General features: G+C 41.9%; 6 protein-coding genes across 12 annotated transcripts in view; 2 read left to right on the forward strand and 4 right to left on the reverse strand.

Annotated features, from left to right (window-relative positions):
• acss3 (acyl-CoA synthetase short chain family member 3) overlaps window positions 1-12,779 on the reverse strand; it is a 70,670-nt gene extending 57,891 nt beyond the window's left edge. Inside the window, exon 1 of the mRNA XM_051077550.1 lies at window positions 12,085-12,779. Coding sequence (XP_050933507.1) covers window positions 12,085-12,185 — 101 coding nt within the window. The 5' untranslated portion in view covers window positions 12,186-12,779. The remainder of the gene's footprint in view (window positions 1-12,084) is intronic.
• lin7a (lin-7 homolog A (C. elegans)) overlaps window positions 1-15,000 on the forward strand; it is a 33,433-nt gene extending 18,433 nt beyond the window's left edge. The window contains exons 3-6 of the mRNA XM_018661893.2: window positions 3,493-3,564; window positions 8,314-8,523; window positions 8,939-9,154; window positions 12,816-15,000. Of these exons, the coding sequence (XP_018517409.1) occupies window positions 3,493-3,564; window positions 8,314-8,523; window positions 8,939-9,154 (498 nt within the window). The 3' untranslated portion in view covers window positions 12,816-15,000. The remainder of the gene's footprint in view (window positions 1-3,492; window positions 3,565-8,313; window positions 8,524-8,938; window positions 9,155-12,815) is intronic.
• A 4,767-nt stretch (window positions 15,001-19,767) lies between these two features.
• Window positions 19,768-22,070, reverse strand: myf5 (myogenic factor 5). The gene is made up of 3 exons (XM_018661930.2): window positions 21,537-22,070; window positions 20,513-20,585; window positions 19,768-20,318 (listed from the first exon to the last, which is right to left on the reverse strand). The coding sequence occupies exons 1-3, from the start codon at window positions 21,987-21,989 to the stop codon at window positions 20,122-20,124; spliced, it is 723 nt and encodes a 240-aa protein (XP_018517446.1). The 5' UTR covers window positions 21,990-22,070; the 3' UTR covers window positions 19,768-20,121.
• Window positions 22,071-26,461: 4,391 nt separating this feature from the next.
• myf6 (myogenic factor 6) lies at window positions 26,462-30,679 on the reverse strand. Of its 2 annotated transcripts, XM_018661919.2 has the most exons (4): window positions 30,551-30,679; window positions 27,449-27,929; window positions 26,938-27,031; window positions 26,462-26,842 (listed from the first exon to the last, which is right to left on the reverse strand). In XM_018661919.2, the coding sequence occupies exons 1-4, from the start codon at window positions 30,571-30,573 to the stop codon at window positions 26,733-26,735; spliced, it is 708 nt and encodes a 235-aa protein (XP_018517435.1). In that variant the 5' UTR covers window positions 30,574-30,679; the 3' UTR covers window positions 26,462-26,732. The 2 variants fall into 2 exon arrangements, with proteins under 2 accessions (XP_018517435.1, XP_018517426.1); XM_018661910.2 differs by lacking the exon at window positions 30,551-30,679 and having other exon boundaries at window positions 27,449-28,062.
• A 25,202-nt stretch (window positions 30,680-55,881) lies between these two features.
• Window positions 55,882-58,442, reverse strand: rps16 (ribosomal protein S16). Its single transcript, XM_018661942.2, has 6 exons — window positions 58,337-58,442; window positions 58,197-58,248; window positions 57,550-57,651; window positions 56,945-57,041; window positions 56,783-56,830; window positions 55,882-56,068 (listed from the first exon to the last, which is right to left on the reverse strand). The coding sequence occupies exons 1-6, from the start codon at window positions 58,390-58,392 to the stop codon at window positions 55,923-55,925; spliced, it is 501 nt and encodes a 166-aa protein (XP_018517458.1). The 5' UTR covers window positions 58,393-58,442; the 3' UTR covers window positions 55,882-55,922.
• Window positions 58,443-75,112: 16,670 nt separating this feature from the next.
• ppp1r12a (protein phosphatase 1, regulatory subunit 12A) lies at window positions 75,113-120,760 on the forward strand. Of its 6 annotated transcripts, XM_051077564.1 has the most exons (28): window positions 75,113-75,462; window positions 94,056-94,186; window positions 96,680-96,798; window positions 100,354-100,513; window positions 101,240-101,384; window positions 101,474-101,548; window positions 101,777-101,868; window positions 102,073-102,230; window positions 102,538-102,659; window positions 104,062-104,169; window positions 104,817-105,041; window positions 105,273-105,364; window positions 105,671-105,784; window positions 106,642-106,794; window positions 107,801-107,965; window positions 108,069-108,236; window positions 109,586-109,676; window positions 109,907-110,086; window positions 110,204-110,378; window positions 111,255-111,376; window positions 111,562-111,627; window positions 113,148-113,164; window positions 113,251-113,365; window positions 113,450-113,554; window positions 113,644-113,691; window positions 114,814-114,864; window positions 116,761-117,033; window positions 118,834-120,760. In XM_051077564.1, the coding sequence occupies exons 1-27, from the start codon at window positions 75,226-75,228 to the stop codon at window positions 116,896-116,898; spliced, it is 3,372 nt and encodes a 1,123-aa protein (XP_050933521.1). In that variant the 5' UTR covers window positions 75,113-75,225; the 3' UTR covers window positions 116,899-117,033; window positions 118,834-120,760. The 6 variants fall into 6 exon arrangements, with proteins under 6 accessions (XP_050933521.1, XP_050933518.1, XP_050933519.1 ...); XM_051077561.1 differs by lacking the exon at window positions 104,062-104,169 and having other exon boundaries at window positions 75,114-75,462; XM_051077562.1 differs by lacking the exons at window positions 104,062-104,169; window positions 106,642-106,794 and having other exon boundaries at window positions 75,114-75,462.
• The last annotated feature ends 2,440 nt before the right edge of the window (window positions 120,761-123,200 follow it).

Below are 123,200 nucleotides of genomic sequence, written 5' to 3' on the forward strand. Positions count from 1 at the left end.
AAGCTTAAAAAAAAAAAAAAATAAGCAGGCTGGAGTGATCGCATCTTTCATCAGCTCTAACATTGGAGTTGATTTTCCACTTCAGCAGAGATTTTCAATCAACATAATAGATTATGTATTTTATAAAAGCGAAAGCAAGCGAGGATTTGTGTTGATTCCATCCCAATGCCTCTGCCTCCCACATCGCATTAAGTCAAATGATGAAAGGTACATTAAATCAGTCGGTGCAGGTTCAGTATTTTGCCTCTGTGTTGTGGTTTGCGGGGAAGTGCATTGTTAAGTTCTAGCGCTGGTTTTCATCTTTTTTCCTAAAACATCAACCAGGCTAAGACCTCTCTTTTACCCATCCCCCTTTCTCCCTCTCTCCATCTCTCTGACTCAGTAGAGGAAGCAGGAAGCCATGGTTACAAGCAGCATTGTCACGTCAGTTTGCCCCACAAGCATCTCTCTCTTTCTCTCTCTCTATTCTCAGGCTCTGTGACGTCCTCCTTGTAGGTGTTAGTTCCAGTATCCTACCGGGAAAAGTGTGTGTTTATGTTCGCCAGGACTCTCTTTGATGAAACAGGCAGGAGGGAATCGTGTGTGGAGGGAAGGTATCTGTGTTCTAGAGAAAGACAGTGAAGACGTCTTGCAAAAAAAAAAAAAAAAAACAAGGGCAGGAGAGGAATTTAAAAGACGCCTGCAGGACAATCGGCCTTTTTAGAGCAAAGTGCAGCCAGGATAAGTGAAGACTGACATTCAAAAGCACACAGCAGTTGTGACTCTGTTATTCAGGGCAAAGCTCTCGGGTTAAACAAGAAAAGAGATGTTAAATGTGTGTCTTGTTTTGCCTTCTTTTGAGCACCATAAGAAATTTTTCAGTCAATAATAATAATAAAAATGTTTCTGTTTGATAAACTTGGAAATACTGCAAATAAAACAATTTTAACCATGGTATATGTAGGTTTTGCTATCACTACATAGCCAGTGTTAGCATTAACAGCTAGCTGGTGCTGGTAGAAACCAAAAGAGAGCTGAAAGGAGAGTGAATATTTGACTTGTACATGCCAGTTGGCTAATGCTTATATTGCTTCATGCTTGCTGGACCTGTATGTTGATAAAGGGATAATATGAATAATATGTTAGTGTTGTATAATGGCTTCCTTCGCTGCCTCTCAGTGGCCAAAAAATAATAACTAACACTGAAATGTAGCCAATCATCTCGCCTTAATTTTTCAATTTTCATTAATACCAACTTACAGTACGGATATCCACCATAAATTAAAGCATAACATATAGTATGTGAGCAAACTGGGCTTGAAGAAGAATCAAAAAAAGTTTTACTTTGTTATTGCAACGTGCCGCTCTCAGACTAAATGGGTCTAAAATAGGATGGAGAGTTTTATATTTTATCTAATAAATTATGAAATTGATACAAAAATATTATTAAGGGATAATACGACGACAGCCTCCCTTGTGCTCACGATGGTCATTAATTAAAGTTTTAAGCCTGAAAAATAAGTTTTATAATCCATCAGTGATGCACTCTGCGAGAGACTGAAGCTTCTCCTCCTTGGAATCATTATCTTTCACTTCAGCACTCATGCTCTCATGATGTATTGAATGAGAACTGCAGCTCTGTCTGTGACATTCCTGTCAGGTTTCAAAAGAACCTTTTCTAAACATTTACATAACACAGACCAGCGTTTGATGGCCCGTAAGCCATTACTTTAACAGACCAGTGAAGCCGGCATTGTCACAGACTCCATGTCTGAGAAGTGCTAAGTGGTAGAGACAGTTGCAGTCAGAATAAATAGGTGTAATTAGCAGTTGCAGCAGTGTTTTATGAAAAAAAGGATAACTGAGGGAAAAGGAAGCCACTCTGCAGATAGACTGAGGCAAGGAAAACCTTTCATGGCATTTCTAAAGTTGTGCTCAGCCTTAAAAAGTGCAAAGGTGGGAAAAGTCCTCGGGAAAAGGTATCATTTGGGAGTTGAATGTGTGTGTGTGTGTGTGGACTGCAGGTTCCTTTTCTCCACTTACATCAGCGCTATAAATCTACAAAAATGTGTTGCAGTCTGAAATGTGGAGCTGCACTCTCAAAAGCAACTCTTTTTTTTCTTTTTTCTTTTTTTCTTTGAGATTCATGAGCAAACAACATAACATAAGCTCAGGGATATTTTTTTCCCCATTCTGAGATCTCTACATACAAATATCTCAGGGTTTATATCCTATCAGTATACATTCATTTGATGATTCAGAGAAGCGAGGCCTTTGTGATGTTGTACTGTGGTACGTGAGAGCTACCAGGCGTGTTCGCTTCCAGGCAAGCTGCCATGCTTTGATGAGAGGCAACATCTAGTGAGTGGAAAGAGATGATTAAAATTCATTTGTGAACCACAGTATCTAATATGTCATAGTTCTGAGTTTGTTTTTACATTGAAGAATGTACAGTATCATTAGCCTGATTAAAATTTGATTGCTCATTTGCTAAATTAACTGCAACTTCCATAAATGGAAGATTAGAACAAGTAGATTATGCTTCTGCTTGGAAAACTTGTCCACTGAAATCATGTGATCTCTGCTGTAATTTATGTGTTTCATCAAGTCAGTTGCATCAGCTCAGCAAAAAATATTTCCCCTGAGACTTTTTGTAATCAGCCCATACATCTCAATCATTTTAAAGTTCCATCTCCATCGTCCTATTGTACTGTTGATTATTTCATTGCAGCACTGGAGGGATGTGGCATATCTGACTGATTTAAAAGTCTAAAAGCGTCAGAGTTCCAGAAAAGTTTTTTTGTCTGTATTGCAGTATATTAACCAAAAATCCTCATGCACCACAGTCCGTCGTTTATCTTTTGAACAAGTTCAGTCGTAAGGTGTCTTTACAAGACATGTCTTAATTGGAAAGGTCAGCTGCCTGCATTGATTCTGTCTGCCTCAGTGAATAGGCAGAAAACCTTGTTTTTCACCTAACTGGATGTACAGCCACCCATGTCTTGGCATCAGTTCAGGCCCAGCAGTAATGTATTACTGCCTGTTCTGGAAACGTCTGTGCTTTTTATAAAGTCAGGACCACACTCTGCCTCCATTTCTCAAGTTAAGATTTTATTATTATTTATTAAGAAATATAAGCATACCAAGGTGCTGAACAAATATTCATCTTGATTATGTTAAGACTAACAGTATCATTTTCATTACTGGCACCTTTGCACACTACCTTACCTACAAGTACATGGCTTGGCAAAATAATAGGATTATTTGCATTTGTAAGATAAATATAAGCAGACCCTTTTGAGTAGCTCTTTTGGGTAAAACTTGCCTACAATAACTCAGGACTGGAATGCTGTCGGCCTGTTAATGCAGTATCTCGCTGCACAGCCAGCTGTGAAGGAGTGCCATTATTTGACTATGGAAATGAACAGGTTGAGCTCAGATTCAGGGTGGGGATTCAGATTTCAACCATGCGAAACATAATTACAACATCCCGTCTCTCCTCATTTCTTTCAGGTGTACCAGTACATGCACGAAACAATTACAGTGAATGGTTGTCCAGAGTACCAGGCGAGGGCCACAGCTAAGGTAAGAACTGCTTTGGAGGTCTGGCTGTACATCAGTTATTAAGAAACATTAAATATGACCAATAAAAACTGTAACTAATGAGTGGCAAACTATCTGTTAATCACATTATCCCATGATATCAGTCTCATCTAGTCTGTTGGCCAAAGCAGAATGAAATTAGCAAAGTATGTTCTACTTTGCTAATGGCCCTCATTAAGAGTGTGTCTGTGTAATTAAGCAATAACAAGTGAGAGCACCAATTTTGTAGGAACAAGACAAAAGAATGAATGACAATATCAGCTAAGGTTTACCTCAAGTGTATTTTTGGCTGTAATATCCATGACACAAAAAGCATATTTAAAAAGTGACAAAATAACATTTAAGTTGTTACAGTGAAAAAAAAGTTGTAATTTGAATCAGTTAAAAAATTAGCCCACTGGATTAGCTAATGTTGCTAACTGCATGAGAAGATGGAGGTCCACTGCAAAAACCATTGTACTTAGTTTCCTTGGATTTCCTTAGTAGTCAAATACGTCTTAAGTATTCACTCCAGCTAAATCCATATTGTCAGACATGTAAACAAACTGGAGGATGCAGATGAACAGGTAGCTGGTTTGGTTAGCCGGTAGTAATCCCCTATGCAGTTAGCATGACATTTTAGTCTGTTATCAAATGTTTAGTTTGACTACAGTTTCTCCCAGAAGAAAGACAGATAATATATTAAAGCACTATATGAGCTCAAGGTTTAATATGTTAACCACTTTTTCCCTCAAAATGAAACCATTATCATTCCCAGCTGTTCACCCTTCAGTTAAACAGTCTTCAGTTAATAAATGTCTCTGATTTGAGCTGTAAATCTATCTCCAATTCCACATAATATCCAGACTGAATCATCAGATTAGCAGTCACTAGATTTCCATCTAATCTGTATTCTGTTTTGCTCAGAGCCATAAAACACAAATTTAGTCTATTATCAACACTGTTGTCAAACCGGAAGAAAAATGACCCTTTGAAATAATATAATGATAAATGTGCATATTTGTTAAGATGTTATCAAATCTGACAGGCTCACTGTAATGGACTGATTTCTTTATTTTGCTCTTAATCAAAGTCTAAAGTGTAGAGTTGAATCAAACTGAGATGAATTGGTCATGTTGGTTCTTGGATGTAACTTAGATCAGATGCCTATTCAGGTAGATTTTTTTTGTTGCCCGTTGTTCAGGAAATATCACATCCTTGTCACGGGTAGACAAGCTCAGATCATGCATTTCCAGGTGTGGCATGAATGCTAATTTCAATATACAAAAGAGATGTGCTTGACCACTTGAGCGGGACTTTTAATCAGTGCTTCACCTGCAAGAGACATGGGCCTTTATGAGAGAAAACAAAGGGGGGAGAGCTTGTCTGTTTTCATGTGAAGAGGAGGATCATGTGGATGATGAGATGCTGGGGAAGAGAGGAGATGAGAGCGCCTCTCGGTCCTTCAGTGGTTCATGTCCAGCTGGGTCCACTCCTCTTCAGCACATCACAGGGAGTGGGTGGACGATGTGAATTTTAAAAAAGAGGACAAAAAACAGAGAGAAGCACATCTTTGTGTGTGTGTTTGCAGGAGGATTGTACGAGGCTTCATATCGTAAGCGCTGCTGACCAGCTCTTTCCTCTTTTGTTGGCTCCATTAACACTGTGCTGAGCGCAGTATTGCAGAGTCTGGTGAATAGTAATTGAACACCTGGTTAAAGGAATAATCCAACATTTTTGATAAGCATACTTATTTGCATTCTTGGAGAGAACTGCTGAGAAGATCAATACCTCTCATACTATCTGTGCTTTAATGGCGCTAGAGTCAGGAGGTGATTAGCTTAAATTAGCATAAAGACTGGTAGCAGGGGATATCCTGGCTCTCTCTAAGGTTTAAAAATACATCTCCTAGCACCTCTAAAGCTCACTAATTAACAGATTATTATTTCAGAATTTTACTACTATTATTACTATTCTATCTTTCATCTAATATTTTTTTCTTTTTTGCACTTGTTGCCCAAATTAGGTCCTGCATATAACTCCCCTTACACAAGTACTTTTTGTGTGCAATTTAAACAAATTAAACATATTAATTAGTGAGAGTTAAAGGAGCTGGAAGGTGTATTTTAAAACTTTGGAGAGAGCCAGGCCAGGTATTTCACCCCATTTCTTTTAGCTATTTAAGCTAGGCTAATCACCTCTTTACGCTCCATACTTGATGCACAGACGTGTTGTAATGTTTTCAGCTATAAACAGAGAAAAGAATCCCACATGTAGGGTTTTTTTTTATCTTTCAGTTTGTATACAGATTAAACAAACAAGATGTACTGTGTTAATTATTGAGCTTCACAGGTGAACCTTGAACACAGCTAGGCTAGCTGTTTGCCCTATTTTCCATTCTTCATTCCAATGTTCCCAGGGTCCTATGTTTCCCAGATTTATATGGTGCATAATGGGAACATGACAAAAGGTCCTGTGTTCCCCAGTTCTACACATATGCTCTCCTGGTGTCCTATGAGGGTGGGTTAATGTGTGTTTACAGAATATTGAACTGGGGAACTGGTGCCCCGGGAACAGTAAACCTAGGGAATTTAGGACCCTGGAAAATATATTCAACTCCATCTGCCTGCTGGCTGTTGCTCTATACTTCATGCACAGACACAAGAGTGGTATCAGTTTCTTCATCCAACTCTTTAAAAGTGAATGTACAATATTTCCCAAGATGTCAAACTATTCCTTTGAATAGGATGCACAAAATATGACAGTTTTTTTGTTTTGTTTTTTTAGAGGGAAATACTGGCTGTCAACAAAGCCAGCATTATTGATCTTCCAGTTACAGACTTGCTAATTACTGGAATATCTCCTGTTTTTTGTGAAGTGGGTACTGTTGTCTGATCTGGGGGGGGAATCATCTTTATTAATAGCTAGAGTAGAGTAATTTCACTCTACAAAGAAACTGTGACAGTTCAGCTGGAAAAAAAGAAGCATCTGTCTCCTTCTTCTAAGCCTGAAGCAACCGTGAAGACATGATTTAAGCAGCTTTAAAACTCCTTCCTACTTTTCTTTCTTCACCCCAAACTTTGAGAAGTTACTGCTCCTAAATCTGTATTAAAATTGCATATCTACTGGGCAATTAAGCACACAACTAATGGCCCGAGCTGGCTTAGCTGTGGGGGCACTCTCCACTGGGAGGACTGGATGTTTTTGAAAAAGTTTTCACTCGCTCTAGAGACATTCACTAAGCCAAGCCACGGTGCCAATTGCATTCAATCAACATCACACATATACTCTGAAAGGAAAAGAGATGGATGTGGTATTGAAAATGAAGTCTATAAGCTACAGCCGCAATAATGACGAAATATGTGAAATATATGACGATGCTTGTGTTCATCTACCTCTTGAGTGCTTTCGATATAGTGAGACGGCAGTTCTCCCGACAGTCGAGATTTGTGTTTCACCTGAACAACTTGATTCTCTTTGATTATCTCATTAATTAAATCAATTCAACCTCTAATTCCTGGCCCGAGGCCCTTATTACTGATCTTAATAGAGACAGGGACTATCAACACTGTGTGAGGGGAAAAAAAAAAAAAACCGTAGCCAGTGATCAAGTGACTTTGGATATGTTAACTCATACTTATACAGTGTAGCATGTCTACTGAGGAAGTATCCCCCTGGCAAGCTTTTCATTTAAATTGCCTCCCGTGTTTGAGAGGCGCCGGCCATCTGCCAGATTGTTTTTTTTGCATTTGCAGAAACCCAGATAAAGTTGTGAAGGTCGATGCGCTGTGAGGCCTGGGAGGCAACGGTATGCATGCTGAGGAGCTGCCTCTTAGCTTCACAGTGGGACAGCAAGGGAGGGAGAGAGGGAGTGGCAGAGGAAGAAATGGAGAAGGACAGAGAGGTGAGGAAAAAGGAGGAAGAGGGGAAGTCGAGAGAATACAATGACCAGATTAAAACAGGCAGGCAGCAGGAGAGGAGAAAGAAATGAGTAAAAACAGTTTGAGGAGAAATGAGCGTGGATATGAAGATGCATATGAATGTGGAGGAGAGAGCAGGGATGGGGATGCTGCTGGGGGGGGGGGTGTCAAAGACCTCAAAGTGCCAAGCTACTCATCTGCTGCTGGGGAATTTGGATACACATCTGCAAACACTTCTGACAGAACCTCCCCTCCTCTGCTTTTTCATCCTCCCTTTTCTCGATCTACCTCACATATCATAAACGATGCCGACATGACAGCGAAGCACCTGTGGCAGTGCATCTGCGGATCAGTGGGCACGAGGTGGAGGCGGGGGGGGGGGCTCTTTCTCTGTTCCTCTGCCATTAGCTTTCCCAGGCTGGGGCTAACAAGCTCCCGGTTTCTTTGTTCTGAATGTACAAGGGGCGAGGAGCTTGGCTTGAGGTTCAAAGGAGCCCCACAGCCAAGCGAGCGACTTCAACCAGCTGGTAAAGGTACAGAGGGTGAAAGTTGTCTGGCTGCTCCTCCAGCATGAACTTGGATGTGTTAATCCACGTGCTCAGAAAGCCAGAGAACTTCTCGTGTGTAGTCGAAATCCCTGGCCCTGGCTAAATCCTAATGCTTTGTTCTGGCCATCTTAACTGAAATGAGAAGGTGCAGCAGAGGTTCACACTATATCCATCCTTAAAAGCAATGTGTAATAGTCAGTCTGCTTATAGCTAGTGCTGACTTTTGAATTTTTTGAATTACTTAGCTCGACATTTTCTGCCATAGTTTCTGCTTTTCCCCTCAGGCCACAGTCGCAGCCTTCGCTGCCAGCGAGGGTCACTCCCACCCGCGGGTGGTGGAGCTTCCCAAGACAGAGGAAGGGCTGGGCTTCAACGTGATGGGCGGCAAGGAGCAGAACTCGCCCATTTACATCTCCCGTATCATTCCCGGAGGCGTAGCCGAGAGGCACGGCGGCCTAAAGCGAGGGGACCAGCTCCTGTCCGTCAACGGTGTGGTAGGGTCCAACTACGACTTGGATTTCGATGCAGCGTACGGGGAGAGAGAGTCAGAAAGCAGATAAACATCTCTGCACCTTCTTTATTATTTAAACCTGCCTCCAAAAAAATATGTTCTCAACTGAAATATTTTTAGCAGCTTCTCAGCAAGCAGAGCGGTGTTTGATTCCTAGTTTGACGGGTGAGACAACAATCAGGAGAGCTATTGAGATCAAAGTGCTGCATGTCTTGAGTAGGGAGCAGAAATACCTCACACTCAATACTCATCCACTGGAGAGACATGAATTACACAGGCTGTATTTCACATGATATCACTCTGCATTGAAACTGGAGCAAATATTTAATTTTTTTTACTGTTTTTAAGAAATACATTCAAATCAGCTTCTCTCTGTCTGTCTCTGAACCCCTCTGCAGAGCGTGGAGGGAGAGCACCACGAGAAGGCGGTGGAGCTGCTGAAGGCGGCCAAGGATAGTGTGAAGCTGGTGGTTCGCTACACCCCCAAAGTGCTGGAGGAGATGGAGGCTCGCTTCGAGAAGCTGCGCACGGCCCGGCGGCGCCAGCAGCAGCAGCTCCTCATGCAGCAGCAGCAACAGCAGAACCTGGCCTCTCAGCAGAACCACATGTCGTAGGTGAGGCGCTTCATTGCTTTAAGGGTGAGGGAGGGAGGGGGTTGGTGTCAGGAAGGCAAGGTAAGACATTTTCATATCTGCTTCTTTAAAGGACTACATTTTGGGAAAGAAGAGAGGAAAACAGTCAGCTCTGTCCACAGACGAACAAACAGACCAGTTTGTGGGTTTTTCTTTTCTTGTTTGTTTTGCTGTTGACAGTATTTACAGTGCGTGACTTGTGTGAAAACAAGAGCCAGAGCCAGGATAGCTGTTTCTCCCTGTTTCCATTGTTTATGCTAGGCTAAACTAACCATCTTCTGACTGTTAGAGAAGTCTGTGAAGCAAGATTCCAGCTTCTCTTCCAACTTCAGTATTCAACCCTGTCTCCTTGATAAAACAACTAATTTGCAACAGCAAATACAAATTGAAGGAAACTCAAATGCGACCATGTTATGTTTTCTTTCTTGAGGATTTGTTGTTAATTTAACAAGTCACAAATATGTTGACACTGAATATACCAGTCAAATATTCACAGACAATGTATTTGTTTTCCGCCAAAACATCTGAGCTTGAAGTTCAATATCCACTACACAGCATTATTAAATATTTTATGGTGAGGTTTAGGTGCTCAATTAAGTTTAGGGAAACATATCCACTGAACCCGGGTCACTGGGGGGACAGATGTGTGTTATATACGCCCAATTCCACCGCAACATAATCAAGTAAACAGTTCAGTAGTATATATATATATATATATATATACATATATGTATACAACCCAAATTATGATGAGTTATTGATTTAATTTAACATTTATGTTTATGGTTTTGCTGTTTTCAAAAAGCATGAATTCATAATAGCATACCTAACACTGGACTGTTAGCTGTACAGCCCTGCTCTCATGGCTTATTGCTTTATTTTAGTCCACAGTCCCAGTCTGAACGGCTGACTGAGGTCAAACTAAGATGAGCACAGATTATCTTTGAGCTTCAACATGGATGTTTTTTTTGTTTTTTTTTAATGTGACAGAGTTTTGGGTTAGAAGTGAACGCTATTTTAGGACTGGGATGTAATAAAACAAAATTCAGTGGGGATAGTGGGTGCGGATATCCACTTTATGTGCACAGCCTCAGGCTCAGACCTCCCAGCTGTTCCTGTTTCAAGGTGACCGAGCTTTTTCAGTCAGAAAGTTGTACTGGCTGAATTATTAGCAACTTCTCAGTCTCTTTGTTCCTTTTCTAATTCATTCTTTCAATCTTATTCTATTTTAGGTCATTTAACACCCATATACACACTGTTTACTTGGAAAAATTGATGGTGGAAGCAGGTTCAACTGTCTTATGAGTTTTATTTGCTATGCCCTGCTTTGCTGTGCAAGCACTTGCACCAGTTCGTGTGTTGGTAGCAGACATTTACATCCCAGTACGAAGCCTGAAACCTCAGTGGTATATTTTGCAAACTGAGCGTCTGGTATCCTCTCTGCAAACATTACCGCCTCTGCTGTGTTCTGCCGGTGATTCTGTTGTAAGGGCTGTAAATTATTGAAGCTTAAACCGATTATATCTGTGCTGCTCATGCGCTGCAGGTACGTGGATAAGTAGATACAGCCTGTAGTGTTGTTACTCAGGAAGCTATAGCTGAAATAGAGTGTCTACATACCTCTGCTTGAGACAATATTTTCACATTTCCAGAGTTCAAATTTAGAACAAAGCTCTGCAGTGCCAGTCAAACTAAAGCAAACTCACACTTTCACTGAGTGAAAAGAGCAAAAACTCAAAAGCAAGAAGAAACTTTTCAGACACTAATCAGACCATGAAGTTAAATCATATTATGCTACGCCTAATTCAGCCCAGACTTTTCAAATTATTTAAGCGGTTCCCTGACGTATCGGAGGCGGGCACGTGTCCAAGATCTCTGTGGCACTGCCCGTTTGATGCTAAATCCCCCCAAGAGTATCTCTTGTCTTGCACTTGGCACGGCCCAGCTTTGGAAGGTATTTGGGAGCTTGTAACAGTGTGTTGTCGTGGAGCCACAGACAGGGAACTGAGCAGGGATCATGTTTTATCAGCGCCGGCACGCCGATCGCAGGGATTTGGTTTGGCGGCCAAGAGGCTGCCGACCAAGTGACATGCACAAGCGGACATGGGTGAAACATAAGCCACTGATTTGCCTGATATTCATCTCTCTCTCTCTCTCTCTCACTGTCTCTCCCAGTGTCTTTTCTCTCTCTCCTCTTCCACGCTGACACACACATTGCTACGTTTTTAACAGCCGCCAGTATAGGTCAACCAACATGAATTACAACAGCTTTGATCGCTGCTACATCTGCTTCTTTTTCCTGAGATTTAATGTGTAATTGTTGGGAGGTATGTCAGGCAAGGTAACCTGCCTTCACTATAAAAGCTCCAAGAAACCCTGCATATGAATGTGTGCAGCATTTAGAGACTCTAACCACATCAGATAGACCCTACATACAGTTTCATAACAAGTTTCACAAGTGTCGACCCTAAGGTTTCAGTTTTCCATCAGTTCCTCCTATTTCACAACCAAACATTTCAAAAGTCTACTGCTGTAGGGTCTGTCTTTCTGCTACTTTTTGCAAACAATGGCATCAGCAAGACCTCCATATGATTGTAATTCACAGGGTCTCTCCTGCATAGATGATCTCTGTGCCTGTGTATAATAACAGCATGGACAGATTCACTAAATGCTCCCCATCACCCACCATGGTGTCAACACTACACTAGCATTGCAAGCTAATCAGCAGCTGTCCCACACACATGCCTCTACAAAGTATTCTTCTGATCAGCAGATTAATGGATGAAAATACACAACCTCCACAATGGAACAATGTCCTACATATCCATTCCTCTTTTATGCCAGTTTAAACCAACTGTAGATCACAAACACAGCAAAAACACCAAAGTAAACAGAGTGAGGAACATGCCTACCTTCCCACAGCAAAGTCCAGGGCAAAAGGAGGAAGTAAAGCTGACAAAGTGCAAGTCATGCAGTTTGTAAAATAAAATACCCCCTGCTGAAACACATTCATTTACATAGGAAAGTGTAGGAATTGCACCAGAAAATATATCTACTCTCATGAAAAATATATTAGCAACAAATGTAAGAAAATATAATACTAGAAGTGCTCATGTATAGCCTTCAGAATAAAAGTCTTAATAAATGCTGAATCCACATAAGATTTGAAAGGAATATACTGTATAATGTCTTATTTCTGACTTAGTGCAACAACATAAACACTACTACACGCCTGCAGGTAGGCAGAGAGGTTCTCTTAAAATGGGATTTCTGTAATTTTAATGAACCGATCTCTGTGCTGGAATGAGGGCAGCATTAAACAGTTCCTGAAAAGTGGAGGTCTCATTCCAAAAGCATGACAGTTGCCGACCCTGATATGAAGAACAAAGGTCACAGATTAATCTGTTGCAGTCCAGGAACGTTAAAGGCCAGAAATGATTGATTCACAAGGATGTGAAGCTGGTAGAGGAATCAAAAAGCAGCTAAAAGCTACACAATCATCAGGAAATGCATAATTACTGCAGCTTGCCTCCACTTGAAAAACATCAGCGCTGATGTGTTTTCTAAGACTGAGCTGTCAGCGAGCTTTAAGGCATTGCTCTCAGCTTGTTTCTCTATTTTTTTTTTCTTTTATGATCCACAGGTTGTTCCAGAAGAAGAAGAAGTGAAGGAGAGTGAAAAATGGTGGAACTCAAAGGCCATCTTGTTTGTATTGAAGATCCCAAAGGCAACGCTAAGTCGCCGAGGAAACCAACAAGTAGAAGACTCTTTTACTTACTCTCACTCCCTTCCAGTGTACCACCGATTACTGAGCAAAAACAAAGAGAGCTGTTTTGTCCTGAAACTGGTGCTTTGAGGGAGGCTAGCACTGAAAGTCGTCCATTTTAACTTTGTATTCCCTTTTATAAGTTGCCCCCCCGCCCCCCCAATCGTGACTCTTACTGAAGCTCCTTTTCTTGTGTTTGTTGTTTTGTTTACAGTCGTCCATTTTTGATTGCTTACTGACATCCATTGCGCCGTGGCACCTTTGCCATGTTGCCGTAGATATCATTTGTACAGTGCTGTTTCTATTGATTCTTCAACTGGTGCTTGTGTCTCTGTATGAATGACCATTGATTTCTTCTTATTTGTGTGTGTGTGTATGTGTGTGTGTGTGTGTGCGTGTGTGTGTGTGTGTGTCAAGTCAAACTTGTCCCGTTTTGGATAAACGTGAACTCTTTTTTACCTTCTATATTGTAGCAAGAAAAGATTTTTTATCTTGTAGATTTAGCAATAACAGACATCCTTCAGTTTTACATTTCAAAACTAAATTCACACTCCGATACATACCGTAGATACAGAGTTTATGGGATGGGTGTAAAATGTAAGCCACTGTAAAGCAAACTGGGTCTTATGCACTGTAAGGCAGCTTCTGAGTCCAAATCTATCCTCTGTGCCATTTAAAGAGATTACTGATTTACAGGTGGCATGTACAATTTAATGTGCAATAACCGTGATTATCAACCGACTTTGTAAACCACTCCCAGCTGAGATTTATCCAGAAAATATATGTTACAAAGAGGTGAGGTTCAGATCAAGCCTCGGAAATATTATGTGTCCTACAAACAAACAGAATGTCACCAGTTTTCATTTGAATGAAATGGAAATTAAATCAAAAATATGCTAAAATTATGTTTATTTTTCAGACTTGTCTATTTTAGAGTTTATGAGATGAGAGATTTAAGACAAAGTTTTATTGTTCCTTTAAAATGTTACATTTTCTTCTAAGACATGTAGATTATTATTTAAAGTCTATTAGTTGTATAACAGCTGCAAACTAACACATAGTTCATGTACAGTAAATCTGTTCCCTGCATTTCTGTTATGACAATCATTGTGAGCTACGATGAGACTGAGTAGAATGTTCTACACTCTATTTTTTCCCCTCTGTAATTTCTCTGTAAATCTATTCTCTCTACCAAACAAGAACCTGAGCTCCAGAGTTAAAGTGGTAATCTGCCAGCTCTGTTTTTACTTTTCCATTGTCTCCATCTTTGGTGCTAAGTGCTCCTTGTTGTGTGTGCTTTTTTTTCTTCTTTTGTTCTGCACTTCCCAGAAATCACTTCTTTGTTGATCTTTTGTGTTTGTTATACTGTCTTGTGTCTTCTCTCATTTTCTGTGGGTGTTAGTCTTTTCTTTGCTCGTTCCACCATGCAGGCTTTAACCCTTAGGCTTGTCTCTTCTTCTTTTTATCCCAAGCAAACCCAAAACATAACACACATAATTTCTTGTATGCCAGACAATTTTTTTTCCCAAGGAGAGACCAACCAGATGTAAGTTAAGAACAGCGAATAAAAGGTTAAGTTGCATTTTATTGCAGATTATTTCACTATGGCATTGTGGATTTGTTAATATAAAGTAAAGATTCATTTTCACTTTTAATCTTTTCTGATCTACATTACATCTAACTGCACAAGTCCAACAGAACAAAAATCTTCTACATGCATTATACTGCGTGTGCCCCGCTGCCAGATATCACCATTTCCTAAATAACCTATCAGCACTAAGGTCGGTTAATGCCAAAGCTTTTGTATTAGGTGACATTAATGCTACGGTTTTATAGGAAAGGTTTTTATCTCTTGCTCACTCTTCAAGCAGAACATCTAAACACAACAGATCCCTTTTTGTATCTTTAAATCACAGGTACTCTTTCTTAATTGACTTGCATTTTTGAAGCTGATGGTCCTGTACTTACCGTAAAGATTAAAAAAAGACAACGAACTGTTGATATGCAATTGTTATACATACTATATTTGTATAAATAAATCTATGTGCTTGTGTACAGTGAATGCTTTGTTGACCCTTCCTTCATATCCCATACTGCATCTTTATTCCATGATTTAATATGCAGTTGAGTGTGACCAGGATATCCAGCAATGACATTAGCGGTTGGACACCCAGAGGGGCATTGATTTGTTACCTACGGAGCAATTATTTGCAAATTATATTGTAGCCAGAATTTTGGAAATACTGTGTCCAAGCCCTTCTTCAAAGGGAAGAAAAATTAATTATTGAGAAAGGGTTTGGAGGGAACACAGTGTCCAGTGCTGCAGTGTGCACTGCAGGAGTGAGTTTTAGTCTGCCCAGTCATACAGACAAATGTGTTCAATCAACTACAATGCTGCCTCAGCTGCTTAGACCCTCATATACCTGCTTACAAGTCTTGTTTTGTGCTATTATGACCTAAAAGAAGCTATTTAAGAGCTATTTGTAAGTCTTGCTACATAGTCAACGTTAGCTTTACTTGCTAAGAGCTGTCCTGTGGAAAGCAACACCTATGTTTTGCCTCTAGTTCTATTTCTTTTTTTCTTCTACTGAAGTTAGCATGCTAACCAGCTAGCCCTGGCTGAGCCAACCGTATATACAGTCACTTTCTAGTTTTTTTGGTTTATTTCTCAAAATAATGACATACAGCTTGTGAGTAATTACCTTTCAGTTATCTAAATGCAGCTGCTGAAAGTGGAGTGATTCAACCATGTGTGCTGAAGAGTCCCTCTGAAGGCTTATCCAGGTTTTTAGCCCCTGAACAGAAAGTCAATGGCCTTTTGTTAGCTCAACACAAAGCAGACACTGAAACTAATAAAGAGACACCTGTAAATGGAAGGTACTAAACTTAAACAGTGACAGTAGAAGCACAAAGCAATGTTGTTCCTTTGCCAGCAATGTGTTGCACATGGTGTTTTCTGCAATAAAATCCTTGTTAGAGCCATTCTCCAGCAAATAACCACTTCTACAGCAGATGACCAAAGCCTGAAGTGACAAAACTCAAGAGTGCAGGTGACATTAATGCAGGTGACAAATCCCTCACCAGTGTGTATGGCTCTCAATCAACAGCAAAGGGAGCCTGAATGTAACACCTTCTCAAGATCACAGTGACCACAATGAAAATAAAGTGTTCATCTTTTAGGAGAACAAAAGGCTTGTCTCTGATTGCTTGGAGTTGAGGCAAAGATGATGAAATAACGCTCATTATTATCAGTTTTTCTAATAAACATGATTTAATCTATCAGAGGTGTGAAAACAGTTTCATCACTTTCTTTATTTTTTGTAATCTTCTAACTACACCTCTGGCTCTCAAATTGTACTGTGCAACCATATGTGCCAAAACCTCTAACAGTGATATCACTTTTGCTTCAATGTGTAACACTGTTTTCATGTGTTCAATATGTAGCTGTGTGACCCCAAACAAAGACCCTGTTAGCTGGTCAGATTTAACCGAAAAATGTCTGGGTCAAAGGTGGAAGTGATACATGGAAAATGGATGGTTATTTTCTAATTGATCTGATTGCATTTTAGCATATTACTGTGATACATTTCCTCCAAAAACCAACATTAATGCCTCTCAGTATAAGAAAGTAAATAATACAAAAGACATGAAGGGGAGAGGAAAATGTATATACATATTATCAATATAGAAAAAGGTGATATTTCATGGTTCATCAAAATATGGGATTTAATAAACTAATTAAAAAATATATATTTTCACAGGCACAGAATGGAGGGATTAAACTGTAAAACCCAATCTTGAGAATTCTTATCTCTTTCATTCCAACAGAAAATATTATTTGGACATAATGTAGACAGTTTTATCTCAAAACTGTAAATATCCTGATGGGAAATGCTTTATCTCCAGTCAAGCTGTTTTTCTTGACACTGGACCTTGATCCACCCCAGTAGTACCTCCCTGTACTCTGATCCCTGTGGCGTCATGAATGCGGCACTACAAGGAGCCAAAGAAATTCCTGGCCATACTCCAGGTGTTATGAGAAGGAATTGATGCCAAGTTGTAGTATCATCAAAACACCAGCTGTTTTATTGACTGAACACATCAAAAATGCTTGAAACGTAATGTTTGTTTTAGCATTTCTAACAGTTCAGATCCACCAAGTGCACCTCCATTTCATATCACGTCCTTCTCTGTCTTTGCAGTTTCTTACCTCGACAGCTGTGCTACATCACAGAATTTGCCAGAGGGCAGATTTCATCCTCCAAAGATCTGAGATCAGTATTCTCCTCAAATATGTGAAAAATATGTGAATTACTGTATCTTCAAGAGACACAAATATCAGGATGATCATCTAGAGATACATACATCCCTGGGGTGTGAACCTGCCCATTAATATTGATCATTAAAATGCAAACAAAGAGGCTACAGTGACGTGGAGGAAATACAAGAAACACCTCTACCTTGTGGTCTTACCAAGTACTACAGTAATGGCCGTGGTGGCCTTTGAGTCACACTTTCAAAGAGTTAATTCATAAATTATCTCGGTTGCCTGTCAAGATTCAAACAGAACAAACTGATTTAAGTACATTAATTTCTTTAAAACTTCACTGATTTCAGGCTCGACCTCGTCAACCTTTATTTGAACCGTGAGTGTGTTTTGTGTTGACACTGTAGGCTCAGTGAGAAAGCAATTCATGAATCACAACCACAGAGAAGCCAGGGAAAATGACATCAGTGACATTTGGAGCGTCACACGCAGCCACGGAGGTTATAGTGAAATACAAGCCGCTGCTGGAATGTCCACAATGTTTCATCGCACTGCAGCAGAAAGATACTGTAGCGCTCTGTTTAACTGTTAGTATTTGCCCATGGACAGTGTTATACTCCAGGTTTCTCTATGTTGGATGTGTATAGAGAGAAATTACATCTGTTCTGTATGTTGTTTTTGAATGGAAGTGATTCATCACCAGACTCATTTTCAGGCTAACGTCGCACCAGCTAACTCATCTCCAAGTGAAAGTTAATTTTTACCTGACTAACAGTGGTGGAAAATAACGAAATATATTTATTTAAGTATGTTATTTAACTATAATTTTGACGTACTTTATGCAAGTATTTCCATATATGTGCCACTTTACACATCCACTAGCACTGAGGCAGATAATGTACTCCACTACATGTGTTTGACAGCTTTACTTTACAGATTACAAGCTTTATTAATATGATCACATGTGCATCATAAGTACTTTTTCTGTTGATACTTTAAGTACATTTACTAATGTTTTCAATGCAGGACCTTTGCTTGTAATGGAGTATTTGGAGAAAGTGACCGGTTACTATAGCTGTCACATTAATTGGAGTAAATGTAGTGGAGTGGAAGCATTAAGTATTATAAAATAAAAATGCTCAACTAAAGACAAGTACTTAATAACTGTACTTAAGGGTATTTCTTAAATAAATGTACCTAGTTGCTTTCCACCACTGAATACTATAGCAACAGCAGGAAAATCTTTAGTTCTCTAATCATCGAGCCAGAGGAAAATGATGACATTTTGAAATGTTTTCCTGAGATGGATTGTATAAAAGAAATGCAAATAAACTGAAATTAAAAAAAAAAAAAAAAACATCTGAGGAAGAGGGGACATTTTGTTTTTGTGGTTTTACCCAGACGGAGCACATTGGAGCAAGTAGAACAAAACATAATGGAGAGGGAAATGTGATTCAGTGAGTGTAAAATATATTTAAAAAAACAATAACCGTGAAGGAAATAGAGATTTTAAGTGAATGTACTGAGATAAAAACAAAAAATGTACTGCCTCTCAATAAATGATATAAACTCAGAAAAACACAGCTCACTGACATCAGGATCAAAGAAATGATGCAGTATGACACATTACCCCCCCCCCCCGACCCAGTCACATAATAAGTACAATTAGAGGCCATTTGTTCTCAACTCTGGTGCTGATGGAGTAATCAGGGGTGTTAATGATGACTCACATTTGGTAGGAAAGAACAAACAGGTACACACAGCACTGCCGCCCCCCCCCCCCCCCCCCCCCCCACACACACACACACACACACAAAAAGCACACATCAAAGGTGCTGAGAAAATAAAACCTGATCAAAGATGAACAAAATGTGTATTTCTCTTTTTTAAACTCACTGCAGCGTTTTCATTTTTTACTTCGTTTGCACTCATGGTATGAGAATTGTCAGCTTTTTGTTATATTTTAATCCTGATGCAGAGAACGGGTAAAACTCCCTTCTCACGTCGCTGTGAAGACTCATACCCCAGCAGGCTCCTTGAGTGATTACAGCAGTGTCAAATGATTAATGGTATCAGCTGACCTCTATCAGTTTCTAATGTGATCTCCACACCTTGTTAGCTGGAGACAGTCTAGACTGTCCAGCACGAGACAGTCGTGTCACATAATAAATAGTTTGCCCTTTTATTTTGATGGGGACACCGTATTTGGACGTGCGTTGATTAATATGCAAATGAACATGAGTCTGAATCTTAAACGATTAATTTAGCTGTTTATCTTTAAAAAGTTGCAAACTCACTGAACTATGACTAATTATTGAATAATGACAGTAACCATTAGATGATATGTTCATTGTGATGTTTCTAATGGTGTTTTAGGTGATGTTCATGTTCATGATGTCTTCACATTTATTAGAGTGAACACCACCACCCTCAGTGACCTTTTTCCCATTATTTTAACTCCTAATTTATTGGGATAATTAATGAGATATCTGAACACATGCTTGAGTTGAATCAGAAGAAAAGGAATGATAACAGAAATACAAAAAGCACATTTTTATACATAACAATGAAAGATTTAATGTTCACAACAACATGAAAAGTGAGAAATAACACAGCATAAATACCACTTAATGTTGGAATAATGCAACATTACATTAACTGTCATTATTAAATATGTTTCATTGGGTATAACAGCATGTATAGAATAAATGGGTATTTACATTACATATTTACAGTCTCATGTACAATATTAAAAGCCTCTCGCTACAGGTCCTCAGATTCTGCCGCGTCTCCTTCAGATTTACACAAAACTAGTTCTTATCTCTTCTTGTGCCAAAGACCAACTGGTGTTTGGTGAAGGGACAGCAGCTGCCTGCGGCAATAATATCCACCTCAAAGAGAGGGTGGGGGGTTCTTTCACAGGACGTGGTACACGGGCCTGGATCCAGGGCTCTCCGGCGTGCAGGGCTGCGAGTCGGAACTGCCGGGGGAGTAGGTGGCCATGTCTCTCAGAGCGGCTGGCCCGCAGCTGGAGTCCGCCGTGGAGAGACGGTCCACGATGCTGGAGAGGCACTCGAGGCTGGAGGCTCCGGCTGGTTTGTCGCCCAAACTCTCTGATAAGGGGAAAGGGAGAGTTGGGATCAGTCAAGATGGTTTTAGCTGATACAGTGTCACAGGATAAATCCTCACAGAGGCAAAAACATCTAAAGTCATCAATCAGTTGGATTAGTAGATTTTTAAAGCACTATTCTGGCCAGAGTGCATGTCATATTCATATCAGGCTGCTGTTACTGTCAAAAGGTCTTACCGTTCTTTGCATATGAATAGCTGTTGCTGTAGTTTGCATTCAACTGTTGCCACACCGGACTGTTGCTGCCAGCCTGGAAGAAAATGAGAAATCAAGTTTACCCTTGAATACTTGCAAAAACTTGAAAAACAACCGCAGCAGACAGACACAGGATGATGCGCTGTTTGTATAAATATATATGGGATAGGAAGGGGCGGACAAAAACAACCAGTGCCCTTCATGATATTCTTGACAGGCTAATAAATCCTGAATTCCAAAGTTATGGGCTTCTTTATTTCACGTACACCTTAAAGCCAAAGTGGCAGTGTGCGCTCCCTTTCCCCTGCCCGGAGCTCTGAGCGTGGCGAATCGATTGTATCAGTGGAAGCAACACCAGTTTGTGCAAGATGACACTTTCTCCTGGTAAATCTGCAGAAAATCCTGGCAGCGGCGCAGAACATGCAGTCAGGATGGAATGCAGAAAAGCACCCAGTTTTTCCTGCCAGACTTCAGTACGGTGGATTTAGCTCGGTTTATTAGGGCTATAAAGTGTCCGGTGGTGGGAAAGCCATTACTCCGTCCAACATTATAAGTTCTTTTTTGCATTAACTGATACACTGTCACCTTCAAAACATAACTCAATCTGACCTGTAATAAGCATCAGAGAAGGGAAATACATGTAAGACTACAGAATAGATGTTTGTATTAAAGAATTATGGGAGAGTATAACATGCATGAGGAACCGTGGTAATTGAGGTCTCGGGGCAAAACAGGCTTATTTGATTAATACATTTCTAAATTGGAAATTCAGGTTCTCCTTTGAAACGAAATACTCTACATGGTAATGAGAAATGGCAACAGTGCAAAGACTCTAGAGACACATTTTGTCAACAATGAAGGTTTTTCTGTGAGGTTCCTACAAGGTGCCTCACATGCCGTAGTCCTCTTTTGTCTGATGGACATGTTTTTGGGGTTTACAGCCATAACAGGAGGACTGCAAGACTCTGAACAAACCAGATGTTTGCGTGAGGATCAGAGGTCTTACCATGCCGTCAGAGCAGCTGGAAAGCGGGCTCCCCGGCTCAGAGCTGCTCTCTCCGGGCAGGCCGTAGTAGCTCTCCACCTGCTCTCGTAGCAGCTCCTGCAGGCTTTCGATGTACTGGATGGCATTGCGCAGGATCTCCACCTTGGGCAGGCGTTGGCTGGGGTTGGCCGAGGTGCAGCGTCGCAGGGCCTCGAAAGCGTGGTTGACCTTCTTCAGCCGTCGGCGTTCGCGCATGGTGGCGGCCCGCCTGCGGTCCACGAAGCTGGACTTGCGCTTGCAGGCCTTGCAAGCCCACTGGAGGCAGTGTCCCGGCTGGTGAGGGGCCCCGGGGACCCGGACGTGTTCGTCCTCGTCCGAGCCAGCCAGCTCCACGCCGGGGCCAAACTCCAGGCTGTCTGGGGACGAAGCGCAGGCTCTGTCGTAGTAGACCTGGGATGGTGAGAAGACGTCCATGGCTTACTGAAGAAAGGAGTCTGAGTAGATGGACTGATGGGTGCAACGGAAGGAAGGAAGGTAGAGGAGTGGGGTGAGAGAGAGGAGACCTCTGAGTGATATGAGGGGTCTGTTGCCCCAGGCCCCCCTTATATGCCCCCAGGCCAGAGCCCAGGGCCCACATTGGCCAGATCTAATTACCATGGCCCATTGGCCCAGCCAGAAGGCAGGCTGGGGTTAGCTCAACTCCCTCCCTGCCCCATCCCAAACCACTGCCTCTCACCCCCCAGTACCCTGCAGAGTTTCCCACATCTGCACTTACTGGTGTTTTCCCACTCTTCACCAATCTCTCCTTCCAACAGCCCTCACCCTGCAAGGCCATGATGAACACAATGCTTGGGAATGTTTCAGGACAGTGGATGAACACTTCCAGCTTTAACCACAACATGACCTTTCCTGAACAGTCACAAGTGCTTGATTTTGCTTGATTTATCTGCAACTGGCCTTCAGGCATTGCGTCATAGCCGTCAATGAAAAGTGACACTTTGCTATGAAGACATAAACATTAAAGAGAGCGTGTTTTGTTTGGTCAAAACTGTGCAGAAAAAGAGGGCGACCGCTCGTAGGGAATATGCGAGCCAATTTTTACGGTGGAGACAACAGCGTTGCAGATGCAGCCCAGCTGCAAAGGGAGGTGTAACATTTCAAGCCCTGTGAATTCGCATGGCAGCGGCAAGAGCCCTCTAAACGCCCCGAGCTCGTCGCTGGAGGTGCTGCGAATGAGGCGATCCCTGTTTGGACAAAGCTCATTAAAAACAGCAATTACAACAACTGACACCACAGCCCAATTCCCTGCACCATTTTGCCTCCTAGAGCCAAATTTGAACCATTAAAAGTTATTGACACAAGACACAAGTACTTCAATTCAGCACACAACAGATGGTCAGTGTGGTGCAGTAGTGTTTTATTCAGGTGGAGGTCTCAACGTGTGTCTTATTTGTTTTTGTTTTTGTTTTTTTTTCCACAGAGGAAGAGGAATTAATTGGATATTTCAGTTTTTTCTGACCAGTGTAGACATTTCAACTTGTCTCCTTTATTGTGCTTTGCTACATGTTGGCATGTGATACAGATGGTGACTTCCAAACTGCACCGCAGTGAGTTTGAATCATGTCTCTATTTGCAGAATTGCTCTCTTACAGCAGACACAGATAGTCAGACAGAACGGGGCCTATTGTGACTGGTTTAGGTAATTATGCTGTTGACAGCTTACAAGGATACAATGCGGATATTTCTCACAATGTGTCAAAACGTTTGGCGAGCGCCCCCCACCCCACATCTCTGGGAACCGCGCGCACCTAAGAAAACACCAGTACCTGCTGCCTCTGAATTGCCGTCGGAGTTTGGATTAGGCACAGCTGAAGAAGACATCGGGGCTCGCCTGCAGCTCGTAGCTGCTGAGAAGATCAAAGTGGGGAGGGGTGAGGAGGTGGGGGTGTTTAGACTGAGAACAACGTCGACGATGAGAAAAACCTGGATTGTTAATTGAGGTTAGATTGGCGCAGCACATGGTGTTATTAGGGATACGCGGAGCTTGTATTGGCGCCGGGCGCGTGTGATCCGCGCGCGCGCACACACGGTCTCCTGGGAACTCACCGGGTTTGCTTTTTTGTTGTTCTCAAGGGTCAGAGACAGAGTTAAGTGAAGGGCAGGAGGTGAAGCTTTATGTCCACCTCCCTCACGTCTGAAACTCTTATTTCTTCTAAACTGCCCGGTGCTTTGACTTAATATGCTGCTTGTTCAGTGCAACACCAGCCCCCTGACAGAGAGACAATTTGTCACTCAACTCGCCACAAGATAGATTCTTCTCTCTTTTTTATTATTTTTTGGCCTTTTCTACTTTTATGTTTTTGCCTATTTTAAATGTGAAAACTCGTGAGTTTTATGTTTTTTTTCTGGATGAAGCATAAAAAACTGACATGTGGACACATAAAGTAAATTTTAAAAAAGGGTTACATTCTGATTCAAGGTTTTTTTTGGGTGGTGGTGGTGGTGGGGGGGGGTTCCTTCACATAGAGTCCATTTTACACTCCCCACAAGAATTAGTGAAACCCAAAAAAATAAATAAATAAATAAATTTTGAGTGGCAACACCATTTGTTTGGCAGTGAGCAGAAAGAAGGTCCTTGGTGAATCCTTTTCTTAGCAGGATATTCAGGGAAAGTCTGGATAAAACAGAGCATTCAGCATCCAACCTTTATCTCCCCCCCACCAACCCCTCCTCTATAACAGCTCGCCTTTCATCAGTCTTTGACTTTTAAAACACAGCCTTCACAGACAAATGAGAATTATATGGTGTCATCAGTAACACCCAAAAATCCCTGTAAAGTTAGACAAGAGAGAAGCCGGGGCTCTGGGAGTGGTGGGTGCTGTTTCTGCTCAGAGGCCGACACAGCAAACGTGAAAATAAAAAACACAACTTTTGTATCAAATACAACTAGTTTATACACATTATACCAACAAAACCTTTGCACTTTAGACAAGTACCAACATTGAACCACACAGGTCTTTTCCTAGGACAAATTGAGAGTGTTGATGTTGGGTCAACAATTGTGGCAGTAATCACCAAAAAACAGACATGAAATTGGCAGTTAAACAGTGAGGCTGCAAATGAAGTATCGCTGCTATCAGGGAGAGCGAGAGAGCAGGAGCCCATTAAAACCACATTACTGTTCAGAGCTATCATGTTTCTGTGTGCTTTCTACAGAAAACAGAATATTTAGAGCCATAAACAGCAAGAACCCCGGATTAATGTATGATTTAATTCCTGCATTCTTTTCCTTTTTTACTTACAACTACAGAGGTATTTTCAGCAAAATGTAAAGTAGTAGTTATTATGCAGTATTGTACTGTGTAATGTATAGTTTTTGTGATTTGATTAGTGTTGCATTATGTTGCTTAAATAGCATTTTAATGTTGTAATTGGACAAAAAAGAGCTGACTTAAACTTGTTTATCCACCGGAGGTAGTTTAATCATATGTTTAGGAAGAACCTGTGATTGTTAAATACATGTGGTTAAATGGAGATATTGCAGCATTTCCTTCTTAAAATGTAGTGGAGTAGAGGTATAATAAATATTTAATTCCTTTATTAGCCTCCAAAAGGGAAACTGGTTCGTTCGTGACAGCAGAGATTATATGAGAGACACACTGCAACAAGCGTATTAACACTAACACAAACACAGAAACTAACACATATTTCAAAGGGGCATTAGCACAGGTTCAGAGCCTGTGTAGCTGCTAAATTGAAAACACAAACAAAACAATAAATGGAAAGACCAAACAATAAGTGATGCACCTGAAAATGGGACCATGAAATGGGCAATAAATATAAAATAAAACCTTAAAAATTAACAATTGGAACATCCAGGAAACAAGCGAGTCTCAACCCTGTGGGTACAAATCCTTTTGTGGAGCGTCTTAGTATCTTTAACCAGTCACTCAACACACTTTTTAGACACTAAAAACATCAAGGAGAGAATAACCTTCAAATTTAAGTACGGTTTTAACTCTCCCCCTGGTCGTTCCTAACTTTGTTTGCTTGATGTTACTTTGAGGTCTTTTGCTTCTGACACACCGGATACACACGTGTGGCACTTTTTATCACGTATGTGTGTGTGTGTGTGTGTGTGTGTGTGTGTGTGATGAGGCCGAGTCCCAGAGGTCAACCAGGGGAGTCGGTGTCATCCACAGAGATCTGAGGGAGTCTAGCGCACCCCAACATCATCAACAAACGCCCCTCCTTCCTCTCTCATGTCAAAACAAGACAAACAAGACTCAATGGATTTCCACGCCCTTAGCGTCATGTCACACATTTAAATAGCTTGCATGTAAATGCTTTGCCACGTGATGATGAATTAAGGCCCTAATGGCTCAGATCTCTTCATTATCCCGCTGGGCTTTGCACTCATGCCTGCTGCCCAAGTTTCCATGTCCCCATCATATGATAGGAGAGGCGAGCGGGGGCGCGCCATGTTTGTATGTGTGTGTGTGTGTGTGTGTGTGTGTGTGTGTGTGTGTGTGTGTAGGGGTGGGGGTGACTCGTAGTTACTGTCGTGGGATCAGGGCTGCTGGATGCCAGTTGGAACAAAGAGGGGCAGCCCAGCAGCAAAAATATTCCAGGGCAGTTTAGACAGATTTTATGGACTTCTAATAACTGTGAATGCTGAAGGAGGGGGAGCAGTTGGGGTGGGGGTTGGGGGGGGGGCTGTTGTTGATGGTGGTGGTTTTGTTAATGTTTTTGTTTATGTAACCCACTGTTAAAGCAGTGAGGAGTACAGTGATATGTTTCAAGATTTTAAAAAAAGAAGCAGAAATCATAGACTGGATATGGTCTGACGCTCGCATTGCTTCTGTTTGTCAAATACAATTCAACCACAGTGAAGTGGATGGAAATTACCTGTGTAGCATTGGAGAATGAGGAATATGCAGTCGTGGTTTAATATACTGCAAAAGTAGCTATTTATTTTCTTGGTCAGTTATGTACAAATATTTAAATACAATATCAGTGTTTTTAAAGAGTTTGTCTGCCTTTGAATACAAAATAAATAAATCTAGACATCACATTCTTATAAAATATGTACACATTTGTTGCTCCTGCTGTACAAATGAAGACTACATAGCAAACAGAAGCCAGAATGGCTGACTACAGTGGAAATAATTTAGCAATGGAAATTAGAAATTTTTAAAATATGTCTTCATTAAAGTTTCAGTTTTCTGAGGCGTCCTCCCTGATGCTGATTTTCTCATCGTTGGTGATGCTGTCCACGATAGAGGACAGACGCAGGAGGCTGGAGGATGCTGAGGACTCACTGGCTCCTGGAAAGAAAAGAAATTGACCTTTAATCCCACTTGACCTTTGTTTTATTTTGTTGTATTTTCTGTTCATGGAGAGTGAAGTTTGACAGGTTTACCTTCTCTCTGGTTTGTCAGGGCTGCAGTGGAATGGTCGGCAGAGGTCGGCCAGGGCTCTGAGCACTTTTTCCAGTGGTACTCATGACTAGCCATCTGTTGAAATACAAAAGTTATCTAACATAGTGAACATACATGTCAGTGTTTATATCAAATCTCACAGACACATATGATTTGAAATGGAAGACTGTTGCTGGGAAACTGACACGTGATGAGTAAAATTTTAAAAAATACGATTTTGGGAAAATATTAATAGAAAAAGAAGTGACATTAGTGATCTCATTACTGAATATCCTTCAGCTGCAATAAAAATATCACAGTGATACTGAGGATAAACATGCAGTAAACACATCATAATGTAATAATAATAACAGACTCCACACACATTACAACAGGGAATACAAATACATCATTGAGTCATCATGATCTCCCTATAAAGTCATCTGAATATCACAGGCACACTGACAGACTCTTAATGGGAAGACATGGCGGCTGTATCCAGTATCATCTTACACTGTGTTCTGTGGAGTTATGGGATGATCCGTTTTGGGGTTTCTCCTGCTCGTCCAGCGTTTGCAGCAGGTCCTGTAACCGCTCGATGTAGCTGATGGCGCTGCGTAAAATCTCCACCTTGGGTAACCTCTGGTTGGGGTTGGCCACGGTCTTCCTCTTGAGCGCGTCGAAGGCCTCGTTGATCTTCTTGAGCCTCCTCCTCTCCCGGAGCGTGGCGGCCTTGCGCCTGTCCGTGGGCGCCGACTTTCTCTTGCATATCTTGCAGGCCCACATGAGGCACTGGCCCTCGCAGTGCGCCCGGAGTCCCGGGGGCGCGAGGACGTGTTCCTCCCCGCTGCTCTCCCCGCCGGTCTCGGACGGTACGTTATTATCCTGGCCCGGAGACAGCGGGCTGTCGTCGCCGTTGTACAGAGGAGACACCCCGGACATGTCCAAGTGCTGTAGTGGTCCATGATCTCCTTCTTCTAAATAGCGCAAATCACTGAAAAGATAAGTGTTGGTCTCAAAAAGGTCCATCATATTGTTGCTCCCGTCTCTCTCTGTTTTGACAGCGGGACTGTGGCATTTAAATAGAGCAGCAGGGACAGAAAGTCACCAGGCTTATATATAGCATGTGAAACTCTATCCAACAGTTTGGCTGTCACACTGCATCAAGCATCTTTTTTTTCAATGGGTCTTTACAACCGACTGACTTTGTGTAGGAAATAAATATACATTAAAGGCCCTCACGAGCTATTGAAATGTCACCTCAGGTTTCATGACAGGTGCTTTAAATATCTGCATCCGGACAAAATGCCTGCACAGTGACATTTCTCTGTCACATGAGAAAGTGAAAGACATAATAGTGTTGTTGCACAGTTAACAGGGCAAAACAGTACCTGTCACATTCTTACAACACATGAGGTTTTTTAACAGTTAAATATTAATGTGTCACTGCTTTTAATATCATCATTTGGAAGAGCAACCTTTGGGTTGCCAGGTTGCGAAAAATATGTATCCCCCGTGGCATTACATGACACACAATAACACCACACAAGACAGCTGACATTTAAGTCGCATGGAAGACAAATGAGTTTTTTCAAATCAAATACAGAGTCTCTACACTTAAAGTTTTACACATACACAAGCTTTAAAGTTACACATACAGCACAATTCTTCTGTGACCTTGCGACACTCTGGCCTCTAACAATGCATGTGTCCCTTTAAAAATGTTATCAAGTCGTTAATAAATGTTTGAAGCCTCCTCACTTTCTAATAGACTTCTGCAGTTATTAATGTCAATAAGTTGTTCAGAAATATATTTTGGTTTTCATCTCTGATAAAGAGTTTATTAGATGCAGCAGGCAGATGGATTTCTGACCTGGCAACCCCAAAATCTGACCATATAAATGAGTTGGTGCTTGACTATAAAGCATTAATAACTGATTAATACGTCATTAGTTAAACATTAGTCACAATGTATATACACTTTATAAAGTATGCCATAAAAAAGTGGTAACAAAGCATTATCTTAAAGGCTCAGTTCAGCTAAATTACAAACTTCGCTCTCTCTCTCTCTCTCACACACACACACACACACACATGCACACACAACCAACAAACAAGCAAAATCTCCCGGTGCTATCTACACAGTACTTCTGGTTTACAGATATCCGTCTCTTAATTTTCTGCCACCATCCTAATACTACCAAGGTGAAACTCCCATTTAGCACAAACAATTTAAGCACTATGTGAAAAATTAGCAACACACACAATTAACACACTGTAATGTAGTTGTAAACATACAGTAGACATACAGTATTTTATGACAACTGTGTTTTACTGTGTTGTTGTTGAACGTCCATTTCTACACCAGCCTCCACTAATGGATGCCCACAGGAATTTTTATTGTTGAAAAAGACGCTTACATCTGCGTACAACAACATTATGGTGTGTTAAGAAATCTTTAACTGAAGGGTTGGAAAGGACGGATTAAAGTAGTTTAAAGTGTTTTCATTAGTGTGAATTAGTGTCTCCATTGGTCTGGATAGTCCTCAAACCAGACTACGGTAGAACAATGTTTTTAACCTCCATACATGAGATTATGATATCTTTCACACACAGAAAACCATCTAATCCCAAACACACTTCAGACGGGTTGTGCCTGATTTAGCCGGTGGGGATGGTATAGCCGATTGTAACTTGTAGAAAATTCCAACATAAATAGACTGGAATGTGCAGAGTCAAAACAGCTTTGAGAAACACATGTATAGGACGGTATAAATAGGAACATGGCTCATTCATCTTAGATTCATAAAGGAGATAAACGCCTGTGTGGAGGTGATATATAGCCTGTGGCATTTCTGCTGCAACCTGAAAGGTCTACAATTGGAAACTTCACAGGCAGGAATGTGAGGGATTCCTATTTATGTACGGCTGCACGACCTTGTGTTATGAAATGAAACAGGACAGGACTGGTCGGGCAGCAGCTTTAGACGCAGAGGGGCAAACATGCTGTCAGATTGTAACTATTCAAAACCTGATGACTGAAATATGAAGAGCAACTTTTGAACTTAGAGGGACTGTTTAGGGGGGAGAAACACTCACAGCTTAGCTTGTGTGCACTACAACACGCTGTTGCACAATCAGTGGAGTTTTACTTTTACCCTATGGACGTCCCATCCCTCTCCACCAGCCGGCTACTGTTACATTGTCATGGAAGGCTAAGAGTAACGGGTGCTTTTCATCATTTGTCAAGGTGTCTAAACTACAAGTCAACACAGCATCCCATTTATAAATTGTCAGTTATGCCGCATTCACATCATATTGCACAGAGTGTCTCTGAGAGCAGCCATGTGGGAAAAACATTTCATATCAGCCTCTTATTGTAATCCTGATATGGAGCTCTCAGGAGTTCATAACATCTTAAAATTGAAATTACCACAATAACAATCCAGTGAAAAAATGGCCACAAAGCCACCACTACTGACACTTCTAAACATCCCATATTAACACCAACAAAATCAATATTATATTGTTTGTTTATTTCTAGTTTTACTGGTCATGGAGCTTCTACAAGTACATAAGATGACAAAATAATTAATGTAGGTTTAATACTCTTACTTTTTGGAGTGCATAGACCTCATGTCTTCCCCTCTCACTCACTGACTTTTGTGTCAAACACAGGCGAGACTAATATCATTAACGATGGCCGCCTTCCACTTGGCTGAACCCACTCAAGAGCACACTGACCCACACTACAATGGAACAGGGTCCTGATTAATGTTATTAGTTCCACCTGTGCAGGTCACAGTGTGACACTGTGTCTGAGAAGCTGTCAATCAAACAGTGTCCTCAACACAGGTCTTTTTTTTTTTACTCAAACCATTTTGAGTTTTAACAGGCAGGTAAAGCACAGGTGTAACAGGTGTGTGTCCCTTTACATTAATGCCAGCGTGCACAGCAATGTTTAAATTCAGATTTGTAATGTTTTTATGTTTAAAACGAAACAGTTTTTGGGGAAGAAAGGGAAAAGTTTGATGTCTTGGTTTATATATATATATTGGATGTGATCATTTTTACCAGTATCTGGCCAAGCCACTACATTTCCCCACAAGCAGCCTGAACCTCACTGCATGTGCAGTGCAGTACACAAGTCTCCGGTGTCCTGCACTTTGTATTCCTCCTGGCTCTGCAGGTGTGTGATTGTTATTAATCACACCTGTGCTTTATCTGCTGCAACAAATCATGGTCCCATTGTATTCCTGTTCCTGCTCGGACGCTCTGTCAATGAAAATGAAGTGTCCTTACAGCAAAAGTTGAAACTTTTATTATCCGCTTGTGTAAGTTAAAATACTGTGTTATGTGAACTGATTTAATGACACATATTCAGATAAAAATGTCAGATAATGCTCTATAATTATCATTAGACCTTAATTACTGTGATGCTGACAGTATAGTAATGTCCAAAAAGTATTCTGTCACTGCTGAATAAGGATGTATAGTTTTCATTTATTTAATATTATCCATGCATGATTAATCATAGCCATAGAAAGCTTATAAAAATGATGAATATACTCTAGTAAAATATTTGAAATCTGCTGTCAAATAAAATATTCCAAACGCATGAGATTTCTTTTGTTGTTTTTATTCAGAAGCATTCTCGTGGGCAGTCACTTGTAGAAAGCAATATAGTTTTTATTGCTGGTTCACTGTTTGTGAGCTTGTCATGCTGCAGGAATGATATGTACGATACAGAAGAGGGAATGAGAGTGTGTGCATTCCCTGTCACTGCTACTTCATCATTTTCATGCTAACAAACAGTGACAGTGCAAAGGAAAAGTGACACATGATGATGAATGAAAAATGATGATGAATATATTAGATCAACTGTTGCTTCAAAAGGCTTATAACAGAATATGAAATTAAGTCTGACTTCAAGCTATAGTTGCCCTCGTTCTCTGAGCTTCAATGAAACATACACATTTTCGAGATGAATGGAGTCGTGTCCCTGCTGTGCCCCGAGCTTGTATTCACTCCCCAGGGCTACTGTGCATCCTGAGCGGACCATAAATTCCCGTCAGTGTCAAGGGGTTGACGCTTCAGCTGTCAGGGAGAATCATGGGATAGCCTGGGCAGGAACTCAAACGATAGGACCTGGCCTCTCAGGGAACGAGAGGGTGGAGTTGGGATGGACTGCGGGAAGCATAAATCTGTCTGGAATCCAAAGAGGCTCAGAGTCAAACAGCTCTGCAGTCTGAACTCTGAACTGAAAATCTGAGTGTGTATGTATATATATATATGTGTTTGTGTGTGTGTGTGTGTATAAACTGACACATACTGAACTTATGAACTTATTATTATATTGTCTTTTTGGATTGTGTTGAAAAGGTAAATAAATATCATTTACAGAAAATGGCCCTTACAAAAAGCTAAAAATCAGTTTTATTTCATTTTGGGAAATACACGTGTTTCCTCTTTATCTCAGGGTGAGAGGATTAATACCACTCTCATAGCTGTCCATTACATATGAAGCTAAAGCCAGGAGACATTAGCTTAACTTAGCAGAAAGAGTGGAGCAGGTAGCCAGCTAGCTTGGTTCTGTCTAACAGTAACAAAATTTGACAACTAGCGCCTCTAAAGCTGACTAATTCACACAGAAGATCTTGTTTGTTTAATTTGACTTAAGTGTAAAAATGAGAAGTCACACTTCGAGGGCATCATAAGCTGTACTATGTCTTAGCTAGGCACTGTAACTTCCTTCATCCATGTCTGAACCATAGAGGTCTGAATGCTAAATGCGAGGCTCAAGCTATCAGGTGGTTAGCTTATAGCTTATCTTAGCATGAAATTAGAAACAGTGGGAAACAGCTAGCCTTCCTCTGTGATGCTAGATATAATGTGTTAATTTGTAAAATTTAGAGTGACTGTCACTGTTTTTTTGTTTTGTTTTTTTTACTTTGAACAGAGCCAGGCTAGTTGTTTCCCAGTGCCTCCTGTCTATATGCTAAGATAATCTCATATTCTTCTTGTCTAATTCTTGATAAGGAAGGGGATAATCTTATTTCCTCAAATATCAAAATATTCCTTCAGCAAAAAAAAAAAAAAAAAAAAAACACCCACACAAATAATAGGATACAACCCTACATCATTTTCAGTTCTTATTTCAGTGCTGTATTATGAGTTTAAAGAGCAGTGTGGCAGCATCTAAGGTGCTAAACTCGATATAGAAAATAAGGAGTTGGGTAAAATAAGTTCAGGTGGGTTTATCCACCCCCATCTCCCTGTGTCCCTGATTCCAGCCACATGAAATTCATGAGGTTGAAAAAGTCTAAAAAAAAAAAAGAAGCAGTTCTGCACTTTAGAAGGGCTTCAATATTCCAAAATATAAAGTAGGACGTGATCCCGGCAGGGGCAGTCAGTATCTCCTCCAGTGGCACTCAGAGATTCAGACATTAAATTCTTAGGTGAATAAATGATCTGGTGCAGGGGGAGGAGCGAAAAAGAGACAATGAGATACACAGAAGTGCTGCAGATATATTCAAACTATAATGATTGGATCATTTTTAAAGAAGCAACTAATTCATTCAGTATTTTAGTAAGTTTATTTTAATGATTTGTAAGAACTAGTGGAACTATTGCAATATTTTATTTTGTCTCCATGTCTTAAAAAATGTAATCGAGGAGAAGTGCAGCACATATTTTCCTCCAACCTGATGAAGTATGTGTAATAATTAATCACATTACATTAATAATATCAGTGGTCAGTGACCCATTTACTGAATGCAGGAAATATTTAACTTAACCTCTTTAACTCATATCAGCTTTTTAGACAGTCTGAAAAACCTCAAACCACTATGCCTGTCATGTTTTCATATACAGTAGGAGCTTGTTCACACAGGTCATGTCCATGTGATTTTTCTCTTTCTAGCAGGTGTTAGAAGGTTGATCCAGTTAGGACTAGTGCTGACATGGGGGTCACAAACAGAGCTGATAATGAACATGAACCGCAGGACCTCATCTCTCTCAGCTCTCCTCCCCCTCATCAAACGCCTCCCCCTGTCTTAACTGGACCCCCTGCCTCAGACAGGCTGCGCACTCATTGGGCTGTTTTAGAGGAAACCCTGAGCACCGTGACGGACACACCGTATATAACCCAGCTCCACACCTGGGATATGAATTAGCCAATCAGAGGTTAAGTACCGTGGTCATGGGCCCGATGACAATGCCTCACCTGGGATCACGACCTCCTGACCTCTAGGATCACTAGTCTACTGACTCTGCTGCAAAAAGAGGGTCTGGTGAATGAGTGGGAAAAGGAGCTCATATCTCAATAAAGCTATGGATTTTTTGAAAAGATGTTGGGACACTGGTGGCAAATATTTCATCAGATTTTCATCAGAGATGGATCCAGAGGAGGAAATAAAAGATGGATGGATCATTTCTGCAGTTTTTAGAGTGACTTCACTGAGATCTTTCTGAGGAAGTAATAATCTTATCCCAAACGGAACAGTGTGTTACACAATTTGCACGTATATTATATATAATTTGATAGTTTTAAACTCTCACTGGAGGTCTTGTTCCCAAGATTGCGAGTGAATTTGGTAATTGTTTGTTTGTTTCATTCCTAAATAACTGTTTGTGTAGCAGTAATGTTAATTATTGCTTCAAATTCAGTGTGAATTTTAAATTCACTATGTACAAGCCAACTACAAGAAACTGCTGCATTATTCTCCATTTGGTGATGCCAGGCTGTAACATGAGGAAGAATTTTGTTTTCTACACCATGAAAGGAAACACTTTGGGTTTAGGGCGAGGCTGGTTGATGACTTAGGAATATGGAAGTGTTGCAAAGTCCCATTAGCTTGTCACTCAAGTGATTCGTAATTATCTGGGATGAGTCACTCATCAGTTGTAATTGTGCCCTGCCTAATGAGATGAGTTTTGATATTGAAGGATATAACAGATCTGCCTGAAAAGCTGTCAGTCATAGTAGGAAGAGGAGCCATTACAGAGAAGTGAAAAAATTTCATGTGCCGTCTAAGGTCAGACACGAAGACTGCAACAGGTGGTTACAATGAGCAGAAATTCTCTCTCTCTCTCTATGGCTCTGCTTATTAGCCAGTTTCATTACCAGCCAGAAATAATTTCACATGTCATACCAGTGCATGCTATTAATAGCATTCTGAAAAAGTAATCTTCTTAGCAAAAGACAGCATTCCTCCCTCTAAACCCCATCTACTTTCCAGAGGACACTTTGACCTCAGTACGGTCAGTAATAAGGCATGTCTCACCTAAAACTTCTATTTGTATTCACACTCATGTATTACCACTCAAGCTAGCTACTTACATCTTGTCAGTCCTCGTTTTCAAACTGCTGCCCCAAATTATGAGCAGAAAATTGATGATTTCACAATTACACAAACTGGACGTGCCATTACCATTACCGTGCTACATACATTAGGAGGGTTCTCACTTAAGTTTAGAGAAGTAGCATTTTGGCTGAAAATGAAAAATTCTTTCACAGCTGAAAACCATTTTGCAGGAGCTGGGAATTAGACAGGTTGTCAGAGTGCCATACAGAGAGCATTTGAATTTTTCAAGCGTGAAAATCTCATAAAATTCCAGGAGACCACACTCCAAGAAGGCTGAAATTGCTACACACTATGTTCACAACAAGAGTAAAAATGGTACTATATGCACAAATGCATAGTTGCATCGCTGCACAAGGCTGGAAGAGTGCCAGTCCAGGCTAAAGTCTTGCACAAACAATGGCTCCCCTCCTTGGGCCAACCAAGCTGTGAGACAGCCAGGAGCAGCCAGTATCACAAGCCCTATACGCCTGTAATGATAGCATCTCCCACTGAAAACACCAGCTAATCTTTTTGGCCCGGCTCCCTCCAACTCACAGGCTAGACTCAACGGTGGTCAAACAAAAGTGGGGAGTAACTGTCTCTCGAGCTAAGCTAACAGACGGCTCCTCTCACTCGTGCCCTGAGCTGAGGGTTAGAGCGGGGGGCTTGGGTTTCAAAGGCGAAAGGGGAGGGAACACTGATGGCATCTGCCCTCTCTCTGGCGGACGACGCAGGGATTCAGTTCAAAGACAGAGCGGCTGAAGTGCATCAATTAGCGAGGGAAAGAGCTCGCTAACTTGCCCGTTTTGCGGGCCAACTCTCTATGACCTCAGAGCATTACATTATGAGGCATGGTGAGAGTGTTGCGCACTGGTCAGGCAATGTCAATAGCCCCTTTGCAAATGGACTGGTATTGATGGACAGGCTTAAAGTGTTGTTCCTGCAAATGGACGCGAAGAATAATAACTGAGTATTGACAAAAGAGGAGGAAACACCAACAAGCCTTAAGGGCGAGCAGATTTTACCAGCTGTTCACATACCTATTTTGCCATAGTTTCATCAGGTCTCCATTGGAATACCCTCACTGAGAATGGCAATCTGTAGCTTATCACCTGACAGCTGATGGTGATTTAGTTGGGAGTGATCTGAAGGTCCCTCCTGATTGATTCTGTCCTCATTCAGGAGCGTGATGGATTAGCCCTACGCTGTTCAGTGTGTACGTGTTCAGTGCGTATCCCTATCTGCCTTCCAGACAGAGTCACTGATGGGGACTTAGATCGGGGGGGGGGCACTGGCCTTGACCCGGCTGCAGACGACAGGAGACCCTCGTCTGGCCGGCGAGGTGAGACGCTGACCCCGTTGGCCTCTGTCTGGCCCTCCGTGTTCCACTCCAGCTCTTACTCATGTACTCTCTGACGAGTGTCTGGAGACGCAGGATCAGCATTATGAGACGCATTTCTCAAAAGTGACTTTCATTGCACAAAGAGAGAGGAAATTGGGTCCAAATCAATGGAGAGGTTTTTTTCTTCCTTTTTTTTTATCATGGCGGATTGAGGGTTCTTGTTTTTTTTTTGTTTTTTTTCTCTCACAGCATTGCTTTGATGTTGCAGCCTGTAAACGATATGGTGGGACATCGCTATCATTAATATCACACTGCCTCTGGGAGTCGGGGGACGTGGCCAGCGATAACACAGAATGAATCCAATCATCAGCAAGTGTGACTGTCGCCATGGCAACCTCGGTGACAATGATCCACCAATATTAGTTTTTCTTGAAGCGTCTGAGCCCTAGAACAAAGCGTGTTTTGTTACAATGAATATTAGACTCTTGAAGAACAACAACAGCAGCAGACTTTTTTTGGGGGGGGGGCTAGGGGATAAAGTGGTCGGCTCCAAGAGAAACTAATAGGATATTGATAAATGTCGGTGCTGACGAGTGAGAGAAGGGGCACTGCTGCGCTGTATAATTGGTTATATGGGGTCTATCATGAAAACAGCAGATAGTAAGAGTGCAGAAGCTTCTGGCTGGATGCAGGCAATAACTTGATAGCCATAAAGCTGCAGTGGGTAAAGAACACAGCCATGTCTGGCTCAGCCATTACGGAGAGACCTTTGTTACCCAAAACCAGTGTTTTATCCTGTTGATTCAAAAATGTGGTTAATGTGAACCTTCTTCCAAAGGCATGTCATCCAAAGTCAACAGCATTTGACATGGGCTTTGTGGAACATCTTCAGTTTATCCAATTTTTTTATACGTGTGCAAGTCCTCTTTAATGTTTTGGAAAGTGCTCAGTAGAATTGTAGATAGTTATGACTGAACAATCACTTCAGTCAGTACAATTTTTGTTCTAGTTTCTAAAATGAATATCTTTGGTTTTTGGACTAAAAAAAATGTAATGCCAGAAAACTGATATTTTATAGAGGAAACAGTCAATTATATGAAAGAAAAATCTAAATGAAGAGATGAATTAATAGTGTAATGATATAATAAAATAAAAATAATAATAATGAAAATAATTTTGGTTGCAGCTCCTGATTTTAAGATTCTGTTATGAAAATGTACATCACAAATATTCTGGACAGCACGCCCTCATATCTCATCTCCTTGATGCGATGAGTATGACTGATGGATGAAGTGGACATTGCTCACAAACAATGCAGTGAACCAAAAATGTACTGCTAAGAGACCAAGATTCTTATTTTGTTATTTTGAGCTAAATCTCTTCAATCCACTCCTCAAGTCTCTTAAAGCCTCTCTGATGACTCTCTGCTTGTTTCCTCTTATCAGTGAACAACTGATACTGAGTTGCATCTCTCAAGCCTGGTGATGCTTAATAATCCTTTAGTCTGGGAAATCAGAGGCAGAATCAGAGATGAAATAATGGTGTAGGTCATTCAGAAACGAATGCTGAATCATGAATGAAATGGACGCCCAGAACCTCACTTCACAATGCAGGAAATGTAACAAATATGAGGACAAGATTGTGAGTACCTTCCCTTTTTAAGTGTCAAGAGACATCTTGATGGATGATGGCTTTAATCAGTATCTATCTATTCAATCAACTTAATATAGATCTCAGATATTCTGTACATTATGTGTACGTTCCCAAACAACTAGCTATCCCTTTACATCCAGACTGCAAAATTTATGATTGTCTGACTGAGGCTGAAAGCAATAAATGAAATGTGATTTACAATTGATCCCTATAATGTTGACAAATGGGCTGAAGGTTGGGTCCATCCATAACGTGTGTGGCCCACAAAATGTAAAAGAATCCAGAGATTCCCTCTTTTTGACACTCGCATGAATTATTCTCAACAGGTTGCTCTCCGCACCCCAAAAACCAGTGGACTAGCATTACAGTCTAAACACAGAGAGAGGGGTAATTGAGCATTGATGATTGTGCGTCCAAGTTAAGCATGTGTATGTGTGTGTGTGTGTGCCCAACAAGCATGATTTTTATTCTGGAGGTGTGGTGGTGGTGTTGTTGTTGTTGGTGCTCAGGTCCATCACGTGCCTCAGGAAAGAGCCAACTCATATTAAACAAGAGTGTGAGGCTGAGGATCAACTGTCCCAACTGAGGTGCCACTCACATGCACATGCAGACACACACACACACACACATACAGCCTTGCAGCATGCCTGGTGTTGTTCATTTCACTGGCCCTGAAGGTCATCACCACCTGTTTGATACAATAAAAAATCTAGTGTTACTGTTGTGGAAGTTATTGGAGATTGAGTTTCATTATGTGTGTGTGTGTGTGCGTGCAGTGCAGGTGCATGCAGGGAAATGATGGGTGTAGTATTATTGATAGGGGAGCATCCGTCTGCACTTTCCAGCTATTTAATTTCATTGTCTTATAACCAGGAAGGAATTTATTCAGACAATGACGAGGTTTTTGCAGAGAGAAAAAAAAATAAAAAGGTTAATGAATAATATAATAAGTCGTAATCCGCTGCAGAAGTTAATTGTCAATGTAAAATAGACACAGGCCTGCCAGCTCTGCTCACAGATACAAAGTCAATTGCTGTGAGAAGAGAATATCTTTTTACAGAGAAAGTCCCTGGCTGAGGTTTTAGGAGACGGTTACCCTTAATGACTTAATCCAAGTTCAGTCTCAGTGGTCTCAGCTTTTTGTATGTGTATGTGTCTTCTGTGTAATCCTCGCTGTGAGATGGGAGCCCAGAGCTGACCTCACTGTTTGGTTTCACAGGGTCTCCGAGGGCCCCGGGGAGGTTCTGGGGGGCTGGGTCCTTAACAGTGGAGCAGTCTGAAACGCTGACATGCAGGCCCGAGGTCTGCGGGGACCGCCAGGCCCCGGCTCCTGTTACCGCCGGGTTAGTCACGCTTGGTGAGATTTATGTGTGGAACGGTAGAGAGGGCTTGGGTTGCACGATACCACCAAAGTGTCGCGATATTAATCCTCTGCAGAAACGAACACGCAATTCCAAAGATCTTGGATATTTTTGTACATTTAAGTATTAAAACTTATGAGTTTTGTGATGAATGCCAACTTCTGCCAACTATCATTCCAATTTTCAGTTTAGGAACATGTCAATTGATTCATTTGTTCAGTCCCTGCTCAATTTCTGTCTCCAAAGATTCTAAATTATGCAGGGAAAGTACAGTTTAATTATATCTCTGCACTTTAATTAACACCATGTTAGCCCTCTGCCCCGAATGGCCTTTTGCTGATTAAAAAAAAAGATAAATGCAAAGAAGCTGAATTATTATTCTTCTGTGGTTTGCAGCAGTGGACTGAGTATTCACATCCTTCACATGAGTAAATGTGGCAAAACTGCAATTAAAATTCATGGCATTTTAGTGTCACTCCAATGTCAGATGAACAATTTATGCTTTGACATATATGTCTAATTGAACATTGACATTAAAGCGATATTTCACACTCATATCAAGTCATTTCCTCAAAATAAGCTAAACAAACTGCCGGTGCAGTCAGAAAATTGCAACCCATTCTAGCTTAAATTGACTTGTTTGAGGAATTTGCTGGAAATGAATGTCTTGTATATCCAAATAAGACAGAATAATGCAGGTCTGGGGGCAATACTCAGCAAAACTGAGAAACTCCAAATTAATAAATGAAAGTGGTTTTCTTTGGAAACAGGTTGAAATAACCATTTTTTAAGGGAAAATAAGAATTTAAGGTGTCAATTACCAACAAAAATAATTGGGTAGGGGTAGATAGAAAAGAGCTGATACTACACTTTACTGCTTTTTGCTCTAATGTGTTTGCTAAGCATTGGTACAAATGGCATTGGCAGGAAAAAACCTCCAAATAACTCAGACGTCAATGTCAACACGTTCTCCAACACCATAAAATCCTTCGTTAAATTTTGCGAGTGTTGCATCGCCAACGCAAATTTCTGCGATCTTTAATCAGAACTGATTCTTCTGGAACTTTTTCTTAATTATTCACCGAGCAGTGATTCAGATGCAGCTCAACAGAAGATTTCCTACAGGTAAAACAATAATACAACAACAACAACAAAAAAAAGAAATTTGACAACACACCTTCATGTGGAGACCACACAGCTAGATGACTGGGTGTGTGGTGGTCGCTTTTAAAGCAAGCACTTGTCCCGGCTGACATTTGGACAGGCTGCCAGTTATTGTGTTGTTTCACACTGTTTAGCGTTGATAGGGTGGGCTCGTGGTGTGGATGGAGCCAGGCGGGACCACCTCTCTGGCGGCTGACCCTGGGTGCTCGGGGCATGGGGACAGGTGGACTGGGACCCCCCATACTTAACCATGGACCTCCAGTAGAGAATACTTAGTCCTGTCTCCCCTGTCTCCCCAGGTGGATTCCTCCACTGGTATTTCTTATGAGGAAATCATACTTTTTTTTATGCACATTTTCACATATCATGAATTCAAATTGTGACATTCAAATGTTTTGTAAAGTTAAGGCTTATTTCCTGCAAAAATAAATCTGTTTCCATGAGCCTAAAACATAATTTTAAACATTAAACACCTATTGATAGCTGCATTTCTCAACTGCAAGCACTTCATAAACAAAAGCTGTGTTAATACATTTTACTCTTTGTGTAGGTGGTTTTAGAATCCCTGTGCTACATAGTAGAGACATAAGGGCTGCGCACACCCGCCCCTGCATGGATGCAGACCACAAACAGGCAGCATAAACAATGCCGAGCCCGCCTCGTGTTTTATCTCCTTGCCACCCACAGTTTACGCCAGCGGGGAGCTGAAACCTTGCGCTGGCCAGGGTTCATCTGTAAGCTCCCGAGCTAATCACCAAACCCGAGCCCATCACAGAGCATGGCTCCAGCCCGTTAGAACTAAAACCACACTCTGGCTCCCAGTCAAATTATTAAAACACAAACTGTAACCTTAAACTGCTATTAGACATTAATTCAGTTTCCCACCAGCCCAGTTCCGCCGGCGGCTGAAAATCAAGCCAGACTCGTCTGTGTGTTCGCCCCTTTGGAGAATTTCAGACATTGTTTTAAGAGAGCAGCGCTGATGTTTGAGACCCTCACGCTCATTTGGACATTCTTTGTGAGTGAGGAGTTCCTCTGGGGCCGATGTTTGAGTTTTGAGTCATTTCTTCACGCTTCTCGAATGGAAAGAAGACAGTCAGGATGATGAACAATAGGAGGGAATGGAGTCATCTTGGACCAGTGATCCCCCCTTTTTTCCCCTCTGCTTTTCTTTGGCACTTAGACACACCAGTGTCCAGGACTGACCCGCCTGACCCATTCTTAACAGTGCTTGACAAAGGAATGCACATCTTTACTCTCAGTAGAAGGCTATTAACACCCCGGATTCATCATTGAAGTAGATAATTAAGCAGCAACCCTCTGATTCCAGGGCTGCCCTGAACACTCCTCCCAGTTTCTCTGTACTGGATTGAGGCAGATGAAAGGCTACATCAGTGGTTGTTGGTTGTGTCTGTCGGACATGTTTTCCTTGATTTCCCCTCCCCGTGTGGTCTCTTTCAAAAACAGCCCACTGAGCTCTGGGGAGAGGTGGCAACAAGGAAGAAGGAGCTCAACAGAGCAGCCGAGTCTGTCCATGTCAGAGCACTGATCTGAGTGGGAGCAGCAAAACATGAAAAAGAATTTTGAGTCAGTATCTCACCATGACCATGTACATAAACCCACTGTCTACTGAAGCATGCAGTGCACAGTGTCAGATTGCTTATAGTGTCATAAAAATACTGTATGTTGTGTTCTGAGAGTCACAGAGGATGAAGGATCATCTTGACCAGTGGAGGTCAAATAAAGGACTTTAATAATGATATTATAATTAAAGACAGACATTCAGACGTTAAGGTTAAACCAGACTAAATGATCATAACCTTTGTTTAACAGTACTTATATGAGTTTATTTCCACATGTAGTGAGCACCTGCTTCACACTGACATTTAAGTGTTGGAATAACAGTTATATAAACCTTGATGCTTAAAAACAAGCTTCCACTTTTGCAGATAAAAAAAGAAATTATCGTCTTTTCATGAACTCAAGTGTCTTTAATGGCTCACTCGTCGAACTTGAACTCAGTGTCACAGATTTTACCTTCACAATGTGTGTTTTTAGGTAAAACTTTCCCTCCATAACACATGTACCATTGATTTAGCTGTCAATGATCCCACCCATCAATGCCCACAGGCCCTCTAGTTGTCATTAGCTAATGTTAGCATTCATAGCTGTTTTCTTATTAGACTAGAAGAAATGTTACAAGTTCACCATCAAACCTCATGTTAACAGAATAATAATTTTCTTTGGCGTCTGAGAAAACTTATAAATAGCCCCTTAAAGCTATTCTAGCAGCTGAAAATGAAAGAAATATGTTGAGGCCAAGTTGTTTTTAACCTAATGATATTTTAGACACCAAGATCATTTATATGCCCTCAGTGAGTCTCTGCCCATGTGCATGTGCTCCATGCTAACAAGGCTCACTTTATGTTGAGTGATGGTAATGCCCTGGAATTGTCAAGGTCAGCATTCTGACCATGTCTGTGATTAAAGAAAGATGTTTACATTTGAGTCATACATCTGAAAAATGAAATGCCATCAACTCAATAATACAGCTGCTGCTGCAAAGTGATGTTGCAGCTGTGAACATACCAACCACAATTTTTTCTCTTTCTCTGTCAATGCATTATTATAAATGTTGTTTAATATAAAATTCTCCATGTATATGTTTAACCAAGATCTAATACAAACTGCCATGCTTGGCAACTTTAGCTACACAATCTGCGTTTTCATATTTAAAAATGCTCCCACCTGCTCAACATGCAGCGTTCACAGGGAGCACTCGAGCTAACAAGCTACCTGGTGGGTAGTCGGTGTTAACATCACTTAACAGAATCAGCTTGTAAAGACCTGAGCGTATTCTTTCAACATTTGTTATTTAGTTTAGGAAATATTTTGCTTGTCAACAAAGGTCCTCACCTGGGAAATGGTCAGTAGGAGTTGGGCGAAGAGATCTGGCTCGGTGGGTATAAAAGGAGGAGCTACAGGACAACCTGGGTAAACACAGCAGGGTCATTCAGGGTTCAAACCCAGGAAAACTAACATACTGTGTCCCTCTTCTTCTGCCTTCTTTTCCTTGATATATCAAAACCTTAGAAAAGCTGCAAAAACAGTTCCTCCATGACCTCCTCTGGCCTCACACACACTGTGAAGCTTTTCCATTACGGTGATACAGTACCCTGCAGAGCTGTATCCAATAAATGATGAGCGAATCTTAATATTATAAATGCATACGTGCATGTTTTACTGAAACCATTGTGCCAGTTGAGATCTCCCCACAGAGACACTCCTGGACAGAATGTAAGGAATTTCAAAACCCATCTCCCCCTGCAATGAGCACAAAGATGATTTGCACCCATGCAGCCTCGGCTTTATATCACTGCGAAGAAGCCTTCACTTCACTTCACTGTGCCCCCGGAGTTAAAGTTACATGATGAATGACAGGGCAATCAGATCAACTTTCCAATGCAGCAAGACACGGCCGCCCTTGAGACAGCACAGGAGGAAGAATTGTTTCTCAGCCAGGCCAAAAGGACATCCAGATAAAGAAATAGTGGATATGGAGTGTGAAATTTAACAACAGATAACAACTGATACATTTCTTTGAAAAAAAAAAAACAACAACACAACATGCCTTGTCTGTTCAGAATAGATTGATCTTCAAAACCTAATTATCCTGAGAATAATATGAAGAAGTGCGAGGACGGGTTTGGGGTGGGGTAGTATGGGGTGATGGGGTTAGAGGGGATCGGGGTGTCACTGCTCCACCGAGCCTTCATTGAGCGCTTGATGGATGCTCTGTAACCAATGGAGATAGAGTGCCCCCATAGCCAGGGCGAGCACACAATCTTCTCAGCAGATTAACTCGCATTGATTTATAGAGATTTACCTCAGGAAAGAAAACAGCTGGCAGAAGGACAAATTCCAGAACTGGCAAGGCATAAATTCAACAGGAGAAAAGCCAGCTCATTTGTTAAAAAGATGATTCTTATCACCGTAAAACAGATAGAGGATGGAATTACGGTGGAGGCGGTTTATGGCACAAAAACAACAGGACTGTGTGACAAAGAAAACAATATTTTCCATGAAAACCACTTAAAGCCACAAAAAAAGTTTAAAGCTACATTATTAAAATTTAATTTACTTATTTTTGGGTAACTTTAGGATTGCAGAACAAGCTGTAAACTCAATATTGATACGTAGCTATCATAAGATAGCAAACAGCGATTGTCCAATAATAGCTTAGCAACACTAACAAGGCAGAAGTGTGCATTAGCTGTAATACCAACACTCTGTATTTAAATAGTTGTGAAGTCTCTAGCCTTTCAAAACCAAAGACATAAGAAAAAGTGTAAGAAATGAAAATAAAAAAGTGTTTTCATCTGCTCAAACATAAGCTGTACATGTTAGCATGCCTGGCTAACTAGCTAACCTCCAAGTGTTACCTCCAAGCTCCAAAACAACAGGTCTTACATTTTTCCTTATCATAGTTAGTCATGTTTTGGCCATAGAACAATGTTGTGTCTTTATTTCCATGTCTTCTACAGGGATTATCAGCCAGCAAATACACTGACTTTTTGCCTGGAACATGAAGGTTTAGCTGCTAAACTTAGTGAAGGTCAGTTGCCTTCCTATACGTCCAGCAGGCACAGAACAACATTAGCACTCATTTGAGTTGTGTCTCTGTTCATCTGATGAATGTAAATACAATAATATGCCCTCTCACTTTTGCTTTGTTTTGGTCTGCATCAACTCCAGATGGAATATTTGGCTCTTTAGCTGCTAAATGCTCCACTTAAGTTGTCTGGTTGCTGGGCAGGTGGCATAAAGTGGGTTTACCAGAGCCTTTTTTGTTGCTGAAAGCAGTTCTCCTCTGTTATTGGAAATGACAAAAGAGCCAGTATTTAAAGTAAAAAGTGTCACAAACCCACAGAAAATTCTCACCAAACACAGCTGCCCCTCAGGTCTACGGAGCTTTTTAGCCTTGCTCAACTCACATCCATTGTTAATACAAAAACTATCGATTAGTGTCATTTTAACTTTGCTTGGGGACATGGCTGGTGTATAAAGCCAACATGTTCTAATAGGCTTTATTCTTATCACGTGTGAAATGGCCTTGCTGCTAAGTACTGATTTCACAATTTTATCTGAGGCGTTAATAAACCTGCCAGAGGTTAGAGATGTCTGGGAAGGCTGAATAATTCAGACTCAGAGAGGAAGTTATTAAGTAAAGATTATCTGAGAAGTTGAAATCAGAAGAGAGGAGATAATGTTGGAGTCAGTTGGAGCTATTGAGGAAGAAACCTATATGGGATTTAGTTGAAAAAAAAGTAAAGCCTGGCTTTGCTCAGCCAAATGATCTCTCTCCGTCTCTCTCCTACTGCTTCCCCTGTGCTTACCACCACTTAACACCCCTCCATTAAAGTGAAATATCAGATGTGGTCTAACATGAACATTAACACAGCTCCCATGACATCATCTCCATGTTTTGGCCAAAAAGCCTGAATCTTTGGCACAAAAGCATCCACTCAGCAAGTGTCTTATTTTTGTGGGCTTATATAGTGAAAGTATACTAACTGTGTAGTCCTGCTTCTCTTGCCGGGCACTTGTAATTCCTTGAACATTTGACTGAAGTGGTGCACTCCAGCACTTGAAACTCCATCCACTATAAATGATGTAAACTCTCCATAAACATCAGAAACTGGCAGAGTGTGATGCCTTTGCAGTAAACACTTTTTCAGCAATGAAAGGAAGAATCATTTGCTCTTTGTGCGCTTCATTTTGTCTTTTCCCCAATTAATTTTTTTATCCTCCTCCTCCAAAAGAAATGACATGTCAAAGCATTTTTAAAGCAAATAAATAAGGTAGGCTGTAACAAATCAGACCTAAAAGCATCATCCATCCACAGCATGTGTTTTGTTTTCCCAGTCCCCAGACAAGTTGGGGCAAGTCCAGTCATGTCACATGCCCCTTGAAGGGACCTGCATTGAGTCATCTTGCCAGTAACACACTAGTAACATCATGCACAGTGTTGCGTTAAGTCAAGTTACATTAGAACAAGTCATGTGAAATGCATGAATCATTCAATCAATCAATCAATGCATTATGATACAATTAGTGTAAGAAGTGTAAAGTCCTTTAAATGAATCATCTTATCAAATCACATCAGAGCATTTCACATTGGCTGTGTCCATTATGAATCTAATATATTGTGAACAAAATATAACTATTAATGCAAATCTTGGCTATGTAGAGAGAGCAAAAACTTAAGTACAGCACTTACTGTCTGTTATATGGGGAGTAGTGAATAAGTAAACTGGGGAGTAAAAGCCACATAATTTCATGTATATATATGTAATTCTTGGGATATATTAAATCCAATACAATTTATAGGGTCAATATAAAACATAAGTGAACACCTTACTTAAAATGCAAGTGGAACAATCAGTTACTCTAAAGAGAAACACTGTAAAAGGTGATATGTATTCAGACTTCAGCATTGGATTCTTCTAAAGTTTTGGGAAAGGCTCTTTTACAGCGCTGCATTTCCACCCTTTAGTTACAGACTATGTTCTGGCCCTGAGCCTCTGATGGGACGTCTAAAGGGACCAATGAGCATTCAATATTTGTTCAATAGCAGCTCATACAGTAGTTCTCTCCTGTGCAGCGATGTAGTAGATGCAGCTGTACTTGCATTTAGGTGTGACTCTCTGGACCTTGTGTGTAATAATGTTACACGGCTACTGCTCAACAGATGTGCACCTCTCTCCCTCTGACTCACACACACACACACACACACCACACACACATACAGATGTGCGTCTAGAGAGGGAAAAAGAGAGAAGTCTTGCACCCCTCCTCCCATCCGAATATCCTTCCACACCTTGTTGATGGGACCGGAACTTCCTGTGTTTCGCGGGTGGGCCCTGCTTGACTCATGGGGCTGAATGAGAGGGGTCGTGACCCGTGCTATGAACTGCTTCCTGTTTCTGTTGAAGGGGCCTTCCGAGGCCTGCGGTGATCACAGGAGAGGCATCCGGTTTGAGGTGATGCTGCCACAGTAAAAAACATACATCAACGGAGCAGTAGCTGGAACACGAAAGAAGGGAGATAGTGAAATGCTATTATTTACTGCTATGAGGTCTACAGGGAGAAATATGTTCACTCTTACAGACTAGAAGGACGAAGAAAAGCAGGGATAGTGTTAGACTTGGGCGCTTGAAAGGGGAAGTTTCACCAATACATACAGAACAGTGGTTTCCAACCTTTTTTGTCCCATTAAAGAGAATTGTATTTCATTATAATTTGGATCTTTATTACATACTTTTGGGCATTATTTCTAGAAGTTATGATAGCACTGTACTCAGCTAAGTAATTGCTGAGATTTGGGAATGGGATTTTTGGCGATGGGGCAAGACAATCAACTCCAACAGTTTGGAGGTAAGAGAGTTGGAAAGAGGGTGCACCTGAAACGTCAGTAATAAAACCTCAATGAGCAGGAAAACTGGGGGCACAGATGGATGATTACAACAGACAGCTTGGGTGAAGATTTTTGCCATTTGCCAAATAATCCTGGCTTGTGTAAAACATGTATGATTGTCTGACCCTAACCTGTTGGACTTCTTTCAAGCAACTGTTTATCTCTGCATTTCCATCCATCCATCCATTAGCTATACCACTTATCTTAGGGTTACAGGGTCTGCATTTCCAGACCTAACCAATTAACTTGGAAGGTAAAATCCTATTATTAACAATAGGAACGATGGCTAAAACTAAAACTACATAAATGCCTTGAGACCTCTTGACACCATGTGCAATGTGCCATGTGTCTGTTCATTCCTAAAGTAAGGAGAATAACAAAGATGTTTTCCTTGTTCCTGGAAAGTTGACTCTTAGGTAACCCATCGTAAATCAAAATCTATTGGTCACTTATTGCAAGGAGTTAGTTTCAAATCTGAGAAAATCAATGCTAGTTTAGGAAAAGTGTCATTTCTCTACCAAATCATTATGTTTAAGCTAATAATGGGGGACTTTGCAGCACTTTACAGATTGGATCTTTAAATAGAGAGTGTATATGGAGTTTATCTCTTATCTGACAAACCCAGTCACCTCATGCGATTTGTTTTTTCTCCTCTATCGATGGCTCCTCTGACCTCCTTATGCCCCACTGACAACTGTCATGCGCTGATTTAGGATTATTTTTAAATCAGGGGCTGTCGGGGTTTGACAGGACGAGGATGGGGTATCTGTATCCCTGGAGGCCTTGTAAATCTGGACAGTTTACTACGGAGAGGGGGAAGCAATGGCCCCGTGCGCTCCTCGTCCAAGCCCGGCGTAATCCCACCACTTCCTCTCCTCCGCTCTGCAGCCCGGGCTCACGCAGTAATGCATTTTCTGTAACTAACAGCCGTTGTTTCCCGATTGTCACGCTCCCATCCCTTTCTCTTGGAATGTGTGTATACTGTATACTTGTGTGTGCGTGGATAGAGTGTTAGGGGTTAGAGCACTCTGCTGGCTGGGGAGCAGTGGAAATGGAAGAGAAAAAAAAGAGAGAGGAGACTGGTAGTAGAAGAAGTCTGGAATAGCAGTTAATATTAACACCACCCTCCTCCATTACCGTTTACCACCTCCTCCGCCTCCCCACAAAATTTCTTGCCCTATGACTGAGCTCTGGCAGCCAGGCGGGGTGCTGCAACGTGGGCCTCCTGCTTCCGTCACGCTTGCCCCCTCTCCCTGTAGAAACAAGAACACATGGGTGTCAAGTCCTCTCGCGCTGGCAGTGTCCAGCCCCTTTCAACAGCTTTTACTCCGTTTAATTAGCCATGTCCCCCCATCTCCACATATAGGGGGCATGACAGGCCGAAACACACACGTACTCAACACAGGATGGCACACACTGAGTGCGCTTTGGCAGCAGTCGGAGGGCAATCAATTTACGCTCATCTTCTCTCAGTAACATTCTTCACAACACTTCCTGACAGGTCTGAGTCAAGTAGCTCATGTGCTCCACAGCACTTAGTGAAGCTGACTAGTAGGTCAGACCCCTCGAAGGAGTGCAACAGGTTTTTGGGAGATTTGCCAACTTAGCCCCTTAAGTGATGAGAGCATCGACAATAAAATTCACCTGCCGCCTGTTACAGGTTTTAACTTTTTAGCAGATAATTTACTGAACGTTTAGTGATAAAATATTACCCGTCATTACATTAAACTAGCATGATTACAATCAGATAAAATGTTCTTTTTGTTTAAACAGAGATGATGGTGTTTTAGTTTATATCTGGAACTGTTTCATTGGAGTGATTATAGATTGTTCTCAACTAGAAACATATTTATTGGTTTAATTGAAGCTCTACATTCAATGAAGGGTTGTATAGACTGGTTGGGCTGGATGGCAGGCATACTGCATAAGTGTATGACTGTCATACCAGAGACCAGGGTTAACATCCAAAGTCTCACCTGTTTAGGCTAACCTTAACACTTTGGTTGTGGTTTTGGTTAAAAATTGTAATTCTATCTCACTAGGTTTAGGGTTAGGTCAATGTACAAAATCAGTGCATTAATTTTTGTGACTAATTTACAAACTTTCTTGGCATTAGGTTGCAAATTGATCTACATTAGTTTGAAATTTGTGAAAGAAAATTCAGATGTCTTTAAAAGTTATGCTTGTGATCTGAAAAAACAGGCTGATATTTTTAAATAATAGCTATTAACAAACAATTATTAGTAATTGCAATTCATAAATAAATACAGTATTTTCATCTATGACTTTGCCTTTAAAACAGAGATAATGATGATGTTTTAAGTGCATAGCAGAGTTAGGACTATTAAACTAAAAGGGGCATGTGGATGATGGTGCACACATTCTTATCTCTTCACAGGTAAGTTGACCAGTCCTGATGTATTCCTTTAATCATGATGTTAAAAGAAACAACAACAAACGTGGCAGGAATGAAAGATAACCTCTATACTTCAAAGCTGCCTGGAGTCCCGCCTCAGAGAGTCATGAACTCTTATAATCTGTTCACCCCTGCTACTCAGGAGGTGAGGCCATCTTGTATGAACCGTGTGTTTTCACTAAAATAGATCCTGGCCAGCCAGGCTGACCTCGTGAGGAGGGGGATCACCGCAGGTCCTCTGCAGGTTGTCGTAGGGAATCAGAGCGCCGCTGCCAGAGCTGAAGGGTAAAGGTTGAAGGGTGTGTGAGGTAGCCTATGACCCCCCGATTTGGCTCGGACGTAACACCAGAGCTCTCAGGGGGAAACCCCTGCGTGACCCGGCTCACCCCTTGTGCAGGCCACGTCCAGTGCCACAGTGCCACCGACACACTGCCTACACAAAGATGGAGGAAGAAAATGAGAACGAGAACACAAGGAGCCGAGGGTAGAGGCAGATTTTTAATGGGAGACAAAGGTTCTGCGGTGTGAGCGCACTGGGACTAATTCCGCTTTAGTTCAAGTCTAGGTTAAATGCGTTGGGAATGAGTCAATGCTGGCCGCCGAGAGTGTGACTAACAGAGCGGGTCAGTAACAGGGAGCCCTTTTCTGGCTGCTTTCAGACCAAAAACAGGCTGAGAGGAGAGCCAGTGAAGACTCTTTGTGCAGAGTGAAACAGATGAGATGAATCCATCATCAGCTCTATATTCGCTCTCAACTCTCAACGGTAACGAAGGGTACTTCAGGGGAACAGGCGGGGGTGGAATGTGGGATTGTGGAATAAACAAAAAAGACCTGACTTTATAGTTGTCATCAGCATTCATGCCAGACCTCTGAAATGTTAAACATTTGGGTGGCTGCTCATTTGTGATTGTCCTTTTTTACTGTCATTTTGTACCAATAATAAAAACTCTTTTCAAAAATTCCCTCAAAGCGGTTGTGTGCAGAAAAGTAGGAACAATAAAGTACTTCATTAAAATACCACTGACAGCCAAAGATTTATTTGCTTTGCATTTATTTGCCAATATTGATTCTGCAAAGAGAGACAAAAGTAGTCACGACATAATTCAAGGTACTCTCTGAAACCTCAAATCCTCACACGAATCCAACATCTGCTTTGTCTGTTTCACCAAAGACCAGAGGGAACAGCGTTCAAAGCTGCTGCCCGTAACAAGCTGCCTTATGCATACAAACACACACATACACACTTATACTGTACCTGCTAACTGTTCACTGTCTGCCAGGCTTGGCCCGAGATCACTCTGCTCTCTGCATTGAACTGCTCGTACACAGACTTCAGAAATCTAGCCCTCACTTCACCATAAAGGTTAGAAAGTGTAGTTTGAACTCTTTGCACAATTTATCAGGGCACTTGAATTGTAGTGTAGGTCTGTTGTCTCTCAGTCTTTCAAGGTGTTATGGATGTGTGAAAAAATGCTGAAAAATCCTGAGTAGAAAACAGATGTTGTAGACAAACAGACCCTGATATGAATGATGGCTCATTCATCCTCATTTACAGTAGCTGCTGGGACAATTTTTGCTCTAAAAAATAAAGGAAGCATCAATTATCAAATTGTTTTATATTGATTCTCAATGGATTATCTATTGATTAGCCTTAGTTAAGGCATTACACACTGATTGATTAGGAAGTTTGATATTGTTACATAAAAAGGATGTGGAACTAGTAGAAAACCCACACACACACTTATTTCCTAAAACTGAAGTGTTGTAAAAAGCATCATTTTGGTATTGGTACCAAAACTCAATCTTCAAGCCAGCCACAGTCTCAATGGAAACATTCCTCCACCCTCAGATTCACGAACATGTCCTTACAGAGATCACCTCCCCTCAAGGACAATGTAACAGATAAGCAGGTAGCCCCTCATTATCACTCTGGGCCCAAACAGCAGCGTGTCACTTGGCTAAGCTGCATTTCCTCTCCAGCGAGGCCAACATTTGTTGCTGCCTGCTACTGTCCCCTGATCCTCAGCTGCTGGCACCCTCAACCAATTGTTGTTTACTCATTCAGGGCGATGAGGCTTGACGAGCAGGGAGGAGGAAGAGGGGAGCAGTGGTCAGTACATGTTAATGAAAATCCCCCCCCCCTTTCGTTTTGTCTCTGAAGAAAGGAGGCTGAAATAGAAAATCAATGAACTGCAGCTCACGCTTGGAGGCCTTTTTTTTGTGTTTCGGGTATATTCTTCATTTCATGTGTTAATTGCAGAGTATGTGTTCATGAAGGCGTCATGAGGAGAGGTGGGGATGAAGTGCAAGTGATGACAAAATGCATCCTGGCCTAACACCTCAGTGTTTGTGTGATTCGGAGACCCAGAGAGGCAGAGGTGTTAACAGAGGAAAGGCAGGTGCTAGGTTCACTGTGTGTGTGTGTGTGTGGTGTGTGTGTGTGTGTGTGTGTGTGTGTGTGCACTCAGCCATAAAGAAATAAATCCTGCACACTTCATGACATGATTTAAACACCAGTAGAATTGAGTTGTGCAGAAATAATTCAGGCACCTATTTGTTCTGAGTCCAATTAACTTAATTCACCATCACAGCCTATCAGTTTTTAAATTATTAAAAAAGTAGATAAAGAGCAGTGTCCCTGAGTCAAAGCAGCAATTGCTGAGAGAGAAGAAAACAAACCAATACAAGTGCCACCATGTTGCGCATATCCTTTAATGAGGTGGGTGTGCAGCTATAAATTGCATCAAACCAAGCAGTGCTCTGAAATTTCATATCTTTTTCTTCATTTCCTGCAGCCATGCAGGGATTACGCTCACAAAAACAATATTAACTTAACTAGACTTGTGAATAATCTCTCTTGCCGTTAATTCTTGGCCATGACTTACTTCCTTACAAATAAGCAATTAAGTCTGCAGTTATAAATGTTGATAAACCCTTAATAAAGGCTATAAAACCATCAAGTCTACAGTTACACATGTTAATCAGTCATGAAGAAAATGCAATGCAAGTTTCTTACTTTCTGATAAGCCACCAGCAACAGGTAGTAAATCATCTGCTATTATAAATGAAAAGCAACAGTCTAATTTACTGAACAAAAAGGCAGTTTTCCTATTATGACAGTTTGATGATATACACACACACACATCGTTTTGAGAAAACAAAGATGGAAACCAATTTTGCCCTCACAGAGATCACAGACACAATTTTGTCACAGCTTTTTACTCCTTCTGCCTCTGTTCCCTGCAGCTTGCTACATTATCCACATTAACTTCATTTCTCTTGTCAGCCCTTATTCCTTACTGCAGAAAATCCTGGCCATTACCACAGGCACTGAATGTCACCAGCGTAGCATTATGGCCTTTAGAGGTGAGGCAGTAGGCATGGGCAGAAAATAAACAGCAGTAAACAACAGTGGCAGTGGGGAGCAGGCTTCCCCGCTGTGTTGATTATTGGAGGGCTGTAAACAGGCCTGATCCCCCCAGGGAGCTCACCGAGCGGGAACGGCTGCTGCTGGCTGCCCACTGAGAGGCCAACAACATCTGGGCCTCAGCTCACCTCATCACACTCCTGTTGTTGTGGTGGAGTGGCGTGCTTGCGCGTCAGCACTGGCAGGAAGAATAGATAGCAGTAACGAGCAATCAGCAGAAAATGAGGAAAGGGTGCTGCAATTTGATGTAAGACTATGAACCTGGACATAATGGAGACGCAGGAGGAAATGGGCTATTTTTGTGTTGAGAGTTGATAAGTGTGAATTGTCTTTTTTTCATCAGGGTTGAAAAGACTGAAAAAATACAATGAAACCACCAACCAGAGTAATGAAATCTGAAATTTTGGCACAGTGAGACCAGTTTCATTATATACTTCCACATACCTGAAAATGATTGGGGGGGGGGGAGCATCCATCACATCAGCGGTGGAGCGCGCTGCCTGGTTACAATATCGTATTTTTAATAACAAAGCGAACACAGGCAACGACAGTCAGTGTTTGCATCAGTGTTTCTCTGTCCAATATGTTGCTGTTTGCAGAGATTTCAAGGCAAATTCAGCCTGGGTAATGTGACTACAAATTATTACCCAAACAAGTAAATGTTCATACCTTGCTCAGAGGCATTTTGGCAAAAATGGAAACAGTGAGAAAATGTAATCCGGTGTGCTCATCAATCATATATTTGTTGATGTGTAGGACTGTGTGAGTCGTTCTGAAATGGCAGCAAGCCAGTGGAACATGTTTTCTAATGGCTGCTAGTGAGGGAACGATGTGTTTGCAGTGTTTTTTCACCACTGCCTTATGGCTCCCTCTGCTGGTGAACTGTGGCAATAACCTCTGTTCATGAGAGCAACTGCTCGTAAAATAAAATGTAGATGTAAAGCACCTGTTTAAAACATGCATCACAGTAATAAAAAAGTGTAAATGATATGATTAATGCTTGAGTTTTAGGGTGCAGGTATTGTACATGCTGACTCACTGTCACACCTTTCTGAGACACTTAATTAGCACAGAGCCATCGTTAATGCGATCACTAACACCTGAGCTTTTCCAACTGCCTGCTGTGAGAAAAGGCCTGTGTTTGTTTCAAACATCTGCTCTTATCCTTGAAAAATATCACTAGACTTACTGAAATACAAAGATTACTCTAACTTTGACACAAACTTAGACACTAATTTTAGAAAACTAAAATAAAGTGTAAGAAAAATGTCTCAGTGATATACAGTTATTATATTTACGATTCTATAGTTAATTGCAATCATTGTTGTTCATTCATGTATTTTTTTGTCTGATCAGCAGTCAAAAGTTAAAGTTCAGTTCAAGAACAGCTACACTGGCCTTGTTTCAGCACTCAGGTGTGACAACTCCTCCTCACTTTTTTAATAATTAGAAGTAACTGAAGCATAGTAGAGCCCCTGCACACTGCACATAGGCTGACAGTAACTGACAACCACAAATTAGTGTTATAAACTTACATTATAATTCCCCTAAATAATAGTCAGTGTTCATTTCTGAGGACTCACAACACAGTGCCAGAGAAATGCATAGTTTTCTTTCAGGTGCATGTCTTTTTAGGCTAACTGACTGAGTGTATAGTACTTGTTGAGTCCAGCAATTTCAACTCACTCCTGCCTATTGAAACAACAGGGTGTGAACATGTCCCCTGCTCAGTTTTATGAATAAATAAAATGACAAGTGCAATTCTTTGTTCCTCCAATTTATTATGAAAATGTACAGAACGATTAACGGTAGGACTTCTGGTAGCGGGCACGGGCTCCAGGTCCACCGAACTTCTTGGACTCGCAGCGACGTGGGTCGGCAACCAGCAGGGTCCTGTCGTACTGGATCAGGATGTCCTTGATCTCCTTCTTGGAGGCCTCATCCACATCTGCAGGAAGATGAAGACACAGGCTATTTTGCGAGTTCCTCATAAGCTCATAGGTGGGCTCGTGTTAGTCTCATTTACTGTCAGTAATACTGTTTAGAAAACAGACTATGGGAGTAGCACGACACCGAGTATCACTGGACTGTTTTAATCTTGTAGAGTTCATCAGCCACATGCTGTATCTTTCATATTGAATCTGCATATTAATATTATTGACAATTAGTTTGACACTTTACACACCCTGTGCTCCGGATAGATATGTGTAATGGACCTGCATACTGGGTCCTTCAAAAACTTTTCTCCACTAGGATCACATGAACTGCTGCTCAGAAAAATCACAGCAATATGAGATCACTGATCACCAATTCATAAACGCAGTTGAACCAGTCAGATATTTCACCTTTCACAGTACAGCAAATTGTCAAAGTGTTGCGACTCTGGCAGATTAGCCCCATTTGCTGTTTATGCCTGTCTTTACAAAACTAGCAGATATCTGGGATGTCGGCTAGATGTGTAGCCTCAGTTTATGTGCACGCACCAGTGTCACTGCATGCATCTACTGGTGTAAAATACAACTTGAGTATAAAATGAACCACTACCCAAAAAAACATTTTCAACATCTGTACCTTTGGACCTCACAGCCCACACATGTAATGCTCATGTATAAATAACAGAAGTGTCTTTGTACTGATGGGTTGTCCTGCTTCTCATACTTACACTTCTGGTAGTATGCGACCAGGGCTTTGGAGATGGCCTGACGGATAGCTGGAAGAAAATTATTTGAAGCATGATTAAAGCATCCCAAATCACACACACATGTGTCTAGTAAATATAAAGAAACCAGCTACTTCTGAGAGAGAAAAAGTAAAGTCTGCTTACCATAGATCTGTGCGACATGTCCACCACCCTTCACTCTGACTCTGATGTCAACCCCAGCAAAACGCTCCTTACCCAGCAACAGCACTGGCTCCAGAAGCTGCACAGGAACATAATGATGTTAACATTTACCTCAAAAGAACACTCAAGTTCAAGAATGACTTGATACAACAGAAAAACTGTAGTTTTAACAGCTGATTAAAACCACACATGCCGAGCAGAATATCAGAAGGTTTCAAAGTGTGTTGGAAAACATTAAAAAGGATCTTTAAAAGTGTAAATGCAAATTACAAAAGCAGCATGGACACTGTTCTATAGCTAGACCTCTGCCTTTATCTCCAATAAAGCACACTCCTTACCCTTGATCAGTGTAGTCAAACATAACTGTCCACTGCCAGATGAAAGAGAAATCACCTTCCACTTTAACACTGCCTTGACATGCATAATGTCAGGCAAGGACTGGCTCACAAACATCACCCACATTGATCATGCTGCCCTTCCTCATCTCACTGTCTCGTTCAGTTACAGCTGTTACGGGCACTGTCCCATCTCTCTCCTCCCTGGCAGACATGTCCCCCCTGATGTCCAACTTGATCATAGGTTCTCACCTTGTACTGGAGAGTGGCAGGCTCCACCATCTCCAGGGGTCTGCCGTTCACCTTGATCAGGCCATTCCCCCTCTTGCAGTGGGCAACTGCTGTGGCGGTTTTCTATGACAGAAACATCATCAGAAAGAAATCCGTTTTATTTATTTACATATGTAACCAGCTATCTTGTACACACTGAACAAATGAAACTCCTGGCATCAGCCTGATCTACCGGCAATTCAAGCATTTATTGATTGTTACTCACAATTGCTCTGAATGTGTGATGGATTCAAATGACTAGTCTTTTCGCTTAACTAGAAATATTAGTGTTTGATTGCGCGAGGAAACATGCGAGTTAACATTAACGTTGTCACTCTAGAATCACAGACCACTGCTAGCAACCAGGCTAGCTAAGTAAGCTAGGTTACATGGCTAAACTAGTAACAATCTAACAGGAGCTTTGCAATGTTGTGTGACAACAACAGATAATCACACAAAGCTTCAGTATGTTTTACAGCTATATTGACCAACATAGGTTTAGCTACAGGAGTATATCGCTGTAAAACAACGACACACCACCACTTCACGTTAGCTAGATTTGCTAATGTGCGCTAGCAAGACAGTGTGGCCACAACACCACATGTAGAATAATTTCTATATTTACTTACTTTACGTCCAAAAACCTGGACAGACTGCAGAGGGCCTTTAGCTGGCATGTTTCTAAAACAAATGAGGAAAGATTGTTACATTAGAACCCAGTGAATAAGTATAATTTAATCTATTTAAGCGGACCAGGCTGAAGTCATACCGGGGTATAGAAGGCTGCCGTAAGGAAAGAACGACGGGGTTGCAAACGCCGAACATCAGGGGCTGTTGCACGACTTCAGACGTGCTTGGTGGTAGGGTTTACGACAGTTGCTCTCGCTCTACCTCCATTTTACATGATAGCAGCTGTCAGTAGGGATAGATGTGAGTCCATTCACCTATGTGCTTGTACGCAACGACGTGATCACATTTGCTATCCCTATGAGCTTATTTGAACAGCTTTCATACTGTAAAGCTTTGAAATTATCATGCAGCAGTGTCACTCGCGTTACTTTTGTGTGGCTCATACAGGTCGTGTCGTTAGCAAATAAACATTATATAATTTACTTAAACGACATTTCTTGTTAAACAATTTGGGTAATGATTCAACCAGCCAATATGAGATTTGGTGTCCTGGATCTGCTGTATGTTTAAAATGTGTTCCACAATCTTCTGTACCCGACCGAAACATAAAGTTTGTCTCAGTAGCTCAGTTGTATCTATTTGAAACAACTGCTTTCCAGAATTATGAGGGATGTGTGTTGGTGACACAGCTGGAGGAATTAATTTCTATGGAAATTTCAGTGTGCCATTAAAGGATGGCAGGTGTAATGACTGCGTCCCATTTGTACTCGATGGCTCAGTGGTGTAGAGACATTTAAATGAAACTGAGCTGTAATTGATGTTATTAGTTCTGTGTGGGCCTTTCCTGCTGTGACAAGTCAAAATGTCTGCAGTGAAAAAGGTCTGTAGACTCACATCAGTTTCTCATCTTAACAGAATTTAACTTTCAAACATGATAATTATTTTGCACATCATGGAAGAGCGGTTTGCTCTTTGAGTTGTTACTTGAGCCTCTTTTATTATGGTAGCAATAGAGGGATGTCAAAACAATTCATAAAACATCATTACACAAACCCCACAATAGGAAAGGGCCATTTAAAACGGATTCCCTTGTACTCTGATGCTGTCTTCCAGTCAAACTTGTGTAAGGAGCAGACTGTGGTTAAACTGTGAAAACCTGGAAACATCTGGAAACACAGCAGAGTGTGGGTTTTTTTCTATGTACTACTTGGAAAGACTGATTGTATGTTCAAAGGAGGAAAAGAAGTCTAAACAACAAAACCAGAAGAAGAAGAAGTGGCACTGTTCTGCTGCCAAGAGTACAGAATACAGTAGCAAAACATTTTTTAGGAATCTGTCATGGATTCTTCTTGAAATTGTGATTTACAACTTATAAAAAATGATTTCATAGTGCAAGCCTGTACTTACTGTTTCGGCATGTCTCCTCCTTGTCCACTTTTTTAAAGCCCTGAACAGCAGCACCCTCTGGTGTTGGAAAACTGAATAACACAATTTCAAGTGTGACATCATTGCTACCTCAGCTGGGGGCAAGGTTGTATCATCAACCAGAGGCTGTCTGGCAGAGATCACTGCAGAGCATTAATTTGCCTGGCATTAACGCCCGACAGCTTACATCAAACTACACAAACTCACTGCAGCTTGGTTTCATCAAACCTAGTTTTTAAGCTTGTGGTGAGACTGACCACAGAGATCATGTGGTTCAGCGCTGCTTGGGGCTGAGGAGCTGAGGGTCAGGGTATGGGAATGGGACGTGACATGGGAAAAAGGAAGTGGGGATCTTTTTGGACATCGAATATCAAACCATAGTCCTACACAAGAGACAGTCTTTGATCTGACCACAATGTTGGACAGTGTTGATGTGACCAAACTAGACCCTACAGTTTGTGGGAGGAAACTGGCGTCAGATGGTCCCCGCTCTGCTTTCTCATGATTCACCATGGATGTGCAGTTGACAAAAACAAATAGAGTCTTTGTGGTAATTGACTCAACCGGATTGACGTGAGGGTGAAAAATTGTACCAGGCGCCTTCTCTAGAGTCTTGAGAGGGACACTTGTCAAGACTCTCAAGTACGCACATCCTGCAGGCTGACACCAGAGACGAGAAAAAAGTGTCAGCATCAAGGCACTTTAAGTCTTACCCTTAAAGGAGGGAAGAAGCAGGGGCCCTTCTTGGGTCAGAGAGGGACTGAAGATAGATAGCATCTTGGGAATCTGTATACAGTGACGTGAGCTGTGTGCGGTGTGCAGTGCCTACCTATGCCTGACATTTACTGCAGCGAGAGTGGTGTTTATAGTGTCAGCCACGGGTGAACAGGCACCTGGCTTCTTTTATTGTCAGAGGGAATGCATACTCCCCTCAGGGCTGCCTGCTGATGAGCCGTTCCTAGACGGATGATGAATTTTGCTGTTTCCAGTCACTAGTCACTCTCAAGCCATTGTGGTGTGCATGGAGCTTCATTTGTGGAGAGTTGAGATTCGGAGGAGAGTTTTAAAGTTTTATGACATTCACCCATGTTCTTCCACAGTGTTGCCTCCCTTTTTTTACAGCACAGATCTATAAACATTTCAAATTAAACTTTGTGTCCATTCAATTGACTTCAGACTTTGTGGGTGTATTGCTGAGGACCCAAGGAAGTGCGCTGTCAACTGAGAAGTTTTTTTGGATGAGTGGTTGTCGAGAAAATCGACAAAGACTCCTCTGTTTATTCTATACTGGAGCTTGTTGTCACCATGGTAACCACATTTTCGTTTGAATCTAAACACAACCCTTTGGTTATGTCTGTGATTATCAAAGGCCACACTCAAGTTTGACGGACATAGTGGCTAATATCTTTTTAAGTAGCATTAATTCACTTTTTGGCCATTTGAGGGCAGCAGAACAAACCAACACAAGATTAACACATTCTAAAGTTATGGGAAACATATTAGCAACAGCTAGCTAATGATGCATCAAGCATACACAGAGCAACCTTTGGAGCTGTATTTCAAGCCACTCCTCATGCAGCTTTGTTATGGTCTCCACTAATTTGAAATAGGAAATATATGGTTCTTTAGCAGCTAAGTGCCCTGCTATGTTTACTGGCTCATTGCTAACTATGTGTTGTTTGGTGCTCTAAATTCATGAGGCTGCTTTCCCTCAGATGTAAAGTGGGAGCAGAGTAATGAGGAAAGGTTGGTATTGAAATGAATGAAGACACACAGTGGGTGTTTGGACCATTTCCCTAATGTTCCCTAATGACAAATGGAGCCTGCTCCAGTGACGAGTCATTAAATGAAGAACCAGAACCCAATCAGTTCTTTTCTATAGAGCACTCTCTCTTTTCATTGCCCCTTCCCTCCCAGTTTATGCGTGACAAGTCAAGGAGTTTATTAGCCAACAGATACATTTTAGGGATGTAGCTCTCGACCAAGAGTGCCAACATCTACACCAGAGGCAGGCAGACAGAGGAAGCTCTGTGTGGGGACCCCAGGCTGGATGATAAGTTTTCAGATAAACCCATGTTAGTGTTATGGGTCACTAGCCCCCCCATCACCGTCTGCATAGGAAACATGTTAAGGCTGCTGAATCGTCCCTGATTTCCTGCTCTGTTCGGCAGCCAGCTAAAGCATACAATCCTTTTGTGTTGCTAACTGTCAAGTTCATCTTACAATGTCCAGACCGCTCAACCATTTGAAGTTAAATGCTCTCACATTACTGCTTTGGGCAGAGGTATTTCAGCACATATTCTACTCAGGACTTGTAACCCCACACAGTCACATTATAACTTATTCTGTTTATATATAGTATATAAAATCAGAATGTTCTTAGAGGGTACAAGAATCCCACCCTGTCTTAAATCCCACATTTTTTAAAGAGGCAAACGCTGAGCTTTGTTGCTTTAGAAGAGGTGCAGAACTTGCAGAAGGAGGAGAGTCTGCAGTCATCCAGTAAAAGAGCTGGCAATAAATAAAGACCACACCATATATGTGCAGTTCCTCTCCACGGCCTTATGGAAACACATCACCTGGAGGCGCAACCCCTTGACCTTGTCTTGTCACAGCACCCTGAGCATGAGACAACGCTCTCAGATTTACAGGGGAGGAGATGCTGCTCCCGGGCCGACCATAACGTCTCATTTGACCATAATAGGCCTTGCGGTGGTTGAAAAAGTGTTGCTGGTAATTGAAGTTTCCCTGAGCAGAAGGAGAAGATCTGCTGAAACTGGGAGGCGGAGGGGCCGACGGGGGCGCATAAGGTTTTGTAAGGTATACAGAAGTGCGATCGCCATGGCAACAAGGAAAAGCTCTTTTCAGCTCATGAGGCAGAAAACGGACTATCCTGAAAAGCAGCTGTTAGGCCCATGAATCTGCAAGTTAAGAGAAATATGATTCAAGGCAACAGGTCTTGCCTTTTATATCCTTGTGCGAGGTTCAATAAATAGCTAGCTCTAACTCACCATGTTCCTGTGAAACATTCAAATACCAAGATACTAAAAATAATAAAATCTGTAATTTTCTAATTAATAAGGGATGCTGTTTCTGACACTTTCAGGCCTCTTAGTAAGAAAGAACAATTCAAAGATGGTCCTTTAATGTGCCACAAAAAAGGGGGGATGTCCCAAAACCGGCATAAAATCATCCTTGGAAGTTAGAGTACCAAAATGGCTGCCACTACCCCTTTTTTTCGCCTGTTGCTGTGCCATGGCAGCAGTAAATATTGATGTCTGCCTGACTGGATGACAGCTCATAACACTAAAATGTAGCCTGGTATTGAACCCCAGTTTGGACTTGAGCCCCTTCCATTAATTTGGCTATTTCAGCACGCATTTACCACATAGCAATAGACCTTGCAGCTGTCCCATGCTCTGTCAACTTCCATCTGGCCTTGAAGTTGGGGCGTGGGATAACGCAGAAGTGAATCGGGGCTCAGTCATGCAGCGGACATATTGTCTCTCCTCCCAGAATGCAATGTTTCACCCAAATAGTAGCGCTGGATCCAAATATCCTAAAGGCTGTGTAATTGTTCTTTTTCAAGCACTTTTCTTTGACTTGTTTCACTAATGTGACTGATTTACATTAGTCTCTTGTGTAATTAATTAGACAAAACATCTGCCAAATTCACAGAGGAAAATGTGTTGAAACCATGTACTGCGTTGTTATGGGGAGGCAACATGAGCAAGTTAATTAGCTGATTAAGTGTGTTGGATGGTGCTTTAACTACATCTGGCAAAATATGTGTTACTGTATGTATATGTAACTGTTTTCAATTCTGTTTCACATATCAGCCATCAGTGCATGGATTCTATTGCATTACATTAAGGTACATTAAGTTTTTGACATATAACAAATGCTAATGTGAATAAGAGCTTAATCTTGTGCTTTAATTTTTGATTATTTCTAGTGCTTAAGTAAAACAGCACCAGTGCTACATTTCAACTGAAACAGTTGAAACTGAAACTGAAACAGTTGAAATGTGGCACAGAACTTTGCTTTATCAAAATATTAAAGAAAACTCTGGAGCTGTGTTAATTTTATTTTGTAGTATAAACAAAATTCCCTCACCTCAGTCACAGATTCTTCAACTGTTGCAATAAAAATAAAGTTTTATTACTCCATATTGTACTGCTGTTTTTATTGTAAGCTTCATGTAAGAATTACAATGACCAGCACTCAGAATTTTCAGTCTTGTTATATTTCAGGTAATTTTTTATTTTAAATTTTTTTTAAAGGGCAGTTCTTCAAATTCTCTGGCTTTATTTGGACTAAATGGGCTATCATATACCACCAGATGTGGTTCAAGAAAACAAAATTATTCCATCCAGCTGACTCAAAAAGCCTCATTATGTATTTAAGCGGGGTTATTGTTTACAGAGCAGGTTGAGGAGCTCAGAGCTGCACTTGAAACGTTGGATTCATGAAGCTGATCTGGCAGTCGAGCAGGGCCAAACTTGCCAACATAACAGCCTTTCACTCGCGGTTTGTCTGTGCTGTCACACACATGCACCGGTACTTCCCCCCGATCACTCACACACACACACACACACACACACACACACACACACTCACCCACACAATCTGCTGCATCACCCTCCTTGTTCCATCTCGCTCTTGGTCTCCCCCTACTTATTCTCCTCCATCATCCTCTCTCTGTATGAGTGTGTGTCTGAATGTGCGTGTGTGTGTGTGTGAGTTGACTCTGGTCAGGGTTCATGCATCAGGCAGTGGCAGTGGGGTGAGAACGGGGCCATGTAGGGTCTGGCTGACATCGGCAGCGACACAACCAGCGAGAGGGTCGCCACCACACCAAAGCCGTCTTTATTCCTCCTCTTTTATCCTTCCTCCTTTTTTCCCTCGCCTCCTCTCTTCACTGACTCTATCTGATGGGCTGTTGAACACTGAACTCCAGCCTGCTTTGGCCCTTGACAACATCTGGAAATACAATGATGAATACGATCGCTACCAGCAACTAGCATCCCCTCACTTCTCTCCCTCACTCTGCTTGTGCCTGCACAGATATTAAAATGTCCAAAAGATGATAAAGTGTGCCCTTGACAACATAGTAAGTACATGTTAAAACTTCTAATTCTCTCATAAGCACACATGACAAATGATGTTGGTGTCTTGTGTTTCGTGTAGTTTTTCTTCGCTGTCTCAGAGCATATTATCAGTTTGTTGGGGTATTTTTGGTATGTTTTTAAAGTGTATTATATCCATATTGTGTTTCCTGATGTGTCTATAAGTCTGTGTTCAGTCACTCTGTGTTCCAGGCTCCCAGGGGGAGAGGAGACAAGGCTGGGAAGCTCTGATGGGAAAGTGGGCCAGCGCTCTCAGCCCTCCACTGGAGAGCTCCTTAAAAGGCCTGGAGAGATGATGTCGTGGACTCTTTCCTCTCTCTCTCTCTCGCTCCCCCCCCCCCCCCCCCTCTCATGTTTTTTTCCTCCCTCAACAGCAGTGGAGAAGCCCGGCAGCAGGAGCAGAGCCAGGCTTTGGCCAAACTCATCATGCACATCAGAGCAACACACGACACTGATGACTTCATTGAGCTGAAATAAGGCTTCCATCCATCAGAAGCTGGAAAGGCTTGTTATGAAAGATAGGATTTCCCAGATTGGGAGTTATTCTGCCTTGTTGTACTCATCTAGTCTGCTTGAAGTGGGTACTTTTTCAAAATTAGGTGTTACTAGCAATTTGGAGAACTGCGGCAAAGTTCCCTTTGTTCACAGAGGAAAAGCAGAAATGGAGGAAATGTAATATCACGACAGCAACAAGAGATGCAGAAGTAGTCTTTTGTAAGTTGTGCTTGGCTAATAGTGAAACCATTTTATTTAACCTCTTTTCTCATACCTGCTACAGCCTGGTAGCTCTGACCAATCAGAATGTCCCAAGGACAATAAATAGTGAATGTCTTAACATGCAGCTGCTGGCTTTTCTGTCTTGACCAAGCCTGACTAATTTTTTCCACCACAGCCTCTGCAACATGGGTCAAGAACCACTTCATGTACACAATGTGTGCAAGGCCAAAACAGATCCTAATTGCCCCCACCCCCTTCCCCTTAACCCCCTCACACAATCACTTTTTTGGGGCCTTCGCATTTGCTGGCCTTTCCCAGGTGAGCTTCCAGGGCCTGGAGTGAGATGCAACAGGCGTTTGTGGGCGAGCTCTTCACCAGGCTCCAATCTACGAGACATCTGCTGTTATCTGGGGAATGTTCTCTGCACACTTCATGGACATATATGTACCAGCGCTTTGACATCCTGGCTATTTTTAGCGCCAGCCCACCGCTGGAGGTTGTTATGATGATGTCACGCAGGCTTTCAAAATAAATCTGATTGTTTATCTTGGGTTACACTTCCTGCCCGCTTTTCATGTCATGTTTGTTTGTGTTTATTCATCTGTCAGACTGGACTTTTTTGGGCTGCTCCAGAGAAGGGACGTGTTTTGCTTTACTTACATCTTCAGCTCTGTTGTGTAATAATACAAAGTACAATCAACAGTTCAAAATCAGAGCTTTGCCAACTTGTCAGCATTAATTCGGTCTTCTTCTGGAAAACCAGTTTCGACCTTCAAAGTGATGATATTTGAAGAAATAGTTTGACATTTTATTAAATGAGAAGATTGGCGCCATGGAGCTAGCAGCCAGTTAGCTTGCCAAAGTAGCCGGTGGTTAGCTTAGCTAAGCTTAGCCTAAAAACAACAATTCACCATATTAACCTCCATAAAAGTGCAATTTCACATTTTTACACCACATATAACATGTTAACTGTATTTTTTTTTACCTTTAAACAAAAGCCAGGCCAACTGTTTCACCTGTTTCCAGTCTTTATGCTAAGCTAAGCTAAGCTAACCAGCTCCTAGCTCCTACATATATACCACACAGGTGCATGAGTGGTACCTATTTTTTTAAGGTTCAGACTGAGTTTAGGGTACGTTAACCGTTGAGAGAATTTGTACTTTACGTGGGAGGAGGCAGAAACACCTGTCTAGCTTTGACAGACAGAACTGGATTGCAACTGGAGTGTGCTAATCCCATGAGACAGGTGAATTGTGTTCTGTTGTGTCTGCGTTCGGAGGCTCATGGGAAGGGAAGGTCACCCTCTAGGGCTGCAGTTGAATAGTCAAAAAAATTTTGGCCTGTTCCAACCATTTCTCCTTGACTCCGATGGAAAATTTCATGTGGTCGAGAAAAGATGTTAAAGAGAATTCATAATTACGCAATGGAAGATTATTGACGTGGGTCTCTTTGAATGTTGCTGCTACAAGGAATTGTGGAACGGCATTATCTCCTTTCCTATTGCAAAGGATGGTCCATTTGACAGCAGCCAAGGTGTTTTGAGGGGGTTAGGAAGACTCTACAACCCAACACCCCCTCCTGCACTCTTCTGCCCCCCCCCCAGCTCAGGTAAGGGCAGACTGGGGCTGTTGACAGGTTTGACGAACAGCGTCAGTCGTCACCTTGTCAGCTGCAACACAGCCACACCTTGCTGCGAGGCCTGTGCCCATCAGATAACACGGCTGAATCAAATGCTGCGTGGGGTCACTGCAACTGACTGTTTCCCCAAATGCTGTGGCTCAGCGTGTCACGTCGTCTGGGACCTCGTCCACAGCGTTGAAAATGCACTTCATTTACATTCCTCTGGCTGCGCTCTGGACATGGGAGACGAGGAATGTGAATATTGGCACTAAAACTGCCTTGACCTAATTTATAGAGCGCTCTAAATTTAAACTACATCACAGAGAGCGCTTCACTAATCAGGCTAGCATCTACTGTACATTGCAAAAAAACAAATGTATTGCGTTGGCATGAAATAGCGTCATGGCCAAGAGAGGTGGAGGCAAATAAAAAATGATAATGGACTTTAATTGAGATTGCAGCTAACCTCAGAGAGTATGAAACATATTCTTCCTCTATGTTTCTGGGAATTTCACACCCACTAAAAAAATGTGTATGAGGTGTCAGCTTGCAAAAATACATCACTTTCATTGCTGGTCATCATGCACAGCATAAATTCATTCAGACAAACAGCCCTGCACTAAACCTGCAGTAGATGGTGTTTTGCCTCTTATGAACAGTAATTGATTGTCCCAGCGTGGGTTGAAGCAATAAATTCTTGATGTCTTTTTGCCTGCACGCTTTAGTCTAGCGACTACAGAATGCTGCTGAGGTTAGTGCAGAAAATACTGTCAAATGGCTGCATAAAGGGTAATAATCATATGTGGGTGGCACTGTAAGAGGGAGAGTAGCACAAGTAACACTTATCTATTTTTAAGCCGGTGCTTGAGGGCTTCCTTTGTGAAGTGTGTGGATGGATCTGAGCTGCACATCATTTCTGTATAATAGAGGGATGTTAAAAGCTGTTCTGGTGTAAGTGATTCAGGCCTGTGGTGGACCTCATTTTCTTGATTTAAAGACAACAATGGGGAAATTGGATCTTATAAGTTTTCAAATGGCCTTTAAAAATGTAATTCATATATATAAACTCATCCCTGGATGGAGGTTTGAAATAAACTGAATATGATCGATGGTTGTCATGGAAAACACTGTAGCCAGCAAGTATCCATTGTAACTTGCTGTAGATTTTAGGATCACAAAGGTCGTGGGAGATGAGCACAGTTAGGAAATGAGATATATGACACCTGTTAATTGAAACATGAACCTGTCCCCAGTGTGAAACAAAGTGCCTTGAAGTCCAGCCCATGACAAATGGGATGGTCTGTGACCTTTGACCTCGGAGAATGCGCCCACTGGGCCTACACCCCCTGATCATCCGCGGGGTTGAGTTCAGTTCACAATGTGTAAGTGGTATTTAAATCCGATAGGGCAGAGGCTTAAAGACTGAACACGGCTCTGTTTTTCCACTCATGCTTCTTTTCATCAAGGTGAATGGAAATAATGAGGGCAGAGGGTTTCAACAGCTAAATCAAGAACTCTAAAACAGGTGATCCAGTGGCTTCAAATAATGTAGGAGATAAAAAACTTTGTGCATGTGAAAGGGGTCACTCATCACCTGACGTCATACTTCCCCTAAGCTCTGCACATTTTAACTTTCAGCAAAAAGATGAACCTGCTGAATGCTAATCGCTCAAACAGCACATAGGCAAAGTTAGCAACTAGCTGGTGAACATAGTGGAGTATTTAGCAGCTAAAAAGTCAAATGTTTCCCTGAGGCAGAGACAAGACTGGTACTAGAAGGACAATGAATATTCACCTAAAATTAATCAGGTGGCAAACACGACTTTGAATGAACGCTAATGCACATCACCCAGTCAGTTTGACTCATTTTGCTGCTGAAGCCTCAAATAAGCTTCAGATAAACGTTGGAATTCGTTTTTACACAAAACAACGACTTAGGATTGATTTGGTCTGCCATTGCGCTAAGAGGGAAATTCTTCATGACCAGTACAAGCAGGAGGAAATTAATACAATGACCAATATTAGCATAATGTTCTGTCTGCCCATTTGTAATCATGTAATCTCTTTCATTACAAGCTCCCCCACAATCTTGGTCAGTGGTATAAAGACATAAAACATGCTCATCTTCGTCTGGCTGGACTATGGTATTTATTTTTGCCCACAAAGCTTGATGATGTTTTTTTTCCACGGCTTGCATGGGATGATTCATCTTAGCTTTTAGTGCTAACCTACTACAGGCTTCACCACAGCTCCAGATTTTGGCCTATTATTAGCCTCTTTTCTCTAGGAAACAAGGTCACTCAAATAGCCTTGTCTTATTAGGCTGTCACTACTCATTTGGCCTTAAAGAAACACGCATCCCAGAATTAAATGTGTCTGCATCATACACTAAGTCCACTGTTCATTTGCACATATCTGACATAACATTGTCACCGCACATTTGAATTGAGTTAGCGCAATCAAACATCCATTGTTATCATGCCAGCATAATGGCCCGGGATTGAAAGAGCAGAGTCAAGTGATGCTCTGGCTGTACAGCCCCTGCTAAGTGAAAGCGGCTGGCCTATTTCTGTCCGGGGTTAGAGCTCAGCTGTCGTCTGGGAGTAGATCACCTCATGAACACTCCCCAACTCTCCGCTATCCTCCCCACCATGCCCTGCCACCCCAGTTTTGGGTGCAGGGTGCTTTTGATATGATACCTCCACATGTTAACACGGGACCATCCAGACTGCCAGGCGGCTCAGATTATTTTGTCAAGTTGGTATTTTCAAGACGCGTCTTGATCACATGTGCAGTAGTGCCAAATATGACGTGCTTCCTGAGTTTCAATCGTGTCCCAAAAATGTGAATATTGCAATAGCCACTCTCTTTTCCATGCAATACATGAGGTGTTGCTGTGATGCTTAACCCATTATGATTAAGGGACCTAGAGTGGATTTACAGCACACAAACACACAAAGAGGAACCCAGACACAAGCATGTAAAGCAGCAGCTGAGAAGAAGGCGTGTGACCGCTGGCCTGATCAGCTTACTATTATTATTCGTCTTTTTTACCCCTCCTGCCAGTCTCTCAACTGCCTCTCCTCTCTCTCCCTGTTCTTCTGCCAATTGGTTTCTGCTCCTCCACTCTACTGCCTGACACATGATTGGCCTTGGACAGAGCCTGCTTTCTCATTCCACTCTGCCCTTAAATACTTTGACAGTTGAAGCCCCTGGTGACGCTGGATGGGTGGTGAAGTTCTACACATAGCTGACGTGCAGTCAGATGGAGGCCCGTTCATCAGTCATGGAAGTGGAGTTGGGCCCGGTCCAGCACACAATGTCACCTTCGGGTTGTTCCTTCGTGGAAGAACCTTTCCAAGAACAATATATTTGTAGTCCATTCGAATCAGGCTTCTCACTATTCGTTGACCTGCTAGCTCTCACCTGATACCACAGGCCAGGGACACGCTTTTTAATCCACCAGCGACGAACTGGGTCAGCTCTATCAGACTATTTCTCAAAATCACTTTTTAGACGTCTTCTGATAACATCAAAGCATGACTATTTCTATCTGCTCGATAACGCTGCTGTCTGGACCTGCAGGCTGGGAGAGGAGATGAGTGTGTCGGTGTCGCAGGCGCCAACAGCAGGCTTTGGGTGACATGGGAGCATGGGAGCGAGGGCGTCTGGCTTCTTTCAGATGGGACTGAGTTGTCCGCACATCACCAGTCGCCCCTCTGTGAGTGCCGCTCGTCTGGGTCACCTGCACTGACATGCTGGTGGATATGACTGGATACAGTTACTGCACAAGCACTGAAAATGAAACGCTCTCCCCCGTCTGTTATCACTGGTGTGAACTTTGGAGGGCTGATATCAGTACCAGTGACTCCACTGATAACTGATTATTTTGTAGTGATTTTTAACATCATAGCAAATTACCAAGATACAGCATTTGTCCCTAGAATCATATTATTCTTTATTATTGAGCAAGAATAGTCTCAAAAACAGCATCTATGTGCTAGATCAACACTATTAGAAGTCACACTAATAAAATTCTATTACAGTTAATAAGTAAAGACTTGTTTTCTCAGCATATTTCAAAATAAAAGTCACAAAGTCAATCGGTTAAGCACAAAATATCAAACTGTAGCAGTACAAATCAAGGAAATATGCAATTTCTTATTAAGTAGTTTTGGGAAATATGCTTATTTGCTTGAGAGAGTTACATTGATCCTCTAAAAAGCAAAAAATGTGGATTAGTAACTAAAAGGTGTCAGCAGACAGAATGTGATTATATTACACAGACTGATGCTGTAGGAACCGCCAAAATACTGCATCAGAAGTGGAAAATTTTAACAGTCTGATATGTCTCAGAAGGCCAATATAAGCTAAATTTAGTCTATGATTCCTAGAAACACACATATTTGCACATACACACTCTGAAGCAGGCCTCCTCCCCCCTTCCCAGCTGTCTTTCCACAACACTTGACTTGCACACCTCATCTGGTTTCTCAAACCACATCAGAGAACAGTCCCTTCGGAAACACTTAATTAAAGCAGTAAACACAGGCTTCCTCCGAGGGAATCAGTCAAAGGTGACGAGGGCTCTGACAGTGATGTCACGCCACCCAGGGCATGCCCACGCCGACGTGACTCTCAAGTCTGTCGTTGGGTTTTAATCAGCTCGCTCATGCACGTCTCGGCGGCTGAGGACAAACAGTGAGAGTGCGCCAGTGTAATTTCGTGGTATTGATATACTTGAGTCACTCCTTTATCCTCTCAAGGAACAGGAACAACAGCAAACAGTCATAGGAGATCAAAGTGAAGCATAATGAAAGACGGGAGTTTGTCTAGAAGTCTCATGACACATACACTGAAGGACTGCCCTAATAGACATAACTGCCTGCTCAGTGGTAATGCTGACAAACCATTTTTCTCTACTGTTGTACTGTAAAATGTATTTCCTGCTGAATCCTCCGACATCCTATCAATTATGACAAATGCTGAAATGCTCTGGCGTCTGGCATCACATCAGCAACTACAATTGTTTGCAGTGAATATATAATGATGTGTATATCATCAAAGGCTGACATCACTGAGGGGAAATACAGCTGCTGGGGGGTGGGGGGTACGGCAGGAGGCATAAACAGGATGCTTTACACTTCATCCAAGATGTTGTTATAGCGTTAAGTGGAGTGTGCAGATATACGTTGAAGACTTTCCATGCCCTCTGTGCAACACAGGAGCCCCCCTCTTACATAACTATATAGTTGACACTGGAGATTTTGAGCAAACTGTAGATGAGATTTGCAACAGCCACAGGTGATATTTTGTCCTATTTGCATTTAATCCTGTTACAGAATGAATTTAAAATGGATTCAATATCTATTTTTGCCTCTGAGCTACGCATAATGCCCTAAAATGGTATTTGATGGAGCAGATTCATGAGAGGTGATTCTCTCACAGCTAATACCTGGTCGCCAGCGGAGTTAGGGTCAGAGGTTTTCAGGGGCATCACCACAAAATATCAAGGTGTGTGAGTAAGAGCTGGCAGCACATGAACTCACCTTAAAACTAATTTGATTGGACATTCAATCCCATGTTTGTAGCATCCATATTTGCTTCTTAAGGCTGCCCAGTGAGCTTTTAGATATCACTAAACCCTCACTGAAATCTAAGGGTGTGTGTTCCTGTAACATGTTTTCTTTTACATATGGATAGGAAATTGAAATGTCACTGCTATCATATATTTGAAGCATGGTATTCAAATGTTAGGAAAATGTAATTACTTCATTTAAAACCACCTTTTGAAACCACTGTACCAAAACAGTCAGATAGCTTTTTTTCTCTTTGTGCTGCAAGTACTGACACAGTCTGCAGCTCTTAAACTCACTTGTGTATCACACACTACACTCTCATTACAGACAGAGCTGGATGTGGCCCACATGGCTCGCTCTGTGCTGTCAGTCACTGTAAGGTCAGTCCTCCCTGCCGAACAGCAGCTTACACATCACTTTCCCCTGCAAGCCTTTCCTGATATCAGCACACTGAAGCCTCTGGCCAACAACTTCCTGACACTGACGCTGTTGGTGTTCCACCATGGCTATGACTCAGTAGAACCGCAGTAATTTCCCATGACTTTTCTGTAACATTAATGATCGGCATCAGCTGAGCTGCTCGTCCTCTCTCTTTCTGTCTGAACCTCCTTGCTCTGGCTCAGAGTACCCTGCGCCGCAGCCCAAGTCTCGTTTGCTGCATGTGCAGACAATAAATTATTTAAATCTGTCTCCACTCAGTGTCAGTGACATGAAGAATTGTTCTAAAATGAGAAAATAGGGGGTAGCGTGACTTTACACAATTGCTCATGGTCACAGTTGTATAAATGTTTTGGATCATGAATCTGCTTGAACAGCTTGTTATTCAGGATGTCAACCTCAAGTTCAGTAAGTGGGTGGTATCTAATCAAACAGAGGCAGCAATATTTTCTTTTTTTTAAAATGTCTTTAAACACAAAAATAACATCATTATCATCTGTAATGACACCTCAATGTAAAAAAAAAAAAAAGTCTGCTTGCTTTATACCCACAACTTACGTATGAGGAGGCAATACCGCACCCCCTGCCGAGTACACATGGGTGTCTGCCAACAATAACACATGGTGGTGCCAAAATAAAAAACACTTTATGCCTGGCCACCTTGTTTTTACTCCAGGTTGAGCTGGACCACCCCTGTGCTCAAGTCCATGAGACATTCCTAGCGCTTCAAATGTTACCCATCAAATCATTACAGGTACTTTGTGGTAAGAAGTTTTTTTATTAGTATAATTTCCCTGGTGTTTTTATTAGATGGAAACTAAACATGTTACACGTGACATAAATGGAGCGGCAATGTCACCTGATGCGTTCATGTGTGGAAGAAAGGGGAAACACATTTTAAATGAAAGTTTGTTTAGTTAGCATGAATAAATGCCACTTCCTCATATGAAAAGAAAAAAGATAAGTCATCTGATGTGAAAAATAAATACAATAGCAACTAAGAACAATGGTCAAGGAAGTTCATTTGAATAATAATCCAATCCTGAAAAAAGATCTTAAATAGAGAGACACCTTAACTCTATTCAGACAAGGAAATGAATTGAAAACAAAAACAGTATGAAAACAGCAATAAAACAGTTTGTATTATGGGAATATAGTCTTTGGTTTGTCAGTAGTCATACAGTCCATAAAAAATATATATTATAGTGGTGCTGTTCAGTGCTGGAAGAAGCACAGGAAAACTCTCATTATTTATATGATTTTCCTTTCTTTTTGTCTCTTTTGTATGGTCTTCCAATTTCTTTAAATTCTATGTACGTAACATTGTCACTTAACATGCCTTCTAATGTTTGGATAGGTTGACATATCTTGGAAAATATTCGTATTCATTTGTTTTGCTCAAATTAATGAATGTTTTAAACTTTTGTTTGGATGCTTGATCTCTTTCTAAACTGACTAACGAACTAATTATTATATTATTATCCACGGTTTCAGCACTATACAGCAAAAGTTTTCCCTGTATTGAACTGTAAAATAGAGGCTATATGAAATATACAGGACCACTATCAATGAATTTCACAGGTTTCTTGCTGGAGGAGTTGAGTACTTCAACACTCAGTTTAAATGTTTACTTGGATTACATTCACTGATGTAATGATAAGGTTGAACTAAGGGTGAACTCTGATTTATGTACCCAGCAGTATCGCAGTAAATAAAAGTCTATAGAATATGAAATACAGTCAAGTGGAGATTGTACAAATACTTGCTACTGTATGTAACAGTGCCTCTCTCTGAAAATGTGAGCTGTGAGTGTTATGTAATATTTTGAAGTACTCTGTCGTATTTGGTGTACACAGTCTATAAGGGATTACCCTGCTCACTCTCCCCTCATAATCTGCTGATGGTGACGTTATACTGCAGCTCCTGGGCTCCACTTCTCGCGAGGTTATGGAAAACAATCCAGACGCCCTCTCTCTCTCTCTCCTCTCTCTCTCTCTCTCTCTCGGCTCCCCCCCTCCTCCCCAGCCCTCCCTTCCCACGCCCCAGTGCGCTGTGGGATAGTGGTACTATAAAGTATATCCTCTCTCGGAGAAAGATAAGAAGCCCGAGACAGGAGGGGGATGAAGATGGCGGACGCCAAGCAGAAGAGGAATGAGCAGTTAAAGCGATGGCTGGGCTCGGAAACGGACCTGGAGCCTCCTGTTCTGAAAAAGAAGAAGACGAAGGTGAAGTTCGATGATGGCGCCGTGTTTCTGGCCGCCTGCTCAAGCGGCGATACCGAGGAGGTGCTCCGAATGCTTGACCGGGGCGCTGACATCAACTACGCCAATGTAGACGGTCTCACTGCCCTCCACCAGGTTCGTGTTACCCTGCTATATGTGTTAACATCAGCCATTGGTACTGCCAGCACCATTAAACACAAATATCGGTTTGCTGCTAGCTACTGCTTGCCCTGGAACACCTGTCAAATGGAAGCCATTCTCATCCCGTTGTTTACCTACCTAGCACACCCGTCCTTTTCGACGCATAGTTGAGATGAACGCATTGGCTTCTCTCTGAGCTTGGTTATGGTATATTCAGACTCGAAACAGAACTAACTGTGCATGCAGCTTTCAGAGCGCAGTTCACAATAAGCGACAAAGTTAAACGCTTCGCTCTCTGGACTACTTTTTGCCCCAGTAAACTAACCTGAGTCCATATCTTCAGTTCATGGGTGCAGTCTAATTGCTGTACTGCTGCATTTCAGGTTCTAGCGTTGGATCATTATATGTTTTAAATTACATTCAAGTTAAACAGTCGCCAGTTGTCTTTATGGTTCAGTGATGTTGGTAGATAAAAGTCATTTCGGGTGCTATGATCGAGTCATGCCAGGATCGTAAAGTAAATGCTGTCATTGATTGAGACACTCTATCCAGGCAAAATGAATTCCACAACAATGGCTATAACCTGGTTAGCAGAAAAAGTCGTTTTGTTGATAAACCCTGCAAAGCGACTATGGCTACTCTCTGGAGAGGAAGAGGCTAGCTAGCCTCAATCAGTTACAACGTCATTCGGCTACAGGCTAACGTTATCCAGGCAAGGCCCGAAGTATACACCACAATTGCACAATATTCACATTGTTGACAGCAGTGTTTGGTGCATTAGGTGAAATGGGATAAAGTCGCACACATTGGCAAATGGTTGCAGTGCGGTATTAGACAAGCGAAATGTGTGCTAACGCTACGTTAGCTGGCTAAGCTAATTGTCGTTAGCTGTTTTGGAGGTTTAGCTAAGGTTAATTCATTCGTTAGCTAGCTTGAGGAACGACGTCAGCTGACAACTTTTGGGCCCCAAAACAGTCGCTTTGTGATTTTGGTGTTTGTAGCTTTTACCAGACACACATGTGAGCCAAATGCTTTGCTGTTTGACTGGAATGTCAGCAGTGCTAGGCTAACTATTTTGCCCGCTAATCACGGTAGCTACGTACTAGCCTCTGTACTCCCAAAGCCAAATAATGAAAATGGCAGTCCGTGTTGGCTGTCGGTAGACTGTACCGTCAGGTGTTACCTTATGTATGAGGTTTTTTGAAACTAAACGTGGCAAATGTTATGGTATCTAGTTGGTGCAGTTACAGACAGGGGAGCCCTGATATGGCCAAGTTGGATTCACTGATGTGTACTGTACATACAGTAGATACTGGTTAACATACAAAGCACTAAGATTTGGCTTTAGAAATCGTCACTAAAATTTGTGAACATATCAGTGTAGTTTATGGATTCATTTATACCATCTACAGCTCCATTCATTATTTGCTGTGCTTCAGATATGACCTCATCCATACCTCATTCTTTTCATTTTCTAACAGTTTTGTATTTGTTGGGTAGTGCCATTAAACATTTAAAAGTGACATTTTTTAAAAAAAGTCCCTGGCTAGACTGGTACTTAGGACACTGCAGTTCTGGGGCAAGATGACGCAAGAGGTACTTAATACCAAAGATGTGCACAGTTCTAGTTATTGCCTTTGGAAACAAGAATATTCCAAGTTTCATTCATTGCACCAGCAATGATGCTTTTGCCTCCTATTTGTTTGGATAGTAAGTGTTTAAATGAAGTAAGGATTAACTGAAGAATTCTTAAATGTTTAATGCTAGCATAGATCTCCAGTGATGTCACCGCATTACTCATGCCCACATGTCTAGTCTTAGGAAGCCTGTGTACTGCTATGTGCACCACCTTGCTAGATGGTATGTTTGTTTTCAAAGAATTTGTTACACACTATAAAAAGTTTTAAAAGCAAGTTTTCTGAGATGGGTAATCCCCTTTACGTTTAGTTGATGAACTCATTTTGTTTTGTCCTTGCATTTATTAATGGTGTTGTTAAATCAACTATTCTTTGTGCTCAGAGTCTACTATCATTAAGTCTGGAATTAGTGTGACCCTCCACCCCCCACCCCCCCTCGTGCAAACTCATTGGGTGGAAACGTTGCCTTTTTTTGGGCTGATGTCCAGGGATGAGCTAGAGTGAGGAAAGAATTTGCAGTGCTGCTCTCCAGACCTAACCATCTCTGGACGAGAGGCTGTTCTAAGTGTGTTTGTGTGTGTGTGTGTGTGTGTGTGTGTGTGTGTGTGTTGTAGTCCAGCATGTGATCCCTGGGTTTTGGGGTCTTATAAAGGAGTTGAAGAAGGCAATGCAGGGATTTGTGTTTCAAGTGCTAATCCCAGAATTGCAGCGAGGTCAAACTGATGTTATTTTCCTAAGATGAAATGAACAGGAGATAGACAGTCACAGTCACCTGGTGTCTTTGTCATGTTGTTCTCATTGATTTAAGATAATAGACCTCAGAGCATTGTATGGTATAGTGTCTCATTTTACATTGTGAACTCACAAGCATTGCAAAATTTGACCAGTAAATATCTTGATTACTAAACAGGTCATTTTGACAGTTTAAATAGGTGTCCTATTCTGTGAGTGACTGACCTCTGGCTTTGTTGTGACATGTATCATGTTGTTACACGAGGGCTCACTCCTCACTGGGTGCACCAATTTCACTCCCATCGCTGGTGCAGGGTTATAAATACCGCCGCCACAAGTTCTCCTAACTGGGTTTCAGGAGATGATACTAAGTTTGGATATGACTCAGAGTCTGTGGCTCTGCTTTGTAGTGCACCCCCTGGCATACACTCACATATAGGCAGGAGGTTGTGTCTCTGTGTGAATCACGGACCTTCTGTCACTTAAAAAAATGACCTGTTGCTGAAGGACCCGTAAACATGCTCTGTGTTGTTGTCTCTGTGATGTGATTCATGATGAAAACCATTACAGAAAGGCTCTTGTGCGTATGGGTATTGTCAAAGATGACGTTCGGAGAGTTAAGCAGTATTAATATGTGACTTTTTGATACCCGCGGGAGTAAAAACCAGAGTGAAAATTGTGACTCTGTACAGGTTTTGTAGTTTCATTATCACGTTTATGTTACCTGATTCAGTTGACTGAGACAGATTGGTTCACCCAAACACAGATAACATGGATTCAGGTGGATGGTAGACAGGATGCACCGGTGAAGAAGGGTTCCCGTAGACAAGTGGAGATTCCAGATCCCGTCGGCTAAACTCGTCTCAGAGGGTAGCATTCCAAGTCCTGTCGTCCTAGCCCGTGCATTCTTCAGATGACAGTCGCTGGAAACCATGGCAAAGAGAGAGGAGAGCAGACATTCCTCAGCTGTCACCTAAACCCCTCCCCTCTAGTCATTCTCTCTCTGGCTTGCCTCTCCCCGTACGATGCCAAGGCCCAGCTGACTGTTGCCCACTGAGCTCCATCAAGGCAATTAGCGTGGAGGTAACCAGGGCTTGTCGCTTCACACAAGAAAATCTCCATGCTGACCTACACCTGAACTTTTTTCCTTAGTGTTCACGACCTTTGCTGATCCCCCAGGACCAAGGTGACAGGACTCAGCTCAGCTTAACATATCAGAGTTGGGTATTACCATGCCTGTGCTCTGTTGACATTACACACCCTCATTATGGCCCTGAAGTCTATGAACATTATCTTGTTCTGTCTCCATGACAACGACTCAGGGAAGGTTGCTAGTCACTTGTGTTGGTGGATTTGCATGTACAGAGTGGGAGTTGCATAACAGACTGAGCAGAGAGTGAGAGAGAGAGAGAGAGGGACAGAGTCTTTGGCAGTGCTCAGTAGTTTGAAATGAGAATCAACTTCATGAATCTTGTAATGGAACAATTACAGAGCATGTGGTGGAAGATGGTGAGGTGGCTATGTTTCTTTTCATCCAGACCAGCATCACTCATATTAACACATTACATAATTGCTGTGGATCTCACTACAGCCCCAACCCTGAGATTCTCAGCTGTGCTTGAGGCTCACAGTTGGCCAGTGAGAGGAGCAAAAAAGAAATGCCTTTGACGCGTCCCTGTCTTCCTGATAAAGGCATCATGGCATCCTCTTACGGACCCCAACCCCTCTGTCTGTCTCCCTGAGGGAGAAAATCCCGCCATCTCATGTGGAGAGGCCCCTTGGCTGAGACAAGCAAAACATGTGCATCACATTGGTTTACAGAGCTTCCCTTTACCACTCACCTGTTCTGCTAGTCTGCACAATAGAGATACAGGTTAGTGACTTAGTGAGGAAGGCTTAATCCACAAAAATCTGCCAGGGCTTTAGTTTGATGATCTGCCTGCGTAATGACGCCCAGATCTAATGACTGTTGTATAAAGACTAACTAGAATTACATATTTTGAGGGTGAGATGTAACACACAGTGCTGTTTCAGTTTTGCAGCAGCTTGCAGAGTTTGTAGGGGTGTACAGCATGTTTCCTTTAAAAGCTGTAGGAAAATCAGCCCAGATGACGGAGCAGTGCTCTTTTGCATGTAGGCTTAATTAGAAAGCCTACTGAGATTTGGTACATTAAAGCAAAGCTTTGTAAATCCACATTTAATGTGTATAGTCATTAAAATCTACATGCTTTCAGGTAGTTTGGGGATGGATACTCTTTTTCGTAAAGGGAGGGTTTTCTGTTGTATTTGTTGTAGAAATTAGAAAGACTGACTACTTCTGATTTATTATTCACCATCCAAGTCCAGGTAGTTAAGACAACACTCAGCTTGACTTTGAAGTGCAGTCTTTCGTTTGATTTTTTTTTTTTTTTTTCCCCCCCATTGTTTGAGTATCATGAAGTAGTTGTATACTCTAAAGGGCTTGCTCTTCATACATGGCTATATTGGTGGCAGGATCTGATGAGCTTGAATACTGCATGTAATGCATTAGTGGTAAGGGAACTCGGGTGTGTGTAGCAAGTTTGCCTACTTATTTTGTTGAATTGATGCTCTTAGCTGCTACTTCTGTGATATAACCAGCTGAAGAGTTATTGGTGGGTAGACATGCTTTAACGTTGATCTGGTAATAGTAAACTGCATTTAAATGAAAGGAAAGTATTTTGTGGGGTTTTTATGCTGTAACACTCCAGTATTTAGGCTGTGTCTGTACTGTCATGCAGTATCTGTGGATTTTGGAAGACGTCTGCTTTCACATCACTTTTCTTGAAAATGGTTGCACAAGGCTCCCAGGTCCTTTGTTATGATTTAAGGCTGCTCTTACAGTAGCAGCTAGCCACTCATGCATTTGTAACATATTGCAGAATACATTAAGATGCAATTTAATAATTCATGGACTGGAATCTAGACAGTCTAGATTTTATTGTTCTTTGTCTAGCTTGAATAGTCAACTGACAGTGGTCCCTATATGTAATTACCTATTATCATGTTTTGGTATTTTGTTATGGCTAATATTTAGACCTAATTACTGTTTGCTGTATGAGTTATGGTTTTGTATTGTTGTTTGTATTGTTCAGGAGCCTACACTGACTCATGCAGTTTGATTCTGTTCAGTGCATACAAGAGAAGAACCGTAATCTCGTTTGCTTTCATTCTGATTTGTTCTCCCATAATTTTGATGATCAGTTTCACATCCAGCACTGCAGTCTTGAGGGTACAGCAGAGGAAATATTACAGCATCGTGATATTATTAACCACATGAAACAGAACAGGTCCTGCAGAAGGAAACTGTAACCTCTCTGTTGAGTTCAAACAGATGGTAAGAACAACATTAGGAACACAAAAAAGAAAGCATGACTGGATCAACATGGATTAAAGCCAACCAAACCTTGACACAACAGCAGAAACAATAGTAGATGGATGGTGCAGTTAGATTAAGGAGTGTCTTATATTTTTTGCCAGTACCACCCCATTTTCATTATAAAAATCAATCCACAGGTTTGTGTGGAGCCGCTGACCAGTACTGAAGCTGTCAAACTGTTTCGAGTCTGTGTAGTTGCACTTAAGATGCACTAATATGAGATAAACATGGCGCTCAGAATTTATCTCCTTACATAGAAGTATAGGCCATCCAATGCAATGCTGAATTCCAGTCTGCAGTGAATCACTGTAGCACTATTGTAACCCCAGCATGCTTGATGACTGAGAGTGTTAATTTTAGAATCGGAGCCCCAGAACATGTATATTTTACCTGTATGTAATTGGCACGTCTCTCCTCGTCGAGCTGGCCTCGCTTGCCATTTCACTCAGCCTCCCTACCAACCCCATAATCAACAGCAGGAAGTCCTTGTGGTGTTTGCGCGCCATTGCTTTGCAACATGCCAGGTCATCTGCTGATTGTGACACGTCAATGTTGTTTCCCCTGCGCACTGTTTCAAGATAACATGTATGACTTTGAAAATAGACAGACACTGTGGAAGTTAAATGAGTTGGAAAGACTGTTCTGCACTGAAAAATAATGACTACAAAGCAACCATTTACAGCAACCTGGTATAGCATGTCAGCATATGTAGATGCATGTAAATGAAATTTGTCTTCAACTATTTGGCCCTCAAAGAAAGGACTACAGCACAGACTGCCTATAAAGCTTATTTCAGGCTGGTTGGGTCCTATGCATCCTGACTATATTTATGACCTTGCTGTGATAACGTACAGCAGGGATGAAATGCTAGAGGCATCCCCACCAGAGGATCTGGAACGGTGAGGGTGCTCTGAAGTATTTCAGATGAGCGTTGCTGCAGGTTGGAACTGGTTCACCTGGGGTCGTAAGGAGAATTCCTCAGCAGAGTAAACCTGCTGCCACGTACATGAGCTAGACAGCAAGGCTACGGACATGGACTTGATCTTGCTCGAAAGCCCATTTCATGTGGCACATTGGCAAACTTTTCTGTCACTCTCAAGGTTTTTGAATATTAGCCTTTGAGTTGCCAAATCCATGCATATTGAATTAGTAAAATGAAAAGTTGTCCTTCCTTTCTTCTAAATGTGTTTTGATGATGTCTGTACACGCTCCTTTGATGGATATTTATCACCCATACGTCAGGTTGTAGCTGTTTCACTACATTGTGGAAGCTGATAAAAAATATCTTAACATACAAGCATAATTACCTGTTTTTTTGTAAGATAAGTTGGGTGAAGTATCCTCCCGTGTCTTAACAGGTAAATGGAAATCACTTGCTTTTCTACCTGCCCCCCACTTCTCCAAGCTGTGCATAGTATTGAGCTGCTGTGAAATGTTTATGGGATGACTTCAGCTTGTTTTTTTTTCCCACCCTGTGGCATATAGTGTCTGTCTTTTACTTAAGCCAAGTCTTCTTGAAGCCATCCCGCTGTTGTTTGCTTGGCGGCAGTCACATGCCTCACACTGAGTGCTTTTTATGAGCTGTTTTTGAACTGAAAACACCTGGACGCAGAGACTGTGAATTCCTCATTGTCTTACAGAACAGCAAGTACAATTAAGACAGAGAGTGCATGTCCATTTGTTGTCTGTGGAAGGGTGAGGTTACATTCTTTCCGATTATTCTCAAAATGGCTGCATCTTCAGCTGATGAAATGAGGGATAGAGGTGAACACAGCGATTGGCTCATTACACACAATCTAGACTTTGTGTTATTGTTGAGCCCGGAGATATGGAACATGATATCTGTACGTTTTGAGTCGGGGAAGTTGTTTTCTTCCACCTGTCACAGAACTTTATATAACATCCTTCCAGTAATGAAAACATATGAATTGATGATTTCACCTTTTACTTTTCAGACATGACTATTGGTAGTGAATATTTCTGAAAATACTTAATTAAACCCAATCATATATCACAAGTAAAAACATTGCCTTTTAAAGCTAATATCAGCTAATAAGATAATAGAGTTCTCTAGAGCTAGAGACCGTGATAGACAATAATAATGCCTTTGCTCATTAAAAGCAGGCAACATCATTAAGTATTAACAGTGTCCTCAGACAGTATTCCATGTTTTATAGAGCACAAAAGTCAGGTCACTGAGTCCAATCAAACTGATATGTTAATAGACTGTAAAATGAATAATTAATGAACCAAAGCCACTCAAGCAGCTGTATAGAGAAGTTACAATTCATTACAGAGCAGCCCTAAGACCCAGTCAAGTTACAGTCCTCAAGAGCAGGTGTTGTATAGGTCATGATAAATTAAAAAAAAAAAACATTAATTCTGGTTAATAAATTTTGATGATCAAAACCACTGTGGGGGAATGTCATTCAGACGTTAAGTGATGACTGTTTCATCACAGATCTAAACCATATCAACTAACAATGCACAAAGTTGGTGCACATGCATGTTTTAAGTAGCTGATATTGATTATTGATTATTAATGTGGCTTACCATCATACAAAACAGGCATTTATACTCCATTTGTGTCTAACTGTGGTTGTTCGAAGGACAGTAAAAATGGAAACCATTGCACTGTCCATTTTCAGGCCCAGAACGTGGAGGCGAATGGTGGTGTTGCTCGTCTTTCCTAACTGAGGTGGTGATGGTGGGAGGGATGAGGGTGTTGGAGATTTCAGGCCAGAGAGGAACAGGAAGTGGCTGTTTATTTTTCTCATTTCCTCTTTGAGGCTCCACTAGTGAGCTTGCTTCTTCCAGTCCCTCTGCTTTTATCACTGACACTAGCCTAACATAGACACACGAAAGCATATAGCTCTCTGCCCTGTCTCGCCTAATAATTTACATAAAACCAGGCAAACAAGATGTATTCTAGTTTCTTATATCTGGCATGGTGAATTAAATGAATCTCCTTATTTCTTAAATTGTGTATTATTTCGCTTACAGTGATGACTGAAGTCTGCACTATATCATTGCTTTGCTATTTGTAAAAGATCTAAAGTTCATGTCCAGGTTTCTTATGCTTGTTTACACATGAGTAGGTTATTGTAGTTGTGGTATATATTACACTGTACTCAGCTTATTTTGGTCCACTCAGAACTGTATAATTGATTTCAACCTTTGCGTGACAGTGTACTAGAGATTCAACATGTATTGTGATGCAGTGTTACTTTGGTGACAATCCATATTTGTGCTGGTAATGGCTTTAAATTGGTAGAATGCCTGCAGGGCAGACCCTGGCATCCACACTATCCATTTAACCTCGTGGGTTCGGAGCATGTTGGCGTGAATGGTGACATACTGCCAGTACACTGGGTGAAGAGGGGAGGGGGTGTACTGTGGTCCACGCTCAATGCCTCTTTAGTTGACTGACTGTCAGTGACTGCTGACTGAGCTATCTTCTGTCCTCTGTATAGTAGCCTCCACATAAGGGTTCTATTATATGGAAATATCAACAGAGGTTGTATTCTGCCATCTCTCCGTGGCTATCTGACCTCTCTGGCCCCCACCCCCGGTGCCCCTTCTCGCCTTTGGACCCCTCACATGGAAACAAACTTGGCTCTCAAGTGGGGCTATTGTTTTGGCTGCTGAGCGAAAGCCCAAGCGAAACATACAGTTACAATCTCGCTGGCATTTTTCCCCCGTCTTCCTCAATCCCGGTCTTCTTTTTCCATGGGAATCCCAGGGCCATATATGGTCGTCCTCAGTAGCAGCAGCAGCAGCAGCAGCAACAGCAACAGCAGCTAGAGTACTGAAGGCAAAGGCTGTGTGTGTGTGTGTGTGTGTCTGTGTGTGTGTGCGTGCACGCATGCGCCCCCGTGCATGAGTGTGTAGTCTGGTTACAGCTCCCAACAGGGCTCATCTAGTGGAGGGACCCAGCTGGTCGCCCTGCAGCGCTCTAACCCTCCCCCTCGTACCCTCTGGCCTCCTGAACCCTGCCAATAGAACAGAAGCTGTGAGCTCTTTGTCTCAGGCATAAAAACACACACACACACACACACACACACACACATATATATACAACACCTTACAGAATAAACCTTCATATTACAGTCGGTCTTGCAAATACAGTAATATAGTTTTACCAATCATCATGTAATTCCACTCCTTTGCATGTCTGGTTTATTTTATTTCCAGTTGCATTTTTACTTTTTCACCCCATCTTTCTGTGTCTGGGCTAATCTGTCTAACACACACATATGCAAACACAGACACCTAACACACTCATACTTACATGCAGGCGGTAAGAAGGAATTCCTTTTGTGGAAGTGGCTGCGCGCCTCTGAGCCGATGACGTAGCCCATGAGGAGGGGCCAGAGCGCTGATGCCTGAAGCCCCAAGGCTAGGAGTATTACTTATCTGGGAATTTCTCCACTGGTATGCTAGTCCAGGGCCTCGCTGCTTACTGGCTAGGTGGTTGCAGAGAGAAGTCGTACTACTAGAGGGGGAGGGAGAGAAATAAAGCAAGAGAGAGCCCAGTTCTGAGCTCCAGAAGAAGCTGCTATGTTGTCTATACTGTTGCTTTATATGGGAGAAAACTGGTCATTCCCTGTGAGGGGAAAACAAAAAAACAAGTCCTGTGTTATTATGCTTTATACTGGATGCCCTGAGCACCAGCTCTGTAAGCCAACAAGCCTCTTTCCTTCTCCATTTTGTACATGCAATGTTTCAGAAACCTTACACCATAATACCTAGATAATGTTCTGGCTTTCCTGACAGATACTAGAGGGTTGGAGCCATCATCCAGCTCACCACAGAAATTACATTACCCCCCCACCCACCCACACACAGAGGAGAGTAGAGCCTTACTGAAAGCACTAGATGATTTTGAATGATGGCAAAGATGAGCATGAATCTTTATTGGGAGTGGTATCACCTCTCTTCTCCACACACTATGTTTTTTAAAATGCTCGGGAGTGTCTTGTTGTTGTGTTGGTGCTTTGATCCCAGCTGAAAGTCCTCATCAGAATCGAAGTGAGGGTGACTCAAGCCTTCTGCATGTCGGGGGTTTGAGCAGCTGTTCCAAAGCTAAACAGTTCCCCTCATCACTGTGATAATCTGTGGGTTTGCTGCTGTTGCTGTAGTTTTTACGTTTAGTGACTGTAGTGTAATCCACATCTCTGTGGGTTTCATTGGGACTGGGTCTTCATTTGTGTTTCTGAAAAGACATGTCATTGTTGAGTTGGGAATGATATTTCTCAATACTTAGAGCACCTCAGACAAAAATCCACTCGCCGCCATAGGCAAATAAAGACTAAACCTGAACTATGAGAACAGCTAGATACTACTAGGGAGAAGGAAGGAATAATATTCTTTGTTTTTAGGTAAACTGACCTTGATGATGAGATGTGCTGTATATGAACTTACAATGGCACACGTGCATAGATTTAAGATGCGTTCAACTGATGTGGAGGTTTGGTTGTTGAAGGCTTACTTTGTCCTTATCATTCATACATATTCAGATATAAAGAGTAGTATGCAGGGGCTTACATTAACTTTGATTATACATACATTATATTAGTGTTAAGCTTGTTATACTGAACAGAAGCTGTGTCTCTCATGAAGAATAGGTGATGCTGACAGGTTTTAATTGCACCGTTTTTATTATGACATAAGTGTATATGTTTGTGTGTGTGCGCTATTTATGGGATCTGTTTATATTTTAACACATTATCAAAATATTGGTCAGTAGGCTACCACTGAATTACACAGCAGTTGCTTAAGATGTCTGATATTTAGTTTACTTGAACATTTTACTGACCACCTGTTTCACAGTAGTTCTGTGGTACTGACTGATTGTTCTCATGTTGTCTTTACCATCCAAGCACACTGTTGTTAGTCATGGGTGTTACCATGGGCATGCACCATTGACACAGTCATTGAATGCAGAATAGCTGCTAGCACAATGGACCTAGCTGCCTGCCTGTGCCACTGAGTTCTACTCTCAGCAGCAAAAAAAACACGTACAGGCACCAGAACAGCAGCTTTCTGCTGGGTGCTTAAGTTGGCCATCTGAGGGTGCTACTAAAGGAAGTCAAGGAGGGGAGGGGTCTTCAAGTGTCTCCTTGATGTGGAGTGCTGCTAAATTAAGCGCAGAGCTCTCTGCACGATGGCCCACTAGATAATAAACCTACCCTTCTTATACACACAGTAGCTATACCCCTTTTTCTGTAGCAGGAGAAAGACTGTCTTTTAAATTGTTTTGTGTGGGATGTCACACACAGGAAGCACGCAGACCGTAACTGCCAGCATTATGGTTTGATAGGTTTGTTCCAGCTGTGTTCCAGCTCAGAAAGCAAGTGTGCTTTTATCTTATTTACTTTTATTTTATTTGTGTCTTTCACATTTAGTAAATTTCACTGTTTCTAGACATTGCTAGATGACTAGATAACTAGATGTTATCTAGTCTAAGTCTATTTACAGCAGGAATGTAAAGTCTGTTAATGCAAACTCTGTTCTGCAGATGTGATGCTAACCATTACCACTGCAGAAAAAGGTGGTAACTGTGCTTTATACTCTAAACACATTAGTTAAAGTTTTGGTGAACAGCTAAATATCACCTGACTGGGTCTTGTGTGTCTTTATGCTATCTATGGATTTGTGTGTTTTGAATGACATAAAAAATTAAAGATTTTAATAAGTAGCATTAAGACTTGCATTGTCAGTCTACAAGACATCTTGATTGCCATAAAAGGTCATGAGAATCCATCCAATAACAGTTAAAAGTCATGCCTGCAAGCTGTTAAAAAAATAAAGATGGTACCTCAAGATGCCCCTTTCAACATTAGTTTTTTGATGTTGTCTCACATTGGATTGCTTTTTTGCGCTGCCTTCAGGGGCTATCCGAGCAACCCCTGTGTGCTTTAAAATGAAGTTCTCTATTTATTTATGTTTCGTACAAAAGCCTGACAAGGCCTGAACCCATGTTCTCTTTTTGGCTTTGTTGTCATGGCAACAGACCGGCCTCTTTTCTTAGGTGCACGTCATGGGTGCATTTTTGGGCTGCTCCGAGAATGGCTTAGCCCATCTTCTGTGCAGCGCTAGTAGGGAGTAGGGCTTATTATTTCAGGATTAGACTGGTGCATATGATGGACACGGTTTAGTTTCTGTCTTAAACTTCTCCATATTTATCACTGCTGACTCAGGAAAGTTTATGAAGTTAATCTGTAGATAGTGTCTGTAATCAGTCCCATGTGGGTGCAATTAATTGATGAGTGTGTGTGAAGTTGGAGATCTGTACATGGTCCTGCTTTACTTACCTTTCTGTTGTAGGAATTTGTTAGCCAAGTGCAGCTTTACTCTTAAAAACACTGACAAGATATTTGCATATATCCAGCATTTATGACTGGTATTTATCTAGCAAGGTAGGGCCTTTTGACATGTTAATGTTTGCCATTGCCAACAGTTTGTTTTCCACTTGTTGTGTATGTTTTTCTGTGTCATGTTTACTTCAGGTGCTCCACAAGTTTTTTTTCTTCCATCCTCTTTCACAAAGTGCCACTTGAGGCCAGTTCTTTCTCGACAATTGCAGGCTGAACTTCCAGTGACGTATGTCTGGTGTTTATTTTAATGGGCTCCCATCAGAGTGCATAAGCTCAAAAACACAGAAGACACATTATGTGATTCAGAGCTAATGTTTTGTGGATTTGGAAAAGAACGTGATAAGAGCAGTCCTGTGTTGTGAAATAAGATGCAAAGTGGTCTGCCACAATCTACACAATTGAATAAGCTCTGCTGAAGCACTACAGTAGATCCTGCTGCAGTGTGCCTTTCTATAATATAAACGTTAGGTCGCCTGTGGTATTATGTCTCAGCTTTACAGCACTGTTAAATGTGACATGATCCACCTGATGTAAAATTAAACTTTCTTCCTGTTGGACTCTTGTATCAGATTGAACTTTGGACTCCCATTGATCATGATTTAGAATTTTCAACTTTAATTAATTTCTTACTACAGATTGGAATTTTTAGTGGTTGTCTTGCTGACCACATCACACAAAGTAGAGCTTTTTTCAGAAGCCACCCAATGTACATCAAACTCTATCGACCAATCAAATGGAGCATCCTGTGTCCATTGATTTGGTTAGTACTTGATTTCGTTTTTTCTGTGACGTCAACTTCCCAGAAGCCTCAGTTTCCATTAGAGTGTGTATTTATCTGAAAGGGCAGCAAGGACTCATCCTATAGTCCTGTCTTGTAAACTGTGTATGTGCTTTACATGGTATTACTCTAATGATGAGTAGACTATTTCTGCACAGTCTCAACCGAAAACAAATCATGCAATATGTATCATCACACTGAAAATAAAGCCTACTTTTCATCTCTTTTTTTCTGTGTGGTGCCGTCCATCTTGTTACCGTCATGTTTGACAGGGCCTTGTCTCTTCTCCCCCTCTCAGAAACACTGGCCAAACAGGTTTAAATGGCAATGTCTCTGCTTGAGAGTGAGTCACTACATGTCTGAATGTTTGACTGCCATCACAGCACAGGTCCTATATGTCACCTAAGGGCTGATATTGACATGTGAGACAAGATTATGCCCACAGTGTTTCCTTATATAACTTCAGTTAATAGTCAGGTCCCTCTTCTCTGCGCTGTGTGACTCACTCGCTCTGCCTGTGTCTTTGATTTGTATGAACAATGGCAGTGAATGTTCATATGATGTCTCCGTACATTATTTTCTGTTTGTTGAGGAGTACATACATAAGTGCATTACAGGCTTTTAGATGCTGCTGTGCTCTAAGAATAAATGGGGGATGCTATGACACTTTCCCTTGACCCTTCTTCTTTCTCCTGTCCCTCTGGCCACCATACTATGAATACTCCTCATGCAGGCTGTAACTCTGGCACCTGTCAGCCACAAACAATTCAGCCATTAAGGAAAGACTGGTGACGCACTAAAGAGGGAGGTCACAGCCAGCCCTGCGTTCACCTTAACGGGCTTGTGTCCATTCTTAGAAAAGGAGAAGACTCTGAAGAGATAATAGGTGTGTGGGGAATGAGTGAGGGGGAGGATTTAGATGAGAAGCAGAAAGAAAATTACATGGCTTCATGTCATTTTTTAATTCAGTCACAAATAAAAGGACAAAACATCACTGCAGTGCACCATTCATTAAAGGTTCTTTACACATCAGTCGATCTCAATGACCTGCAAAGGCCAGCTGATTAAATGCTACATGTTGCCTCATGTCACCGTACATCTTGTTTTTAAGTTAATACTCAATCACAATGAAAATACGGCAGCTGACAGCCAACACACACATGTGCACCTCTAACAATTATTTAAATCATCATGCTTGTCCTTAAGCTAAAGGTAAAATTTTCAAACTACTTTCTTTGTCTGAACACCTGTCTAAAACCCAAGGATGTTCAATTTACCATATGAAACAAGAAATATTTTAAAAGCTCCAACAGATGCGTTTTGGCTGAATGACTTGAATAACAAATTTCCAATCTCTTCCAACACTCCACATGTTTGTAATGCAAATTTAAAAATGCAGCTGAGACTGAAAAGGCAAAAAGTGAAGAGAGACTGTACCAAAAAGGTGAAATCAGTGATTCACAGCCAGTTGGCCAGCTTGCATTCACTTACTGCCTAGGTTGCCAATTCAGCAGGCCCGAAGGGCTGCCGATAAGGGCCACTCGTCTTTATTTTGAATCCCCACAAGAAGGTAGACTGCATTATAATGAATCTCTGGAGGACAGCAGGCACAGCAACATGGTGACACATGACCAAAGAGTGTGATTGCCTGTGAAAAATAAGCACCTGTCCACCTCTGACCTCAAAGGGAAAATACATGGTGCACATAATTACATGGTAGTGGAGTTTAAGTGATTGCTGTCAATACGCTGATGAGAAATTAAGCTGTATACAGATTGTCTGGTACACCTGTCTAAATCTGGCTCGACTGGTCCTGTTTAGGAAATTGTTGGCTTGGATGGGGATCATAGGCTGTCATGTGTTGGGACAGAGTAGCCACATTATTTTCACATGAAGATCGTGTCCAACCAACAAACATTTCACTAATGATGAGAGCAGCAGACTGCAGCTGCTTTTAAAGTAACATCTTGCTTTGCTGTCTGCCCTGTAATAAAATCAGATGAACCCAGTCTGTTAAAAAGTCCATCTGCACCTGAAGAAACTCTTGTCAAAGTGCCTGAGCACCACACACACACACACACACACACATACACATACAACCAGACTACATTGTACACAAACACACACACACACACACACACACAGAGTCAGATAAGCTCTGTGAGGCCTTTGCAGGCGCTCTTCATCTCTGGCCATGTACGGCGTTGTAAACGGCCCAAATTTGGACAAGGATTCCAGCCAGATAGTCGTGTGCCCTGAACGTGAGGCCGCTGTGTGTTCATGTGTATCTGTTTCCCTTGTCAACGCTTTTGTTGTCATAGCAACCCCAGGAGAGAGAGAGAGAGAGAGAGAGAGAGAGAGATATTGATTCTAGGCACAGTGTTCTGTGATGTGGGTGAGGGGTTGGGGGCAATGTTTGGTTTTAGTATTGCTAAGTGGTAATTGTGGATTTTAAGTGGTTACCTCTAATGATCATTTATTACTATCAGCAGATGTTTGATCCCACAGATAACAGATAATCACTTTTAACAGTTAGGTGTTTTCTTTAGGATGTTTGGTAGCTGCACATACACTGTAGAAGAAAGACTTGCTGTTTTTTTCCTCTTGAGGACTTTATTTCTGACCCCAGTTCACTGTGTTATGTGTCTAGATGTGAGGTAACTTCTCAACCCCAGGGTCTGTGTTTGTGTGTGTCCTGAATGAAAAGTGCTCTGCAGGCTCTCCACTGCTGCTTTTCCTCAGTTTTGTTGTTTTTACATGTTGAGCAGAAATGTAACCTCCTTGACAGTTTGCTCCCTCTCAGGCATGTGGCCAAGTAAAGCTGCTGTTACCCTTTTTAGAATATAAATAACATTTTATTTTTAATATACTCAATTTACAAACATATCCATCTTATGAGATTTTACAAAACATTTGCTTGATTTTGCTCACTGTGACCTATGGTCAGTCTGTGAAATTGGAGAAGTTCCAATGTTTTGGATGAGTGCTTATGTTACTTCTTCAAAAATATATGATAATCGTGTTTGTCTGCAAAACAGCAGTGGCTTGGTGGTTAGCTGTATTGCCCAACCAACAAAAGTCCTGATAGGAAGAAGTTTCACAGCCAAAAACAGACTTAAAAAAAGATAAAAAAGTATATGAGTGATGATCTGAAAAAATCAACAAATGCAATGAGACATAGATGCTTGACTTTTATAATGAGCATCGTTTTACAAAATACATAGGAAATTGCTCGCTATACAATAGACTTGGCAGGTCCAATAACTTAGTTTTAAGCCCAGTCTGTGTACATCTGAATTTTTTTTTTTTACAGAAACGTTAATTTCCCTTATGCATTGACCACCACTTGTGTTGATTAAATGTATATTGGAAAGCCAAAGCACACCCACCCTGGTGCAATGTCTGCTTCATAATGTCAGTAAAAACATCTCCCACTTCATGAGTCAGAAGATCTTAAAGCAGATCTCCTCCCACTTGAAGCTGCTGTTTATTTTTCTGGGTATCACTTTCGTTCTCACAGCATCATCAATCATATGTGGTTTGGTTTGGTAGAAGTCTAAGTAGGTGTAAAGGAACACACAGTTTCCTAGTGGGCATTTACCATACACCAGGTACGCACCCACTAGGAAACTGCAGTAGTTCAACATACTGTAAATCTCAGAGGAGTCAAGGTCTTTGTTGTCTGTGCTCCTGGTCTTGTCTGATGACAGTCAAGGATCACTATCGAACATCTTTCATATTTTGATCAGTACTCTTCCAGTGTGCCACCCAATATTGTTACTCCCTTTTGTTGTGGCATTCAGATTGAAATCACAGTCAGGAGATCTGTTTTGCCGACGAAATATTGTCAACTGAACCTGTATCCATAGGTTTGTGCTTTATCCCACTGGCAGTACAATCCAGCCTGGAAAGGTTCGTCTGAAGAGCAACCTTGCTTAGGCTAACTGAGGCCTTTTTAATGTGGAGGTTTTACAGTTTTACAACAGCCTCCTGTCAACCAAGAGAGTGGCTTTACATCTGTAGCATGTCCCCAGCACCAGCAAATAGCCCAGTTCCTAATGATTAAGACTGATTAAATGAAGAGGACAAACTCTGGGTGCAAAGTGAGCTGGCAGGCAAAACTGTTTTACGTTTTTGTTCAACCACAGATGTGGATTTAATTGAGTGATTCATCAGCCACAGTGTAAGAGGAGAACGTACGGTGTGTGTTTGTGGTTTGATTTATCACACTTTAGAAAATATTTGGCTTTTTGAAAGTAAAAGCAGTTTTTATAAGTGTAAATTGATTCTCTGACTTTTTGCATAGAGTAGCAGTGTATAGGCATAGCACCTCAATGCCTCCATCAGCAGTACTACACCATGTGGTATTTCAAGCACCCCTGCTATGTGCAGGCATTTTAGGAACGCTCCGGCTGCCAAAATTCCCCAATAATTCTGGACGCACGTGGCTATCTATCAGCCACAGCGAAATTCTCTTTGCATGCAAGCTATTTGTATCTACGGCACAGCCCATCGCAGTCATATAAGCTCATACGCATGTGTGCATGTACACGATTGTGCACGTATATAGACACATAGTATGGACTGTGCTCCTAGCCTTTTACAGTGGCCTTACTCCTCGTCCCTATCTTTTCTCTCCCTCTCTCTCTCTCTCTCTCTCTCAGGCATGCATAGATGACAATGTTGACATGGTGACTTTCCTGGTGGAGCATGGAGCCAGCATCAACCAGCCCGACAACGAGGGCTGGATCCCCCTCCACGCTGCAGCCTCCTGCGGTTACCTAGACATAGCAGAGTAAGTATTGCCCGGTTTACAGAACTGTTGATTTGGTTTCTAAGAAGCAGCAGTATCTGTTTCATCAGGTTTGATTTCTGCAAACTCATTGTTACATCCTGTTTTTAATCTGCAGGAGTACTCTAAAGAAGCTTTTTTTTTTTTTTTTTGCAACTGCAGCACGATAAACCTTTTCGTCTCAAGTTTGTTTGAAAATATCTTAACAGTATGGTCTGTATGGTGGTTGTATAAGGATCCAGATGTTACTGCACACTTGCATGAAGCATAAAGTGACGTGGCTGGCTTGCAGCTAAGGTCTGCACTGCCATGTCACCTCTCTTATTCATTCATGAATTGAAAATATGAGTATGTATCACAATGCAAGCCCTCATCTTCCTGTAGTCGACTGCATTTATAATTCATTTTCCTTTTTACCATCTTGAAATCAACATTGTTGCTGTGAATCCTTTAGCTTCAGACGTCATTCTTAACAACTGCCAAATGGCGCTTGTTTCCTCTAGAAATGCCCACGGTGCTGTGTCAGATAGCACGCCAGATTCAAGAGCCATCATCTTCATCAGTAACACACAGTTCTTGTCACATTTTGACAGGAGCGGCAGCCCATCTGATAGCTCATTGTTAGTGATGTAATCAAATATGGAGAGATCAGGGTCAGTCACTATATCTGGACTTGAGCTCTAGAGTTGCACTCTAGTATTTTCTTGCCCCTAGTCCTTTTCAGGTAAGAAGACTGTTCATAGGGCATAGAACACAACGCAGAGATGTTATCAGAGGATATTTAAACAGGCTACAGGGGGCTGAAGGAGATGGGTTGTGCTCATTGTTCAGCATATTGGGAGTGTGCTGTGACCTGCTTTACTTCTGTGTTACATTACAGGAACCTGGCCACAGATTTCTCCCCACTGTTGATGTTTTCCCAAAAAGTAACAAGCACAACTTGCTGTAGGAAAATAAACATGGTTACGTTCAAACTGGTTGCCAGCTATTTCTGCAGGGATTTAAGCTGTAATTTGAGAGGCAGAATTGAACAAAAATTTGAACAAATCAAATATTAGCTGCTAGTTGAAATGTCTGCATGATTCTGAGAAGTGTTTTTCAACTTCTCAGACCCCACCAGTCTGTGTTCAGCGGGCCTCATGAACACAGCTTCAGCACTGGGCGAGTATTACAGAAAACAAGACGTTTTTTGTTGTTGCATTGTGAATGAAAAGGTCAAGTGGCTGGCCTGATATGGGTGACTAATGGAGACATCATGTCATAGAGAGAAACTCAGCAACCTGATGTGGGTGGCGAGCTCTCAGCAGTCCCATTTTAGTCCCAGCATCCTCATTCACAGTACAGGGAACAGCAAAGCACAACGGTATCTGTTAGCCCCTGGTGTCACCACGAGCCGGCTAATGGTAGGGTTGGTTAAGAAGCCCACAGTGGGACTCCAGACCACAAAGCCATCAAACCTAGTAAAGCTGACCCAAAACAGGCTGAATAGAAAGTCCAATCAAGAAGATATAAAACCTTGAAATGTAACTGCAGTCAGTCAGTTGCCATTCAAGGGGGAAGTCATGAGCGCTGAGTGCGTTTCAAGTGGTGTGTTGGCCTAATGAGAAGGGCCTGAGTCTCACCACATCTTTAATTGGAAGCAGCTGAAATAAAGATGTTGAGTGGTTCAAAAGGTCCTGAATCAGTGCTGGGGCGAGACGAACATATAAAGGGTTAAATCACTTAGGAGCCATTAAATGTGTTAAATGCTTATTTTGGTTGTCTTATATTATTTATAGAGATTGAGTCAGGATCATTTTTGATTTCAGGCTTTCAGTGAAGTGTTTTTCCTTAATCTGGCAAATTCTACCTTAAAAAATCTTTACTGTATGAAAGTCGCCACAAATAGCAGTATACTTAGCATTCTTGTTTTACTTACTGAATATCTATAATATCTCATCCACAATTCTTCAAATGACCACCTACTGTTTTTATACTGTAGGCTTAGCCAGGTCTTGGGTAACTTTTTTGCATTGTGAGCATGCCCTTCTCTTTCATTGTGTACTTATTGCATTGAACATTCAGAATGACATGTCCTATGTCCTTAAGCGGCAACATACAAAGATGGCAGCAAATTTAAAATGAAACAGCTAATTATGCGCTTTATTCATTATAATGAAGGTCATTGATGTAATTGATGAATGTATGTAATTTAGCCTAGAGGCTAAAATGTGACTGGCAAAACAGGAGATGCCGACTGTGGTATAGTGTCAGCCTACGTTGGCACTGGACCAAAAGCAACATTACAAAGCTCCTGTCCTTCAACTGTTTCCTCGTCAGTTAAAGGAAGTGACACTTTTCACTCTGTCAAAAGCTAGCATTTGACCACAAACTTGAAAGGGCAAAAGTCAACTGGATTTTTTTCTTTCAGAATCATTTTTGCTCTGTTAAATTTTTATAAAAAACAACAACATACCAGTCTAATTTTCTTGTCTGTTTTTATCTCTTTTGTTTCAGGTATCTCATTAGCCAGGGTGCCAATGTAGGAGTTGTGAATAGTGAGGGTGAGACACCCCTGGACATTGCTGAAGAAGAGGCAATGGAGGAGCTCCTGCAGAATGAGATCAACCGACAAGGTACAGCATTATGGACATTTTGAACTCTACCCTCCAGTCCACACTGGACCACACAGTCCTTATCTCCCTCCACTGCTGTGCAATAGTGTCTCAAGCAACTGATAATGCAGTCAGGACTGATGTCATAATCTTGCTTGGCAGCATAGCTAGTAGGGACCCTATGTATGTTTTCAGATAGGATCTGAATTATCATTGAGTGTCATTCACCTGCTGTTTTCCACTTCCTTGCTTGAAGAAAACTTACATAATGTAGAAGAGTGATCCAGCTGTGTTGTGGGCTCTCATGTGATGATTCGAAACTGAAAAGTTGGGTCTTTCTATTTTTGGCCAGGACATTCTTTAGATCATGAAAGGCCCTCCCCTATGGTGAGAGGCCACGCACAGACGTGTTTACTGGCTGCGGGCCAGAGGGGTGCTCCTCAGCTCATATGCACTAATAAAAGTTGGCGGGCTTGCCCTTCTATGTGCCACATTCTGCCATTCCTTAAGAAAGCCCAAGTTGTTCGACCTTGTCGACAGGGTCAGAAGATGCAGAGTCTCCATGTAATATGTAATGCCCTCAACTGCATTAGCTTACGCTCATCTTAAGTGTATTTTGCAGTGTTGAAAACTGTTTAGCATCCAGAGCAACCTTGAGAAAAAAAAGACCGCCTGTAAACTGTCTCCTGACAGTCCCAGTTAACTCAAGGTCCAAGCACATGGCATCCAGTGATAATTACACCCACAGTGCTGTTTGCATGTTATGCTCCTTGGGTGTATTATGTAACAGCGGAGAGACTTGCACCCACCTGAACCTCAAACATCTCGGCCAGCGGCACCTGTCAGCTCTGATTTGCCGATTCTCAATAAATGCTCTGCCTGGTTCAGAGCATCCGGCCGCTGCTGCAGCTCAGATCCATCACTAAGGGATGCAAAACCAAACACGTATCTTCATTGTACCCGCTCATAGACTTCACAGAGCCAGACTACTGAATAGTTTTCATTTTCTGGATATTATTTATTAAAAATTGAGACTTTATTTATTCATTAATGCAGATTTGCAGAAAACCGCTTTTGAGATAAAACTCCACAGAAGAGTGAATTTGCAATGATCCTGGCCCGAGGGCATCTGCAGACAATCCACAGCTCAGTTCTCTATGCTAGAGGTAGCAGGCAGCATTATGCAACTAGCTGTTGTGTAACGCTTCTGTATGTTTGTAATGTGATTTTCTCCTCTCAAAGAGATATCAGTCATGGGTTGAACTTGTTCCACAGTGGCCATGGTTTCCCCTTGGCAGAGACTACCTCTAGATGCTCTCCTTGACCCTGATTGGGTCAACTGACTGCTCAGAATTGCCCACCCTCCTCCCCTTCTCCATCAGCTGCTGCATGAAAGCTGCTCTCTGTCCTTGTAATGGACTGAAGGTGGACAGCCTCACAAATGTTTCTAACTCACATACTGTCCTGTTAGTTTGGGTGCCGCTGAAGGGGCAGGGGCAGGGGTGGGGATCATTTGGATTAGTCTGACATCAGTTTTAGCCTCAGCTCAAAATAAAATAGTTAATTTTATAGTTCCTTTTCTTCTGACTTCTCTAAAAAGCCATGAACTATATTTACTGCTGAGCACCCTGGTTCTTGCCTCAGGGTAGATTTCTGTAGATATTTCATTCTTCCTTTGCCAGAAATTCTATGGGTATATTATCAGTAAGGTGAGGCAGGAGGCAACTCCTTTTTCGGTCTATTGGATTTTCTCTTTATCTTAATGCTTAGGTAGAAGATGTGCTGTTCTCTCGTAAAAACTCAACTTTGAACTGCTGCCAACTCCTCCACTTGGCTCTTGTTCTGTAGTCCTACTTAAAGGCCATTAGGCTCCTTGCTTTTTATAGACACAGTGTAGGCTACTTCCCAAGAGATCACAGGACGTTACCCTACCTGGCTGGCTCCCATTCCCTGTTTTAACTCAGCTGTTGAAATGAAGTTTAGGTTAGTTTTCTACCATAGTATATATGTACTACACTTTCACTTACTTTATTTATATAGTGACAAATCAAGCATGAGTTACGGCATTTCTGTGTCTCAACTTAATTAAATAGAGTTGCACCATATATACCTGTTGCTGTATGTTCTTTAATGTCTAAATAAAATAAATATAACACATGTAGGTATCAATGGGATATGCCGCAGGACTGGCTGGATCACATCTTAAATAATATTTCTCTTCCCTTGTATTCTGATTGAGTTTTTGAATTTTGTAACCTTAAAAGAATGGAGTTGGCATTACTGAGTTACTGCTTCAGCGACCAGTCATCCTTGGTTAGACATCGGTCCAGTTTCTGTCCCAGAGTTTGAAATAAAACTTGAAATCCACTCAAATGTAAAATCAGCCACTGAATCATCTTCTTCCCATTTGGTTTCACTTTCTTAGACATGAGCTCACTAATCCTCTTAATGAGCAACATGTCCAGTCTTAAACAAGCCAGAATATTACTCTTGCCTTGCTCAGTTGAAACCTGTGTTGCGTGTGTTGGAAAGTGGAGGAATTTTCGCAGTGATATTTAAGGCTCATAGACCACTTTTCAGATATTTGAAGGTGCAGAAAGCAAATGAGCAGGTGTCTCAGTAACTGTGTTTTGGAATCATGTGTGTTCTTCTTTGTTAACAGATCTCTTTTTTCTTAATCTATGGCTAAAGTTAGACTTTTCCTCTGCCTGCCCTTTTCTCAAGCCAGACTTGCAGACACAGATGTCCTCTCTCATTGGTTTAAAAGCTCAAGGCAATCTTAAAAACTTTTTAAGGTGTCAGGAAATGAGTGATGATGTATCCTTGGGAGCAGAACAAAAAACTATAAGATCAGCTGAAGTTTTGGCTCCTGCCCCGGAGCACTTCTTAGATCACTGTTTATGTAGTTAACGCTCAGCTGACGAGTCAACGGGTCGTGCAGCAGTGCGTTTCAGACCGTCTCGTGTTCCAACCAGGTATCAACAAGACAATACAGGCCTGTTTTCACTGCTGGCCTGCATGCAGCATATAGCTTAGACATGTTGACCCACTTAACCGGCTGAGGCCTTTATGATTGCAGCCATTATTTAATTGCCAAATTGACAGAATATTGGCACAGAACTGTTTGCCAAGGCAGAGCAAGAGCTTTACAACACCCTCTAGTGTTTAGAGAGGTTGCCAAAACAATGTTATGTCTATTTCTCCACTGTAGAACCAATAAATAGCATCAAGGCCTGGGTTAATAAAAGTACAGTCAGGGGTGAATGGGTTGCATCTTGCGTAACAGAGTCTTGTCATAGCTTTCATTATTGCTGCATTATCATAGCAGCTATGCAAAGATTTATCTCATTGCCGCGTGTTGAAATATTTTCTCCTCTCTCTACTGTAATCCATAAAACTAATGTAATGTATTCCAAACATTCACATACCTCACTGTAGACGTAAGACAAGAACTCATAATAAATATGTCATAGTTGTTCCTCCGCTCTCTGGGTTCAGTGTTACAGCTCACAGCTTGTTCCTAAGTAGCAGATAATCCTTGAATGTCACTTTTACCAGTCTCCTCTGTCTCACCAGGGGTGGACATCGAGGCAGCCCGGAAAGAGGAGGAGCGGATCATGCTGAGGGACGCCCGGCAGTGGCTCAACAGCGGCCAGATTCAGGACATCCGGCATGCCAAGTCCGGAGGAACGGCACTCCATGTAGCCGCAGCGAAGGGATACGTCGAGGTTTTAAAGTAAGGAGTGGCTTTGATTTCACAGGTGGTAGAGTGTAAACCTTTTTCTTACCCCTTTTCCCTGTTGGGGCAAAAATACAACAACCAACACATTTATATCCTTTTGTTCCATAAAGCCTGGCCTGTCAGTTACATTATATAAATACTGTTTATAGCCAAGACACTGGTGAGGTGTAGCACCAGGATATTCTTTCCAAATACCAAACATATCTTGATCTCTGCATATTGTCAATGCGTTGTTCCGACATTGTCTCTGTGGGCTGTTAATATAGCTACGCTGCTTTAGGATAGGAACTGCAGCCGCCTGTCCCATCTGGTCTGGGAAGCCAGCCAGCACAGTCTACTGCCATAGATAGCTCTAAGATATCTAGGATGTTTAGTGACTACCATACACAAGACAGGGATCTAAATGTTTTCCCCGTCATGGCAGATTTATTGGCTGAAACATTAACGTTTTAAAATTTGCCAACCTCATCCGGCTGTGTTTTGGGATGACTAAGATTTTCGGATTATGTCTCCATGTTTTTAGAGGGTAGACTCTGTATCTTATAAATCTGACCTGAGGTTCCAATGCTGACGCACTTCTAAAAGCCTGAACCCTGGCAGCACCTTGAAAGATTAGTTTAGAGAATCATATCTGCGAAATCCAGCTTTGCTAATTCTAACGAAAACTATTTTTGTTCCCCCCTCTCTCTCTCTCACTCCCCTCCCTCCTTCATTGTGCAGGCTTTTAATCCAGGCAGGATATGATGTAAATATTAAGGACTATGATGGCTGGACTCCTCTACATGCAGCTGCACACTGGGGCAAAGAGGAGGCGTGTAGAATATTGGTGGAGAATCTATGTGACATGGACCTCATTAATAAAATGGTGAGTAACTTGAACTGGCATGAGTCCCGCCATTTAAGTGCTGTGCAGTCCACATTTTATATGACTTCTATTTTCTTTCTTTCCCTCAGGGCCAGACGGCTTTTGATGTAGCAGACGAAGATGTTCTGGGATACTTAGAAGAACTACAAAAGAAACAAAATCTGGTGAGTCAGTGTGGCTGTTAATTGTGTAAGGATTCATATCTGCTGCAAACAACTTCATCAGCAGTTTCACTTGTGGATAAATTTGAATGACCTCTGTAAAATACTGTGAAAGTCCATGATTGAGTGAAAATGCATGAATACAAGATTAATTATGTGTCCAATGTTGTGTGTGCCTTGCTGTATTTCCCCCAAGTAGAACTGCTGATTTTTTTTTTTTCTTTATTCCAGCTGATGAGTGAGAAGAAAGATGTTAAGAAATCTCCTTTGATTGAAACGACAACCACCGGGGATAACAACCAATCACTGAAACCACTCAAGAGGTAAATAGCGTGATGGTAAAAAATAATCAATGGAAACTGCCTGCGAAACTAGTTTTAGGATTATAAAGCCACCTATAGCCCAGGCGTAACTAATTAAATGTCTTTTCTGGTTTGAATATTTCATCCTGTGTCCTCAGCTCTCTTGCACTGCACTATACTGATGCTGTAGTTCTCTCCTGATGGTGTTAAATTTGTGTGTTGCAGCAAAGAAACACTGCTTCTGGAGCCAGAAAAGAGCGCCCCACGCATCGACACCTTAGAACCGGAGAAGGTGGATGACGAAGAGGAGGTGAAGAAGGACGAATCAAGCTGCTCCAGTGAGGAAGAGGAGGAAGAAGATTCAGAGTCAGAGACTGAAGCAGGTACTGTGTGGTTCTTATTTTAGACTGTGTGGCCGTGTGGTATCGGTAAATCATGTCCAGAGCCAAAGAATGTACTGGTTGTCAATTAGATTACTCATAGAATTTAATTCAGTCAGCTCTCTTTACCACAACATGTTCGGAAAGAGGCGAATCGAAGGTGTTTTGTCTATAATTTTAGTGGTCAAACATCACCAGTGACCATTTTTTCTAGAATACATATTTTTCACCACATGTTCTGTTAATTGTTTTCAGCAGTTTTTATTTGTTGACTCAAAGATCTCTCTCTCTCACTTTTCAACTCCTCCAGACAAGAGCAAGCCTGCAGCATCGGTGAGCAACAGCACAACACCCACCCCAACCAGTATCACCGTGTCATCTCCAACCACCCCAACCAACCAGGTGACAACCCCCACTTCACCGGTAAAGAAGGTACGATCTGGTAGTATTTGTCATCTTACCCTGGCAGACAGCTACCACAAACAAACAAAAAAATTTCAACACAGTTTGATTGGCTTTAAAAGACCTCAGAAGAAATTAAATGCTATACCTGTGTTATAGCATTTAATCATGTCTACTACTCTACCCTCAATGAAGCCAATGCAACTTTGCTCCACAGAGACACGTCAGTGCCTCATTGTGTACAAAAATCAATAAAATTCACCATCTATTTAGGTTTTTCTCCTCTTTTAACACAAACCTAATTTCACAGCCGGCTGAAGATACCGGGGGTTTACATAAATGAGTTTGCAGTTCATACTCCAGGCCATCAAATAAATAGATGTCTCTGGTTGTGATTTGCTCTTCACGTTGCAGTACAGCGAGCACACAAAGCTAACAAATGTCACAGAGGGCCTCTGAGAAAGAGAGTTACGACTAGTTGTTGCTGGCGTTTAGCAAACATGGCAACAAGCTGCTCAGGTGGGATGATTTGTGCCCAGTTCTGGATGATGTTAGCAGTTTACTATAAGACTGTTAGGACACCAGTGGGCTTGAGTGTATTGAGTAGTAGATGGGGTTGTTTGGGAACAAAACAAGGGCTGGTAGTGTTTTTCCTCTTTTGAGTCTGCCGCCCTCTGCTGGCAAAATCAGGTGCAGCATTTAACCAAAGATTTCTAAAAGGCTTCTTCCTTTAGTCCTTGGGCTGAAACAAAACATTTAAAGTGACATCGTGTTTAGCTGTTAGAGAGGTATTTTTTGGCGTTTATGTGGCCACAGATGAAATAGGATACATTTAGAACTACAGATTAAAGCCCTATATTTAAGCCGTGATGCATATTATGTTTAGTCAGTGATATTAGATACCACCTACAGACTGCATTATCATTTCACACTCCTGAATGCAGCTTAAATAGGAGGGTAAATTCTACATTTTTTTTAAATTGGCACCCTTTACTCAGATGCCACCCATCCAAGACTTTTGTGAGCGTTTCTTTTTTTTCTGCTTCTTTTCTTGCGATGATCTTCTTGTTCCAGTCCTTCTTTGAAGCCTAGTGCTCACACATCACAATGTCTTCTGTCTAACAAGAGTGAGCAAAACATTAACAATGTCCACTACCAGATGTTTGTTGGATCTTACACTTATTCCAACTGAGAACAATAATGGTAGTTCCCCCTCCCCCCTACCCCCTGGTTTGGCAGTAAGCATTGTGTGGTGTGACTAGGTCTTTAAAAATCTGTCCTTGCCATAAAGTGTGTTTCTTTTGCTGCTGCTTCTGTCTTATTCTGGCTTTTTCTCTGTCTCAACCTCTCTGTCCTCCTCCTTGCCCCCCCCCCATCCTCCCTCCCTCTCTGTGTCTTTCTCATCCCGGGCTCTTGTCTTGGTTGGCTTTAGTTTGAATATATTACTCCCCTCATGCCTGTGGCGGAGCCAGGCTGTCCTGCATTGTGGCGTCAAGGCTTGCGCAAAACTGGCATTTCTCTAGTGCCCAAAAAACCTATGGTGAGGCATTGGTGTGCACCAGAGTTGTTCTCTCATCCTACATGCACCTGTGCACTGACAAAGTACTTAACACCTCCCTAACCACCCTGGCCTGATCCAGGTTATGCCGATTGAACCTCCCTATCGCTGACTTTCACTCATCAGCCCTACATGGTGTCGTTTTCACTTGTAATCAACAAATGCACCGTCCTACTCGTGCTTTCACCTCATGTCTGTGTGGCATCTGTGTTTTGTGCAGTTGCTTGCTTACTGAAAATGTATTTGTGGCCAAATCTTGTGTGAAAACTGTAAATTTTACCCTAAAATCCCAACCAGTTGAAGAAGCCTAAGAGTAATTTTTTATTTATTTTTTTTTTGAGGATAGCATGTACTCAGGAATATCTTTCATATTCAATCAGTGGGTTCAGTCAGGTACGGGTGTGTATATTTTTATTTAATCTGAATGTGATTTTACCTCTTAACTGGCATGTCCTTCCTGGTCTCCTTATTAAAACCTCAAATTTGCAGCCCCTAGAGATTAATCCAAATCATTTTTGGCTACTGTTTTGACCTGATCAACTTTTGTGTTACTCACCAAGATGACTAAAAATTCCATTCTAACATCTATTTAGTTTTAAATGGTCATGCTGCCTCCTCCTTCCTTTCAGGTCACTCAGCCTGCTGGAAAGGTCTCGACTAAAGTGGAGGAGGAGAGGAAGGATGAGTCTCCGGCGTCGTGGCGTCTGGGTTTGAGGAAGACAGGCAGCTACGGGGCGCTAGCAGAGATCACGGCCACCAAGGAGGCTCAGAGAGAGAAGGACACGACTGGGGTGATGCGCTCAGCCTCAAGTCCTCGTCTCTCCTCTTCCCTGGACAACAAAGACAAAGAGAAGGTTGACAGTCACATACAGTTTTTTTCCTTTCATTGTGGTATATGCCTTTGATAACTGGGTCACCAGGATGCTCAGACACACACTCACACAGTCACAGATCAAGCTGAAACACTAAAATGCCAACTCCGATGGTTTTCGCATTATATGAAGTTGAAAATTCATGCTGGGATATTTGACATCTCTTCCAAAATTAGTCACTAACATGGATCCTGTTTGTTCTTCTGCCTACAGGAAAAAGACAAAGGAACCCGACTTGCCTATGTGGCCCCCACCATCCCCAGGAGACTGGCCAGTACTTCAGACATTGATGAGAAGGAAAACAGGTGAAGTCCTGGAGCCTAGTGGCTCCGTGCAAACATGCATTGGCATGAGCAGCTCCTGCTGCCCACTGCTGTGTATTGCAGGAAAAAGGCCTCAATGCTCTGCATGGTGTGTGTAGCCCTAAGCACCTGCTTTTGGTTATGTTATGTTGTGCAGCGATGAATTTAGTAACAGTTGAACAATTCAGTAGAAAGGGCAGATTTTATTAATGGTAGAATTGGGTGTAATAAGGAAAGGTACATATCCAGCATATATGTCAGTATTTGTTTCTGGAAGCCTGGGGTACGATTTTAGCTTTGGTTCCCCAGGGACTCTACCGCTCTGATACGTAGTGGCTCCTACACCCGGCGACGCTGGGATGACGACCTGAAGAACAGTGAAGGAAGCGCATCAACCAACCGAACCCCCAGCTACCAGCGCAGGTTAGCCTCAGCTGCGACATAAACCTCTGCCAAACCCTCATCCCTCATCTCGTCATCAGATCTCAGCTCCATCTGATCTGATGTGTTGATCCATTATGAGGTTGACTTGCATAGCATTGGAACTAAAACCACCATGTAGACAACAGTCATAGTTGTTAATCAATCAGCTACAGTACATTTTTGCGTGGTTTATGTCATCAGAGATATGTATGTACATGCTTTCATGCACCGCAGCAGCTACTGTGAAAGCCATGCAAATCAGCCCAACGCCTTTTTCTGTCACTGCCACAGAGTCTGTTGCATGACTGTACCTGTCCTGTCAGGTTGCTGTGCCACTGAGTTTAGATGCATTACTCAGGCATTTTAACAAGCCTGCATACCCATCTGACTCCCAGATAAATCAAAATTCTCAGGGTTGGTTATGGCACAAAACCTTGACATGGACTTATGCTGCATTCAAGTCATATGGGAAGAAGCCTGGATTAAGCCACCTAATTAAAGTACCCTGGTTTTCAGGTTACTACCTGGGAACTTGTTTCTTGTATTTCTCCATGTTCCTTAATTTAGATTTTACCATCCATAAATAACAATAAAAAAAATCTAACGAGGTGATTGCAGTTAAACTAACCTATCAAAAAAACAGCTGTTTAACTCATCAGCACATCTCAGTTGCTGCTTCCAACTGTCCAGACATTTAAGCAGCAAGTCCCATATGACATGAATGCACCGATAGTGTTTCAAAGCTAGTCTTAAATATGTATGTTTCTTATTACTGTATCTGTGTGTGTGCGCCTCCACCGCTAACATGCCTCTCTCGCCCACCAAACCCCTCCCCCCCGCGCCTGCCAACACACCAGCACGTCCCATACGCTAGCGCTAGGGCGGAGCGGCAGCACGCGGGACGTGCCAGCCAAGTCTTCGTCCACCTCCAGCTTGGACCCTAACACCTGTAATACTAAACCCTGGCAGCCACCCGCCTCCCACTACCAGTCTTACAGCATTTACCGCAGGTACACCAGCCTCACGGGGACGCCACCGTCTCTACACCCACCTGTCCTCTCTCTGTGTGTCTCTGCTCTGCCTGAAGTGCCCACCATTTGTTCTTGTGTTCATTTAACGAGCAAATGAATATTGGAAGAGATGCTTGTTGTGATATACATCCAGAACTAGACTCTGGATGAAATCTAATTCAGATCAAGGTAATCAATTTGTCTGAAATCTTTCAGTGAAGATGCCGTTTAAATACTTTCCAGACCACTGCAAAAAACCCAAGTAAGATGAAATATCTAAAATCAGTTTTCTCTGACAAGATATTTCCTCTTACCAGGTAGTTTTAATGTCAGAACATTCACTTGTTTCAAGCTTTTTTGTCCTTAATTATCGTAATAAGGTTAGAAGTTGTTACTGAGATGTTATTGCTAGTCCTATTATATCCTAGTAGAAATACCACAATTATAAAGCTGCTGCAAAAACTCAGCTGTCAAAAACAAGGAACAAGGCAATAAAATGGGTGAAATATTACTTTTAAAAAACAGAATCATCCATTTTTGTTTTAAAGGTGCTCTACCAGCTAGCAGCAGGTGAAACCCAAAATGCAGTATCTAGACTAACTGAATGAACAATGTAGTAAAGGCTGTGGGACTGGAGGAAAAAGAAATCTGTCTCCTACCCAGTTTGATGTTTAAAAGCATCAGAGCAAACAGAGCACCAGGGGATGTGAAGTTTTGAAATGTTTTATCATATAGTGTCTACAGTTAATTATTGTAGAATTAGGCTTTGTTGAAAGATAATGAATTTCATTAAACAAAAAATGTTAGAATATTGATACATCATGCAAAAAGACTGCTTAAATATTTTAACTCATGACATTAAATACTAGTTATCTCCAATAATAATAATAATAATAATAATAATAATCAAAGCATCTAATAAAATGATTGCGATCAACATTGTAGTCATTTACACATCCCTGTTTGTATCCCACTCGGCCTCACTGGTGACTCTTTGACCTTACAGCGGCTCTTTCGGCAGAAGACACGAGGACCTGGGTTCCTCGACTACATCTTCCTCCACGACCACGACCACCTCCTCATCTGTTACCTCGCCCACAGGCCATCGCGGCCTGCTCTCCAGCCTGGGCTCCTCTTCCACACGCACTGGCTCCACCAGTCTCACCAGCAGGTACATGAACAGTACTGCAGAGACTCTGCAACCAGTGCAGAAAACTAGATACGTATCTGTCAGGCTAAGAGGGTTTTGATATAAAATGTTGGTGTGTAAATAGGTACTGGTCAGAGGAGAGTGCAGAGAGGGAGAAGGAGAAGGAGTCTGCTGCGGTCATCCCCACTATAAACACTGGCTCTACTACGACCACCACATCTACCACTACCACCACCGCCATATCTACCACTACCACCACCACTGGCACTGTCACTGGCTCTGAAAGACGCAGGTAACACACACATTTACCCATACACTGATGTTCTTAAATGTGAATAAATAGAATCATTTATAAGTGACGTGATAATGAATTCACACTGTAATATTAAGCTGGCACAAGAGATGAATCTCATCTGAATCAGCATTAAATTACTGTTTTTGTTTGCTGATGCTGGCCTGTTATTAAACATGTGAAATAGTTAGCTTATTGTTATTAGCCTTAGAATGATGATTTGTTTGATTACATAGAATTTGTCGTTCAGATTTTGTTTAGTTCAGTCTGTTTATTGTTCTTATTTTGGTTTCATTAGAGGCTTTTTGTGTCCCATGATATTTTTTTCATCCTGACACATTCTTTATTCATTGTATTTGTTTATTATGTTTGTTTACATGTATTCAGGGAATTTTTAAGTTTAGACAACTCGGATATTATAAGCAGTTTCAAGAAATATTGGCCTTAAAAGCCTCCACCAGTCAAACAGTAATCCGGATGCATTTCCTCTGTTTGAGAACAGGGTGTGTGTGTGTGATCTGTTTGTACACACAGTGTGCAGAGGGAAGAGAGAGTTTGTCTGTGTCTGTCTGGAAGAGAGAGGGAGCGTGCGAGAGTGTGTCGCTGAGAGCACGTGTTTGAGTGGAAGGGGGGTGGGGGGGTCGAGTGCACGTCTTCCTGTTGCGGTGCTGAAATAAGCCACCTGTCGTGGTGGGAGTAGGGAGCAGGGCCGTTTCAGAGCCTGGACTGCTCCAGCGACTTGTCCTTATAAGGAAGGTGGGCAGAAGCTGCACATTTTCCTCAACGCCAAGGCTCCGCTCCTCACTGAATAAGTGCATAATTCTGTGTGGCCAACAGAGGCGTGTTCAGACTAAGAATAGTTTTATTTCCCAAATGGTGTTCCCAGAAGGTTAAACATGGATATTTGAATCCTGTTTTACCACATTAACTTAAAGTAGGTTGTTTTGAATGCTTTATCTTTATCTAACTCCATGTTTTGACATAGATAGCTGCATCACATTCACACCATTCCACTGATTACAGCAGTCTGTCAGTTCTGGCTACTGACCAGTTCTATTGGTGGTGCTGTACGATAAATAACCCTGCTCTGCAGCATTTATTGAGCAAGGGAAGAGCGTTATTTCCTTACTTCCCTTGCTGGACTGTAAATTAGAGCAGTCATCTCTCTGATCACAAGCCACCTCGTGTCATACTGCCACACAATGATGACAATTACCAGACATGTTTATAAAAGGAATCTGTACCTTGACAGTTTCCCTATTCTAAGAGTCGTTTAAAGAGAATATTTGCTCTCACTGCCACTGATTAACTTTGTGTGTTTTTTGTGTGTGTGTCTTTGTGTGTTTCAGGTCATACCTGACACCAGTGCGAGATGAGGAGTCCGAGTCCCAGAGGAAAGCTCGCTCCAGACAGGCCCGACAGTCGAGGAGGTCCACTCAGGTTAGTTTTCCTGTGTCATCTTTGATAATTTATCTTATCATCTTAATTTATCTCCTCACTTTTTCACAACGAAATCAGCAAATAAAATGACAAAATGTTAACATTGAGCCTCAGTGCACTTGGCTTGGATTCTGATTTTACAGCCACCAAATTGTGGCTGTAAAATAAGAGGAAATCATCCAAGCAACAAATTGAAAATCTAGAGGTTTAATATTCCTCTCATCTTCCAGGGCGTGACTCTGACTGACCTGCAAGAGGCTGAGAAAACAATCGGCAGGAGTCGTCCCACAAAGACCCGCGAGGAGGAGAAGGAGGAGAAAGAGAAGCAGGACAAGGAGAAGCAGGAGGAGAAGAGGGAGACGGAGACCAAGGAGGACGATTACCGATCGAAGTACCGCAGCTTCGAAGAGGTACGTTAAACTTTCCCAAGACAGGTCACTGTAACTTCACAGCAATTCACATCTTGAGTATTTGACTCTGCTGTCGCTCTTACCTGCCTTATTCCTCCGGTCCTCTCTCCCCTCCAGCGTTACAGACCTTCCTCTTCCTCCTCCACCTCTGCCATTTCCACAATCAGCACTGCCTCCACCCCATCCTACTCTAGCACCACATTGTCCTCCAGTTCCAGCTCCCTCAACAGGCCTAACAGTCTGACGGGGATCACCTCCTCCTATAGCCGTTCCTCCAGAGATACGGAAAAAGGTCAGTAACTAGTGCCAGTCAAATCTAAAAACAAGGTGCAGTGAGAAATGCCTTGTAACTGTTTAGTTGCTCCATCTGTAGTGGGGCTACAACCTAATTAAGTCAACTGTAATGAAACTTTATCAAAGACAGTGACAAAGACAAGTTTCCTGTGGCTTTTTCAAACCTTCTGCTGTAACAACAGCAATCCATTTTACTGAGTCATCATGTAACTCCTTCACTACATTTTTAGAATAAACTCATAACTAATATATATAACTAATATAAAGCCCTAAAGGCACAGAGTGTGGCCGCATGACTGCTGAATTCCACCTGATGCTGGGATCTGTCACCACAGGTTCCACATTCACATGGGCATACTGCCACATGCCGATTAAAAGCATTGAGACAGAAAGGGATTGTGTTGCCTTTTAAATTAAGTATCTCTTCTCTTAATGAATAAACCCATGAAACATCCCTGGGAAAATAAGCAGCAGCTTTAGTCTGGTCAACTGAAGGAAACACTAACTGCTTTGTTCTCCCGCGACCAAAGCCCTTTTTTTCCTTTCTCTAAACTCCAGCCAAGTCCACTTGTTGACCTGATTGTGCTTTGTGCAGTCAAACCATTCCCTTGGTTAACCTGGACCTTGAATTCTTATTGGGATTTATGTGCATGTGCATTGTCAAAATAATAAGGGTTGAATTGTTCTTCAATTAAATACAGGACAGAGGTCAAAGGCAGATCATTTATATAAGACTGCTGACAGGCCAAAAAGCTGTCATTCCATTTCCTCCGTAGGTCTTTTTTTTTTTGGTGTTTTTACTTCATATCATTTTGTTGATGTTATGGAATTATCACACTGCAATTTACCTGTCATCATTCTCGTCGATGCACAGAAGCGGACAAAAAGGAGGAGGAGAAGGAGGGTGAGGACAAGTCTCAGCCTCGCTCCATACGGGATCGCAGGCGGCCCCGCGAGAAGAGACGCTCCACTGGGGTCTCCTTCTGGACCCAAGATGTAAGAGACTCGCACACGATGAGAAAAGTTCAGGAACCTAAGTATTCACTGCACTCCTCATGAGGTGCAGCAGTTCGTAACACTTACACAACCCTGACTGTTCCCTCTTTGATCATTTGGATAGCAAGAGCTGAAAACTGTCTGTAACCCTCCTCTCACACTCTCTCTCTTTTTTAAAATTCCAGGGTGATGAAAATGACCCTGACCAGCAGTCCGACTCAGAGGAGGGCAGCACCAAGGGAGAGCCACAGGTAAGCCAACACACACCCAGACAGGGCAAAAAAGGAGATAAAACTGACTTAAGTAGGAGCCCTCCAGCCCAACCGTCAAATCAAACTAGTCATATTACTTCTCTTGTATGCCGCGACTTCTATTTGAATTTTGGCCTTTTGCATGTATTCTCTATTCTGGTCCTTCCTCATGTCTCCTTTCATGTAGTCCAGCCCGGGCAGGTCCACTAGTCTCTGATATCCACCGCTCTGCCCCTGTACAGCTACGATTTCCTCCCCTCCCACATATCTTTCCCTCTCACTGTCTGCGGCCTTTCGAATTTTTATTGTTTCCATCTTCCGGTGATTGTCTGGTTACCACGGCGGCCTTGCAAACCAAAAGTAGTCACTCCACCATAGATCATTAGGTTTTCAAAACACGCGGACACACAAAGGCGAGGAAGATTGGGTCACTGAGGTCAAAGCACACACAGGAATGAGATGGTGGAGAGTATTCTTCACCCAGTGATCGTAGGAAATGGAATAACCTGTCAGTCCAAAGTTAGCAGGTTGATGCACACACCCTAATTATTAAAATTAAAAAAATAAACTATGTCGAAACAAATTAAACTCAGTCTTACTGTCCATGGATGGAACAGCATAGATCGGCAGTGTTGTGAAAATATTGCTGGCTGGGTGAACTTCCTGTTTGAATGGGAGTGTCAGGCAGACAGTATTCAGAGATGAGAAGGACACACACAGCTGCCGGCCATCTCTTACAGTATAAAGGGTGGAGCTGCAACAGAGCACTAAATAGGAAACAAGCAATTATCTTGCTTGAAGATGTAAAAGCTTACAGGAAAAGCTCTTCCTATCTAGCCCAGCACTCCCAGTTGAAAAAGTGTTTGCAGGTTCCAAGTAAATAAAAATTATTTTAACCTTCCTGGATGAAATTGTCAAGACTGAAGTTGTAAAGTCATACAAAACGTTTGGATTGCTTCCTGATTAAAATCGAGTAGAAGACTGTTGGTTTGTGCCTGCGTGATGCATCTCCAGTTGTGCATTAAATAATACCAAGCTGGCTGTTTGATCCGATGAGCTGAACTTCATGTTGATCATTTTCCTGGAATGCTCTCAGGAGTTCTTGACTCAAGATTGTAGCATTGTCGCGCCCCCGCCCTCTGTCTGCCTCAGGAAGCTGACTGTAATTTCAAAATAGCTGGAAGCCCGACCCTCCAACCTGACCTCCCTATCTGATGTCTGGCCCCATTCTCAGGGCGGCTGCTGTGGCACCGCACAAGCACGCCAGGGCCCGGAGACCCAGCCGTCCTCGAAGCATGGCAGCTGTTTAGTTATCAGTGTGTGTGTGTGTGTGTATTTGCATGCAGGGCAGTTTGTAGGAGGTTTACTGTGTGGGAGGGAAGGTCAGGTCCTGATACATGCAGAGGAGGCTTTAGCTGATGTGTAAGCAGTCCTCCAGTGTACACTGACTGACAAAATGCATTTTACTGCTTTCTAACTATGGATGTTAACATTCACTGTGGCTTTTTGTTTCCTTACAGAGTGACAGATTGTCCAGGTATGTTTCACCTCCATCATCTCTTATATGTTTCTGTGTTGCTGAAACATTTGGTTAAAAATAAATGACTGTTGTTCCTGTTGCAGGAATGAGAGCACTTCATCTTTAGATCGCAACGACACTCTTTTTAGCCGTAGCTATGAGAGTCGAAGGCCATACTCAAGCCGACTGGATAGAGACGACACCACTGACTATAAAAAGGTATTTATTTAGTTTAACTTCTTTTGTACAGCATTAATTATGATTGTTACACTTGTTGACTGACCTGTTTGTTTCTCATTTTAGCTCTACGAGCAGATCTTAGCTGAGAACGAGAAGTTGAAGGCCCAGTTACGTGACACAGACTTGGAGCTGGCAGACTTGAAGCTACAACTAGAGAAGGCCACACAGGTCAGCTGAACCTCCCACTGCTTCAGCTAATGAGTAAAAATCTCGACAACATAACAAATCTAATGTGTGCCGTTGTCTTCTCATTGCAGAGGCAGGAACGCTATGCTGATCGATCACAGCTTGAGATGGAGAAAAGGGTAATGACGGAACTATTTTAATAACCCAGCTCTATTACAGATGTCCTTCTTTGTTTATTAACACCATGAACTTTACATAACCTCTGTCTCTCTCAAGTTTGTCTTAAACTAAATGTAGAAATGAGAAAGTGTGTGTAAATTGATAAAACCGACCTGCTTTAAACATCCCAGTAACACTGCCAATGGGTTTATGTCTGAAGGTAACAAGCAGGCCCCAATATCATCTGGGTGGTGGTATGATCTTACCCTGAGTTTCTGTTATCAGTCTCCTTTCTGCTGCTGGCTGTTGTCTCACACGTGCCCTTGTAGTCCGGGGAGGGGGAAGGGGTCAAAGGGACCTCTCTTCCTCCCTCGCCACCCAGAACACTGCCACCTTCTCTTTCACCTGTGTTTTGAACCTCAGAGGCAGCGTGTGGTCACCACTTCTCAAGACTGCTTCTTTTATTATTATTTTGTGTATGCGTGTGTGAAAGTGTGTTTTATGTCAGTTTGTGCAGGAAATAGAACAGTAATAGGTTGTTGAATTGAAAGAACCTGTGCATGTGTGTTTTCATCATCCCCCCACACTCATTTGTTAATAATGCTGGCGTCTTCAGCTGCAGCTGTGTAGACACAACATCATAACCCCTGGATTTGTGAACTCCCTCCACTATTTTTAAGTCTGTGCTGTAATCCCAGCCACATTTGAGTTTATCAACCATGTGTCATTTGTCCTCACAGCCTTGTATAATACAAGAATGTCCTTTTTTGTTTAAAAAAAGACATTCTGACCTCCCTGTCCATGAGTCATGTCATTAACTCGCCTTCAAACACAACCTCTAAACATCTACGCCCCTGTTTTTTGACTCATACCTGCCTTTATACATCTTACACATAAATTATGTATACATCACTGAATATCTCAGTCTGAAGTGGCCGTTGCTTGCAGACGCCTCACGAGTGTGTGTGTGTGTGTGTGTGTGTGTGTGTGTGTGTGTGTGTGTGTGTTTGCTACACCCTCACCATCTTCCACACCCCTCGTTTTATACAGCGTGTAGAAGCCTGCACTTCAAGTGTGTTTTCTACTAATCTTCTTTAATGATGTCTGAGTTCAGAGTTGACCCGCTGTCCTCCACCCTACAGGAAAGAAGAGCTCTAGAAAGGAAGATTTCTGAGATGGAGGAGGAACTTAAGGTACCGACACACACACACACAGACAGTTCAGTTCATGTTCAGTGGGGTTTAGGAGATTTCCGTTGATGAAGTCAAGATCACAGCAAGTGTGTAGGTGGTACTTGCAAGTTCCAAAACAGTGCTAACAGCTGTGACTTCATGATCTTAAAATTCAGGCCCTATGAGTTAGTTAGGGTTATTCATTTATTTGGTTTGAGAGGTGAGTCATTTCAAATGCCATGACGCATTACAACTTGGGTCGTATTTTTGTAGTTCTGTCGTCAGGTATGATAACATTGCACTCAGCAAAGTCATTTCTAGGATCTGGGAACAGGGTGATGACGCTACTGAGCAAGAAACACAAGCAGTCAGTCAGACAGGTGGTAAATAAATCAACAGTTTCTGGCTGTCCCCAAAAGTTTTCTGTAGCTGCTTCATACAACACAGAGAAATGAAGGAGTGGTTGAGCTGGTTGCAACTTTACAGAATAACTTGTCTTGAAATGACTGAACCACAAGACTAACTGTGATGAAAGAAGAGGTGGGTGGTGGAAACAGAGGGCAGCGCAAGGCAGGGCAGCACTACTTGTTTCTGTTGACCTTTGTGATACTTTCAGCTCCAATGTCCGGCAGGAGAGGCACTGAGCGCTGCCATAGAATTTCACAACTGAGCTATGACCCAGACATTTACTGTCTTTGTGTGGAAATCTATTGTTTTCACAGCCCAGATGATGAACAGATAAATTCATTTGTCAGGTTTTAGGTAAAACGTGTGTTTGGCAGTGGTATGGTGAGGAACAGCAGACCACATCAGATTAAAGTAACAACTCTGAAAACTCTGACTCTGGAACAGCTCTACCAACAGGAAGTATGGACAAAACTGTAAAAATAAGACCCAGGTTGTGAGAAAATGTAACATTTCTTTTTCCTGAAAATATTGTGTGTACACCATGTGAGCCACTAATACAGGAAACATATGATATAGATAGACAATACATCAAATACATAATTTGTTGCTGCCACATTTAGACAAATACAAGTTTTGAGCCAAAAATACCAATGAGTTGATTAGAATGACTCATGATATCGTGACACTGGCGATTCCTGGCTGCTTGAAAGATGATTTGATTGGTTTCTTTTGACTCATTTTCACACAGAAAGTATTTATGTCCTCTGTGGCAGCAAAACAAGTAACCATCAAAACACTCCTCTAAGTTAAACTGGACTCACTACACACTTCCAGGGCTGACGTTGTGAGTTTGTAAATGTCTTGTCCTTGAATGTAATATAACCTCCACTCTTTTAAGGCTAATTTCCAGACAGAAAATATACATCCTCCTGGCATTCGTGCATCTCTTATTCTGTTCAGGGCACATCTCAGGTCAGCTGTTGTAATCTATGTTGACGTAGCGTTTAAGCTCTTCTACCGAGACGGCCAATTAAATGTTCCCTTTCTGGCAAACTGATTCAAGGAGGAGAGAGAAAGCAAAATCCATTAAATTCCTAGTAAGCAAGTGTTCCTCCATCGCTGTGATAACAAAGTGTGTTTATTTTTAGGTTGTAGGCAGCTGGCTGATCGTATCAGTGTCACTTTCCATTTTTCTACAAGCATCATGCTGAACCGGAAAGCCTCTTAATCATTCCTTCGGTTTCCAAAATCTGTCCCCATTTTCTAACAATCTTCCTTTTCTGTTTTCCCTTTTTCCTTCTCTCGGCCCCTCTTCTCTATTAATTTATATTGTCCTGTCTCTCATTAATCCTTTCTCTCTAATTTGTTTCTTAAAACGCATTTCTCCTGTCTTCCTTCTGCCATTCTTTCACTCTCGCTCTCTCTTTACATCCCCTCTGCCTCTTCCTCCCTCTCCTTTCTCTTTTGTTCTCCTGTGTTGTGGTTGTTGTTTCTCCCCCCCCCCTGCAGAACCTCCCCCAGGTAAAGCAGGTTCAGGCCCTGCGGCAGGTTAAGGAGCGGCTGCAGGCTGAGAACCGGGCCCTGGCCCGCGTGGTGGCAAAGCTCTCGCAGTCCGCCTGCAGCCAGCTGCCCACCGTCGACCTCTAAAGCCACGTCCGTCTGTCCACCACCATCTCTTCTCTTCCTCCCCTTCCTCTTCTTCTACTTCTTCCTCACCTTCTCCCTTCCCAACCCCCATTCTTCTCATGCTCCATTCGCGCTCTGCCCCGCACCCATAGACAGGCAGGTGCCCAGCCGCCCAACCACCACTGGTTTTGTAAACTCCCTTTTCTGCCACCCCCCTGCCTCCCCAGAGCTTTTGGTTTTCAGATTGGGGAGGGTGTCTTTTGGTTTTTACAACAGGACACTCTCCTTTTACAGTACTTGACTGCCAGGTGTTTTCCACACTTATAAAACTAATCAACATGGGTGGAGAAGGAGCTTAGGTAAGTATTGTTTGGCTGACAGGTGTCTAAATTTACTCCCAAATGTGAATTAATCAAACACACCTTCAAGCACTGTAAAGGAAAGCGTCCTCTTTGTAGTTTCTAGTTGTGATGCTTCCATCAGAGGGAGCTCGGTTGTTCAGTTTGGCTTGTTCTGGCTTCTTTGCATGAAGTGGCATCCTATTTTTGGCATCAACCTTTTTGGCCCAAATCTTCAGAGACTGAACCTTTTTCCCCCGTCTGTACTCCTCAACTTTTTCATTTCTAACAGATGACATCAAAAAAAAAAAAAAAAAAATATGGGAGACAGCTGTTGCATGCCGTGACAGGTCCAGTCGGACACTGGTTTAGTATTGATGGGATATTTAAACAGTTGATTGTCATCTGTAAATCAGTAAATGAATGTTTGTTTTTAAGGCAACTGAAATCTCTTTGCAGGAGATTGTCAGTGTTGTATGTGAGTAAAGAACTGAAAAGTATTGCATAGAAATATCTGGAATTATTTAGTAGAATAATACATGAATGATTGATTGTCATGATTACATACATTGGACATACTTAAGTTTATAGAATCTTTGTTAAGTTCAGTGTTCAGTCAAATGCCAGATCATATGGCCTCATATTTCCACATTTCGAGAAAATCTGGACTGGTGTTCACTCATAATGGGTCACAAAACACATTACAAAAAGAAAAAAGACAGTGCTGTCTACCATACATTATTAACTATTACTTTTACTCCAGAGCCTGGCAGGTGTTGTTGGAAACACAAATTAAAAGAACATAGTGTTAAATTTTGTTTTGTTTTCACTTAATCTTTTGCACTGCATCAGACTACCCTGTGGTATATGTGAAGCTAACTGATAGCAGCTAAAGCAGGCTAATGTTGTCTAAATAATGTCCAGTGTCAGAGCTGTATAAAAAGAACATAGAAGGGAAATGGGCATGTGTAGTAAAGAAAATATCCATACAGTGTTGATATGAACTAATGGATTCAGTATGTTAAATCAAAGCTGCTCGTCTGGGTGCTCCTCTGTTGTGGATTAGCCACGACAGCCTGTAACTTCAGCACCCGTTGTTGTGGTTTCACAGTACGAGCACAAATGAAGTAGTTCAACAACACTTATTACACATTCATACACAACAGTTATTATTCAAAGGTACACATTTCCTAAAGAGACCCCGACACCTGCCATGCTCTGCGGAACAACATACAATAATCAGCTTTTCCACTTTTGTACAGATCAAATAAAAAGACTCTTTAGTCTCTGCTGTGTATTTTTCCGGCTGCCGGTGAGCAGCCGTTGAGGTTCTGCATGGCTTTCTCAGGAACTTTGGCCTGTGGTGTGCCCGCTTTTACTTTTCTCTTGACTTGGAACAAATGATTTAAAAAATAAAAAAAAAAAGAGAGAAAACAAAAAACATGAGAGATGCTGTGTGACTCAAAGATTGCTTACACAGGCTGTAATTAACAGTTTGTAAAACCGGCCTGACTGGTTTAATGACATGTGCATCTGTCAAGACTTGTCTAAGCCTTCTCTCTGTGTGTCTCCCCCCACCTCCCCCCAACTTCCCTGTTTCCTTTTTATTCCCTTTCAGATGCTCCCAGACTTGAAAGCAGACAACCAGAGACTAAAGGACGAGAACGGAGCACTCATTCGAGTCATTAGCAAGCTTTCCAAGTAGAACAGCCCCCCCCCGCCCCGTCTTCTGCACCCCCTAGTCCCCCATGGCAGTGACTAATGGAATTGCACATTTAGATATTAATTGCAACAGACATCAAGAGACAAGACTCCTTTTTTTTCCCCCTATTTTTCTCCTCCCCAACTCTTTTATCTATCTTTTGCTCTTCCACCACTACTGCAGCATCCACCCATCCATCCATCCATCTACCCCCCCCCCCGTGCGCCACCTCCTCGACTATAATCCACTTGATTTGCGTGGCTGCTGTCCTGATAGAACCACTGAGTTTACAGAGCAAAAGGAAAAAGGGTTGCGTGAGCAGCATGTCAAAAGCATTGTGGGCGGGAAGCCTGAAAACTATTTAACCAATAAGCCTTAGTTGTACATAAAGAGAAAAAGAAAAACACTTGCATCTCTCTCTCTCTCTCTCTCTCTCCTCTCTCTCTCTCTCTCTCTCTCTCTCTCTCTCTCTCAGCTATCACTGAAGAACAGATATAATCCGACACCTGATTTTATTTGTGCCACAATCTCTCTTATTTGATGTAATTTCTCTTTTTTGTTTCCTCTCCCTGTGTAAGTGTTGTGTGCTGTGCAGTTTCCTCCTCCCTCCTTAACCCCTTAAAGTGCCACTTTTGCCCCATATCAGCTCCTCGTGGCCCTTGGCGCCCACCCCCCACCCACCCCTTTTTTTTTCTCTTCCCACACACAGATCACCAATGCACACACACACACTCGCCCACCTTCTCCCCATTTTTGTACCTCTGTGCATCTTCCTCCAAGAGGGAAAAAAAATTTGAATTCTCGCTTTAGCGAAACGAGGCGGACCTGGTGGAATTTAAGCTTTCACTGTATGTGCAATATGCATTTCTTTTTTCTTTTCTTTTTTTTTAATGCTTTAATGATGAGTCCATCACAAGTAGGATTTTTCACTCTTCCACCGCTTCCATTGCTCACCTTCCTCCCCTCCCCCTCTTTTTTTTTTTTTTTTTTGTTTTAAGTTTGTAGTGTAGTCAGTTTATACTCTGTATTTCTCACTTTGTTTTAGCAGGTACTGAGTGATGCTGTATATACCTGTATGTATTTGTTTGAGACCAGCACATGGCATGCGTTTATGGTTCCCGTCTGTTACTATTAAAAGTATACAAATTCCAGAGGACAAAAAGGTGTGTTTTAATTATTTTTTCTTTTATAGTCTAAAGACATTGGATACAGTACAGTAGAGCCTCTCTCTTACACGGGATGGCTGGCAGTGTTCAGTGCTTTATTTTCCAGTTTAAAATAAGTGTTCACATAATTGTGAGATTTAAAAAGAAAAAACAAGAAATAATCGCTTCACTACATTTCACTTTCATTGTATTCAGTATCTTGGAAGAGTGCTGTTAATTTTGTTTCCAATTTTTTAAAGCTGTAGTATTATAACCAAGGTGTTGTCACTAAAAAAAGAAAAAAAAAGAAAAAAGAAAATCTTAGGTATCGCTAACCCAGTCCTTTTTACAATGTCTACATGCACTGTCAATGCCATGTGAGGGGTCTTGATGTCAGGTTAAAGCAAATCGCCACCATCAAATATTCCATGCATCTGAAAACATTTTATGCATTTCAGTGGCCTTTTAAGGATATTTTAGTAAAAGAAGTTAAAAAAAGAAGTCACTGCAGATGGACTAATGACCATCTACTCTGGTTAAGACTTTTTGTTTGTTTGTTTTTTTTTTTTTTTTTTTTTCTTTTTTTCCCCCCATCATCTTGTAAAATAGGTGTGTGGCTTAATACATGCAAGCTGTGCTGTGACTACCAACCACTGAAGAGTTCATTAAAAATAAACTTGTACATTGTAAAGTTCCAATGTCTCATTATTTATTTTTCTTCTTTTTGTTTAAATGGTTGATTTCATGAAAGTGGTAGTGGGATGAGTCCACTTAACAGAATACAACTAGTCCTCCTAAAGGGCCAGTACATTTAAATTACAGAAAAATGGTATCTAGCCATGCAGATATTTTTGGTTTGGTGTCTCTGCTCCAATACACTGTTTTTCAAAAATTCTGTATCAAATTCAGAGGGATGACACTGATCCAGGAATTGAGATAAACAATATATCCATGAAGCAGCATTTTAATGAAAAATTCATTCTCCTCAGGAACTGGACAAACAGTCCTCCTTTGTATCACTGCCCATGTCATGCTACTGTTTGTGAGGCAGAAAACATCATTTTCTGGGATATTTCTGATTTATCTGAAATGAAAACAAGGAAATTTTGCTCATTTAAGTCTCAGTTTAATTATTAAAAGAAATTGCTGTTGAACCAGCTCTGAATTGTATGTATTGTGTTGTAACAGATTTATTGTGTGTGTGTAATTTGGGTGAATTGGCTCTTTTGTTATAAGCCTATACCCAATTGTGTGTGTGACACTATAATATGCCTTGACTTTTCTCTTTCCCCATAAGGTGGGCTGGCCTGGGTATCAGGAGTTACTGTTGCTACTCTCCATCATACCAGTAGATGGTGCACAGCTTTGCAGACTGTCAGTCAGTGTGTTACTGTGTTAAATACAAATGAAACACACAGATCACATCCACAAAAACAAGAGTAACTGTAGGAGTCTCTCTATTTATCAGCTACAAAATACAGTGCATACAATGCCTTGCTCTTAAGACCTTCAACCGGCCGACCCTCTCAGCCATTCAGTTTCTCCAGTGACAGGAGTTAACAATCTCTTAACATGAAGATTGAAGCAGTAGCAAAAAGCTGACTGTCTTCCCTCTCCTCCTCCTCCTCCTCCTCCTCCTCACACTCCTGAATCTGCACTGCTTCACTTCTCTTTATTGTAATCCCAGATGGCGGTGGATTTGCAACAAATAAAAGTGCAGCCAAGAGTTAGATAACATGTACACACAGTCGTAAAGTGACAGGGTACACGAGCATTCGCTGCAACTTCCACCACTGAGCTGGACAGATTCCTCTTTACGTGATTTATATGACAGTGATAGTTGAAATAACTTCACTGCATGCTCTTGTTTCTGCCTGTATTGTCTGTAATAGCCCACTGGGTGTGACTTGCTTTCTTGGTTTAAGATAAAGTGCTCCAATCCTGAGATAAGGCTTTAGGGATAAGCAGTGGTATCTGCCATAATTGCCCAGACTCATGCGAAAGTTCCTGGCTTTTTCTGTTTTCCATTGCCTCAGTGCGTGGTTTAGAAGTCTGGTTTGTGTCTTCACTATGACACGGACATGCTTCCCCAACCATCTTAAGAAGAATGTCTTCATCAGGACCATGACAGGGGATAATCAGGAAAAAAAAAGATCTTTTAGACAGATTCCTGGCCTTTAAAAGTGACCCCCCATGTAATTATACTAACAAATGGTTTGAATTAATGCTGCCTTTTCCCGTGGTTTGCCTGGCTCAAAGGCAGTGAGGACAACAGCAGGCTATTTGTTTTTGTCATCATATAGAGGTTTACCTCAGTGTATGCATTCTGATGTTTAACCTGCACTTTTATGCCACATCTGTTGCAGATGATTAATGCTCTTCAGAAGGCTTTCGTCTGCACTTAAGCTCATTTCGGTTGCAGGCCCTTCACTGTGAACCAGATTAATGTGTTGTGGGCGCACTGACCTGGGATGTCTGAGGAATAAACTTAATAACTCGCAGGATTTTCTATGCATGTCATAACCACAGCTTGAGGGTCAATCCGGCTCAGTATTTTTTAAACACGACTATGGAAAGTCTAAAGCTAGCAGCTAGCAGCTCTATGTGGTGCTTTGAGCTAAATGCTAAGCACGCTAACATGCTCATAATGTCACTTGAGCAAAAATAAAAGCAGACATGGTGTTCAGTCCGGCTTACCTTTAAATGGTGAGCGGAAATGTGATGATTTGAAGTAAAAGGAATAAAATATTTAAAAAGAAAACACCAGTGTGGACCTTTAAGTGTCACAATCAGAGCTTGTTAGTAGCTCACTGAGGCACTAGAAATGTGACCAGTAATAAGTCCCAGCAGGGAACTAAAATAATTCTCGTGATTGCAGCCTGGTCTCTTTTGATTCCTGACAGCAGCTCCACCAGTGGATGTCTTGCTGTGCTTTTCTAGGTTGGAATTCATCCATAAAGAAGGAATTAGATCTTGGCAACTGCTGTCACACACACAGACACTCACACTCATCCTCTCTACTCATTTTATTTCCACCACGGCCTAATCTCCCTCTCTTCTCTACCATAAAGTGCAGCAACCCAAACAAACCTCCTCCCCATCTGCAATTTTAAACCTCCAAACACACACTAGACTTAG

The sequence above is a fragment of the Lates calcarifer genome, linkage group LG18, assembly GCF_001640805.2.
Source record: "Lates calcarifer isolate ASB-BC8 linkage group LG18, TLL_Latcal_v3, whole genome shotgun sequence".
Taxonomy (NCBI): Eukaryota; Metazoa; Chordata; class Actinopteri; family Centropomidae; genus Lates; species Lates calcarifer.

Bases quoted from the DNA above. Each gene is read 5' to 3' on its own strand.
- myf5 (XM_018661930.2), bottom strand. From the start codon at position 21,989: ATGGACGTCTTCTCACCATCCCAGGTCTACTACGACAGAGCCTGCGCT. The intron at 20,586-21,536 runs GTAAGACCTCTG...ATTTTCTTCCAG, and splicing joins CCAGCTGCTCTGACGGCATG to GCTGGCAGCAACAGTCCGGT. The intron at 20,319-20,512 runs GTAAGACCTTTT...TCCCCTTATCAG, and splicing joins CTATTCATATGCAAAGAACG to AGAGTTTGGGCGACAAACCA.
- myf6 (XM_018661910.2), bottom strand. From the start codon at position 27,967: ATGATGGACCTTTTTGAGACCAACACTTATCTTTTCAGTGATTTGCGC. The intron at 27,032-27,448 runs GTAAGATGATAC...GTATTTCAACAG, and splicing joins ATAACTCCACAGAACACAGT to ATGGCTAGTCATGAGTACCA. The intron at 26,843-26,937 runs GTAAACCTGTCA...TTTTCTTTCCAG, and splicing joins CCTGACAAACCAGAGAGAAG to GAGCCAGTGAGTCCTCAGCA.
- rps16 (XM_018661942.2), bottom strand. From the start codon at position 58,392: ATGTTCGGCGTTTGCAACCCCGTCGTTCTTTCCTTACGGCAGCCTTCT. The intron at 57,042-57,549 runs GTGAGAACCTAT...GTTCCTGTGCAG, and splicing joins CTGCCACTCTCCAGTACAAG to CTTCTGGAGCCAGTGCTGTT. The intron at 56,831-56,944 runs GTAAGCAGACTT...ATTTTCTTCCAG, and splicing joins ACATGTCGCACAGATCTATG to CTATCCGTCAGGCCATCTCC.
- ppp1r12a (XM_051077564.1), top strand. From the start codon at position 75,226: ATGAAGATGGCGGACGCCAAGCAGAAGAGGAATGAGCAGTTAAAGCGA. The intron at 75,463-94,055 runs GTTCGTGTTACC...TCTCTCTCTCAG, and splicing joins GTCTCACTGCCCTCCACCAG to GCATGCATAGATGACAATGT. The intron at 108,237-109,585 runs GTAACACACACA...TGTGTGTTTCAG, and splicing joins ACTGGCTCTGAAAGACGCAG to GTCATACCTGACACCAGTGC.